Source organism: Pipistrellus kuhlii, unplaced genomic scaffold (genome assembly GCF_014108245.1).
Source record: "Pipistrellus kuhlii isolate mPipKuh1 unplaced genomic scaffold, mPipKuh1.p scaffold_m20_p_5, whole genome shotgun sequence".
Lineage (NCBI taxonomy): Eukaryota > Metazoa > Chordata > Mammalia > Chiroptera > Vespertilionidae > Pipistrellus > Pipistrellus kuhlii.
The window spans coordinates 48,510,570-48,632,465 of record NW_023425551.1 but is presented as its reverse complement, the minus strand read 5'-3'; the positions used below and the strand labels follow the sequence as shown (position 1 = coordinate 48,632,465).

At 37.0% G+C, this 121,896-nt stretch overlaps 3 protein-coding genes and 1 long non-coding RNA gene across 15 annotated transcripts; 3 read left to right on the top strand and 1 right to left on the bottom strand.

Moving 5' to 3' along the window:
• Nucleotides 1–1,816: 1,816 nt before the first annotated feature.
• Nucleotides 1,817–84,925, bottom strand: IBTK (inhibitor of Bruton tyrosine kinase). 11 transcript variants are annotated; one of them, XM_036415260.2, is made up of 29 exons: nt 84,731–84,924; nt 67,852–68,533; nt 64,470–64,566; nt 63,045–63,169; nt 60,358–60,468; nt 59,071–59,241; nt 57,037–57,154; nt 56,767–56,947; nt 54,026–54,149; nt 49,401–49,578; nt 48,114–48,291; nt 45,670–46,269; nt 44,746–44,832; nt 43,876–43,958; nt 43,758–43,795; nt 43,226–43,322; nt 36,111–36,212; nt 32,880–32,997; nt 30,672–30,732; nt 29,476–29,597; nt 27,694–27,806; nt 25,614–25,762; nt 23,876–24,039; nt 21,928–22,020; nt 21,041–21,184; nt 15,302–15,433; nt 4,315–4,371; nt 3,796–3,925; nt 1,817–3,018 (listed from the first exon to the last, which is right to left on the bottom strand). In XM_036415260.2, exons 2-29 carry the CDS (start codon nt 68,170–68,172, stop codon nt 2,887–2,889), a joined length of 4,026 nt encoding a protein of 1,341 aa, XP_036271153.1. In that variant the 5' UTR covers nt 68,173–68,533; nt 84,731–84,924; the 3' UTR covers nt 1,817–2,886. The 11 variants fall into 11 exon arrangements, with proteins under 11 accessions (XP_036271153.1, XP_036271155.1, XP_036271154.1 ...); XM_036415262.2 differs by having other exon boundaries at nt 25,614–25,717; XM_036415261.2 differs by having other exon boundaries at nt 48,114–48,288.
• On the top strand, nt 33,287–51,327 carry LOC118706092. Its single transcript, XR_004983897.1, has 3 exons — nt 33,287–33,301; nt 36,699–36,701; nt 51,109–51,327. It is a non-coding gene; the product is annotated as an uncharacterized LOC118706092 (long non-coding RNA).
• Nucleotides 41,334–46,926, top strand: LOC118706090 (60S ribosomal protein L21). Of its 2 annotated transcripts, XM_036415270.2 has the most exons (3): nt 41,334–41,379; nt 41,429–41,923; nt 46,917–46,926. In XM_036415270.2, the coding sequence occupies exon 2, from the start codon at nt 41,441–41,443 to the stop codon at nt 41,921–41,923; it is 483 nt and encodes a 160-aa protein (XP_036271163.1). In that variant the 5' UTR covers nt 41,334–41,379; nt 41,429–41,440; the 3' UTR covers nt 46,917–46,926. The 2 variants fall into 2 exon arrangements, with proteins under 2 accessions (XP_036271163.1, XP_036271161.1); XM_036415268.2 differs by lacking the exon at nt 46,917–46,926 and having other exon boundaries at nt 41,429–41,952.
• A 14,825-nt stretch (nt 84,926–99,750) lies between the features above and the next one.
• Nucleotides 99,751–101,261, top strand: LOC118705931 (nuclear envelope phosphatase-regulatory subunit 1-like). Its single transcript, XM_036415062.2, has 2 exons — nt 99,751–100,776; nt 101,023–101,261. Exon 1 carries the CDS (start codon nt 99,751–99,753, stop codon nt 100,123–100,125), a length of 375 nt encoding a protein of 124 aa, XP_036270955.1. The 3' UTR covers nt 100,126–100,776; nt 101,023–101,261.
• Nucleotides 101,262–121,896: the final 20,635 nt, after the last annotated feature.

The window sequence follows — 121,896 nt, the reverse complement described above, 5'->3', positions numbered from 1 at the left end:
ACCCAGGCATGTGCCCTGACCTACATTTGAATCATGACCTCAAACACCAGCTGGGCAGTTTGTTCTAATTTTTAATACATTAAATTTGGAAAGATGTTACCTATATATATAAAAGTTACTTGGGGTCCTCAATAATTTTTATCCTATAAAAGGGCCCTGAGACCAAAAAGTTTGAGAACTTCTGAAAATAATTAAGGACATTAAACACAGTAGTAATAAAAATGAGATGGTAAAGACTAAATAAAACATAACTCAGAGAAAAAATTGATATAATTTTAGGGGCAAAATGGGGAAGGACACAAAGAATAAAAGTTCAGCCTGAATGATTTGGGAGAATAACAGATTAAGATATAAGGAAATTAAAAAGAATTATGTTTTGACACATGTCAGCCAAGCTGCCAAGTAGAGACATAGATGAAAATGAAATATATAAAGGCTGAGATACAGTTGGTCAGGCTGTTTCGGTTTCTTGGATCACTTGTCCCCAATTCCTTATTGGGAGGACTTGTAGTTTCTTCTGAAAACAATCGCTTATACCACAAATTCTGGAAGCTTCTCGGTTACATTATTTTTTCTAAGTGCTTTTTAAAAAATTTCCTTAGTGGCAGTCTGGTGTAGTTGTAGGGGAACCAGGCAAAAGACAAAAACAAAACAAAACACAACTCGTTCTCATTACTCACTTTCTCTGGAGTTCACATTCTTCTATTTATAAAATAAAGGGGAAATGTGCAAAGTTAATCTGTAAGGCTTCAGATCTAAAATTTTATGACTACCATCCCCTTATCATGAACACGCACATATCCCCCAGCCTACAAAGCTACAGAACCAACCCAGATATTACCCACAATACCTTTCCCAATTAACTGTCTGTTATTGCTCCTGTGTAAGCTGAGACTATTGTTAAAATTCTAAAGAGGTGGCTTTCACAATAAGTTTAAGAGAAGGCCCGAATCTTGTATTCTGTCACCAAATTTGACTTTATCTGTCTGACTAGTAGACTTCTTGATTTTGCAAATTTTAAGTATATCCTGCTCTGACACCTACTTCCCTCCCCTAACTCCTACCTACCCACCCCCTTCCAGGCTAAATACTTCCATGTTTGTTTTGCTTCATCTTAAAAACCAATCCTGTCCATTCCACTGATCCTTTAAGTTGCCTTTTGCTAGAATTTCTTCAATTCTGTTAAGTCTTTCTTGAAGTCATGGGATTAAACATGAACTACTAATTGCAGGCTGAATAATGTCATAGGGAAAAAACACATCAGTTTCCTGGGCCCTTTGGTGGCAATGTATCAGGCTGGACTGCTTATGAATTAGTTTCTAGCAGTGCTTATCTTTCATTTTACCAGCAAAACAACTCTTTTATCAATGAAATTGAATAGGATACCCTACAGTATAAACCAGGCCATAACATGTAACTGCTGACTGGGGTTTGTTGAGGCCTAAAGCCCCAAAGATTGGCTCAGCCCTTGTCCCTCCTTCAGATCTCATCCAACCAAGGCCCTTTAAGATGGTACCCAGCAGCATGAAGCACACATGGTAATCCATAGCACTGTTATGTATTAAAGATGTCAATGTACATGTGAGAATCAAATTTCAAATAAATTACTCAGAAGGCCTCTTTACTGCAACATCAATAAAACATTCACCTCAATTTACTCAAACACATAAAACTTTTTCACTGGTGCATTTTAGGGAAACTGCCCTTTTTGAAGTCAGGAATGGATACAGCATTCACTTAAAACAAATACTGACTATAATAACTAGTAATTCCTCCTATAATAGATGCCAACATAGTACAACATATCCAACACACATTAGCAGTGATTAAGATTAATTTTTATTGCACATTTGCTTAAAAGTTTGCTTCTTTCAGGTAGAACTAAACAAGTATTGAGTTAGTTTCATTCATTCTTCCATCATCTGAATTACAGCAGTGAATTTCTGGCATGTTCCCCTAGACTCATGTCCCAGAAACTAGAACATTAGCCTTTCCTATCTGTCTAGGTACTGGAGCACAGACGTAACATTTTCTAAAATTATAACCACTCAAAAACAAACAGCACACTGTAAAGAAAACAATGCGTATGTCTTCATATAATAAAGGCAACTATAAACCCATCTTCTTCTAAATTAAATTCTTTTAATGTATAATTAAACATTGATTCAGAAAATTTTAACACTTTGGAAAACTGATTCTCTCACAATTAGGCTTTTATAAGGTCTCCCCCTCCCAAGCAGAAACAACCGCAATGACTCCAAATCTTATTGAGGAACTATTATCTGAGATTAAGCTGTTCAGTAGTGTTCCTATTTCCTTCCCATGGTACTGCACAGTTTATTGCAAATGGAGAATATGCTATCCAAGCTGAAATAATATGGCAATTTGAGCAGTTCAAACTTTAAACAGACTAGAATGTTCATAGCTTGATGAACAAAAATAACACAAGAATGGAAAATTACTATAGTAAACACAAAATTTTGGCCATTAATGGAGCAAAAAAGTAATGGCTAATACTCCTACTTTAAGATAGTCAATATTATAGCAAAAAAAGTGACAACAACTATTTGGCAAAAATCTTCCAAATTGTCTCAAATTTTACACTTCACTCACTCACATTTTCCTTTTCAGACCTATTCAGAAGAAATTATTCTATTTCAACTTAATCTAGTTTTTCCTGACACACTTTTAAAGAAAATTACTAAAATCGAAAAGTCTAACTTTTTAATCACTCAAATATTATAAGCTTAAACTGCAGTATAGAAATTAGATCTTTCTCACTCTAACAAGAATGATCTTGTTACCAAATTTGTGAAAACTCTATTCCACAGCTTTTCTATATAACAATCACAATTTATGAAAAATGCATCTCAATTCTAAAGCAAACTAGAATCCATGCTTATTCCACATAGGTACTGCCAGTGGTCCCTGCGGTGTCCTTTCAACAACGACAAACTCCTCAGGATTGCCAAATGCCTCATAGTAAACCAATAAGTCTTGTATTGCATGCTCCTCAATCTGAAAGGAGAGAAGAAAAAAAGGACTTGTTTTAGTCTTTTAATTGCCAACTGAGGAGGAGGATGTTAGCATTCCATTTTCCTTCTGTGGAACTACCACTGTCTGGAAATACAACATAGGGGAATTAAAATTAGGCATCCTACTATGCCCTTGGCAAGAAGGCGGCTTGAGGCCTCAGCAAGAATAATCAGATACCCACCTTTCCTTGAATTTTAATCTTGAGTAGAAGAAAAAGAAACTGAAAATAGTTGTTAAAATCCATTCCTTGTGAGATAATTTCTATTGTATTATTGTACAGGTCTTTGAACTTTTGCTTCTCAGATTTTTAGGGCAACTGTGGGTCTTTGTTTCCAAGCCTGGCCCTTTGGTCTTTCAGCTTAAGTTTGTGGAATCTTAATATCCCTCAAATAAATTTCTTTTCCTATGTAGCCAGAATTGGTGTGTGTTGCTTCAAAATCTCAATGATTCTTAATGAACTTCCAAGGCAGGTGTAATAAGCTATATAATGCCAAATTCTCTACAGGTCACTCTTAAAACAGTTCAAAGAATCACCAGCACTAAAAATATTAGCATTATCACAATTTATTTTCTAAATTAGTTATCCTGAACACATCAATACTTAAATTGCTGAATCTGTTTACTTTTATATTGCATTTGCATTTTAATCTGACAAACATATGCACCTACACAAAGCAAACAAACATAATTTCTTGAGATCTAAGGATAAAATGTAGTGTAGACTCCCCTAATTTAAACCCATTTAAGCATATTCTTTACCTGAATCAAAGCCAAGGGTTTTTCTCGACTTCTGATAAGTGCTGCTTCCTGCTGCAGTTCCTCTTCTACAATAGATGCGAAAGTGACTGGGGCCACAGGAGAAGCAGTCAGTGAAGAAGATAACCAGGGACTGAAAGAATAACAATAATGAGCTTTCATTCATCTTCCCGAAGTTCTGCACACAGTACTTCCTCTGAAATACTTTTTTACAGTGTTACATTTTTTCCCCCAGTGACCTACAACATAAGGGACCTGGGAACTTTTGCATTCAGTTAACAGAATGATGAGGTGAGAAACAGAAAAAAGGAACTAATATTTTATTGGGATTAGTGCTGTAGAGAAAACTTTGGAAAACTCTAAAAAGTGAGATGGGGCAGAAGCAATATAACAGAAAGGTAACAAACTGTGTAGCACAGTGTACTCAGAGAATACATTCTATTCCCAATATCTTAATATTCTCTTTCAGTGCTAAGCAATAGCCTATTTTTGGAGGTTCCAAAGCTAATCAATTAACCTTACTTGTGACTTTCCAGAAGGGGTACTTCTTCAGGTCCTGGGGTGCCATGAGTAGAGCATCTGTAAAACAAAAGCCAAACGGAAGACTAAAGCTTCCAGTTACACATCAGTAGCACTACTTATGGGCAGGAATCCAGAGGGAGACTCCAATCCCAAGCCAGGGACAGATTAACATGTGCAGTTAGACTTCCCTTTAAAGTTATAAGAAAATCTATATGTACTTATAAAATCTTGTATATAATATACCATAAGAGAAGATTTTGCAAGAAATGGTCTATTTTCTTTTCTTTTTATATTCATGGAGCCATATTATAATCAAACATACATTAATACAGACAACTTTGTGAAGAATGTTTTACATTAATATTTTGACTAAAAAGTGACAAATGTGCATGTTCCAAACATCGTTTAGTTATAATGTTGATGAAATACAGTAGGAATTTAACTCGTATTTTTATCAATTAGCAGAGGGCAGTGGTTGGCAAACTCACTAGTCAACAGAGCCAAATATCAACAATAAATGACTGAAATTTCTTTTGAGAGCCAAATTTTTTAAACTTAAACTATATAGGTAGGTACACTGTTATTAACTTAATTAGGGCAATCCTAAAATGGCCTTTGCTAAAAACTCATGGGGCCAAAGAGCCACATGTGGCTCGCGAGCAGCAGTTTGCTGACCACTAGCCTAGGGTGAAATTAGTTTCCCTATACCTCTTCTCAAAGTTGAAGAACCTATCAATGACATTAAAAGAACACTTACTTGTATATAAAAACAAGATAATTAGCATCTAAATTTTGTGAGTGACTAAAATATAGTGAATGTTTTGACAAGCTAGGAACTAGAGATAGGAAAGAAATATAAGATATGATCTTTACTTTCATGAAGAAACAACATATAAAATGACATATAATACAACAGAAAATAATTTAAGACAGTGTCTAACAAACAGATGTGGAGACCGTAAGGACCTATATAAAAAAGATTGGGTTATTTGAGAAGGCCCGGAGCAGAAAGGGGTATGGGATGAGGAGAGTAGGAAGCATTTCTGTATGGGGGAAAATTAACAAAGGTACCACAGAGAAGGGCCTAATTATAGAATTTTAGAGTGAGAAAGGTACCTAGAGATTATCTAGACTAATCAAGTGCCCTCTTTCAGCAATGAGCAAACATAGACCTAGACAGGTTTAACAACAAAGTCTGAATGAACAAACAGGGCCTGAAATATTAACTTCCTGATTCATTTAAGCACATCTACTGGGTGTGTGGCAGAACTATGGTGCTGAAAATCAAGATGATTAAAACTCCAAAAGAACTTTGGAAGGGAAATTTTTAAATGCATTTAAAACGATAAACACAACAATACTATAACTGATATCTACACCAATGTGTACAAAGAACTATGCATTCACAGGTTAAATTAATAGGGAAGAGGACATATGCTGTTGGCTTCACTGAGGAAATGACATTAAAACTGAGGGAGGAGAGTGACATAAGGTTTTGGTCATACAAATACATGGAAGGTAAAATATTTTGGTGGCTTTAAGTAAGCTGTTCTCTTCAATAAAAAGAGTATGGAAGAGATTAAAAGGGAAATAAAGTTAAAATGAGGCAGAGGGGCCAGAATGCAAAATGCACTGAAACCTAGAATGTTTAGACTTTATGTGTGGGCAAAGCTACTGAGCATATTTTCGTATACTTATTTAACTTATTTAATCTTTGCAATACTCTGGGAAGAAAGCATGTATTATTTCCCTTATACTGATGAGGAAACTAAGACTCAGAGCATTATATAATTTATAATTTGCCTGATTTACAAATTGGGTAAGTGGCAGAGACCAAACTCAAATCCAGGCCTTTTTCAGAGTACAGTGTGTTTCGTTATCAGAAATCTATCATTATTTCTAGTATTCCCCTTAGTCTAGAATACATTCCACGACAAATGTCTTCTCATTCTTTAAGGACTGGCTAAAATATCACCTCCTCTCTGCTCCTAGAACAAAATTACTCTTATACAGCCTCACATGCTGTATTTTTGTTTACTAGGGGCTCAGCACGTGAAAAATTCATGCACTGGAGGGGGAGGTCCCTTAGCCTGGCCTGCCACCTCTCACAGCCCAGGAGCCCTCAGGGGCAGGAGGTGACCTGGCAATCAGGGAAAGGCAATGTCCCCATCACGCTTCTGCTGCTGCCATGCTGGAAGCGCAAGCTTCAGCTGGCCCTGGTTATCTGAGCCTCAGGCCCTGGGCGGCTGGGCAGCTTCCATCAGAGGCTTGCCTGCACCTCGGGCTGGCCCTGGGGGGCTGGGGAGACTTGAGGACTCCAAGGCAGGCCCGCCTGGCCTTGCCACTTGCCTGCGGCCTCACCGTAGCCGAAGGAACTAGGTACAGCCATCTGTGGCTGTGGGTGCTGCCATCTTTGAGGGCAGGGCAGTCAATTAGCATATTCCCTCCTTATTAGGATACTTCTGTTTTACCAGACTAGTCTCTCAAGATATAGGACTGTGTCTCACATCTTTGTATCTCAATGTCTAGCAGAACACTTGGAACATAGCTGTTTATGAAAAAGTAACTACAGAATAAATTACTGAAGCAGAAAGCCAAAAGATTTTAAGACAGTGATAAAAGCAGAGGGCCTAGCCAGTGAGCTCAGTGTTTTGAGCATTGACCTGTGAACTGAACTAGGTTATGGTTGGATTCTCAGTCAGGGCACATAGCCAGGCTCAATCCCTGGTAGGGGGTATGCAGAAGGCAGCTGATCAATGATTCTCTCTCATGAATGATATTTCTCCCTTCCTCTGAAATAAAAAAAAGTATATATATAAAAACCAGAAGGGTGTGTGTGTGTGTGTGTTTTCGTTTTCAAGTACCTTATTCCTTTAGATTACTGGTAACTTTTTTCGTCCAGATGTATGTAGGTAATGAAGTACAAATAGGTATAGTTACAGGGTTCTTAGTTTTTGTTTGTTTGTTTGTTTTAATATATTTTATTGATTTTTCACAGAGAGGAAGGGAGAGAGATAGAAAGCTAGAAACGTCGATGAGAGAGAAACATCGACCAGCTGCCTCTTGCACACCCCCTACCAGGGATGTGCTCGCAACCAACGTACATGCCCCTGATCGGAATCGAACCCGGGACCTTTCAGTCCCCAGACCGACGATGCTCTACCGCTGAGCCAAACCAGTTTCGGCACAGCGTTCTTAGTTTTAATGATGTTCTATGATTTGATATCTACTGGCTACTTGACCTATGATATCCAAAGTCTCCAGGATGAAATAAAAACCAGGAGGGGGGGAAGAAAAGCCAAAGATATGACCTAGAAAGCTATTGGGATAAACATAATGAGATGATAAAAATCTAGATTAAAGTGACTGTAAAATAATTTCAAAATTCTACATTCTGATGGAATAGATAACTAACTACCTTAGAGACTAAATGCAAATTCCTTCAAGTTCCATGAAAGGATCTAAAAGTCAGTCTAAAGCTGGAGATAACAGACCTAACATAGTGACTTAATGGTGATAAAAAATCATCCTGGTGTCCAGAGATCAGCTAAAGTGTTCTGAAACTTACAAAGAAATGGAAAAAATAATAATGTAGAACCAATTATTTAATTGTTAAGAAGCAGTAGCTACAAGCTCTAAGAAAATGTTATGTCACTGGCTAACAGAATTGAATATTAGGACTAAAGTATCTTATGTAGGCCTTGTTAAATCAAAGTTAAGCAATCAGAACTTAAATATAACAATTATCTATGAAACATTTTGTAATTTATAAAGTCCTGTCATATATATTAGTCTTATGCTAAACCTACAGGATAGCCATTACTGTTTTTATTTCATACTACCGTGTTTCCCCGAAAATAAGACCTAGCGCATGGAAAGATAAGATATCCCCTGAAAATAAGACCTAGCACAACTTTGGGAGAAAAAATTAATATAAGACACTCTTATTTTCGGGGAAACAGGGTAGAGGCCCAGTGCACGAAATTGTGTGTGTGTCTCAGCCCAGCCTGCACACTCTTCAATCCAGGACCCATCAGGGGATATCCAACTGCCGGTTTAGGCCCAATCTCCATGGGACATGGCCCTTGTAATCTGGGGCCACTGGTTTTTAACTGCTCTGCCTGCCTGCCTGCTGGCCTGATTACCCCTAACTGTCTGCCTTGCCCCTGCCACTGTGGCTTTGTTCGGAAGACATCTGGTCTATCTGGCCAAATAGCATTATTAACCTTCTATTAGTATAGATATGATGAAGCTGAGGTTCAGGAAAGTTCACAGAAGGGTTAGACTAAAACTCAAATCTGTTTCATGAAATTATAATCCCACAATTCTTTCTAATAAAATTTCAGTGGATAATCTCATTAGTTATAAAATTATCCAAACAACTTTGTCTATCAACATTTCATCTTTTAAAAAATATATATATTTTTTATTGATTTCAGAGAAAGAAAGAGACAGGAAACATCAATGATGAGAAAGAAGCACTGATCCATTGATGGCTGCCTCCTATATGCCCCACACTGGGGATTGAGCCTGCATGAGCCCTGACTGGAAATCAAACCTTGACCTCCTGGTTCGTGAGTCCACACTCAAACACTGAGCCATGGCGACCAGGAAACATTTCATCTTAGAATGAAGTGAAATTGTTAAATAAAAAAGAGATATGATTAAGCAAATATAAAAATAATTCTAAAATTTCAGATAATATAGCATTATTAAGCTTAAGGTATTTGCAACACATTGTTCCAATAAACAATTTGTATAAAATTTAATCTTCTGAAGAGAAAAACAACATAACTTTCCAGCAAAATCTTACAAATATTTGTTCAAACTTAAAATCATTAATCTTGCTGAATTAAGATGTTAAGAGAAAACCAAATTACTTTTTGCTCATACTGTTGACTTTTTAAAAAGAATTTTGTACTAGCTTAACTACAAATAAGATTAGAGCTGATTTAACAATTCTTGTCTCATAAGTAGTTTTTCTTACTAATTAGAAACACAAGATCACATGTTCTGCTCAGAATTACACAAGGAGGTATTTAAATGAAAGGAAATGAAAGAAAACATTTTAAAGTGAAAAAAAAAACACATAATAAACAAATAGAAATTGCATAAATCTCTCTTTACTACATTTTTACATCCAGAAATAACACTGCCATTCTTGGATTTCCCTAGCCATGAGATGGGAAGAGGGGGGAATCACATTTTTAACAATTAAAACAAGAATATGTGATTGGTAGAATTTCTTAAGATAAATCCCCTAATCTCTGCCCCCCCACCCACCACCAATTTCCCCCACCACCACCAATTCCCTCAAGGACCATAAGGATTCCCATTTTCTTGCTTTAATTTCCACTATTTCCTCTGTTTACACTGTCCCTTCTCTCTTCTTTTAAAAATTCCATACTATGTTAAAAAACTTGTGGCAATGGAATATAACAATATTTTTTCAATTACTAATATAGTCATAAAGATAATGATCAAATATTTGGGATTTAATACATAAAAGTATTTATAAAATAATACAACTGTGGCCCAGTCACTTTTTTCCTTCTCTGAACCACTCATCTGGCACTTAGTCAAGTATTCCTCTATAACTTTTTTAATACTATTATTAAACTGTACAGCAATTCCATTCTTATTCTGTCATTTAACTTATGTGTGTATACATTTAGTCTTACTAAATACATTTTAAACACATTTAAGGCTAGGCCTGTGTATTATAATTTTACATATACGCCAGAGGCTAGCAGAATTTTGTCTATATATCAGGTGTCCCGTAACTTAGAGAGTTAATAAATATTTTATTTTACCTGTTATGGTTTATCATTTCCTTTAAAAAAAACTCATGAGTATCATTTCCTTTAAAAAACTCATGAGTGAAATTAAAATTGAAAACTCAAGCTGTTTTCTTTCCCAGTGATTAAATGATAACACCTAGCTATTTAAAACGTCAATTTCCACTTCTACCCAACATATGGATGGCATAATACTATCACGTACTCCTTTAACTAAAATTTCCAAAATAGTACAATAGCACATAACACCATTCACAATTAAGAACTCTGATGTTATAGCACACTCTAGTGATCAACTACGAAATCACATGTCCTTAAAATTTTAGACTTCTATAAAAATATGTATCCCTGCCCTGGCTGATTTGGCTAGATTAGTTGAGCGTTGTCCCATGCACCAAAAGGTTGTGGATTCGGTTCCAAGTCAGAGCACAAATCCAGGTTCAATCCCCGATGGGGGTACATACAGGAGGCAACCAATGGATTTTTGACATTCCACCCTCTTTGACATTCCACCCTCTCTCTTTCTCTCTAAAATCAATCAAAGCACATTTTAAAAACATTTATCCAAAGAAAATAAGAATTTTTAACGTATAGTTGCAATATTTAAAATATTTAAAAATGAACTTAATACTTCATACATCTAAGGAATACAATATCACTTGCTATATTACAAACGTTACTTGAGGCAGAGGTATAATTTTATTTCATTTTTCCTGTCATTCAAAAATGCTCACTGAGCTCCTACTAAATGCTAGGAAACATTCTAAGTACTGGTGATGAGCAAAAAGATCAATCTTCCTTGCTGTCACTGAACTAGGGTTGAATATATAGACATTAAATACTTGTAGCAGAAAACATAAAACAAAGAGTCCTACTGAAAAGTGTGATGAGTGAGAAGTGCACTGAGGCCATACATAACAGGAACCTAACCCAAAAAGGGAAGTCAGACTTTTCCAAAGAATATGACTGAACAGAGACTGAAAGAAAGTCAAGAGTCAACGAGTGAAGGGGTAGGTAGGTAAATAAAAAGGAAATGGCCCGGCCTGCATGGCTCAGTGGTTGAGCATCGACCTATAAAACAGGTGATGGCTCTGTTACCAGTCGGAGCACATGCTGGAGTATGTGCTGGAGTTGCCGGATTGATCCCGTGTGGGGCAGGTAGGAGGCAGCCTATCAATGATTCTCTCCCTTCCTCTCTGAAATAAATAAAATTGTATTGAGAGAGAGAGAAATGGCATTCGAGAAACTAAGAAAAGGCCAAGATGACTAGAATACAGAGATCATGTTAAAAGATAAAGAGGTTGGCACGAGCATATTAGAATTCTAGCTGTTATCTTAAGAGCAGTCAATTCTGCATTTTAAAGAGAACATACTGGCTCAATATATTGAAGGAAAGGAAGAAAGGCTATGGCAGGACCAGTTAGGAGGCTTACTCAGATGACCAGGTGAAAAACAGCAAGTCTGAATGGGGGTGACAGCAGTAGATATAAAGTTTAGTATATGAATTTGAGAAATATCTATATAATAAAGAGGTAATATGCAAATTGACCCTCATGCCCTCACACAAGATGGCCAGCCAATGGGGACTGGATGAGATGAGCTGGACATGCCCGGGAGCTGTCCCACAGTCCCTCCCCGACCCTGATCGTGCACCAGTGGTGTCCCCTTTCCGGCCTGCACCCTCTTGCAATGTGGGACCCCTTGGGGATGTCCGCAGGCCAGGCTGAGGGACCCCACCAGTGCACAAATCTATCCACTGGGCCTCTAGTAAAGTGATATAAGAAAATGACCTGTAATTGAACTTCAAGTACAATGAGTCACATAAAGTCTATGGTGTTGGCAATATGGAGGTCACTGATAAACTTAGCCTGAATTGTTTGTTTAGCAATGGGACTGGAAGCCAGAATATATTATGAAGTGAGTGGGAGCTGACAGCTCTTTGGAGAAATTTGTCTGTGAAGGGAGTAGGGGATTAGTAATAGGACAAGTGCCAGAAGAAAGTGTGGGGGTTGAGTGAGGAGCTGATTATCTTACTCAGACCACATGAGCATATTCAAAACCAAATGGGAAGGATCTACTTAAAGGAAAAAGGCTGTATAACCACAAGAAAAGAGAGGCTTAATTCATAGTTGAAGGATTCTGAAGTGTAAAGTGTAATTATTCTAAAGTATAATATAGAAGCTAAGGTGTAAGTATTAGCTTTAGATGGAAAGGATAACTCTTCTACTGCAAAACAAAAAAGGAGGGTAAGATGAATACTAATAGAGGCAGATTTGTGTGTCTCATCGTAGGCAAGTAAAGAAGTTAGATTTCTTTCTATTTGAAAAGATGGTCTACAGGATATCAATCATTATACATCTTACAAAACCAGTGATATTCTTAAGTTTTTCTTATACAAAAAATACTATATATTATATTCAGAGAATAACCAAATTTTAAAAATTCTTCTAATTAAAAAAAAATTGCCTGGAATAGATGTACTTAATGAAATATTTTAATAACTTTTTTTAAATTTTCAACTACAGTTTACAGTCAATATTATTTTGTATTAATTTCAAATATATAGCACAATGGTTAGAAAACCATGTACTTTACAGTTATTATAGCATTAACTATATTCCCCATACTGTAATATACATCTCTATGACTATTCTATAACTACCAATTTGTACTTCATAATTCCTTCATTTTTTTCACGCAGCACACGAACCCTGCCCTCTGTCAACAGTCTGCTCTAAGTCTATTTCTGTTTTGTTCTTAGATTCCATATATAAGTGAAATAATATGGTATAGGCAGTCCTCAGGTTACGTTGCGCCGTAGGAACGATCTCCAACATAACCTGAGGACTGCTGTATTTTTCTGTCCGATTTCACTCTTTTTTATGGCCACGTAGCATTCCACTGTTTTTATTTACCATAGCTTTTTTATCCACTTATCTATTGATGGCACTTGGATTGCTTCTATAGTTTCGCTATTATAAATAACATTGAAATGAACATAGGGTTGCATATATCCTTTCAAATTAGTGTTTTCTTGGATATATTCCCAGAAGTGAAATTGATGGGTCATAAGGCAATTCCACTTATCTTTTGAGAAACTTCCACACTGTTTTTAATAGTGGCTGGACCAATCTGCATTCCCATCAACAGTGCACTAGGGTTCCCTTTTCTCCACATCTTGCCAACATTTGTTGATTTACTGATGATGGCTATTCTGACAGGTGTGGTTTTGATTTGCATTTTTCTGATGATTAGTGATATTGAGTATCCTTTTATGTCTATTGGCTATCTCTGTTTCCTTTGGAGAAATGTCTACTCAGGTCTTCTGCCCACTTAACTGGGTGGTTTTTCTGGTGTTATCTGGGTGTTTTATACATTTTACCTTTTCAGATATATCATTAGAAAATATCTTCTCCCACCCAATATGTTGCCTTTTCATTTTTTTGGTTTCCCTTGCTGTGCAAAGCCTTTTAGTTTGATGTAGTCCCATTTGTTTATATTTTGTTTCCCTTGCCCAAGAAGTTATGTCAGAAAAAAAATGTTGCTAAGAGAAATGTCAGGGATATTACTACCTATAATTTCTTATAGGAGTTTAATGGTTTCAGATTTTACATTTAAGTCTTTAATCCATTTTGAATTTATTCTTGTACTAGGGGCCCAGTGCCCAAAATTCATGCACTCCAGGGGGGTGGGGGGTCCCCTCAGCCCAACCTGTGCCCTCTCGCAGTCCTGGAGCCCTCGGGGTACATCTGACTGATGGCTTAGGCCCGCTCCCCACGAGAAGTGGGCCTAAGCCATCAGTCAGACATCCTTAGTACTGCCACAGAGGCAGGAGAGGCTCCCACCACTGACGCTGCGCTCACCAGCCATGAGCCCAGCTCTGGCCGAGCAGTGCTCCTGCTGTGGGAGTGTACTTGCGGCTCCTGAGTTGAGCATCTGCCCCCTGGTGATCAGTGCACATCATAGTGACCAGTAGTTCCAAACAGATATAGGATAGAGTGTAAGAGTGTAAGAAGATATTTTAGTTTCACTTTTATGCATGTATGTTTCCAATATTCCCAACACCGTTTACTGAATAGACTGTCTTTCACCCCATTGTATATTATTGCTTCCTTCACTGTAGATTAACTGACTGTATAGGCCTGGGTTTGTTTCTGGGTTCTCTATTCAGTTCCACTGATCTTTGTGTCTATTTTTATACCAGCACCATACTTTTTAACTATAGTATTTGATATCAGATAGTGTAATATCTCCCACTTTTTTCTTCTTTTCAGATTTCTCTTGGCGTCTTTTGTGTTTCCATACAAATTTTTTAATTATTTGTTCCTGTTCTGTAAAATACACAATTGGTATTTTGATAGGAATTGTGTTGATTGTATAGACTGCTTGAGGATTTATGAACATTTTAATTATATTCTTCCTATCCGTGAGGGCAGAATATGCTTCCATTTATTAGTAATCCTGATTGATTCCTTTCTTCAATGTCTTATAATTTTCTGAGGACAGGTCTATTTTAAAACATTATGTGTACAAGTGGCACTTAAATGTAGTTACACAAACATTTAAGAGATTACATGTATGCATTTAAAATTTGAAACATCTTTTAAAAGCATACAGGACTTTAAAAAAACAGGGTCAAAATTAGCTAGACAAAAAAAACTGGAAACACCCAAATGTTCATCAATAGACTCAGATTGTTTTCTATCCATAAAATGAAATACTTCTCAGAAATAAAATGTAATGAACCATTAATACACATAGCAACTTGAATGAATCTCAATATATATGCTGAGTAAAAAACTTTTTAAAAACATAAATACTGAATGATCCATCGACACAAAACTCCAGAATATACTAGCTAGTCTGTACTAACAGAAGAGGTTAGCAATTGCATGGGAGGGAGAAAGGGATTACTAAGAGGAATGAAAGGGAGAAAGGGATTACTAAGAGGAATGAAAAAAATTTCTGAGAATGAGTTATATTCATTGTGATTGGTGAGAATGGTTTAATGGTATATTTACATGCCAAAACTTCCAATTATATAAAGTTACAATAAAGTAGACATGTTAATTCCAAATGTATAAAAATATGCCTCATAAATATTTAAAGATAATTTCAGATCATAAAACCACTATAGAAGATTTTAAGGTAGAAAATGTAAGGTAGAAAATGTAAGTTTATTTTATTACCTTGCAACTTTTGGAGCCTGGGGATTTTCAATTCCTTTAAAACAAACTTTTTTTACATGATCTCCTGCACTATGCCCAGTTATGGATTTTTTTTCTTCTATAAAATCCCGGAATGAATGTAGAGAAGATCCCCTATAAGATAACAAGACGTTATGTTAAAATATTCATTTTTTTAAAAAGCTGCTCATTGCTTAAAGGTAAGAATATATACCAAAAATTTTATAGTTGTATACATTAAAGTTTTTAATGCAAAGTTGGAATTTTTTGCTATTAACTATGGTGAACTAATCAAAATTATGTGATAAGAATGAATAACAGTGATATTAATAATAGCTATTACAACTATATCTCAGGTAACAACAAAAACTATGCTCACTAAATTAAATTTAGCTCAGCAGAGGAAACATTACTTCTGCTAAATAATGCTGATAAATTTTACTTCTTGTTCTGATTGCTAGTTGCACAAGATTATTCAGTTTGTGAAACCTCATCAACCTATACACTACTAAGTGTATATATGTTTGAATAAAAAGTCATTTAAAATTTAAACCTAATTTTACATGGATAGAATAGAGGAAATAAAATGTAAGTTGATCTATAAAATAAATTACACCCAACATAGGTGTAATAGTTTACTTTGAGTATTAATTAAATAATAATTAAAAAAAACAAAAACAGGCAAAACATTAAAAATTACCTATACAGATTTTAGCTTCCAAAGATTTCACACTTAACTTTTTTTCTACCTATCAGTGTTTTACTTTACAATCCTTTACAGGGTGGCAGTCAAGATTAGGCACACAGGCTCTGTTGCTAAACTGAGTTCAAATCTTGGCTCTGTCATACACTAGCTTAGACCTTGGGAGGTTATTTAACCTCTATGCTTCAGTTTCCTCATCAATAAGATAGTTATACTAATACCATCATAACAGTTCTTAGGATCAACTATTAATTTATGTATTTTAAACAGTACCTGATTCAGAAATGCTATGTAAATCTGCTATCCATAATTTTCACATTTAACAAAACTAGCTTTATTTTTAAGAGAAAAAGAAAATAAAAACACAGAAGTTCTGACATGAATAAATATAATCAGTTTATAGACTTAAAGAGATACTATCTCCTTCCTTCCTAAAATCTGACTTGGAAAAATTAATTCAAAAAGACACTTTAGTTATTATTTTGTCTTTTTTTAGTTGTTATTTTGTACACTGAACTACATTGTATTCTTAACGTCATTTTCAGAACCTAATAAGTCACAATTATGAACAATAATATTCTAATTTTAATTTTCCCCCACTCTTATTTACTCAGAAAATAAAATCACCAGGTTAATAAGTGAACAAAATGCTAACCGGATAATTCCCAAAAAAGTTAAATACATACTTTTAGCATACCATAAAATCCACATCCAGATTAAGTTCATAAACTACAGGATAGGGCAACAAGTAGGTTTACCGTTATTCATATGAAAAATACAAGAATAAACTTTCAAGTACTCACAAGTATAAACCTACCCTGTATCTGGGGCACCTTATCAGAATCAAGGCCTTTTAAATTTCTGTATCTTGTTTGAATAACTTATTTGTACACCTACCTCTGACCAAACCATATTTGCAAAAGACTTTTGCATGCATCATCTCATTCAATTCTCACAATAACAATCCTGACAGAAAAGTATTTTTTCATCATCACAATAAAGTACAACCAAAGTTCAGAGATTTCAACGATCGTAAAATCACCAGAGATAAGGCAGAACTGGGAGCAAAACACAATTCTTAATAACCCCAAAACTCATACTTAGTCATCCCTTCAATAAGAAATCAAGACAACAACATTCCTTATTAAGTGCCAAAGATGGGAGGAAAATGATGATTCATATTTTGTTTTATTAACATACAAAGTAAGCATCCATTCATAACAAAATTAGCTAAAATTTTTTTACCAAATTTCTATTTACTCAACATTAAATGAACATAAACTACTTCACGTAAGATTTTTCTTTTTTAAAAAAGTCATTAAAAATTTAATACGTTAAGGAAATCAGTTAATCATATGAACGTATTACAAATTAAGTTACTATTTGTTTATGTAATATTGATAAGTTACTATTTGTTTATGTAATATTGATGATGCTGTGTTAAATGTGTTCCATCTATTACCTCCTGTGAAATAGAAACTATTTTTAGCTCTGTTTATAAACAAGAAAAGTAAGACAGAGAAAGGTTAAATAACTGATCTAAGTTCACAGTGCTACCAATAGCTCTACCAATTAAATCCAGGCAAGGCTCACTCCAGAACCCCAGCCAATCACTATACTCTACTGCTGTATCCACATTTAAGTCATTTACCCTAAGTAAAATCTTAGCTCATTATGACAGAAAATTTCTTTATGGATATGTATCAGCAACATGGCCTACTAAAAATACTTCAAAAAAAATTTACCAGTGACTTTAAAATGTCCCCAAAATACATATATACACACACACACACACACACACACACACAAAAGAACACTCCCCATTGCCTTCCCAGTTCCTAGGTATTTCTACTAGTAAACAGGGTAACTATGGTGTAAAGTATTGTATCATTAGTCATTTGGGAACATGCTGGCAAACTCTTGCTAGAAAATCTAAATGTCTCCTATATAAGCAATTCACATCTCAGAACACAAAAACTTCACAATAATGTGTATAAAAAACACAAGTTGTCAGATTCACCATAATGGTAATTCAGGGACTTCTAGATGTGGTAATCTGTACCCTATACCCTAAAAGCTTCTTTTTTTTTCTTTTTCTTTCAGTTATAACATTTCCTTAAGAGTAAATATAGGTAACAGTATTTACAAAAGAACAAAGTTACAAATTCACTAATTATGCACTGTAGTTATCTATCAAATGTCTTACACAGATTTCTTCAAATGAGTTCTATTATTCTCTCCACTATCAAGCCATACTTTGAAAGTGTCTGATTTCCTATGATTTCACTTTTCTAGACACTTTCAAACTCATAGGCTCTGGCCATTTTCCATAATAGCAACTAGAGGAAATTCACGGAGAAGCATTTTTAGATATTTTTATCCACACAAAAATTTAATCAAGATTTGTTTCTCAGTTAAAGCAGCCCTAAAATTAGGCTAACTTGTGATTTGCTAATGAATTGTGCATTAACCTTAATCCTATATAATAAAGAGGTAAATGCAAATTAACCCTCAGGCCCTGTCAAGATGGCTGCCTACATCCAAGCCGGCAGGGGGTAAGGGATGACCAAAAACTGAACAAGCAGGCTATGTGAGGTGACCAGGCCGGCAAGGGGGTTAGTGAGGGATGACTTAATGATAATTATTTACATTTATACTAAATATAAATATGTTCTTAAAATTTCTAACAAATATTTTCTCATCTGTGCCATTAACTTAGGATAAAATTTTCATAGCCAACAATAAATTATATGTAAATAAATTTATATATATTGTTTATACATATATATTGACATATATCTTACATACTTATTAAGTTACCTCAGCCCACTATTAAAAGTATAAATAAAAGCAATACATAATTTCAAAAGAATTTATGAGAAATGAACTTTAAAGATCCTTCAGATACCAAAACTGTGGTTGCAAGAAATCATGAAAAGGGCATAAATTTTATGGCAATTCAGATACTTCTCACTTTGATAAGTCAGAACTAAATTAATTATAATTTTTCAGTTAAGATGAAATTTCTTGGTACCCTAAGAATCATTATTCATTTGTTTGTATTTAAATGTATAATAAACATTACTTTACATGTGATAGCCACCAAATTAATTTTCAAGGAAAAATAACCTGTATATATTTGGGCCAAATTTTTTTGGCATCTTTCTTCCCATTTTTAGAATTTTCTTTAATATGCCATAATAAATTTCTTTTGAAACTTAGTCTCTTCAACATGGGAATCTGACCTCATGTTGCTAATAATTACTGGGGAAATTTTTTTCCTAAATTTGAAAATCAAACTCTGAAGTTTCAAATAAATTACTACCTTAATCCCTTTCCCTGAAATCACATATACAGTGAACAGGCATGTCATCAGAAAGGCAAAAAGAATAAAGCAATAAGACAATAGTAAACTAAAACTAGTACTAGTTTTGGAGGATGGAAAAGAGCTAGAAGGATCACTAATGTAGTAGAAATAAATAAACCCTAATTGCCATCAAGTGGTGATACGATATAAAAACCCAAAACCTTGAAAAGGCTCACACATTGGTCTCATGTATAAAATCCTAAAGTAAGCATGAGGACGTAAACATGAAAAGTTCAGTTTACTTGTGGAGTAGTAGGGAATATCAGATATTTTCCCTATTCTCCCTGCTCAGAAGATTGCCCCTTCTTTATCCCACTAGAAGGAAAATGTGATTAAAAATCACTAGTAATAGAAGCCTACTGAATATTTGTTATGTTATCTTGACACTTCCCTTAACTGTCATCCTGGAAATTTCCCTTGGTTGTATCAATATATGCTGTGCACCTTCTAAATGCAAGGCACTGTTTTTGGTGGTAAGGCAATGTATAAGACTGATTTGGTCACTGCCTCTGCAGGGTTTAATGGGGTAGCAGTTAAAACATGTATTTTCCTTAATCAAGAGTATGAAAAAGACAAGCAAAGAATTCTCTAGATACTAAATATGTTATTTGAGAGAATTAAACCATTCTCTAAAGTTTTACATACTCTTTTTTACTTGGGCTTTCTTTCTTTCTGTGATCATGCTTTAGATCTACTAGTGGCTATAAGACACCAAATTAGGCCCATTGGTGGCATTCAAAATAAAGAGTTGTCTCCCTCAAAATAATTTACATTTTAATTGGGAAAAATATTTCCTCTCACACACAAAAAAAAAAATGGCTTTAGAGGAAGTGAAGGAATATTCCCCCTAAACAAAGGTAGCCTCCAAGATCCTTTTCAATGCTTGTGAGAAATAGTGTTCTGAATTCCTTCTTGCCCTTCACATTGTCAATCATTATGATGAGGAAAAAGTATGGGTAATCAATTCTAATTAGTTACAAAGAAAAGAGGGGAGCAGAAAGTATACTCTCAAAATTGCTATATAAGCTTCTGGAAGATTATTCCTACAAATGCTGCCATTTTGAGTAAATTCTAATGGAGAAAACTTATTCAATGTTATGTAAATGCTCCTGCTTAGAAACAATGACAAGTTTTGATTATATAATAATGTAAAAATATTTATGATGCACACAGGACAAAGAAATTAAGGTGGAAAAAAAAGTTTGTTCTAATAAAATTTTTCTATAATATACAGGTGTTGGCAAATGTAGATTTACAGCTGTTCATGTAGGTTCTGATTATTAAAAATAGCTTTAATTCAAAAGAAAGACACAATGCACTTAGGTACAATCTCATAAAAGTGCTCAAATAATTTAAAAATACAAGAATAAACTGTTTTGCATACTCACAACTGTAAGCCTTTTACCCACCCCTGTATATTATTTCTTATAAAAAATGAAAAACAGAATGCTTTCCCAATAAACATTGGTTAAAATACAAGAAAACCTTTAAACACCATGATGTCTGTCAAAACAAAACAAAACTTGTCTTTGTTTTTAGTTAAAACAGTTCCTTGGGAAATAAAGAGGAAAATGAAATATTTTAAAAGATGGGGAAATAAGACATAGAAGCCAAGAACTACTTTAAAAGCTAATAATGCACAGATTTATGCTTATTAAAAATTAGACCATACCACGCATGTGCTGGTTTTGAGGTTTTTGAAGGAGCAGTTAAAGCTGTTTCCATGCTATTCACTCCTGAATTATTTTCTTTGGTAGTCATTGCAATCATTTTTCGTTGTTTCTGAGAAAGTTTGACTCCAGAAGAAACCACTTTGCTAGAAATTAAGTTAAATTAATTAGTTTCACTACCTCTGCGAAAGTTCAATTCTGTAAGAAATAATTTTGCTACAAATTAAAATAAATCAATTAACATTAATTTCTGCTTAACGAAGGTTATAGGTAATTATGTTGCTTTCTCATTATCTGAAGTGGTTTTACTACTGAATCAACAGTGACAATTTCAGTTTATACTATCAATAATCAAGTAATACCTACACATGAGCTTTCCACTTACTAATGTATAACAATTGCATCAAAACTAGTCCATAATGATCATTTTAAGGGCAAGTTTCTGGCATTTAATACTGTATTTCACAAGAGTTGGACTATTAACCCAATTAAATCTTTAGCACACATTTAAGAAATATATATTGGTGCCAAAACTGGTTTGGCTCATTAGAGCGTCGGCCTGCATTCGATTCTGGTCAAGGGCATGTACCTTAGTTGCAGGCACATTCCCAGTAGGGGTGTGCAGGAGGCAACTGGTCAATGTTTCTCTCTCATCAATGTTTCTAGCTCTCTATCCCTCTCCTTTTCTCTCTGAAAAAAAAATCAATAAAATATGTATTTAAAAAAAAATGTATTGGAGGCTAAGCTAACTAGGAGAGAGCTTACAATGAACTTTAACATAAAATGAAAAAAATTAATAGGAAAAGTCCTGTAGGTCTTTCCAATTCTTTAGTGCATAACTACAACACAACATGGACTTTCCTTTTTTAAATGATTATTTTAAACAAACCCCAAATTTGTCTTTGGCGTAGCTCCACATTTTTGTCTATTTTCTTCAATTTGCATGATGGTTCTGAGATCCACAATAGGAGGGCTGACAGGACTAAAAGACATAAAAGTCACTTTACAATGTATTCATTTTTACATAAAGTTCTACCTCCAAACTTCACCAAAACTATAAATTATATATAAGGTTTATAATGAGAGGATAATTTAGATTGGCTTCATCAGCTATGGGCAATTTCAAAAAAGATATTTTGAATGAAAGCTAATTTTATACATACATAAATATTTAAATGCATCCAAAGTCATAATGGTAAGTAATATAACAAAACTCTTAAAGATTCATAACTTATCTGACACCATGAGAAAAAAAAAAATTCTACATATTTTTCTAACTTTACACCACGCTATTCATAAAACATGTTTTAAAAATAGTCTAGCCTAGCCAGTGTGCTTCAGTGGTTGAGCATAAACCCATGATCCAGGAGCACCTTGTCAGGGCGCATGCCCATGTTGTAGGCTTGATCCCCAATAGGGAGAATACAGGAGGCAGCCTATTAATGTTTCTTTCTCTTTCCTCTTCTCCCTTCCTCTGAAATCAATGAAAACATTTAAAAAAATGTTTAATAAAAGGTAGTCTAACAGTGATTAGAAGATACTTCTACATGTTCTTACAAATATTTACTTAGGCAAAAACATTTGAGACTAACTTCTAAAACTATCCTTAGATCAAGAAGTAACATACACTGGGATATAATAATCCATGTTCCAACTGTGCAAAACACAGTATATTTCAAAGTAATTACAGATATCACCCTGGTAAGTTAACTGACAGTTTAAGAATATTATAAACAGTAGGTATATAAAATGAAGCACAGTTCAATAAATGCTGAAAAAGAATACTGTATTTTAATATCTACTTCAGTTTTAAAAATTAACCTATATTTTATTCATATTTTTTAAATTTAGAAAATTTAAATTAAAAGCACAGTATAACATTAAGTGAATAGCCTCTAAAAATTAACTGATAACAATACAGTTTGTGAGATCTTAGATAACCCTTAATGTACACAAAATAAAATAAAAATGTAAGCCTACAAATGACAAAATGGTCTTCCTGAGTGGGATTTTTAACTAATATACTATCCTCTCCCATAAAAAGATATCGTCACTATTATGTGTGTGATAGTATTTACTAATACTCACTGATGACAATTAAACTGTCTGGAAAAAGGAGCCTATTTTATCTGGTTATTAATTTGTATGCATTAAGGTAATTTTCTGTGTATTATGTTAGAAATCTATCCAGTGAAACCTTGGTTCTCAAATTAAATTTGTTTTAGAAGGGTGTTCGAGAAGCAATTTGAAAATCATTTTTTCCCACTAGAAATAATGTAAACTAAATTAATCAATTCTAGACCCACAAATGATCCCATCTTAATCTTTCTTTTATATAGTACATGTCTCATGTACTTGCCTTAAAAGAAATCACTTTCAGCATTCTTTAATGTCTTTCATGAAGTCAGTTTGTGGTTGCTTTTTCACATACCATTGCCTCCGGTCACCAGCTACCTGCTTTTAATTTATTTAAATCAACAGGTCTTCCTTCTACCTCTTTAATTTCCGTTTGATTGTTGTTTTATGAGCACTTTAACACCCTTAGCAACATTAGCATTTTTGAGGACCTCTTTGTTTTAAAATTGTGCTAATCTTCGATTTTGCCACTAACAATAGCTAATCTTTAGATTGTAGCCACAGAGGTGGTTTTGTCATGCTGAAGTATCAGCATGAATGGATTGTCCTTAGCAAACTAAAACATTTTTTCTGTGAACAACTTGGTGTAAAAATGAGATTTGACTGCATTCATATTTTTAAATATGCTTCATTAAAAATATTCATTTGACTAAAAATGAATTATATGTTGCAGACTATGACAAAAAAATGAATTATCCTACCTGAAAGAGCCAGCAGCCCAACTAGAAGAGCTTGAACTATCAATTCTGTTACTCGGAATGGGCTGTGGAGCAGATATTTTAAGTATTGGTGATTTTTCCCATGGTTTTAAATCTTCTCTGAAATATGTAGGAGGTGTACCATTAACATATGGTTTCTTTTTCCCCTGGGAATAAAGAAACATTTAAAAAGTGATTTTAAAACATTTAAAAAAAGCAAGCTCCTAGCAGAGCAGCTAGTACTGTTGGCACTTAAATAAATTATCTTAAAGAGTAAAATCATCTATATTAATAAAAGCCTAAGTGACCATTAAGGTGGAACGATCAGAATGACCAGTCGCTATGATGCCCAATGGCCACCAGGGGGCAGACACTCAAGCAGGAACTACCCCCTAGGGGTCCCACAGGGCGCCACTCAGCCAGAAGCTGGGCTCATGGCTGTGAGCACAGCAGCAATGGCAGGAGCCTCTCCTGCCTCCTCTGCAGCACTAAGGAGCAGCAAGCAGGCAGGAGGTAAGGAGGGGGGGGGCGGTCCCACCTGTCGGCTTAGGCCCCCCTAAGCCAGCAGACAGACATCCCCCAAGGGCTCCTGGACTGCAAGAGGGCATAGACTGGGGGTCCTCTCCTCCCACCACCCTACTGTATGAATTTTGTGCACCAGGCCTCTAGTATGACAATAATCATCTAGCATTTTCAGTTCAGTTCTTCCACAGTTTAATGCCTTAACCAATTCTTAAATCAATAACTATAACCCAATAACTATGAGCGTTAGGAATAACTTTTAGGAAAACAAGTTTATATATTAAATCCCTATTTACATGAGAATTAAGCAAAAATGTTAATAAAATTGTTCAAATAAGATATGAAGCAATAACTTAAAAATAAAAGTCCCTGGCCAGGTGGCTCTGTTAATTGGAACATCTTCCCAATCACTAAAAGGGTGAGATTCAATTCCTGGTCAATGCACCTGTATAGGTTGCAATTTGGTCCCCAGTAGGAGAGTGTATGGGATGTTTCTCTCTCTCTCTCTCTAAGAATCAATAAAAGAACATATTCTCAGGTGAGGATTAAAATAGAATATTAGCCTGGCTGGCGTGGCTCAGTGGTTGAGCACTGACATATGACCCAGAAGGTCATAGTTCAATTCCCAGTCAGGGCATGTGCCCAGGTTGCAGGCTCGATCTCCACAGTGGGGCATGCAGGAAGCAGCCGATCAATGATTCTCTCTCATCATTGAGGTTTCTATCTCTCACCTTCTTCAAGTCAATAAAAATTACTAAAATGCTATTATAATTTTGTGTTCAGGTGAAGAAAATGAACTACTGCTGTTTATGATAACTCCATTACAGAAAGTATTGCTTCAGTTAACACCATGTGGAAGAAACTGCAGAATTTAAATATAAGCTTACATTCAAATCATTTTCCTTTGACAATTTTTAGGTGGTGTTAACTGACATTACACAAAAGAATTTCCAAATAACTTAGCTATAATATATTTTCCAATATGTACAGAGTTCCTATATTTTCATAAAGTGCTCAAAACAGCCATTAAAATCTTTAAATCTAGAAACATTATGCAAATTTGAGAAAACTAATGGCATATATTGTCATTAATTAGGTTTATTTTATTTTTACTTCAAAACACTGTCCTGGTTGATTTATATAATAAAATATAAACTGTCTATAAACCTAAATTTTGAAGTTAAGGAAAGAGTACATTAACAGACAAGTAAAAACAAACCTCAATTTTATCTGAATGAAATGCTGTTGTGAAATCAGGGGACTGTAAATCTCTAGGACTACCCACTCCTGCATAGCTTCCTTCAGAGTCTGATGTCAACAGTTCTGGAAGAGATTCCACAGAATTGGTCTTACCAGACTTTAATAATCCTAAAAGATAAATTTAAAAAATATATATGTATTACATCCAATAAATCAAATAAAGCCAAAAACTTCCACTTATCCAGACTAACATTTAAATTATAGCCACTCTACCAAAATCTTAATAATTCAAGCTAAAAAACAAACAAACTACATTTTAGAAAAATAGTTCTAATTATATACCAATTATGCAATAATCCCAAGGAAGACAGTTCTCTGGGAGCTGCTTTGGTTCAGTGGACAGCTTTGGCTTGCAGACTGAAGGGTCCTGAGTTTGGTTCCAATCAAGGGCACGAACCTCAGTTGCAGACTAGATCCCTACCCTAAGTCAGGGCATTTGCTGAAAGCAACCAATCAATGTGTCTCTTTCACATGGATGTTTTTCTTCCTCCCTTTCACCCTCTCTAAGAATCAATATCCTCAGGTCAGGATTAACAGAAAGAATGAAAGCAATTCAGAACTTTATTTTTCCAAATAAAAATAAAGACAAAATTAATAAACTTCAGTCCCTTGCCCTTTTCCTTTCACATCTCTTGTATAGAGGTATTTGCACCCTCACAGAGGAGAATCAGCCCCATTCTGTATGGGGGGAGCATCGAAGCCTTTATACCTCCCAGAAGCCCTGAAGCCAACTATGGTCTGTTTGAGGGTTTTCTTCTGCTTTAAAAAAAAAAAAATCTGTGGATTAAGAGCTATTTTTAGTTAGCTTGTTACCTAAAGGAAGAGCTGTTATGAAATCTATATACCATTTCTTCTCTTAAGCAGGCTAAATACCTGACTCCCTGCCATACCTGGTATCCAGAATCATTAGCTGGTCAGCATCATAGCAATAATGACAATAAAAAGTAAATTTTGCTTCAGTTCGTATTTCAAATTTAGTACAATCTAAATGAAGTAGCAAAATATCCAAAATAAACACCTTATATGGGCTGTAACTTCAAGTTATACAATTTAAAAGCAAATAAAGGACAGCAACTCTTATATATTTAAATAATTCTTTTATATATTTAAATAATTCTTTTATTCTTTTGAAAGTAAATCACTTTGATAATATATATGCCTTTTTTATGGTAATCACTGCTAAAATAGAGTTCCGAAATAACATTCAAGGTTTTGTTTTTTTACTACAGTATTTTAAATACTTTTCAGGGAGACAAATTTTTATCTAAAAGAGCATTATTTAATACTGAAATGTTTCTAAAAGTCAATCAGAAATAAATCTAATGAATCAATTGAATGATTGAAGTAGCCAACAATTGTTTGGGGTAAACAATATTTTTCACAGAATGTCTTTTGTCTAACTTTAAGATCAAAGCAAATAAATGTTAAGCTTTTGCACAACTGTCACAACTGTCTTTGATAAAATTTGCCTCATACTCAATTTTTTTTAACCTTTCAATCTGCCTTAAAAGTCCATCCACAGCTAACCAGTCTTCAGAATAAAATCAAAATACCTTAATTTGGCATAAAATATGCAATACCCTCCAAAATATGACCCTCTCCAACCCATCTTCTATCTGCACACAACCTATATGGCTGCGCCATGCTGAACTATATGCACAAGAAATGTGCAGTTCTTTCTATTGCCTCTAGGCTTGGAAAGATATTACCCACGTCTCTTAGTAGGTCCATCCGCCTCCTTTTCTTAACTAACTTCATTCTTCAAGATCCAGCTCAAGTATCACTTTCCTCTAAGAGATCCTTCCTATCTTCTCAGACTAGTTTCTGTGTCCCACAGCAAACGTCAGAGAACTTATCACAGTACTATCACTTTCTATAACCACCCTAACCCGAAGACAGTTTTTTTTTTTAATTTTCTATTTCAGCAGCCCCAGCAAATAGCATATAATAGTATTTAGTACATGTCAAATGAATTAGGTAAAGAACAGAGACATGAAAGATTAAATCCAGAAATAGATCCTAAGACACTTTCCACTAACCTGTAGATGGTAGGCTCTGAATAATATCTGAAAGGTTATAACCTCCCGAACTATCTGAACGTTTACGTGGCTTCTTTTTTGCTTTTGTTTTGGCCTTCTTGAACATACTTTCCCTAGGAAATAGAAAACATCAAAATCACTTTTTAAAAATGAATTAAAAATCAACAAAGAACTATGCATGTTGAAAAAACACATAAGGCCTGGCCGGAGTGGCTCCATGGTTGAGCATTGACCCATGAACCAGGAGGTCAAGATATATATCCCCAGTAAGGGGAGTGCAAGAGACAGCTGATCCATGACACTCTCCCTCTCTCTTAGTGAAATCAACTTTAAAAAAATAAATATATATATAACACACATAAGGATATGCATGCTACAGTCACATTTATCTTTGTGATCTAGAGCAAATTCCTCAACTTCACTGAACTCTGGTATGTTACTATTATTCTAACCGTAGCATTTCTGTATAAGTTAGAAGGTGGTACAAGAAGGTGGTACATGAGAAAATTCTTTGAAAAGTAAAATACTGAACATGTTCATATAAAAGCTATTATAAACTATAATCTTGAATGAGAAATATTTGCTGATAACTTTAAAGCATTTAAAGGAATACTTAATTCCCTAAATTAAGTATTATATTAGTAATCAGGAAAGAAAAAATAAAATTATCTATGAGGACTACAACTACCTTTCACTAAAAATTACAGATTTAATTCTATAACTTCAAGTTATACAGGTCTGCTATGAATACTATTATTTTGTAAAGGGTAATATGTCAATGCTAATAATTTTATTAAATTTTTAATATAATAACATGGCAGTTTGTAGATATCTGATGGAGATGTATGACAAGTATCCCAAATGCTAACAAACTCTAGAAAATGAATTAGAAAAAATGAATTAGAAAATGAATTAGAATCAGAACCCAAGAGCGGTTTTCAATGAGCTACTACACACACATACATAATACATTGCATATATGTAATAAATGACTTGAACAACCAAAGATTTTATGTCATTTACCATTTACCAAGTAGAACTAATTCTGTTAGCAGTTGATAAGGGAATGCAAAACATGAATTGGAAATTCTAAGCAGGGCTAGTCAAATGGTAGGTTTGTACTGGACATTATCTAGAATCAGGAATACTTTGCTGAAGGACTCCCTAATGTTGTCATTGTAGGCCATATCTCTTAAACCAGTTAGTTTCTCTATAAATCTAGTCTTCATACCAACATGGGGGAGGGACAATCACTTAGTTGAATGGGGTTCAGAAAGAAATCAATGCTCTTTTCCAAACTCAATAACTTGCTCTGATCTTTTTTTTTTTCCTCTCTCTTATCTTCATAAACCTGGTACCTACCTCTAATTCTTATGTCTTTCCAGAATTATATTTCAGTTTTTTTCTGCTCAGGAACTTCTTTCCAACTTCCAAAGCTGTCATCATCTCCTCACTGCTGTCTTCCCCTATTCTGCTCTGGGCTTTAGTGCACTATTGCTTTTTGTTTCTTTAACCTCAGCAGGGCTTGGGAAGGTAGTTAAGATAAATGCTGGAGAAGGTAGTTTAATCTGAAGGCTACAATCCTTTCATATATACAGGTAATTTTGTTATATCTGCAAATATTAAGTATTCATTTACTGTGTACTATACTAAGGCTAAGAATGAGCATAAATGCATGTCTTATGTTAGGTTTCTCAAATTTTTTCTTTCAATATCAATATGCAAGTGTCCAAGATCTGGAATGGGGAGGCGGGAAGAGAAGAAAAAGGAAACAAAGCTTACAAATTATTTTGTTCCATATTTATTTCTTCTTTCAAAAAAATATCTCCATCTTCTAGTTCCAAGTAGCTAATATCTGGTCCATCCTGATATGGTGTAATGACTCTTTTATCCATTGCTGGAATCTACAGAAAAAAACATGTCATCTTTTAAATACAAAATTTACAAAGAAAGATCTCTTTAAAAATTGATATAATATACCATTTGTTTTAAAATATATATTGATTTTTATATAGAGAGGTGATTTTTATACAGAGAGGAAGGAAGAGAGATAGAGAGTTAGAAACATCGATGAGAGGGAGTCATTGATCAGCTGCCTCTTGCACACCCCCTACTGGGGATATGCCCGCAACCAAGGTACATGCCCTTGACCGGAATCAAACCCGGGACCCTTCAGTCCCCAAGCCGACGCTCTATCCATTGAGCCAAACCGGTCCCGGCAATATACCATTTGTTTTAATATATAGTGACATTAACTAGAAAAAGCCTAGAATACCTAATGGCTTTCTAAATTTAAATCAAGGGTTTGATTAATAAAAGATTATTCCATTAAGGCATGGAGGACAAAAAAAAAAAAAAAAAAAAAAACCTTAACAGAAAAGCACCCCTTTATTAAAAATACTAACTATCCCTGAAGGGTCCCGGGTACGATTCCCTGTCAAGGGCACATGCCCGGGTTGCAGGCTCAATCCCCAGGACGGGGTATGTGGGAGGCAGCCAATCAGTGATTCTGTCTCATCACTGATGTTTCTCTCTCTCTCTCTCCATTCCTCTCTGAAATCAATAAAAATATTTTTAAGTGCAAATTAATCTATTTGTTACAGGAATCATGTAAACACATGTTTTTCATTGTCCTGACCTTTGGTAAGTACTAATGAATGTTCCTGAAGCTTTTAATAACTTTCATTTATGAAGAAATTAAAATATACTAATCATTAAATATCTTGAATTTCAATTATCCTATTTATTTATGGAATCTGTAAAGAAATACTAGAAGAGGTCAATTGGGGAAAAGACGGGGTATATGTAACACTCTCAACAATAAAGATTTTAAAAAATATATGTATATAAGAAGAAATACTAGGTCCTGTTTCCTAAAAGATCCTAAAATATTAGAATTCATTAGGAAATTATCCCACTGAGATGTCTGACCTAATATAATACTTTAGATGATAATATCAAAAGAACATAAACCTTACCATTTTTCGGTAAAATGCAGAAAGATCCTTCAAAACACCAACACTTAAAACATCAAGAGACCTAACAAGTAAGATACAAAATGTTATCTTAATACTTACGTAAAACCTGTCAAGGTTTTCAAATATGTAGAGATAATTTATTTTGCTAAATAAGTTATTTTTAAAACATTAATATCTAACTGCTACATATTCTTTTAGTAAGCATGCGTAGTTATATATTTCAATAAACATGAACACACTAGACAAATATATAAAACTCAAACTCTTAGAAAAAAATATTTTCTATTGTAATGAAATAGCAGGTACATATTCAACTTTCATTTTCCACAAATTATAATCCTTAATTATAGGAGTGCTTATATTGATAGAATATTTACCTATCAGGATACCTAAATTTTATCTAGCATTACCAACTAACTTCATGACCTTGAGCAACTCATATTACCTTTCTGGGTTTCAGTATCTTCCTGTGTAAAATGACAAAACATTAAACTGCCAAAATATTATTTCCTCTAAATTGAACCCTAAGAGGCAATTATTAAAAATCTGTTTAATAAAGCATTTTTATTCCAATCAGTTTTGGGATTAGTTTCATTAAAGATTATACACACTTTAAAGATCAGTTATCACCCTAACCAGTTTGGCTCACTCAGTGGATAGATAAGTGTGTCTGTTGGCCTGTGGATTGAAGGGTGCTGGGTTTGATTCTGGTCAAGAGCATGTACATTGGTTATGAGCACATCCTCAGTATGGGGTGTGCAGGTGGAAGCTGATCAATGTTTCTCATCGATGTTTCTAACTATCTCTCTCCCTTCCTCCCAATAAAAAAATCAATAAAATATATATTAAAAAGAAATTTTAAGTCAGTTATCAAAAACTGTGATTTATAATAAATTACGTAGGTCAAAATTTTCTTGATTCTTTACCAAAAAAGTTTTCTGGGTTTTCTCAGCTTTAATATAAAGATATAAACAGATTCTGCTTGGCCTGTGTGCCTCAGTAGTTGAGAGTCGACTCATGCACCAAGAGCTCCCTGGTTCAATTTAGCTGAGGCACAAACCTGGGTTGTAGGCTCAATCCCCAGTAGGGACAGGCAGGAAGCAGCTGATCAGTGGTTCTCTCGCATCATTGATGTTTCTCTCTCTCCCTTTCTCTTGCTCTCTAAAAATCAATTAAAAAATCAGAATCTAATTCATAGTTTTCATGAAATTAACTGTATCTAAGTAATACCTTTAGAATGCTACCTGGCACAATAGTATTTGTTATCATTAATACTTTTATTGTCATTATTACCATTAATAATTATTATGGCAGTTTTAGTTGTTGTTATTATAATGAGTAACACAAAATATATTAGATATCAAAGCTTTTAAAATGCAAACTGACACCAAGATCTCTAAACTCAAATTTGTGTTCACCAAACACTCATTTTTCTCACCACTGACTTTATAATGAATAAGTGTAATAAAATTTTGACTTTATTAAAAAAATATATAAATTCATTTCATTAAAAAAAAATCCAGTGCTAAAACAATTGAAAACAGAATATTACCAAGATCCCTCTAATTCTAAGATGTCTATAACTCCTAAATCATTAACATCAAATAATTTCCATTCAGGTAATCCTCATAATATGAAATACTAACTTATAAAACAGGCTGTATATATATTTAGCTGACTTTTTATGTAAAATGAGTAATTTTTCATAATCATTTCATTACTCACTGATTTTAACATAAAGCCTTCCAAGCACCTACCAGCTTGCAACAAACTAGAGAAAATAAAATTTTCAGACCATCCCTTGCAGCCTAAGTTGGACAGGAAATGTCTTAAAGAGAATAATTAAGTACTAGTATTACAGATAGTGTCCAAAAGCCAAGGTCACAATTATATAGTTACAATCCAACCTAAACAAGCAGAGAGATGCATACATATAAAAAAAATATACTGTGATAATATTGCTTCACAACTTTGCAACCAGAATGTAAGCATTACTGAGGATTTTGTCTATTTTATTCATTGTTGTGTCTTATCAATGGCGAGCATATAGTAGGTACTCAAATGTTCATGGAATGATTAAATCCACTTAGATTTCATTTTTTCTACAAAATCAGAATTTATCATTATTCACTTTTAAATTACTAATATATCTGCTATTTCTAAATAACTGCTTTTGCAATGATCATATAATGTATATACCCAACCTACCTTGCTTCAAGTAAAGCTGCCATATTCAGTACTATAAACTGTAAACAAGACAGTTTCAATTGCTCAGCATTGTACATTGCTGCAAATTCTAGTAGCATAGCAGCATTCTTGAGGGTAACTACAAAGGAAGAAAATGCATGCAAAATGAGATAAAAGGCATGTCCTACAGAAAATAAAATACTATTCTAAAGTTGTCAGTTTGAACATTTAGAACAAGGAAAACTGTTCGTTTCTTGACAAAAATAACTTATACAGACACAAATATAAAACTCACTTTTCTTAAAATATGTTTTTTATGATTTCAGAGAGTAAAGAAGAGGGAGAGAGAGAATCACTGATAGGCTGCCTCCTGCACACCCAGTACTGGAGATGGAGCCCACAACTCAAGACATGTGCCCTGAGAATTGAACCGTGACCTCCTGGTTCATAGGTCAATGCTTACACATTGAGCCACACCAACTGGGAAGAACTCACTTTTCATCCTAGTATGCCAGAGTAATTTTAAATGATTGGTTATGAGAAAAAATGACACATAAAAAAAATTTTAAGCAGACAAAATACAGAAGATGCATTCTAGTCACCTAAAAGCAAACACATAGAATGAATAATCTTCCACCTAATATTTTTATAGAATGTTTTACTTTAATTGATAACCAACTTTTCTTCTCATTTATATAGTACATAAGTCATTCTCTCTTCTATAAAACTAAAGTTATTCTTAAGAATGAGAAACATGAAATATATTTAATATCTATAAAATATGATAATTTTCCATTTATGTGGGTATATTTGCATAAACACACTACATATTTTGGAATATAATTATATCTATATCTTACCATATTGTTCAGGCCAGTGCAGAACCTGGCATCCATACAAAAGATTCTGGATTTTGTTAAAATGCCAGTAATGAAATATATACTTTGTATATGAAGTAGGATATTCTGGGACAGTCTTCTAGGAAAACATTTTTCATATATACTAGCATGTAACTTTGACTTCTTAAACCTCTTCATTCTTTTTCTTATTCATTCTGAGTCCCAGAGAAACAGAACTATCTTCTACACAAGCTTCCACCATTTCTTTTTTCTTTCTCCCTTGTAACTGTCAAAAGTTATAACTGCAAGCAAGCAATAATCAAGCAATAATCATCTCTGTCTCACTTCTGACTAACCTAGTTTCAACTAATAAATAATGAGTCCAGAGTCTCCCATTTCAAAGAAATTAAAATGGGTCATATAAAAAACTTGGAATTGTTCAGTGGGAATAAGGATTGCCCAGTAAATGAAGGCCAAACCATTCTCTTGCTAGGTTCGAGAAGATCGAGGAATTCATTAATCAAGGCAACTGTGCAGCAAGGGCCAAGAAAAAAATATCCAAAGAATACCAGGAAAGTGAATTTAACATCTAAAAATGTCTTCTATATGGATACTTTATACCTGTTGCATCCTTTATTTTATATATATTCTCCTTTCTTGCTTAAAAGATCAGAGCAATTGTTCTCATTCTGATAAACTCTATGGAGTATCTTCTTCTGGATTAAGACAAACTACTAGCATTTATAAATTAGAAAAACTTGACAGGAAATCATTTCACACTTCAGGAGAACAAAGATAAGGTTAGAAAGTCACAAAACTTTTATATCAGGCTAAGGAAATTTAACCTTTATCCTAGAATAAGCAATTAAAAATACCTAAACAAAGAGAGACATCATTACTTCCTACAGAAAGATTAAAGAGAAGTTAGAAGAGAGAAAGAGGATTTAAAAGACTACTGTGGCCGAAACCGGTTTGGCTCAATGGATAGAGCGTCGGCTTGGGGACTGAAAGGTCCCGGGTTCAATTCCGGTCAAGGGCATGTTCCTTGGTTGCGGGCATATCCCCAGTAGGAGGTGTGCAAGAGGCAGCTGATTGATGACTTTCTCTCATCGATGTTTCTAACTCTCTATCTCTCTCCCTTCCTCTCTGTACAAAATCAATAAAATATATTTTAAAAAAAATAAGACTACTGTGACATTACATGGAAGAGATGGGTAACAGTGAATTCAAATGAGCATGATCACAGAATAAAAAGTTGGGGAAAATGTGATCAACACAGTTAAGATGATTCAGTTTTGAAAACTAAAAGAATCTGGTACACACAGAACAAAAAGAAAAACAAAAACTTGCAGTTTCAAAGTTGAGTGCTTAGGAGAAAAGCCATGCAATTAACTGAAATAATGAACAGAGAAACAAATAAAAAGTTTAAGAGGAAAAAAGATGTGTTATGATCAAATATATTAATGAAATGGTTACATAAACATTCCATCAAATAGTTAGGAAATGGGTAGCTAAACATAGACCTACAGTCAACAATAGGAAAAGGGTAAAAAGTATCTATTTCCAAATTCACCCTTGAAATTCCAAAGTATCACAGCATCTTTATTATTCAAACTAGAGACCAGGTGCAGGAAATGTATATACGCGGGTGGGGGTGAGGGGATGTCCCTCAGCCCAGCCTGTACCCTCTTCAATCTGGGATCCCTCTCACAAACCAGGACCGATGACTCCCACCCACTTGCCTGCCTCTGCCTGATTGCCCCTAACTGCTTCTGCCTGCCAGCCTGGTCACCCCTAACTGCCCCTTCCCCTGCTGGTCTGGTCTCCCCCTCCCCCCCCCCAACTGTAGGCCTGGTCACTCCCAACTGCCCTCCACTGCTGGCTTGGTTCCCCCCCGGCTGCCCTCCCCTGCAGGCCTGGCCCGCCACAACTGCCCTCCCATCCTGGCCTGGTCTCCTCCAATTGCCCTCCCCTGCAGGCCTGGTCCCCCACAACTGTCCTCTCCTGCTGGCCTGGTACCCCAACTGCCCTCCCTTGCTGGTCTGGTCTCCCCAACTGCCCTCCTCTACTGGCCTGGTCACCCCCAACTGTCCTCCCCTGCTGGACATCTTTTGGTGGCCATCTTGTGTCTTGGAGTGATGGGTAATTTGCATATTACTCTTATATTAGATAGAATTTATGTGACATTTAAAAAAAGAATATATTTCAATTATAATGTACATATTTTCACATACTAACCTTTCTGAAAGATATGCTTACAAATGATGACATGAAATAATGTAAATGTTTTCACATTTTTATGATACAAAAAATATCGGTATATTTTAGCATAAATGGCATCAAAAGTCAATTAAATACAACAATCCTAGACCAACCTGAAAACATACTAATATCCTAATTCAAAAATACTCACGTTTTTCTGTTAATGCTACTTCACAAATCTCTTTCAATCGAGTTATGAGAAGCTGATCAGCCACCACAAGAACACTACAAATAAAATCCACATTTTGAGATTCTAAAAAACAAAAACAAAAAACAACAACAAGCATCACTCTTCATTGCTTTACAAACATAAGACCTAGGAAAAACAGTAATTAAGACAGTAAAAGAGAATTATACTGGCTACTTTCTAAATGTTGAAATTGTAACTATGAAATTGTAAACTACTAATAATATAAAAATATTTCTACCTAGAAACATAACAAAATGCTCTAACACCACAGAATGAGCAACCTGAGTTAATCTTCTTAGTGGAGAGGGCTACTACAATGCCTGACTTATTTAAAATCTCCCGTGTTGTTAAACATTTCTCAAATTAATACAATAAATAGGAGGGAAAGTCAAATCTCAACCGTAAGTTTAACATAAGTATGTGTTAACATATAAATATACATCTATGTGTATATATGAGGGAAGGAAGGGGATTAGGGATAAATAATGCTCTAAGGCTTCCTTATTTAAAACAAATCTGGTGCCCTAGCTGATTTGGCTCAGTGGATAGAGTGTCCGCCTGCAGACTGCAGGGTCCCAAGTTCAATTCTCAGTCTCTCAGTCAAGGCCACATGCACGGGTTACAGGCTCCAACCCCAGTAGGGGGTGTGCAGGAGGCAACCGATCAATGAGTCTCATTACTGATGTTTCTATATTTCTCTCTCTTCCTCTCAGAAATTAATAAAGATATATTTTAAGACAAACAATGAAAATTCACATCTAAGAGTACATTTTTTTAAAACTACAGGAATTCCTTAATTTAAAATAACCTTATTGGTCCAGCATACTAATGGCCGTAAGTAACGTCCCTGAGCCACTGCCAGAATAACAACATAAGTAGAGAAAAAAAGAAAAGAAAAAACCTCCAAATGAAGCAAGGGGGAGAAATGGTTAAGAAAAGAAATGGAGAGATGGAGTCATTGGATATGACAAACTAAGGACTATTTTCAAAATCTCTCCAACAAGGCAATGAGAATACTGCAAAAAAAAAAAAAAAAAAAAAAAAAATTGTCAAAACAACTTTTTCAGAATCTAAAACTTAGCCAAATACTTGTAATGATTTGGAGAGTGCTGACTCTAAGAAATTTAGGTAAATCTTGGTAAGACAGTGAGTTTTGGGACATTGCAGCTTTTCTCTTTATGTCCTCCTCTTCCCTCTTTCACAGTAGTCTTAAAACCAACAATTATGCAATTACAGGGGAAATGAACAACTACAGCCACTGGAGGAGACAGAACCATTGTGAAGCAACATTATTATTTTTTAAAGTCATTATTTGACATGTCTGGTTATTACCTGTAAACCCAACCCAATAGCAGGGCTTGTCTTTAATGGACATACTCAAAGCTTGCCCAATGTGAATAGCCTCTTTCTTAGGGGCATTTATTAAAAACAAACATCAGTAATTGTCTCACACTGGATCTGACTGAGACAATGATAAAGGATGGAGCAAACAAGAAATATAAAATTAGAAAAAATACTTGAATAACTAGGAAAAGAGATGTTATAACTGAATGTTTGTGTGCCCTGAAAATTCACATGTAAAAGCTCTAATTTAAATATAGTATCGTTTTATTTGGAGATGGAGCCTTTAAGGAAGTAATTATGGTTAAATAAAATAAGAGGTTATTATATAATGATAAAGGGGTCAATACATCAATAGGCTAACAGGGGTCCTCAAACTTTTTAAAGTGGGGGCCAGATCACGGTCCCTCAGAGAGCTGGAGGGCCGGACTATATGAACTACTAATTCCTACTATAACACCTCGGCTGCGCTCACTGCCCAAAAAACCTGGTGGGCCGGATCAGACTCCTCTGCGGGCCGCATGTGGCCCGCGGGCCGTAGTTTGAAGACGCCTGCGCTATAACAATTATAAAGATATACGCAAACAACATCAAGTCTAAGTATATAATGGAACTATTAACAGAATGAAAGGCAGAAACAGACATCAATAGCCTGGCTGGTATGGCTCAGTATATAGAGCATTGGCCTGCAGACTAAAGGGTCCAGATTCGATTCTGGTTAAGGGTACATGCCTGGGTTGTGGGCTCAGTCCCCAGTGTGGGGAGTGAAGGAGGTAGCCAATCAATGATTCTCCCTCATTGTTTTCTCTCTCTCCCTCTCCCTTCCTCTCTTAAATCAACAAAAATGTTTTGTTTTGTTTTAAATAGACATCAATATATAATAATAAAAAGGGCTTTATATTCAAAGTATGAATAGATCATTCAGTTGAGAAAATCAGTACAGAAACAGACCTGACCAATACTATAGATCAAATGGCCCTAAAAGACACATACAGAGCATTCCATCCAAATGAAGCAAATACATATTTCTCTCAAATACACACAAAACATTCTATAGGTGAGATCATATGTTAGGCCACCACAAGTTTCATCAATTTAAAAAGATGAAATCATACCAAGAATCTTCTCCTAATATAAAGGTAAAAAAACAAAATAACAGAAAATTTGGAATATGCATATATGTGGAAAAATAATCAACAAAGTCCTAACAACCAGTGAGTCAAAAAAGAAATCAAAGAGAAATTAAAAAATATATATTTTGAGATATATGAAAATGGAAACCCAACATACCAGAACTGATGGTATGAAGCAAAAAAAACAAAAACAAAAACAAAAACCCAACTTCCTAAGAAGGAAGTTTATACTAATAAATGCCTTAACAAAAAAGAATTCAAAGGAATGAACTTCAATATTTTGCACAACAAAGAACAAAAAAATAACAAATGAAGTCCATAGTTAGAAGAAAGGAAATAATAAAAATTACAGCAGAAATCAATGAACTCAATACTGAAAAATAAACACCAAATTTAAGATTTGGTTTGAAAAGATAAATAAAACTAACAAACATTTAAGTCGACTAAGAAAAAAAAGAGGACTCCCATAAAATCATAAATGAAAGAAGAGAAATTATAAATGATACCACAGAAATACACAGGACCATAAGTGAATACTTATTACGAACAATTAAATGGCAATGAATTGATAATCTAGTATAAATGAATCAATTCAACAAATGTACAACATACCATGCCTGAATCATGAGGATCTGAGTAAATTACAGAGTAAAAAGAGTGAATCAGTAATCAAAACTTTCCCAAAAAGATTAGATGGCTTCAAGAGTGAATTTCACCAAACATTTAAAAGAAAAATTAACACTGGCCCTTCTCAAACTTGTCCAAAAAATGGAAAGAAAAACTTCCCAAGTCATTTTATGAAGTCAGCATTATACTGATACCAAAGGCATGCATGATACTACAAAAAAATTAGATAATATCCCTGATAAACATACAAGCAAAAATCCTTAATAAAATGTTAGTAATTTAAATTCAACAGTATTAAAAGTATTGCACACAATGACCAAGTAGGATTTATGTCTGAGATGCAAAGAAGGTTCAATACATCAAATCATAACTATGATACACTACATTAACCAAATAAAGGATAAAAATCATATGATAATCTCAATAGATGCAGAAAGTGCACATGAAAAAATTCAATATCCATTCATGATCAAAACTCTCTACAAAATTAGGTATAAAAGGAATGTACCACAACACAATGAAGGCCATATATGACAAACCCATAGCTAACATAATACTCAACAGTAAAAATATGAAAGCTAATCACCCTAAAATCAGGAAGATCTATTTATCACAGTACTAGAAGTCCTGGCCAAAGGAATCAGGCAAGAAAATTAAATAAATGACATCCAAATTGGAAAGGAAAAAACTGAACTGTCTCTATTCGCAGATAATAAGATCCTATATATAGAAACCCTAAAGATCCCACTAAAAAGCTATGAAAAGTAATAAACAAATTCAGTCAAGTTGAAGGATACAAAACCAACACACAAAAATCAGTTGCTTTTCTATGCCTAATGAATTATCCTTAAAATAAAGAAAAAAGTCCCATTTACAATTACATCAATATAAAATACAGGAATAAATTTAACCAAGAAGATTAATGATCTGTATGCTAGAAAATACAAAACATTGAGGAAAGATATAGAAAAAGACACAAGTAAATGGAAAGATATACTATGTTCATGGACTGGAAGAACTGATATTGCTAAAATGTCCATTCTACCGAAAGCAATCTACAGATTCAATAAAATCCCATCAAAATTCCAATGGCATTTTTCACGGAAATAAAAAATAAAATAAAAAGCAGCATGGATGAACTGGAGAGTACCATGCTAAGTCAGTTAGAGAAAGACAAGTATCACATGATCATACTTGTAATCTAATATGTGTAATCTAAGTAACAAAATAAACTGTTGACAGAGTGAATCCAGAGACATGGAAGCTTGGAACAGAGTGGGGAATCTCAGAGGGAAGGCAGGGGAGGTGGTAATCAACCAAAGACCTACCCTGTTTCCCGGAAAATAAGACAGTGTCTTATATTATTTTTTGCTCCCATAGATGCGCTAGGTCTTATTTTCAGGGGATGTCTTATTTTTCCATGAAGAAGAATACGGTACACATTTATTGTTAAATGAAAATAAAGGAAATTTATTACCTGTATATGGTACGGTAGTTGTCAACCCAAACCAGACAAACTGTGAATCCTACAGTATCAAGAATTTACTCATTTATTCAATGACAATCATGTCATCATCTCCTGGAACATCATCATTCCTGAATTTCCTGGTGAATTTCTTGTGATTCCATTTCTTTCAGAATCAGTTGACCAAATCTCTCATGTTTAGCCTAGGGGGGCGGCCTTATTTTCAGAGGAATGCCTTATATTTCACTCAGAAGGAAACCTGTAAATAGGTCTTATTTTCAGAGGATGTCTTATTTTCGTGGAAACACGGTAATATGCATGGACACAGACAAGAGTACTGAAGGCCTGGGGCAAGGGACAGGTGTGGGCTGGAGGGGTCAATGGGGGGGAGGGATAAACGAGGACATGTGTAATACTTTCAACAATAAAGAATTATTTAAATAATAATATTAATTAATTAAAAAGCAATTCTAAAATTCATATGGAATCACACAAAAAATCCCTGAATATCCAAAGCAATCTTGAAAACAAAACAAACCAAAAAAACTGGAGAAATGGCACTTCCAATTTTAAACTCTATTACAAAGCCATAGTAATCAAAATGGTAATTTATTAGTATAAAAAAAAAAGACAAGCCTTTCCGGCCGGAACCGCCATCTTCCAGGTTGGCCCTGCGCGTGGCTCCCGACGGCCGTGGTTATACAGACTTTCAGTAATTCGCCAAAATGACTAACACAAAGGGAAAGAGGAGAGGCACCCGCTATATGTTCTCTAGGCCTTTTAGAAAACATGGAGTTGTTCCTTTGGCCACATACATGCGAATCTACAAGAAAGGTGATATTGTGGACATCAAGGGAATGGGCACTGTTCAAAAAGGAATGCCCCACAAATGTTACCATGGCAAAACCGGAAGAGTCTACAATGTCACCCAGCATGCAGTGGGCATTATTGTGAACAAGCAAGTTAAGGGCAAGATTCTTGCTAAGAGAATTAATGTACGTATTGAGCATATTAAGCACTCTAAGAGCCGAGATAGCTTCCTGAAACGTGTGAAGGAAAATGATCAGAAAAAGAAGGAAGCCAAAGAGAAAGGTACCTGGGTTCAATTGAAGCGTCAGCCTGCTCCACCCAGAGAAGCACACTTTGTGAGAACCAATGGAAAGGAGCCTGAGCTACTGGAACCCATTCCCTATGAATTCATGGCATAAGTGGGAAAAAATAAAGACTTCTGTGCTGATAAAAAAAAAAAAAAAAAAAAAAAAAAAAAGACAAATGAAACAGAATTAGAAAGCCCAGAAATAAACCTTCTTATATATAGTCAACTAATTTTTTACAAAGGTGTCAAGAATACAAAATGGGGAAAGGACAGTCTCTTCAACAGAGTGTTAGGAAAATTAAATGTTTGCAGGCAAGAGAATGAAAGTGAACCCATACACAAAAATCAACTCAAAATGGATTAAAGATTTTAAGGTCAGACCTTAAATCATAAATCTCCTAGAAGAAAACATGGGAGGGGAAAAAAAACCTCAAAATTTTCAGACATGACACCAAAACCACATACTACAAAAGCAAAAAGAAATGCGTGGGATTATATGAAACTAAAAAACTTCTATAGAGCAAGAAAAAAAAGGGGGGAATCAACAAGATAAAAAGACAGCCTTTGGAATGGAAGGAAATAATCTACAAACCATATCTGAAAAGGGGTTAATAGTCAAAATACATAAGAACTCCTACAACTTAAGAGCAAAAAATAAGTAACTCATTTAAAAATGGGCAAAAGACCTGAACAGATAATATACAAAGACATACAAATGGCATCAAGGTATATATTGTATATGAAAAGGTAGTCAATGTCACTAGTATATAATCATCAGGGAAATGCAAATCAAAAACACAATGAGATGTTAGGATGGCTATTATCAAAAAACAAAAAGTATTGATGAGGATATGGAAGGATCACTTGTGCACTGCTGACCATTAAATTGGTGCATCCACTATGTCAAACAATATGGAGGTTCCTCAAAATATTAAAAATAGAAATACCGTATGATACAGCAATACTACTTTTCAGTATTTAGCCTAGAGTCTTGATTCCAATAATTACAGGCTGTTGTTGTTCCTTGTGATTAAGCCCCTATAGAAATTGAAATCAGGATCTTGAAAACATACCTGTACTTTAAACAAGGGGAGAAGCAGGCAAGACAATTTTTGTAGTCTATTGGTCAAAACTATACTCCTTGTTGTCAACTCATCTCAATCACAGTAGTAGTTGTGTCTGAAGCTTTAAATCCAATCTCAACCATAAAAAAAAATCTTTACAGAGTTCATTTTCACATAGGTAAGGAAAACTTGCTTTTTCTATGTCTTTACTGTTAGTAATCATACCTATTGCTAATTCTAAATTAAGCCTGTGTTGAAGACTTATTTCAATTAAGAATAGAAATTAAGATTCATGTTTTTACCATTATTCAATTATATCTTAAAGATTTAAAATACCCTCTTATTAATACCTTTTATCAACACAGCTTCATCAGTATAGAGGTAGTCCAAAATAACTTTCAATATGTCAGACTGTATTGGCATTTCTAGAGCTGCACAATTGGAAGCCTAAATAAAATAAAATAAAACAATTAACTTAAACTACAAAATACTACTATATACTGATTGAAATTGGTACAAAAGTTTTGAAGAGGAATCGCATCAAATGCAAAATATAACATTTATACAACACAAAGCTAAAATAAGATAGTTTTCATTTTAAATTGCCTTATAACATGAAAAAGGATCAAGAAAAATTGAGATAAAAAACACACTACATTCTAATTCTAAAATAATGGGGAAATTTTTATTTAAGTAGCTTTTCTGTACTAATTTTCATTTCTAAGTATCGCTATTTTCCAGCAGGCTTATGCATAAAGTTTAGTACAAAAGAAAAATTGAGTTAAAATATCAGGTTCCCATTGTTACTTTCTTTAGTATATAAACCCCCCCAATCTAAAGAAGTTTTGTTAACCAACCTAGTTGGTTATTCTTAATTCTTACCTCAATCCATGAGCTACTCAGCATACTATGAAAATAATCTGAAAGAAAATAAAATCAATAAGAATAGTGAAACAATACTGAAACAACTAAGTCAGCAACTAAGAAAAGGTGTACCTACCAAGCCTAGCACAAAGAACACATTTATGACAAGGAAATTCCTTTCCATCCACTGATTTCATGGTCACATCATACACAAATGAACTGCAAGAAAAGTGTTTAATTAAAGCAAGAGCAATTTCTTTACATGTTTATCAAATAAGAAAATTCTTTATAGAATTTGGCTTGGCTTTTGACTTTCTTTTCATTAGAGGCAGCAGTGAATAAACAACTTGAGGATATACAATGAAGTACTTCATCTCCTTCCATTTTACAATAAAAAATATTTAAAAAGGAAACTGAATTCAGATAAATATTCAAAAATCTTTCCTCTAACTTTTCTTTTTCATTACTGGCCAATAATATAATGGTAAATTACAGCACAAAGGTCTTTAATTCACTTATTTGTACAACCCATTCTAATCTAAGCATAATGCAGATATCTCCAGTTTCTCTTTCTCTAAAAACTTCACCTATAAATACCTAAAAACAAAATATTTAATAATATACTATCAGTATAGTATATTCATCACTAAAAAGTATGACAAAGAAATCATCATAATGATGAAGAGGCATAATCAGTTTGATTTTGGAGTTAACATTTCCTACTGATCAAAAAAATGAAAAATGCAGGTTAGAAAAAAATAATTAAAAATTCCTTTCTTAATTAGAAAGTAATTAGAAAAATGAATGGTACTAATGTTTATTAAAACAGTTAATATTTTATCCATTTACTTCAACAACTCTCCATTATTTCCAAAAATGAAGAATATTAGTAACAGTAAAAGTGTATCTACCTATACATTTTACTTCATAAGTAAGAATAATTCTATTTCCATACTTAGGTCCCAAAATCTAGAGATAAAAAGTTTACTTTCATTTGCTAACTTACCATTTTTTCTGATTTAGCTTCGGTTTGTTACCAGTTTTCTTGGCAATAACATTAATTTTTTCATTTTCAAATCTGACGCCATCTAATCTATCAACAAGAAATAAAAATTAACAGTGTATATATTTCCCTACCAAAACAAACAAGCAACAAAAATCCAACAAATCAAATCTGAACATGATTATATAACTTGTATCACCTGGAAAAATATCTCAAAAAATTCCCACTCTGTGCTAAAGAAATAATCATACATTCTCTTTCAATTTTACTTAGAATTCAAAATGTATTAAAATATCACTACTGACCAAAAAATAATAATTTAAAAAAATTAAAGGTATGGTACAAAGCCTTTCATTGTTTTTAAATAGAAAATATGCACTCCTCCCCAGCTTCCACCCCACAATTAAGGTTACACTGCCATAGGCAATGTAAATACCTTAAAAATAGAGAATTCCAAAAAGTCTGGTCTGTAATATGACAAATACTGTCAGCATCTTTACATGTGTTATATGACAAAACTATACGAATATGAAGTCACTGTTATCCCTCCCATTTTGTATATTGGAAAACTAAAATTCAAAGAAACTAAGAAATCTGGCCCAGCTAGTTACAGTAAAGCTAAGAGGCATATAGAGTTCTAACTCCAAAGAGAGTACTCTTTCCAGCAACCACACTGCCTGCCACTCTGGACCTCAATTACACAAACACCATAGAGTTCAAACCCAGTTCAAACCCAGTAACAGTCTTCCCATATGTGAATGTTTTAATCCAGGGAATCCCATAGTAGCTTTAGCAGAAAATGAAGAAAACAAACACATTCCTGCCCACAAAAAGGAAAGTGAGAGGGAGAAAGAGAAGAACAGCGAAGGAAAAAATCATTTTTAAAAGGAGGACATAAAATACAAGGATATTAAGAAGGAGCCATACCTACTACACAAATTACTGAAACCAAATTTCTTTGCAACATTTTGCAACATTTTTACAGGATCATCTTCCCCAATACTTTTTACTTTTTTGGAAGATTTGAGTTTGCTTCTCGGTTTTTCACTAATTGTATGTGCTTGATTACTTTTATAAACTTCAAATGCTGATTTCTTACTATCTTCATGTGAATTCATTTTATTCAAATGGGGATTCAGAGTACCCTGATATTCTTCTGGTTTTTTGTTTAAGATAATTCTTGGTTTGAAGCCATGAGTTAAAAAGTCACAAGTATCTGTGTATATAAATTGTAAAAGGTATTCAAACAAGTCAGGATGGACCTTCTCTACCACAAAGAGAGGGCATCCTACTGAATCTTCGTCTTTCCGGTAAACATCTGTAAAGTCTAAAGAAGTACCATCTGAAAGGAACAATTTCTGAAAAAAGTCAGAACGCAATGCCAAAATATATTTATGAGCAGGGAAGATTCTGTTGCCAACTTGAAATGTCACATCATGGATGCTGTCCATTTCATCCGCTTCCCTCAACAGTTTGCCCAGCTCTTCAAGAAAAGATGATGAAGACACAGCTGGAATTTCATAAAGGCTAGAAATGAAACAAAAAAATCATTTTTACTTTCAAGAAAAATTTTTTAAAAAGCATCCCTAGCCCGGCTGTTGTGGCTCCGTGCTTGAACATTGACCCATGAACCAGGAAGTCACAGTTTGATTCCTGGTCAGGACACATACCCAGGTTGCCAGCTCGATCCCCAGAATGGGGGTATCTAGGAGGCAGTGGATCAATATTCTATCTCAACACTGATGCTTCTCTCTCTCTCCCTCTCCCTTCCTCTCTCGGGAATCAATAAAAATAAAAATAAAAATCTTTATAGCATCCCCAGCCAATTCTCCATTTAAAGTGCAATTTCTTTTTTATTTGCTAAACTTAGAAAATTTTACATTTGACATTTCCTAAAATATAAGAATATTGCATAGTCTTAGATAGTATATCACCCTTTAAATTTTTCCTATTCCTTTTTCTCCTAAACTAAAATGATAAGAATTAAGTTTTCGTTTGAAAGCAGTGTTTCTCTTTCAACAAACACTAAAATATAAATTTCGAATGACTATTTCATAGAAATTTTTAAATGATAAAAATAACTAAAAGCATTCAAAAAAGGATACAGGTCTCAACCTCTTCCTCTTTTATATCCACTTATTTTACAAGTAAAGAAAAATATATAAAGAATTGAGTAAATGTTTTGGGTCCCAAATCCTAGAATAGGAAACTCAAGGAAGTAAAAATAAACACACGCATAGACTCACAATTGGTCTGTAACCCTGTCTTTTAGTACTTTAAGAGTGCTATCACACCTTCCCAATCTACATTTTATCCTTCCTGGTCTGGGAGATCAACACTCTCGGTTTGCCTGAGATAGAGGGGTCTCCCAGTGCTAAATACAGAATAGGCATGGCCAAACCGGATGGTCACCCTACTTCTAGGACTTCTTTCCTTTTCAATACTTGATATTTACCTTAATCTGTCATCTCTCTACTAATGTGACTTAAAAGATTTGTACAGAGATTCACACTACCCTACCCTACAGGTGATTCTAAAATACTTCTTTTATCAATTCTTATCATATTCAAGGGTCAGAAATTGTTGCAAACTACATAACAAATATTTATACTTTTCAGGATCTGGGACCTTAGAGTATATCACAAAGCACTAAAGGTATAAATAAATTTGTGTGCCTATTCTATATAATAAAATCCTAATATGCTGTGTCTGACCATCTGTTCAACCATTTTACCAGCCGCTATGACACGCACTGATTACCAGGGGGCAGATGCTCCAACCAGTAGATTAGCTTGCTGCTGGGGTCCAGCAGATCGGGACTGGGTGAGACGGGCAGGACAAGCCTTGCAGTCCTCCTTCAGTCCCTCCCCAGCCAGCCAACCTCCTCCAGTCCCTCCTCAGGCGGCTGGCCATGATGGTGACTGAGCAACATGAGCCAGACACATTCTAGAGCCCTTTCACAGTCCCTCCCCAGCTCCAATCGTGCACCGCTGGGGTCCCTTTGCCTGGCCTGCACCCTCTGCACCCTGGCTAGGACCTCTCGGGGGATGTCAGAGAGCCAGCTTCAGCCTAAACCCTGCAGGACAGGCCAAAGGACCCCACCGGTGCATGAATCCATGCACTGGGCCTCTCATATATATATAAACGTATGCATCTTCAATATTTCCAATAAGTATCAGTTTTCAAACAAATTACCAGTGCAACAAATACTACCTGTGAGTTATTCTGGTAGCATGATTCTATGTCTAAAGTCTCTACAAGACATGGCAATAGCTCTTCAATTAAATTTGGTCTAGGAGCTATGGAAAACAAACACAAAAAATTCCAGTATTGTTCCTTCTAAAAATGAAATGTAATATATACAAGTATACCTTGTTTTAGGATCTGACTGCAGAATTGCAAAGTTGCATCCACTTGGATCTGTGCTGACGCTAACAGCTCTATGGGCAAATGTAAGTTTCTCAAGTCGAATTCTTTCATATACACTATTTGTATCAGGGACACAAGATACATCTGATGAAGAATTATGAAGGTTTGATAAAATCTCTGTTAAAAGGAAAAAAATTCCAATTAAGGTTTTATTAAAATTATTTAGGAAAAAATAAAAAAACAATTAGAATACAAAAATATCTTTCTTATGTATTCACTCCATTTGAAAAATTACATCCTTTTTTCTCTTTAAACAATGTGCACCCTATATACTGATTGTATAATACATGAAATTTTGGGAGGGCAATTCTCAATTATCCATGAATTTCTCCCTTTCAATAAAAATCCTCTACTTGCAACCAAAGTTATCTTTCTAAAAAGCAAATCTAGAGTTAAAAAGGATTTTAAAATTCCTGTTTGCATTACAAATATGTAAACTTGGCACCTACATAATTGGTTGCTTATTTGTTTCTTTCTTTCCTCCTCTCCCTTTCTTCCCCTTATTCAGCAAATATCAGGGTGACTACACTATCTACCATATAGTGATCATCAGTCTATCCACTAAATATGATGTAAATAAGACACAATTTTAAGGACTCAACATTTATGTCAAACCTCAATTCTGGTTATTCTCAAATTCATTCTTTTGCAGTCTCAGGAATTTACTAGTATTCCCCCAACACACAGTTATTCCAATTTCTATATTCTCAAATAAAAGTGTTAGCATTTGTCTCCATGACTGCAAATATTTATTTCTGAGTGTCTCAGAACAAGGGCCCACCTTATATATTTTAGTATTATTAAAACCTGGCCCTATACCTAGCATACAGTAAATGTACCTTTATGTCAACAGATTTGACTAGTTTATAAGGAAATGAAAACAAATAATTATCCAAAAAATCATTCTTTTGTGGTTTTATGATTTTGAAAAACATCTGGGGAGTTGTTTTTGTTTGCTTGCTTGTGTGTTTAACTTTACACTTACCTAGTCCTAGAGTAAAGGTTAGCAATTAGTAACGGTGAGCCACTGTTACTGATGAGAATGTACCATGACCTCAGGATATGCTGAGACAGATAAAAAGTTAAAAATTCCAATTTAAATAAATAAAATTCCTTTCACTTACCTGCACATATACAAACCAAAATCAAAAGGGACATAAGGGTAAATCTTATGACATTAAAAGTTACATGAAAGAACCTTTATGTGCCATTCACATATATAAACTGACCTTTCTTTTCAGAACTCTTTCTTTTTTCATCAAACCATTTCCCTCTAAATCCTTCTCCATCCTGGGTGACAAATAAAATTTCATTCCTATTTAAAGCAATATCAGAAATGAAGACTTGGCGTGGATAAGCCCATCGACACTGCTTTAGAGAACTGCTGACTGATCTCCAGCAAAACACCTAAAATAAACCAAATTACATCCTATTATTATAAGGCTAATATACAAATTGTCCCCTCGACTGGGAGTTCCATCAGGAGTTCAACTAGGGGGTGGGGCCAGCTGGCCAACCACCCTCAGCCCCTCACCCTGGCCGGCCCTATCCCTGATTGGCCTTCCCACCCCAATCAGGGGCAGGGCTGGCCAGCCAACCTCCTTCGTCCCCTCAATAGGGGCAGGCCAGCCGGACCCCACCCATGCACAAATTTGTGCACCAGGCCTCTAGTTGGAACATAAAGCACTATAGCATATGATCAACCAAAAACTGAAATCAAGAGGCGATGTTTCTAAAATAAAGTTCTGAGTAACATGTTTTAATGTTCATTCTGCAGAAAAACCTAGATACCATAAAAGTCAAGATGGTTTTTGAGACTTTTGTGGATGACCTGCTCCTCTACCATACTGCAGGGAGTATTGGAATAAATGCTCATATATGATTCAATCCTGTCTCTTAGTTGGCTCAAGTAGTGACAGGCAGCACGGACCCACTGATTGTCCGGTTGCCCATTCTTGCAATCACGCAGAGATACTGAGAATTTCTCTGAGTGAGTACTGGGGATCCCACTTGCTGCTTGGACAGGGGTTCCTGGGGCTGAAGCCTGGGCTCTTTAGTTGCAGTGCTGCCAGAAATGTTCCTGTTTTGAGTTCCAGCTCTAGCCTTGGCAATTCCCGTCATCTCACCTGAGACCCGCGTTGAATCAAGCAGTTTTGTAAGAGGAATCAAACTGTTTTTATGACATGAGAAGCATTTGCTGCCTCTCGTCTGGGATTCCTTGTTGGACCCACTGTCTGGAAAAAGGATGCAAGGCTAATGCAGTGTTCTAGTTATCTTTCAGTATCTAACTACAATATGAATTGTTCCGATAACTTCACCTTCCTTTATAGTAATGGATGGATATATTAAGCTGCTGGCTGATTGGTTTCTGATATCTGGGGTAACTCTCTACTAACAGCACCAAAGGGCCTAACGATATTTATAACTCAGAAACACCCCAGGTCTAAACCAAAACAGACTTTCTCAAGGCTGTGGCACCGGACTGCAAAGACTATCTCCACCTGTGGAGCCATGCTGCATATATTGCTTTGACCACTTTTGTTATGCTGGTAATGGTAGGCTCCCTTAATGTAGGAAGTGACCAGCTAGCTTGTAGCATAGTAAAAACCCTGAAGGTCACCTCCAGGCTATCCATGGGATAAATGAAGAGCTGAGCCAGAACAGGGAGGCAGTTCTAGAAAATCAGGCAGCAATAGATTATGCTGCAACAGCAAATAAATCATGGTTGTGAGGAATTTAAAGGAATGCGCTATTTTAATCTTTCTGACAATTCTCAGTAAATAGAAAATATATCCAACATCCTGCATTTGGTGCATTCCATTCCTCAGAACTGCTTTCAAGGCAGAAGCAAATGCAGTCCAGCAGGATTAGACTTTTTCATCTAATGCTAATGTCATAGATATGAGGTGATAGAAATAGCAGTGGGGAAACGTTAAGGGCAAAAATAGAATATTGGGGACTAGTTATGGTTATAGGAAATATTAATCCTACTCTGTTAACCATGATTGCCTTGTGTTGGTTAAAGTAAGGACATTCTGACCTGACTGGGAAGTGTACAGCCTCCCAGGACCTGGGAGTCAACCTTGGAACCATTCTCATTCAAGAACTGCCTATCGTCATGGAAAGATTAACAACTTTATTGCCCAAACAATGGAGTCCCACTTTCCTATGTAATCTTTGTCCTACCCTATATAAGCAGCTGGTTTATGGGGGTGCTACAGAGCAGATTTTTGTGGTTGGCCTGCTGCTCTCCTGTACTGCCGGCAATACTAGAATAAACGTTCAGATATGTTATTGGTTTTTTTTAAAAGGTCAAGATGGTTTTTAAGAAGTGTCTTTCAGAAAAAATACATCAAATAAACAGTGAGTATTAACCTGTTAACCGGGAGTTCCCTTTTTATTGACGCAACCTGTAACGGGCGCGTACTCTTTTACTAGGACGTGTCAGTACGTCACGCCTGGAGGATGTAATTTCATATTATTTTTTTTATTTATACTTAATGAAAATGAAATATATATTTTTTTCGTTTATTTATATATATAAAGCACAAAGGAAAATACAAAATTACAAAAAAAAATAGAAAAGAATACCGACAAAAAAAAAATGGACACGTCGAATTAAAAAATTATAAATTTTACAAACAATGATAAAGATTACAAAAAAATAGCCGAAACCGGTTTAGCTCAGTGGATAGAGCGTCAGCCTTTGGACCTAAAGGTCCTGGGTTCGATTCCGATCAAGGGCATGTACCTTGGTTGCCGGCACATCCCCAGTGGGGGGTGTGCAAGAGGCAGCTGATCGATGTTTCTCTCTCATCTCATCGATATTTCTAACTCTCTATCCCTCCCCTTTCCTTCCTTTCTGTAAAAAAAATCAATAAAATATTTTTTTTTAAAAAGATTACAAAAAATATATACCGTCCCTCTCGGGGCGCAACATATATTTCAAGGACGTATTCATATGTCCTACCCGTTCCTGATATTGTTTACGTTTGACGTATTTATAGGTCCCGCTCAGTTAACAGGTAAAATATGCTTCAAAGACATTCCTCTTAAGTAATTTTCAGTACTGCTTGTTTTGGGCATATAGAGCTACAATACTAAAAAAAAAAACAAAACACAAAAATCTTATATGTAAAACTTAGGTATCAGACTTGCTTTAGTACTATCTGTTTACAATCAGAATGAAAAGCATCCTGTGAAAATCTAAACTTGATTCTATAAAAAAAAAAAAGTATAACTAAATTATATAATTATATTACTAATATAAAATTTTATTACTAGAGATAGAAATAATCATCATAGAGTTTGACATGCTTGGTTTAATGGCTTCCTTGTGGTTCTGCAAACCATAGCATTCCTGAGACCTGCTCAAGGATATTGAAAATAATGAAATGGGATGCTAGGCTTCCCAACCCAGCTTTATCCAGAACAGCTACCCTTTTATCGGCTTCATAGATTAGCATTTCAAATAAGATTTCATTTGAAAAATTTTAACAGTGCTGATTTTAAAAGTTCAATCCTCTCATAACTAAGAAAAGTAAAGCACAAAATGGTATCTGCCAAAATTACTCAAAAGTTACGCCACAAAAAGACTATACTGATTCCTTCACGGTTTGGTTTTTAATGTAAGACTAATTTTAAGCAAGTAAATATCCAGAGGTATAAGCCATATTAATATAAATGACACACCCCAAAGTTAAAGTTTAATATTTAAGATGTTATGCAATCCCATGCCTCTGCTCCCTTCCATCTACAAATCAGATCTAAATCTTAAATATAGTTCCCTCCATTAAAATGATCAACTACAGCTGGGACCGGTTTGGCTCAGTGGATAGAGCGTTGGCCTGCGGACTGAAAGGTCCCGGGTTCGATTCCGGGCAAGGGCATGTACCTTGGTTGCGGGCACATCCCCAGTAGGGGGTGTTCAAGAGTCAGCTGATCAATGATTCTCTCATCAATGTTTCTAACTCTCTATCCCCCTCTCTTCCTCTGTGAAAAATCAATAAAATATATATATATAAAATAATTTTTAAAAAGTTTAAAATGATCAACTACAATAGTTTTATGCCTGTAGTATACCTGTAGGTGAAGCCTTATGATTTTAATTCTTCAAATTCTAAAATGTCAAATTTCACAGCACTTTATAAACATCAGAAAAATATCCTAATTGTATGATTTATTTTATAGCAAAAAGCAGTAAGCAACCTGTTTTTCTAGTCGGTGTAAAATTTTTTCAGTGTACTAATGTATAATATGTATTTTTTTAATTAACAGTTTTACTAAAGAAATATACTAATATGTTTGAAAAGGGAACTAAAATTAAAACTCTATAGGATTTACTTCAATGAAAAGAAATGATTCCTTATATAGTGCTCTAGAAATACATTATCTTTTATATAAGATAGTTATAATATCTGCATATACATATTATGTATATATTTGTTTAAAACTGAATCTGTGGGAAAAAATTTCAATTATGCATCAAATTTTTAATATCGCCTGCTTAACTTTTTTTAAAGAGTAGTTATATAACATAGCTCAGATCTATGTAATTCAGTATCATTTATCAATACTGTGTACATATAAAACAACCCATCAAAATCCCTTACTTATTTCCATTTTAAGCACAGTAAATGATATTTTAAACTACAGTTTAACAAAGCAATACTATGCTACATTAAATGTCATTGTACCAGCTCCATATTAATTAGTACTGAATGTCAAAACAAATTGAGAAACAAAGTCAAGAGAAGTCATCACTATCATGGGAATACATTTACACATTATCAGGTCCTCCACAGCTACCAACTGATATTAAGATTACTACGCTTTTACATAAATATATACTCACCCTTCCAGCTCCATCCATTGCAAGAATACAAATTTTTTCACTCGCATTTTCTTTCAAATGTTCAGGATCAACCTTGTATTCCAGACGGCCCCCAGATACAAGAACCTTTTTCAAGTTTAGCTGTCTGGATTAAAAAAAAAAAAAAAAAAAAAAAAAAAAAAAAGTCTAAATTATGTTCTCTAAAATACACATGCTCAATTTTAAAGAAATTACTATTCAAACAATAATTCCCCTATACAGCAGCTGTTTTTTTCTATGGCAATCCTTTTTCATACAGATATACACATTGAACACCTAAAGCCCACCTTGCTAATGCACACATTCATTCTACTTTAAATACTGGTAGCTGATAAAGCTAAAAGTTCTTAAGTGTACCCGTATTTTCCGGTGTATAAGACGACCCCCTAATTTTTACAGTTAAAACATAGGTTTAGGCCTATATTCACTGTATAAGACTACCCCCCACTTCAAAGAGAAGACTTACTTTGCCGTCAAGATCTGCAGGTAATTTTTGTGCAATTTTGGTCTTTTGCCCCCGATTTTCGGTTGACTGTTTTTCATTTCAAAAGTCGTCTTATACACCGGAAAATGTGGTATTTGCATTTTATCAGAAAAGAAAATTTTTAAACCTCAAAACAAAATAGAAATCCTTAGTTTCAAATATGGACAACCCTAAATAGATACGGCTGCCATAAAAATTATCAATATTGTTCATTTAATAACTCACCCACTAACCAAACATTTCATTATATCTGCACATGGGATATGCCTATAGAATTGTGTGAAACCTGCTATTACTGCCATGATTATCCTCGCTCTAAGATATTCTGTCTGCATTTACGATTTTTTTCATTTCAAAATTACTATGTTGTAACAATCTGCAACAAATGAATTTTCTTAGTGAAAACTTGGATATAACATATTTATGTAATTTAATGTCACCAGGGCAAGTTTTATAAATGTTAACTAAAAAACTAATATTCCACAAATCACCTCATACTGACAAAAACCCTAGTCAGTTTTAAGGAACATGTATGCTCACATTTTCATGTTTCTGTAACAAATATGACATATATAATAGATAACCTTTCAATTGTTACCAGAAGTTGTAACAAATTGATGATTGACATTTCTGCTCATGAGTTAATTTCAGGGATGGTATCTATTTATGAAGTTACCATCTCATTTATATTAGCAAAAGCATTTTCATTGCATTTCAATTTCAATGCCTGATTATTTTTTAAGTTAGATGGCTACTCTCTAGAATTCCTGCACACTATTGCTTCCACTAATTGAGCTATACTCTTCTGGGGTCAAAGATCTATTTCTCTACTTGTATTTATTATATTATTAATAATAATAATATTATTGTTATCCTATCTAATAATAAACAGGGAATATGCTGCCCCTCACACCCTCACAAAGATGGCTGTGCCCACAGCCGTAAGATGACAGCACCCAGTCCCCTCACCCCCACTGGGGCAGCAGGTGCATGGCTCCAGGGTCCCCCAGTTCCCTCAGTCCCCAGCCACACAGGGCCAGCCCAAGGCACAGGCAAGCCTCTGATGGCAGCTGCCCAGTCCCCACTGGCGGCCCAAGATACAGACAAGCCTAGAATGTCAGCTGCCCAGCCACCTAGGGCCAGCCCAAGGTGCAGGCAAACCTTGGATGTCAGCTGCCCAGCCATCCAGGGCCGCCCGAGGCTCAGGTAACCAGGCCGGCTAAGATTTGCACTGCCAGCAGTAGCAGCAGCAGAGGTGTGATGAGGACGCGACCTTCCCCTGATAGCCTCCGGCCCCTGAAGGCTCCCGGACTGTGAGAGGGGCAGGCCAGGCTGAAGGACTCCCCCTTCCAGTGCATGAATTTTCATGCACCGAGCCTCTAGTAGAATATAAAGAAATATTATGTAAACCAATAAGATATTAGTCTCAAAGAGTGTTCTCTATAAAAGTTAAATACTTAGGAATGACATGATAAATATGAATAGGAAAAAAAAACAAAGCTATTACATCAGATATGGATTAATCAACTATAAAAGATTGAAAATGTATGAAAATTAGAGGATTCTGCACTTAACTTACTTCACAATTGTTTTTAAGCACTAGTTCCTTAAATCACTCAAAATGAAATCATAGATGACACATTATGACTTACACAGGAAACACAGGGAACTCCAAAAGGTGGACCCATCCATACTTAAAACCTTCATGTTACGATTTTCCACTGTAACTGGCATTTTGATTGGCCAACCGCTAGTTTACTGAATGCTACTATAACATGCTTTCAGATAATAATAGGCTGGCTATACAGATTAAAAATATACCAGTCAAGCCAAAACCGGTTTGGCTCAGTGGTAGAGCATCGGTCTGCGGACTGAAGGGTCCCAGGTTCGATTCCGATCAGAGGCATGTACATTGGTTGCGGGTACATCCCCAGCAGGTGTGCAGGAGGCAGCTGGTCGATGTTTCTCTCTCATTGACGTTACTAGCTCTCTATCTCTCTCCCTTCCTCTCTGTAAAAAAATCAATAAAATATATTTTTAAAAAAAAATATATATATATATATACACACACGCGCGCGCGCGCGCGCATCAGGTAAAAACACTTGGACTGAGTCCATGATAATATGATTAACATCTTTTTAAAAATAATAAGTGCACAATATAAAAAAGACTACACATGAACCAATGATGACTGTATCACAAACCAAGAATTATGTTTCTTTCAGAGAAATACACATACTTGGAAGCGATCTTCTTGCACTGATAGTCTGTAAGTAAATAAATATCTCCTCTTGTAGTAACACAGACTGTGGCCCCATCACTTGCAGCAACCAAAGACAGAGTGATGTCCTTATGATGAAGGGCAGAGACTTGACGAGGAGCAGTTACATATTTCTCTCCATTGGGATCTAATAAATAACCTAAAAAGTTACACAAGTATACAAATCACAAAATATCCATTTTAAGAATCCAATTTATTTTTCAGATAGAGTCATCAAAGATTTCTTACCCAGTTGTCCACCATTTAGTCCCATAGTGTAAACAGCTTCTTTAGTCCATAGCACTGTATGAAACCTGCCTGCTGCTACTCCGATGATTGTCCTTCCTTTCAGATATTTTGCCTGCATCTATTACAAAAGACAAATAAGACTGCAATTTACTATATATCTATTAACTAGTACAATTTTGCAAAGATCCAGTAGAACAGATAGCAAATATATGGCATTTTTGCTACCAGTGTTTCCTCAAGTGCTCAAGCAGTTGTCACTAATAGATGTTAGCTCTTAGACCCCAACTCTTCTCAGAATGCAAGACATTTTGATGCAGCCACTTTGTTAGCAGTTTTAATATACAAAAAGCAATATGCAAAACAGGCATATTCATCCATACTAGAAAACATGGTGCTTTTAAATTTGACATATCCAGAGTCTCTCATGAATGGCACTAATAACATTTTGGGCCAGATGATTCTTTGCTGTCAGAGTCTGTCTTAGGCATTGTAGATCGGGCAGCATTCTTAGACTTTAAGGCATCCTTAGATGCCAGTAGCACCACTCCCACTCCCCCCCCCCAACTGAACCTGAAAATGTTCTAGACATGGTCAAATAGCTCCTGGAGAGCAAAACTGCCCCCACTTGAGAATACTCAGATATACTACTATCAACCTAGAGCTTTGACAATGAGAATAAAAATGGAAGGAAGTATCTACCATTCCTAAAGAAGTTTTACAAAATGACTACATAGACACACATTCCAGTGGAAGGAAATCGATCTTTTAAAAAAAGTACCACACATTGGATATGCCGGCCGGGTGGCTCAGTTAAGTTTTTGTGTGCTGTCCTGCGCACCAAAGGGTTGCATGTTCAATTCCTGGTCAGAGGACTAGGTTGTGGGTTTGATCCCTGGATGGGGTGTGTACAGGAGGCAACAGATCCATGTTTCTCTTGCTTCAATGCCTGCCTGCCTCTCTTCCTCTCCCAATTACTCTTCTAATTACATCGTTGGGTGAGGATTAGAAGAAAAAAAAAAGAAAAGAAGTACCACAGATTGAAAACTATCTCCAATTATTTTGGGGTAATTCTTATTGATTCATTAGTCATCCCAAATGGGAAATCATTGGATTTAAAAGCTTATTACAAATGTGTATCTAAAAATAACTTTAAATCCGGAGGATTAAATCCAGTGAAGAGATTTAACATTTGAAATACATATTATGAGTTGAAATCACATTTATTATGGTGATGATTCCATTAACATTAATTTAGAACATCAGTCTCACTTCTGTGTACTAGGTCCCTGAGTTGAGGGAAGAGTACTTTCTGGTGGTGGTTGTACAAATTGGAGGGGGAAAGTATAACAAAGAGCAGTGGCGTTTTATCTATATTCCATCATATCAGCTTGCCAGGTATAATTTCTGTGCAGAGGTATGCTTAGACTTCTAGGTGCCTCATTTGCATAGCTCATTTTGTATTTATAAAGTTGGTGTGTTTTATTATTTATTATTTTTTATTATTGTTGTTAATCCTCACGTGAGGATATTTTTTCCATTGATTTTAGAAAGAGTGGGAGGGGAAAAGTGAGAGAGCAGAGAGGGAGAGAGGGAGAGAGAAAGAGGAAGATACTGAGGAACATGGATGTAAGACACACATCAATTGGTTGCCTCCTGCACAAACCCCAACTGGGGCCGGGTACTCTGGACTGGGAATGGAACCAGGGACACTTTCAGTGTGTGGGCTGATGCCCTAACCACTGCCAGAGCTGGTTTTTTTGGGTTTTTTTTGTAAGGCCTTAAACCTCCAAAATCTGGGTCCCCCTTGGTTTATGAGTATTTAGAAGTTTAAAGCAGTTTAGTGCCTAATTTCCCAAGTGCTTTATTTCGTACTCCAAATAAATGTTAATTTATATATGTTTAATTTCTCCTGTGAAAAATATATGTCACTGAATATAAATAAAATAAGTTGCTCTGTTAATACCTTCCATCCCTTTGTCCATACAGGTTTTATAGCAAATAGCCACCTTACTGTTTAAAAAAAGAGAAGTTTACCTGTCTGGGTACATTACAAATGGAAGGTGGAGGAATAATTCCTAATTGATGAAAAGTATTCTGACCAAATGTATAAATACATCCATCTTCAGTTAATACAATAGTATGATCCTCAGCAGCTGCCACTTGGGAACAATTATGACCATTCAGCCCTTCCACAAGCCTAGGGACCTACAAAATAAAATTAACTTTAGTTTAATAACCATTTATATAGGTATACAAATAGAATCTGATAATACTATGTATAAAATGATATGACTGATACATTGCTCTATAAATTCTACAATTCAGCAAGGAACAGATGAGTTTAACAAAATTCTGGTTAAATTTTAATAATAAGTAAAACATAAAACGCCTAGTAAGACACTTTAATAATTTAATGCAACAAATAATTTTTGAGCCTTTAGTATACACCAAGTACAAATTTGTTTGATAGAGATAAAGGGAACTCTTCAGCCAAAGAACTCATTGGTATATTAAAAAAATAAATACAGGAAACAAATCATCCCTTCAATGAGATATTTACTAGCTATTTGAAAATCAAATCTCTTAACTTCTCAGTAGTTCATTTTCTTCACCTAAACACAAAATTATAATAGCATTTTATTTTATTAATTTGTATTGACTTAAGAGAGAAATAAAAACATTAATGACAATCATTGATCAGCTGCCTCCTGCATGCCCCCGCCCCCTCCTCGGGGACCAAACCTGAAACCCAGGCATGTGCCCTTGACCAGAATTGAACCCGGGGCCTTTCAGTCCTCAGGCCGATGCTCTATCCACTGAGCCAAATTGGCTAGGGATCTCTCTCCTTTTTAAAGTACCCTTTAATCAACGGTAAATATACCAGTAGTTCCTTCCCAATATTTGCTATAAAAAGAAAATTCTTCCTTGATGCTTCACAATTTAGTATCGTATCTGATTTGAACATGATACACTAGAAAAATTATTGATTGTTAAAATCAATTGCCTATTGGGGCCTGGCCGGTATGGCGCAGTGGTTGAGCATTTACCTACGAAACAGGTTCAATTTCTGTTCAGGGCACATGCCCGGCTTACAGGATCAATTCCCAATGGAGAACATGCAGTAGGCAGCTGATTAATTCTCTCTCATCATTAATATTTTATCTCTCTCCCTCTCTGAAATCAATAAAAATATATTTTTAAAAAATCTATTAGTAATTAGTACATTATTTTCTCCTTATATTTGGCTAAAAAATTTTTTTGATTAATGTAAGCTTCCAGTTTATCAAAATTTTACTAAAGTTACCTAAATATATCAATTACCAAGCATGTCTGTTCATCTCCATGGCCTAAACGTCCTCCAGGTCCATGACCACAGGTATAAACCTGCCCTTTCTGAGACAGAAACACTGAATGAAATTTACAAAGTACCACCTGTAGGAAAACAAGAAAATATTATTAAAATTCTCCAAATAAAATATTCTTAATTTTACTTTAAATGAATAATAGATTATTGCTAACTATTTAAAGCTGAATGATGGGTACATTGGTATTCATACTATTCTACTTCGTACATGTTTCAAGTTTTCCATAATAAAAATTACAAACATACACATTTTATTTTAAAACTATGTTTAAAACCAGACATATGAGAAAAAAGAACAAAGAAGGAATTAGCACAGGTTACCAATAAAGAGACTAAACAAAGGAAAATGCAAATCTTAAATCTTCAACTATAAAAACTCAGTTGTTTCCCAAACAGCAAGAACTGAGCAGAGTACAATATAAAGCATAAAAATCATCAAATAGTGATGTGTTATTAAATTATGGAAATGTTTTAAGGTAAAGGCATTTTTATTTTTTTTTAATATATTTTATTGATTTTTTTTACAGAGAGGAAGAGAGAGGGATAGAGAGTTAGAAACATTGATGAGAGAGGCACTTTGATCAGCTGCCTCCTGCACACCCCCTACTGGGGATGTGCCCACAACCAAGGTACATGCCCTTGACCGGAATCGAACCTGGGACCTTTCAGTCTACAAACCGATGCTATATCCACTGAGCCAAACCGGTTTCGGCAAGGTAAAGGCATTTTTAAAAACATCATCTATATATGGGAAATGTGGGGTAGACAGTCCTTTTTATTTCTCTAATTTTGTCTAATATATCTTTAATAGCACACTTACATATCAACATGCATGTACTTACATACCTAACCCCTAGGCCACACTGTTATATTTTCAAATGCATCTTAAGTGCAGCATATTTATATTATGTTAATACCATTTAGTAATCCTTTTTATTTTAAAAAAAATATTTGCATTTATATTTTTTAATTGTTTTTATAGAGAGGGAGAGTGAGATAGAAACACACAAAGTGTAAGAGAAAGATGAATATGTTAACAGTAGTAAAATCCATAGAAGTGGAAGAAAAAAATCCAGCATAATGATAAAATATCCAAGATAAAATCTCTACACTTTTATCAGTTAATTTTATAATTACTTATATTGAAGAACTCAGGTTCACTTACCTAAAACTAGTAATACTGAGCTTCAACAATGAATTCACTTGAGAAACAACTTGAAAAATTCTAATTTTACTAGAGGCCCAGTGCACGAAATTCATGCATGGAGGGTGGTTTCCCTCAGCCCAGCCTACACCCTCTCACAATCCGAGACCCTTTGAGAGGTGTCTGTTTAGTGCCTAAACCAGCAGTCAGACAACTCTCTCACAATCTGGGACCGCTGGCTCCTAACTGATCACTTGCCTGCCCACCTGATCGCCCCTACCCGCTCTCCCTTCCTGGCCTGGTTGCCCCCAACTGCCCTCCACTGCTAGTCTGATCTCACCCCCAACCTCCCTCCCCTGCCAGCCTAATCTCATCCCCAACTGCCCTCCTCTGCTGGCCAATTTGGTTCTGATTGGTCAGTTTCTATGCCAGTCAGCATCAAAAGCTCCACCTCCTAGGCAGCCACTGGCTCCCCAAAGAACCCAGATTTGGTTCTGATAGGCAGTTTCAATGTCAGTAAGTGTCAAAAGCTCTGCCTCCTAGGCAGCCATTGACTCCCTATAGCACCCACATTTGGTTCTGATTGGTCAGTTCCTATGCCAGTCAGCATCAGTGTCTCTGGGCCTATCAACAGGGCCTGATCATAACGGTAGGGCTAATCAGCAGCCCCCTTAGAGGCCTGGAGAGAAATGGAGGCATGCTGATGGCCAAACTGGGAGAGAAAGAAAGAAGCAAGTGCTGATCAAAAGCTGAAACAGAGGCAACTGATCAGTCCCTGCTTCCCTCTTCAATCCTCTCTCTGGCCCTGATTCCCAGCCCCCTCAGCAGTCAGTGCTGGGGCACCGTACCTGCAGTGGAAGCAGTCAATGTTGGGTTGCCACAACCCAACTTCCAGTTGGTCGAGCCTTGGCCATTCCAACCCAGGATTTTTATATATTAGGAACCAAAAGCAACAAAATCAGCAGAATTTTTTAAAATTAAACTGATAATTAAAAATTAAACTCTACCTTTTTAAAATTAAACTGAATTTCTAACAGTGCTTGAAAAATAGCTTGCAGTTTTACACTATTTTACACCGAATAGATATGATTAAAGCTAACAAAATATAAAATAAATTAGTAAATTTGTTGATTGATTCCTTCATTCAAATATATTATCATACCTTCAACAAAGTTAACATAAGGTAAATGAAAAGATGAGCTATCAGCAGAAACCGGTTTGGCTCAATGGATAGAGCATCGGCTTGGGGACCAAAAGGTCCCGGGTTCGATTCCGGTCAAAGGCATGTACCTTGGTTGCAGGCATATCCCAGGTAAGGGGTGTGCAAGAGGCAGCTGATCGATGACTCTCTCTCATCGATGTTTCTAACTCTCTATCTCTCTCCCTTCCTCTGTGTACAAAATCAATAAAATATATTATAAAAAAGAAAAAAGAAAAAAAAAGATGAGCTATCAAAGTTCTTTTTAATTCTAAAAATACTTAAATTGTACTTCAAAATACCTGTTTAATATAAACCCCGCTCCTGGAGAATAGATCCACCAATTCTGGATGATTTTTGCTATTCTGGCTTCCGTGACCCAGGGTGAAATTTGTATTATCTCCCCAAGTGTAGACATCTGTAGGATCTACAATGAAAATTAATTTTTATACTTTTATATTTTAAGACAAATATTAGTGTAGTTCAATTATAGATATATTCCACTAATCATTTTACCTTTCACATGACTCTTTACAGAAATTTAATCACCATATTTAGAAAGATGTTTCCAGCATTCTCTTTTAAATTATGAATCTACTAATATATAATTCTAAGAACAGAAATCATAAAATCCATATCCCAGGCCTGCCTCAATGTAAGCAATCTATTATTTGTTCTGTTTCTAAAGTTTAACTGAAGTTTAAAGTTTAACTACCAAATGACTAAAATAGCACCTGCCATAACCACTTAGTCTCCATGAAAATAATACTTGAACATAAAATGTTATTAACACACATATAGAAAAACATCCTAAATAAAGCAAATGTGATATTGATTACTGTTCCTACAGAAATATTAATTTTTTTTAAATATATTTTTATTAATTTCAGAAGGGAAGGGTAAGGGAGGGAGAGAAACATCAATAAGAGAGAATCATTGATCGGCTGCCTCCTACACCACCCCCCACTAGGGATCTAGCTTGCCACCAGGACCTGTGCCCTGATCAAATAAATCATGACCTCCTGGTTCATATGTTGCTCAGTCACTGAGCCATACCCAGCCGGGCTAGAAATATTAACTTTCAATGGCTTGCTCCTTATTGATGTAAATAAAACTATTGATTAAGGTACCCATTAAACTGTGATAAAACCTAATCACAGCTAAGTTTATGATATGAACTTTCATTTTTATTTTGGAAGGCTCATATAATTCCTTTGTAATATAGTATCCAAGGTAGAAATAAAATGAAGAATGAGTCCTTTCTTAGCTTGACCACTAGTTAAATGAAAATTAGAGTGTCCCATTTAAATATTCAATATATTCTCTTTTTCAGCCAATTTCCACTTCCAGAGGTCAAAGGGCAAATTGGAGGGATAAGTAGAATTAGAAGAATGTACAGGTGGAAGAATCATTTCCTTTTCCCCGCTAACTTAAATGTGGATGCTATTTTCTAGATGCACACTAATGACTTTACAGTAGCTAAAATTCTAAATGCCTTTCCTCTTGTAGGCTGTTTTCAATTGTATAGACATAAAATAGATTAAAATTGAAAAATGTAAAATAGAAGTGTTCTGGAAAACCAAAATTATCAACCCACATTTACCAAAGAAAAAGTTCTTTGCAGAGATATAAACACAAATTTCTTTAGATATTTAACAAGAATAAAATGTCATTAAAATTTTTTTAGCTGCACCTTAATGGAATATATGTGTGTGAAATTTCCTTACCAGTATTTTTGAATACTACATGATTTGGTCTATCCTTCATTACAAGATCCAAAGCTGACAAGCCTTCTTTATCTTGGGTATACAGACTAACACCATGCTAAAAAAAAAAAGAAAAGAAAAGAAAAGAAAAAATATGTGAGTATACATATATATACATAGTTGTATGTATGTATTTTTAACCATTTACCTAGAATCATTAATTTTATTCTTATCAAAAATACAGGTTAAGCTCATAAAGACATTTAAAAAATAAACATTGAATAACAATGAACTCCTATGACCAAACACATATTTTTCTCACACACAGAAGAGAAATCAAATACCCAATTCTTGGTAGACTGAGGAAAGACCAAAAAAATATGAAGAAATAAGAAACATTTCAAATCAAAATGAGCTCTGGCTGGTGTGGCTTCCTGATTAGAGTGTTAGCCCATGGACTGAAGATTGAATGTAGGTCAAGGGCACATACCTCAGTTGCAGGCTCATCTCTGGCCGAATTGGAGTGCAAGTGGGAGGCAACCAATCAGTACGTCTCTCTCATATTGATGTTTCTGTCTGTCTCTCCCCTCCCTTCTACTCTCTCTAAAAATCAATGGGAAAAATATTCTCAAGTGAGAATTAAAAAGATATCAAGGCAACGGCAGAAAAATATTTATAGGATTTTCTGTATATAAAAATAATGTGACCAACTATGTTCCATATCTTTTTGCCTTGAATTCTATTGTATCTATTGACAATGAGATTATATTCTTGTATTTCTATTTTTATGATGTTTTCATGTGTTTCCTTAAATTTTTAATAGCATTGTTTAATTTTACTTTTGTGTGTGTGTTTAAGGATGAATTTAAAGTAATCTGTATAGTTTTATGTCTCTACAATTAAAATTCAAACATGAAATAGAAAATCCTATTCTTATCACCACACTTTCTGTCTTTGAAATCATAATGAGGGTAAGGGATGATAGAAAGTTTGGTTCAAATCATATTACTGTTACTTTATCATTACAGTTTCTTAAATATAAAATGTATGCCCAGCCAGTGTGGCTCAGGTTGAGTGTTGACTATGAACCAGGAAGTCAGGGTTTGATTCCTTGTCAGGGCATAAGCTTGGGTTTTCAGGCTCAATCCCCAACAGGGGTGTGCAGAAGGCAGCCAATCAATTACTCTATCTTATTGATATTTATTTCTATCTCCCTCTTCCTTCTTCTCTGAAATCAATAAAAATATGTTTTAATTAAATAAATAAATAAAATGTACTCCTTTTCAAGAATAACTTCTGCCCAACCAGTGTGACTCAGTGGTTGAGTGTCAACCTATTAACTAGGAGGTCACAGTTCGATTCCCAGACAGGGTACATACACAGGTTGTGCGCTCGATCCCCAGTAGGGGACATGCAGGAGACAACAGATCAATGTTTTTTCCTTATCATTGTTTCCATCCCCCTCTCCCTTTCTCTCTGATCAATAAAATATATTTTAAAAAATATTAAAGAATAACTTCTAATATTTTCTGGTAGTTTAATAAGACATTAAACAATTACTAACACTCACCTCTATTTTAACTGTTAGGAGTCATCACTGCCTGTCCACACACAGAATTTGTCTGAATAATTATAGGCTGAGATGAACAAGGAAGTTTTTAAACTCTGTGACATGTTGGCATGCTTGGTTTTGTGTTATTCAGGAAAGAGAAATCCCCTATAACCTCATAGCAATGGATTCTAATAAACTAAAACCAATTCTAACTTTATTATGCTCCAGATGGTTATAATTTCACAAGGATTGTCAATGAACAAAAAACACTTATTAGTGAGAAAATAAGTGAAACAAAATTTGAAGTAATCTAAGATAATAATAAATTTAAAACTTTATGTTGCTTACTGCTTTCAAAAAAATTAGACACAATAAATCAACATGGGAAGACCTAAACTTGGCCTTTTTCAGAGTATGGCAGGTATATTCTAGGGCAGAGTGTTCCAAGCTATGAATGACAAATGGGATCCCAGAAACTTAGATCCCTGGAGAGTTTATTTTGAAAATTTTGTCAATTTGTTCTAAACTTTACTTATACTAACTGAACATTTGTAAGACTATATATACTGTGTTACCCAAGTAGCCCAACCTACAGAAAGGACTAGGGACTTTTTGTTTTGTTTTAGAGCTCCCTAGAAGTGGTGGGCTCTGAAACTTTAACATACTTATCTTAAATTCTAAAAGTAGCAGGACGACCAGTGTGTACTCTATCCCATTTCTTCAAAAATCAACTCTTGCCCTTGCCAGCAGCGTGGCTCAATTGGTTGGAGCTTCATCTCCTGCACCAAAAGGTAGCAGGTTCGACTCCTGGTCAGGACGCATAAAGGAGGCAACCGTTCTATGTTTCTTTCTCACACTGATGTTTCTCTTTCTCTCTCTAGCCCCTCTCTTTCTAAAAATCAATAAAAACACACCTTCTGGTGAAAACTAAAAAAAAAACAACTCTTTAAAGAGCCCCAAAACAGAAGATAAATCCATTAGCATATTAAAAAACATCAAAGTATATACCAAGTTTATAAGCCTGAGCATTTCATGCCAATGCCCTACAAGGAGCAAATGGACTTTAAACACATCTATTCCACTAGTAACACTACTGGAAATGTCTACCTGCAAGTATAGAAAACTGTTTTTGTTTTTACTGTCTTCCCCAAAACAAAGCATAAGGTAGACTGGCACACAGGTAATTTTCTTGGGAAGACATTCTAGAAAGCAGTACTGAGAGACCAGGAGAGTAAATCAAGGAAAGAAGATCAAAAAACAATACAAGGATGAGTTACTGAATAGGCCACTTTTAAGGAGACTAGTGCATGATCCTACCAGGACCTTATAAAATATACTACAGAATAATTGTCCTATCAAGGAACAAAGGGAAGAAGGAAGTATTTACCTCTGGTTCCAGGTTCCCATTCTTCATTAATGGAGAGCTGCTCTTATAGGAACTTGAACTCTCCCATACTTTTAACTGGTCATGCATTTGAAAAGCCCTGAGGCATAAATCAACGGCATGCAATGCATGCCAGAAAGGAAATGCAGAGTATACCTACAGAAAGCTACTAGAAGCCTGTGCACATTAGTCACCATAGCTGTGGCTGGAATAAGAGATAAGGCCAAGATAGCATGAAGTGGTTCAGCAGAAGTGCCCGATTCATTAATATTTCCAAACTGCTTATGAGCTAAGTTGAATTACTTTAATATGGCTATCTGGCTACTGCTGCCCATATATTACCAAAAAAGTCAGGATTAAAAGGAATACCTTGAAACTAAATTGCTAATGGAATAAAATAGGGATGTATTCCACTCTCCTTCTTTGAAGAAAAACAAAATAGTTTTAAATAAACAAATTACACTTACCTTCAAAAGAGACCAAACACAGTCAATGTGTCCATAAAAGATGCTTCTGTGCAATGCTGTCCATCCTGACTCCTTGTCTTTCACCAATGGATCCACTCCTTTCTCAATAAGCCATTCTAATACTCCTTTCTTCCCACAGGAGGAAACAAGGTGGAGGGCATTTCTGCCAAAGTCATCCTTGATAGTTGCAGCATTGTAACAATGACTGGAGAGAAAGGCCTTAATCTGGTTTTCACTCCCTTTGGTTACCACAGAAAGGACATCCAAAGCATGCTTCAGGGATCGACACTTTGATGTGCAGTCAGGGATGGAAGAATTCATCCTAATTGTTTTTAAACTGCTATTTCTTTAGATAAAACTACCTTTTAAAATGAAAAACAGGGCACAAAGGTGCTATTCAGAAAAAATTTATAGAGAATAAATGGCCTGCTTAGGATTATAATTAAAACCCTAATGGCAATAGTATAAAACTATAATCTTTGTACAATTGGTTTTGGCACTTAATCAAAAAAATTATAAATAGCGCTATAAAATTTATATTAAATACAAGTTCGTTTTCTAAAAAGTAAGTTTCCACAGTTTATATATTATTCCTGGATTCAAGCACCAAGGGGGAGTGAGGAGGGGGACTCCCCCTCCACACTGTCTGATTCTTTTAAATATCCATAATTGCGAGGGTGACCTGTAAGAGAAGAGAGAAGGAAGAGAAAGTGAAAAGACAAAATCTCTCACTCTCCTCAAGTATTTCACAATACATCTACCTTCATATTTAAGTGCCTTTAATTCCTTTTTTTTTTTAAGTCTAACAATTTTCATCTTCACATCTATAGTATTCTATACCTACCTCAGTCATCCTCACTTTTTTTCTAGTCTATTCTTTCTTTTTTCCAGTTAAGGCTAACATCTAATCCATACTCTGGAGTTCACATTTTTCCTTACAAAACTTTCATTCCTTTTCTCCTATATTTTTACATATTCTAACTATTTCTCCACAAGCTATAAACACACTTAGATACATCTACCCCCTTTATAGGAATCTCATCCCAAACCTTTACCACTTAAAACTGAAAAACTACAAACACCATAATAACCAACACCCTCATCATTTAGTTTTTAAGTCCAGGCACTATGCTAATTAACGTTTTTTCTACTTAGTTCTTCAACACAGGAGATAATAATTATAAAATAGGTATCAAAACAACTAGGGGGCTATATTGAAAAAAATAATTTTAAATACTTTATACCTTAAGCTAATAAAAATTCTAGATGGCTCAAAGACAAACATAATAATGACATAAAAGAACTAGATGGAAATATAAAAGACTTTTTTTTATATAATCTCAAAGTAAAAAATGACTAAGTATGATCCAAAGTAAAATCTTGCACATTTCTTAGAAATATTTTTTCTGATATATCTCCTCCAGCAAGGGAAACAAAAGAAAAAATTTAAAAAATGGAATCCATCAAACTAATGAAACTATGAACAAAATGAAAAGGCAGCCCACTAAATGGGAAAACATATTCACTAATGATACAACTAAGGGTTAATATCCAAAATTTATAATGAACTTATACAACTCAACACTAAAAAAAAAAAAAAAAAAAAAAAAAAATCCAATTAAAAAAAGGATCTGAATAGCTACTTCTTCAAAGAGGACATATAAAAGGCTAATAGACATATAAAATGATACTCAACCTCACTAATCATCAGAGAAATGCAAATTAAACCATAATGAGATTATCACTTCAAACCTGTCAGAATCACTATCATCAATAAATCAACAAAAAACAAATGTTGGTGAGAATGTGGAGAAAAGGGAACCCTGGTACACTGTTGGTAGGAATGCAGACTGGTGCAGCCATTGTGGAAAACAGTATGGAGTTACCTCAAACAATTCAAATGGAACTGCCTATGGCTCAACAATTCCATGCCTAGGAATTTATCCGAAGAAACCCCAAACACTAATTCAAAAGAATATATGCACCCCTATGTTCATTGCAGCGTTATTTACTAGTATAATAGCCAAGATTTGGAAGCAGCCCAAGTGTTTATTAGTAGATGAGTGGCTAAAACAGCCATGGTACATTGGGAATATTACTCCGCTGTAAAGGGAAGAAAATTTTACCCTTTATGACAGCATAAGAACATTATGCTAAGTAAAATAAGCTTGTCAGAAGAAAACAAGCACCATATGATTTCACTCATATTTGGAATTGAATAAACTGAACCAACAAGTAAAATAGAGACAGATTCAGATAGAGAGCAGGCAGACAGCTGTGATGAGGGGAGGATATTTGGGAGGAGGGTGCAGGGATTAAGCAAAAATGGAAAAAAAAGAGAAAGAACTTAGGGACATGGATAACAGTGTGGTGATTCAAAGGGGGGAGGATGGGGGGAGGCGGAAGAGGGTATAAGAGGGATAAATAATGATGAAAAAAATAAGTTATAAACAAAAAAACGAATAAATGCAACCAGTTTAAAACCTACAGGAAAAACATTTTAAAGACAAAACAAGGAGGAAAATCTTCCTTTAGAGTCTCTACAAAACATTAGGAGACCAACAGAATAAAAGTAAAAAAAACATGACCACATTTCTCTAAAAAGAAAAACGTAAATGGATTTTTAAAAAGAAAATCCAGCGTTGTTCAGTGATTAGAGCATCAGGCCATGTACTGAAGGGTCTAGGGTTTGATTCCTGGTCAAGGACGTATAGTTGGGTGGCAGGTTCAATCCCCAGCCCTGGTATGGGAAGCAACCAATGGAAATGTCTCTTTCACATCAATGATTATCTGTTTGTCTATCTCCTTCACTCCCTCCCTCAAGTGAGGATTAACAACAACAGAAAAAAGGCTTAGTACATCACACAAAAGAAATGCAAATTAAAACTATGAGCTACTATTTTTTTTTTTTTTTTTTTTTTACCTATCAGAACAGCAAAGTTTTAAAAGGTTGATATTACTATCCTATATAATAAAGAGCTAATATGCAAATTGTCATTGTGCCCTCACACAGAGGCAGGGGGACCTGAGGCTGCGCCCCCTGCAAGGCGAAAGGCAGGACAACCTGAGGCTGCACTCCCCACCGTGTGGAGCTTGACAAGGGTGGAGTCGGCCGGGTCTGGGTCTCACATGATTTCGAGGTGAAAGGATTTGACCCCAAACTCTGACAGGAAGGATATTTTCATATAAGTTTTACTAATTTTCTTTCATCTCTGATACTTCTATTATAGAGAAAGGGCAAATAGCAATATTAAAATATTTCCTCTATTTCCTTTTAATGTGCACAAATTTCATGCACCATACTTCAAATTATAGAGTAAAAATTACTAAACGATTATTTGGAGGAACATCAATGAGTTTACTATATGTACAGGGGAAACTTCCATGTGCCGGACAGATATGAAAAATCCCAAATCAGCATTGTCTATTCCTATTTCAAAGTACACTGAAAGTCAGAAGCCCTAAATCTAACTAGTTTTTAACCATTCAATTCCCCATTTGGAATGACAGTGTAGAATTAGATGATTCCTTGTCTTCCTAGCTCCGTTTCCATTTTAAGTCTATAAGTTTTATAATTTGACAGTCCTTATAAAAATCATTCACCCTTAAAGTACTGATTTGAACCAGAAATAAAGTGTTTGGGAGTTAGCTGACATAAAGGAAAGCCTCAAGTAGTTTAAAAATTTAAAACTAGCCCAGCCAGTGTGGCTTATTGGTTGAGCACCGACCATGAACCAAGAGGTCACAGTTCGATTCTTGAGGTTAGGGCACATGTCCAGATTGTAAGCTACCTTCCCCGAGTGGGGTGTGCAGAAGACAGCACATCAATGACTCTCTCATCATTGATGTTTCTGTCTCTCACTCCCTCTATGAAATCAATAAAAATATACTTTAAAAAAATAAAAATGTTAGAGAGGTTGGCTTGAAGATGGCGACCGAACAGTCGGACTTGTTCTGACTCTGGTCCCAGAACAGATAGAAACAGCGTCTGAGTCGCTCAGGGAATGTTGATTGGCAGCTAAGGGGCTTCGGAATTCTCTAGGAAGGTAAGGAAAGGTCCGTTGGACAAGATTTCCTGACCAAGAGGCCAGCACTGCCGCGGCTGCAGCGGCTCTCCCAGCGAGCTCTCGCGGAGAGAAGGCAGCGCCATCTTACCAGGAAAGGAGGAGCATCCCTGAGGCCTGGAAAAACACACAGCGGGGAGGTCCATCAAGCAGCTGAGAAGCCCGAATCGGCACGGGCGCGTGGAATCCAGGGAGTTCTTCGGTCACCCACGGAAAGGTCAGAGTTTGCGGGGACAGCCTAGGGGACCGGGGTCCCGCGGCCCAGGCGGCTACGGTAGCCGGGGAGCTCCAACCCCTCCCTCAGGGTAGCCGGGAGCGCGCACTAACGGCCGCCGAGCAGCACTCAAAGAAGGCTGCAGCGACACCTAGTGCTGGGTTTGACGTAATCCTCCCCAGAAGCGGGACTTTTTTAAAACGCCACAGGTCACTGGACAGAGCGTTAAGAATCTCGGCTGTTTCGCCAAGGGCGGAACATCTGGACACCTTGGTGCCTGATCCCCTTCACCCCCTTGCTTCTGAATACTAGGGAAGGACTGCCCAGTTGGACATATCCGGGGAATTTGCAGGGGGAAATTGCCTTCCTGGAAACAAGGGATCTGTACCAGAAGAGATAGTCTGGGAGCCAGCTGGCACCCTGCCAGCTAGAGCCATAGAGAAAGAAGACCAGAGCAACCAAAAAGACTGGAAGGTCAAACCAGTAACACTGACACCTAAGAGCTGAATTACAAACTGCCCCCCCCCCCTTTTTTTTTTTTTTTTTTCCTTCTCTTTTCTTTTCTTTTATCTTTTAATTAATCAAAAATAAATGGACACAAATAACTAAGATATAGTCTACTTAAAATTAAGGATTACCTTACAAATCTGAGGTGCAGTGGAATGCTGGGAACTGCAAGACTTTTTGGGCCGAGAATCAGGAGTGCCAAATACATTAACAGAGGAAGTGAATGACCACTACTGGACATTTTTATGCTAATTTTACTATTATTTTATTTTCATTTTTTACCTCTTCTATTTAATCTTCATTTTTTATATCTTTTACTTAAGAAACGATTTTTTTTCCTTACTTGATTTTACCTTTTTAATTATTACATTTTTCAATCTCTATCATCACTATTACTACTGCTATTTTGCAATTTTTTTTTTTTTTTCCCTCTTCAGTACCATTTTATTTTTTTTCTTTATTTTACCTTGGGAGTAACCTTCATTCTATTTTAATCTCTACTATAGCATCATTCAACCCTATCTCAACTCGACCTTTACACCATCACTCTCTTGCTAAACTTTACCCTTTTAGTCTACGGTTTATCCTATCCCTTTCCGGCTTTAGTTTTTCCTCCATTCTTTCTGTATACCCCCTGCTAAAACTCTCACTATACTTATAGACCTATGTTCCAACCCCTGATCCAAGTGTATAAATACCAATCTCTGCACTATATTAACTAGTTAAAAAAAAAAAAAAAAAAAAAAAAAAAAAAAAAAAGAAAGAAAAACTGTTCTCCCCTCTATCCTTTTCGCATTGTTTGTGTGAAGGTTGATTATTGTGAATTTTTAGGCTTGTTAGTGAAATTGTTATGATTATTACTGTGTTGTTATTGTTGCTTTGTATTTTTTTTTAAAAAAAATACTCTGTTTTTGTTTGTATCTTTGACTTCTGTATATCATAGCCTTACTTAATAATAGGGGATATTGTAGTTTGTATTAATCTCCAAGTATTGTTACTGGCATTAGCTGGGTTCAGTGGTTGTTCTATGGCAGTTTTCTCCACATATATATAGTTTGTTTCCCATTTCTCTTTTAGTTTGCTTCTTCTCTCTCTTTCTCTTTCCTCTCCTTTCTTTTTTTCCCTGTTTTCCAACTTTATTTTGTCATTACTTTTTTTCCTCTTTTTATATCTCTTTATCCCTCTTTTTTTATTTTATTTACTTAATTTTTTTTAATTTTAATTTTTACTTTTTAAAATTTTTCTTTATTTTATTTTTACCTTTCTTCCTTCTCTCCTATCCCCTAAGTTGCCTTTCTCTAGTGGTCACCTTTACTAAAGGTTATTAATATTGTAAGTACATTCCTGTTAAGTGCCTCTTGTGTTGTACCAGGTAGTGTTTGTATTTTCAAATTTTAAATCAACGCAGGAGAAGGAACACCACATAACCAGACATCCTGAGAAGAGAGGCCATGGGGAGACAAAAACATAGTCCGCACATGAAAGAAAAGCAGGCATCACCAGAAAAGGAAGTAAACGAGCCCGAGGTAAGCAGCCTACCAGAGCAAGAATTCAGAATAATGATCATAGGCTGGCTAAAAAGAATGGAAGAGAAATTTGACAATAACCAAGAAGAAATGAGGAAGAACCATGAGGAATTGAAGAAGAACCAAGAAGAAATAAAAAATGACATCGCTACCATGAAGAACTCAATAGAAAGCATCAAGAGTAGACTAGAGGAAGCAGAGGACCGCATCAGTGAGCTAGAAGATAAGATGGAAAAAAATACCCAAGTAGAGCAGCTTCTAGAAAAAAAGATTAAAAAGCAGGAGGAGAGCCTACGGGAGCTTTGGGACATTACAAAACAAAATAATATTCGAATAATAGGGGTTCCAGAAGGAAAGGAAACTGAGGTAGACATGGAAAAAGTATTTCAAGAAATAATGACAGAAAACTTTCCTGAAATAGAGAAGAAAAAACCCACACAAATCCAAGATGCTCGCAGAGTCCCAAGCAAAATGAATCCCAGAAGACAGACTCCAAGGCACATTATAATCAAATTGGCAAACAACAATGACAAAGTAAGAATCTTAAAAGCAGCCAGAGAGAGACAGAAAGTTACATACAAAGGAACCCCCATCAGACTAGCAACTGATTTCTCAACAGAAACTTACCAGGCCAGAAGGGAATGGGATGAAATTTACAAAGTCATGCAAAGGAAGGGTCTGAATCCAAGAATACTGTACCCAGCAAGGCTATCAATCAAAATTGAAGGGGAAATCAGGAGCTTCACAGACAAAAAAAGACTGAAGGAATTTATCTCCACCAAACCAGTAATGCAAGAAATGCTAAAGGGTCTACTGTAAAAATAAAGAAATAGGAAGTGAAGAAGGAACACGGGTATAGAATAAAAATGGCGTCAAATGTGTACCTATCAATAATAACCTTAAATGTAAATGGATTAAATGCTCCAATCAAAAGACATAGGGTAACAGATTGGATAAGAAAACAAGACCCATACATCTGTTGTCTACAAGAAACCCACCTCAGAAAAAAAGATGCACACAGACTGAGGGTGAAGGGATGGAAAAAAGTTTTCCAGGCAAATGGAAATGAAAAAAAAGCTGGGGTAGCAATACTTATATCTGACAAATTAGATCTCAGAGTGAAGGACATAATAAGAGATAATGAAGGCCATTTCATAATACTAAAGGGAACAATCCAACAAGAAGAAATAACCCTGGTAAATATATATGCACCCAATACAGGAGCAACCAAATACATAAAAAAACTGCTGGAGGACATTAAGAGAGAGATTAATAGCAATACAATCATAGTAGGAGATTTTAATACCCCACTGTCACCCTTCGACAAATCATCTAAACAAAAAAACAGCAAAGAAATATCGATCCTAAGTGACTCACTAGACCAGATGGAATTAATTGACATCTTCAGAACACTCCACCCCAAAGCCACAGAATATACATTCTTCTCAAGTGCACATGGGACATTCTCAAAGATAGACCACATTTTGGGTCATAGGCAAAGTCTCTTCAAATTCAAGAAGATAGAAATCATATCAAGTATCTTCTCAGACCATAATGGCATAAAACTGGAAATTAACTACAATAAAAATAATCCAAAGAAATCAAACACATGGAGACTAAACAGCACGCTATTAAACAAGGACTGGGTTACCAGAGAAATCAAGGAAGAAATTAAAAACATCCTGGAAACAAATGACAATGAAAACACAACAATCCAAAATCTATGGGACACAGCAAAAGCAGTCTTGAGAGGGAAGTTCATATCCTTACAAGCCTATTGCAAAAAACTAGAAAAAGGGGTAACAGATGATCTAACTCTACAACTCAAAGAGTTAGAAAAGGAGCAACAAGAAAAGCCCAGTGTAAGCAGAAGGAAGGAAATAACAAAAATCAGAGCACAGATAAACGACATAGAGACCAAAAAAACAATACATAAGATCAACAAAACCAAGAGCTGGTTCTTTGAAAGAATAAACAAGATAGATGAACCTCTAGCCAGGCTAACTAAGAAACAAAGAGAGAGGACCCAAATAAACAAAATCAGAAATGAAAGAGGTGAAATAACAACAGACCCCAACGAAATACAACGGATTGTTACAAAATACTACGAACAACTCTATTCCAACAAACTGAACAACCTGGAGGAAATGGACATATTCCTAGAAAAATACAAACTTCCAAAACTCGATCAGGAAGAATCTAAAAATCTCAATAGACCAGTGACTTGGGAAGAAATTGAAACAGTCATCAGAAAGCTTCCAGCAAACAAAAGCCCAGGGCCAGATGGCTTCACAGGAGAGTTTTACCAAACATTCAAGGAAGAACTAAAACCTATCCTCCTCAGACTTTTCCAAAAAATTCAAGAGGAAGGAACACTTCCAAACTCCTTCTATGAAGCCAGCATCACCCTAATACCAAAACCAGATAAAGACAACTCAATGAAAGAGAATTACAGGCCAATATCCCTCATGAACATAGATGCCAAAATCCTCAACAAAATCCTAGCAAATCGGCTCCAGCAGAGCATCACAAAGATCATACACCATGACCAAGTAGGATTTATTCCAGGAATGCAAGGATGGTACAATATCCGCAAATCAATAAACGTGATACATCACATAAACAAATTGAAAGATAAAAATCATATAGTCATATCAATTGATGCAGAAAAAGCATTCGATAAAATCCAACACCCTTTCCTGATAAAAACTCTTAACAAAGTGGGAGTACAAGGATCATACCTCAACATAATAAAAGCTATATATGATAAACCCACAGCCAACATTATACTCAATGGGCAAAAACTAAAACCATTCCCTCTAAGAACAGGAACAAGACAGGGATGCCCACTTTCGCCACTCCTGTTTGACATAGTACTGGAAGTACTAGCCATTGCAATTAGACAAGAGGACGAAATAAAAGGCATCCAAATTGGAAAAGAAGAAGTAAAGTTATCCTTATTTGCAGATGACATGATATTGTACATAAAGAACCCAAAAGACTCCATTAAGAAACTAATTGACTTAATAAATGAATTTGGCAATGTAGCAGGATACAAAATTAACGCCAAGAAATCCTTGGCATTTCTATACACCAACAGTGAAACTACAGAAACAGAGACTAAAAAAGCAATTCCATTTACCATCGCACCAAAAAAATTAAGATACCTAGGAATAAATTTAACTAAGGAAGTAAAGGATCTATATGCAGAAAATTACACGACACTGAAAAAAGAGATAGAGGATGATGTAAGGAGATGGAAGAACATACCATGTTCATGGATTGGTAGAATCAACATCATCAAAATGTCCATACTTCCTAAAGCAATCTATAGGTTCAATGCACTCCCCATTAAAATACCAAGGGCATATTTCACTGACCTAGAAAGAACTCTCCAACAGTTCATTTGGAACAATAAAAGACCCCGAATAGCCACAGCAATCCTGAGAAAGAAGGGTAAAGTAGGAGGGATCTCAATACCGGACTTCAAACTGTATTACAAAGCCACTGTTCTCAAAACAGCCTGGTACTGGCACAAGAACAGACATATAGATCAATGGAATAGAATCGAGAACCCAGATATCAACCCAAATCAATATGCTCAATTAATATTTGACAAAGGAGGAAAGAATATACAATGGAGTCAAGACAGTTTCTTCAATAAATGGTGTTGGGAAAATTGGGTAGACACATGCAAAAGAATGAAACTAGATCACCAACTTACACCATACACAAAAATAAACTCAAAATGGATACAGGACTTAAACATCAGACGGGAAACCATAAAAATACTAGAAGCATCTTCAGGCAGCAAAATCTCAGACGTATGCCAAAAGAACTTCTTCACTGATACTGCCCCTAGGGCAATGGAAGCTAAAGAGAAAATAAACAAATGGGACTACATCAAAATAAAAAGCTTTTTTACAGCAAAAGAAACCATCAACAAAACAACAAGAAAGCCCACGGTGTGGGAGAACATATTTGCAAATAACACCACTGATAAAGGTTTAATCTCTAACATCTACAGACAGCTGATACAACTAAATAAAAGGAAGATGAATGATCCAATTAAGAAATGGGCAAGGGACCTAAATAGAATATTTTCAAAAGAAGACAGAAGGAAGGCCAAAAGGCACATGAAAACATGCTCAAAGTCACTAATTATACGAGAGATGCAAATCAAAACAACAATGCGGTACCATCTCACACCTGTCAGAATGGCCAACATCAACAAATCGACAAACGACAAGTGTTGGCGAGGTTGCGGAGAAAAAGGAACCCTCGTGCACTGCTGGTGGGAATGCAGACTGGTGCAACCACTGTGGAGAACAGTGTGGAGTTTCCTCAAAAAACTGAAAATGGAACTCCCATTTGACCCAGTAATCCCACTCCTAGGAATATATCCCAAGAAACTAGAAACACCAATCAGAAAGGATATATGCACCCCTATGTTCATAGCAGCACAATCTACAATAGCCAGAATTTGGAAACAGCCTAGGTGCCCGTCAGCAGATGATTGGATCCAAAAACTATGGTACATCTACACAATGGAATACTATGCTGCCATAAAGAAGAAGGAATTCTCATCATTTGCAGCAACCTGGATGGAATTGGAGAACATCATGCTGAGTGAAATAAGCCAATCAATGAAAGAGAAACACCACATGACCTCACTCATTTGTGGATAATAAAGAGCATTATAAACTGATGAACCAAAAGATAGATATAGAGACAGTAAAGCAACAAGCAGATTGTCAAATTACAGCGGGGAGGGGAGGAGGATCTGGGGGAGATAATAGATCAACCGAAGGACTTGTATACATGCATATAAGTACAACCAATGGACATAAAACTATGGGGAGGGAGGCAAAAAAAAATCATTAAAATATGTAAAAAAAAAATAAATAATTAAATTTAAAAAAAAAAAAGGATAATAGAAATGCATAAAAAAAAAAAATAAATAAAAAAAAAAATAAAAATGTTAAAACTGGAACACATGGTACATAGCAAAATTCAAATTCCATTAATCTCAATCTGCTGAGGCTCTAATAAAATTTGGTCATCATCATGTTTTCAGTGTCTTCATAATACCTGAGAAATGAACTACTTATTGGTGAATCACTCAAATCCTACATGAAAGAATTTAAGATAAAGCGAAAATAATTACTTAATTTATTACTATAAATAATTTAAACCTTTAAAGGAAAAATTTAAAAATGTTAAATATAAAAGTAATACCATGCTAAAGTACCCTATATAATAATACTATCTAATAAAATAGTAGTATGCAAATTGACCACATAGCCACTAAACTTACAAGTCACGCCCCCCAGCCAATCAAGAGTGAGTATGCAAATTAACCCAATCAATATGCCTGCAGCCACGAAGCAAGCAGGAGGCAGTCAAACTTTCCACACACCCGTGGACTTCACCCAAGGCTACGAAGTTTCAATTATAGAAGATAAATAAATCCCAACAAACATGGTGGCAGCCAAGGAACAAGCAGGAGCTTGGCTCTGCTCCAGGCTACAAAGTTTCAATTGTAGAAGAAAAATAAATTCCAGATACCAGGTTCTCGACAGGGGTGTGGCTGGCCCGCAAACCACCATAGGCCCCTCGCCCAGGCCGCCCACACCCCAAGGGAACTTCCTCCCTGATCCAGGACACCCTTCAAGGAAAACCAGCTGGCCCCCACCCATGCACCAGGCCTCTATTCTATCTTATAAAAGAGTAATATGCAAATTGACCATCACTCCAACACACAAGATGACTGTCCCACGTGGACACAAAATGGCCACCACAAGATGGCCAGCAGGGGAGGACAGTTGGAAGGGAACAGGCCTGCAAGGGAGGGCAGTTGTGGGTGATCAGGCCAGCAGGGGAGGCAGTTGGGAGGCACCAGGCCTGCAAGGGAGGGCAGTTGGGGGGCGATAAAGCCTGCAGCGGAGGACAGTTAGGGGTGACCAGGCCAGCAGAAGAGGGATGTTGGGGGCGACCAGGCCTGCAGGAAAGGGCAGTTGCAGGGGACCCAGGCCTGCAGGAGAGAGCAGTTGGGAGACCAGGCCTGCAGGGAAGGGAAGTTAGGAATGACCAGGCCTGCAGGGGAGGGCAGTTAGGGGTGACCAGGCCTGCAGGGGAGGGCAGTTAGGGGTGACCAGGCTGACAGGGGAGTGGTTAGGGGGTGATCAGGCTGGCAGGCAGGAGTTAGGGGTTATTCAGGAAGGCAGGCAGGCAAGCGGTCAGGAGCCAGCAATCCTGGATTGTAAGAGGTATGACCAAATGAACGGGCATTCACACACCTCTCAAGGGTGCATGGCCTGAGGTCCCCATCAAGCTCCGCCAGGAGAGGGGCACAGCCTGAAGTCCCCGGTCAAGCCCTGTGGGGCGGGGGCACAGCCTGAGGTCCCTCATCCTGGCCAGGCACCAGGTCCCTGCTGTTCTGTGCTGTTACAGTGTCCTGGCTAATTTGCAAATTCCTCTATAATACAGATAGATTTCTTCAGCAACAAAAAGGTAACACATTTTAATACCAAAGTCCATGTTTGAGCTTCAGTGCCTCCACAACCTGGTCTCCACAAATACTTCTCCAATGAAATCATGAAACCAGTTGACCTCCAAATTGCCAAATACTTCTGGGTACTTCCAGTTTTTATCTTACTTGACTTCCCTATTTTTGAGTCATCAAGACCACATTTTCCTAAGGAATCTAGAAAGGGATGCTGAAAGCATAGGATGTCTCTCCTATCACTTCTTTCAAAGCATTATCATCCCTTCCCCTAACCTTTAAATGCTAGGCTTTCTCTCAATATTTCATCTTCAGTCTTCTTTCCTCTCTATTTGGTATTCTCCCTGAATAATTTCAATCTCTCATGTTAGACTTTAAAGTACATGCTCATAATTCCCAAATCGGTTTCCTGCCCACATGTCTCTCCTAAATTCCAGGTCCATATTTCCAACTAGAGGCCCGATACATGAAATTCATGCACTCAGGCTAGGTCTGTAAGCCTGGTTTTGCCCTATCGCAATCTGTAAGCCCTCGGGAGATGTCCAACTGGTAGCTTAGGCCCACTCCTCCGGTGCAGGCCTAAGCCAGCAGCTATATATCCTTAGAGCTACTGTGAACCTGGCCCAGGGCTTCAGGCTGAGCTGCACCCCCCCTGTGGGAGCACAATGACCACCAGGGGAAGCTCCTGTATTGAGCGTCAGCCCCCTGGTGGTCAGTGCGTGTCATTCCACCATTCTGTCAATTTGCATATTAGTTTTTTTTATATAGGATGCCAAGTAAATCTTACTTATGCATTCACACAAATGCTTATTAAAGACAAAAAAAGGAAGTAAATATTAAGCATCTAATACATACTGAGTATTTTACAATGCAGATCGTACCACCAGTAGAAGAGGAGTTAGAATTCAAACAGATCTGTTTAACAAGCTATTTCTACAACACTACACTGCTTCTCCAATACATCCACAATAGAGCACAAAGTAATGGGAATACAAAAATAAATAGGACTTAAATATTTTAAATAAGATGATAAATATAGGTTCAAGGATAATACTTAAATGAAAGTATAGCTCATTTAACAACTTCCTTGATTGAACAAGATTACCTACTAGAGGCCTGGTGCATGAAAATTCGTGCACTTGGGGTGTGTGTGTGTGTGTGTGTGTGTGTGGAGAGGGGGTCCCCTCAGCCCAGCCTGCATCCTATCACAATTCGGGACCCCTCAAGTAGGGTCCCTAGGCCTGACCTGAGATCAGGACCTATTGGGGCTTTCCTTCCCCTGGCTGCAGGCAGCTGGCCCCATCCCTGCCACTGCCCCTGCCCCTGCTTGCAATCTGTGACCTCTCTCTGCACCTGATCACCCCTAACCACCCTGCTTGCCTACCTGATCACCCCTAACCACTCTGCCTGCCTGCCTGTTCACCCCTAACTACTTGCTTGGGAGTGAAGCCAGCCCAGCAAGGGGCCATCTGCCTACCTGATCTCACCTAACCACTGGCCTGCCTACCTGATGGCCCCTAACCACTTGCCTGCCTACTTGGTCACCCTTAACAGTTGGTCTGCCTACCTGATCACCCCTAACTTCTCTGCCTGATTGCCCCTAAACACTTGCTTGCAGGCGGGGCCAGCTCACAAGGGGCTGTGGTGGGTACTCTGGTCTCTGGTCCTTTCGGATTAACCAGTCTCAATCACTAAAGGATAGCAGTTTGCTAGAGAAGTCTGATTTTATTTAAGCAGGTAATAAAAATGTAGTTTCGTGACTATAAACCTATTATGGTGAGGATAAAACAAACGACTCATAGGAATGGGGAGAGGACAAGAGGGACCTAGGGAAGATTTCCTAGAGATGTTTAAGCTAAAACTTAAAATGAGCACATTTGCCTGGTAAGCATGGCTCAGTGATTGAGCATGGACCTATGAAGGAGGATGTCACAGTTTGATTCCCAGTCAGGGCACAAGCCAAGGTTGCAGGCTAGGTCCACAGTGTAGAGCCCGGAGGAGGCAGCCACTCAATGATTCACTGATGTTTCTACCTCTCTCTCCCTCTCTGAAATCAATAAAACTGCATTTTTTTTAAAAAAAAAAAAGATGAGCATGTATGCCTGATAAATTCAGAGTGGGTAGGCATTTGAGGCAGAGGGACCAGTATGATTATCCTGGTCCATTCTGAAAATTCCAAGCAATTCAGAAGACAGAAATGAGTGAGGCCTAATATATACACAAGAAAGGACAGCCTTATCTGTCTTTTTTAGGTATAAAGAAAATGAGCAATTCAGAGACAAATTTAGGATCTTGAATTGATAAGATGTAGTGATAACTCCCAGGTTTCTTGCTAGATTACAGAAATTCTTGACTACGTAAATTCTTTGGTAATCAGAAAAACAAAACAAAAAAATTTAAGCAAAAGAAAAATTAAAATTGAAAATTTGTTTTATATGTGATACATATGCAATGCTAATAGCTACAGGCAATTGTTCAAACATGAAAACTGGTCCACTATAGCCAGCGGTGGTTGAGCCCTCACAAAGGCTCACAGTTCTACTTATGCTTGGTTAAGAGTTTGGTTATCTTTGTAAAACACAAATCTGATCGTGCTATTCTCTGACATATCCAACCAAAATAAACCAGTATCTGCACAGGCATAACTCAGAGATGTTGCGGGTTCACTTCCAGACCACTGCAATAAAGCGAGTTGTAATCTTTTTGTTGGTGGAGGGCCTTGCCTTCAATGTGTGAGTGCAATACTGTGAAGGGCAATAAAACAAAGTATGCCTGTATGACATGTACTAAGAATAGCTTTGTGACTTCAGGAGGAGGATTCCAATTAGGCCTGGTGACCATGTAGCCCATAAAGCTCAGGATCTGAATTCAGAACACCTGAGCTGGTAACCCAGCTACACCACTAACTAGCTAAATGACTCTGGGAAACACACCATTTCCTAAGTATCAATTCTCTCATTTGTAAAAAGGTGATAACTATCTGCTTCTGAAAAATAAATGAGACAATTCATATATAAGCAACTAACAAATATTAAAAAAAAAAAAAAAAAAAAGAGGGAGAAAGGGGATATACTGGCATACAGGTCATAAAACGGCCTACCTATATCAAAGTTCTCTCTGCTTGGAATGCTTTTCAACCAGATCTTTACAGGGCTGCCAAACTTGCCCGTAGCTTACAAACGTAATAAAATCTACCATCTCTTAAACGTTCATGTGTCCTAGAACAGTGCTTTACATCAATTAACTAATGTAACCCTCTTGTATTGCCCTGGAATCTATGATTAGCTCCATTTCATGGTGAGGAAACTGGTGTGGAAGTGTAAGTAGCTCAAATAAAAATCACACAGGAAAAAAAATAAATAAATCACACAGAGAAAAGGGGACTCTCTAGATTCTACCTATTCTACTCTTCCCAAAAACACTCTCTTAAAATGCAGTTGGGAAACCTTCGATGAGAAGTAAAATATTGCTGTTGGGGGGGAAAAATAAAAGTTACCCTTCCTTGTCGTCACAGAGTTGGGTTCCCACCGTCTACAAACTACCTTAGGGCCTGACAACAGGATACAAGAGCAGAAGCCCTCAGGGTCCATCCGCTTCCTTTTCGCACCGTCAACTCACACTGGATTCCCGCGGAGCGGGCTCCACCTGTGCCACCCCGGGAAGGGGTAGATACCCCTGGGGAAACGGCCTCAAACTGCAGGCTCCCGGGGACGGGACGCGGCACAACTATCTGAAACTCGCAGCGGCACAACTATCTGAAACTGGCAGAGCGGCGGCGTGAGAGGGCGTGCCGGGCAGGTCTCCAGGGCAGCGCGCCGCCCAGCCGCACCAGTCACCGCGGCGGGCAGCGGCGGGAAGGCGGCTCCGGAGCCCGGCTCTCCGCCCGCCCCGCAAGGTCTCGGCCGAAGCCCGGCAGCCGGGGCGCCGCCGGGCGCCCTCCCCGCGGCCCACCCGCACCCTCCGGGGAGGGAACGCCGCCCCATGGCCCTCCCCTCCCGCCATCCCGGCTGGCGGGACGCGGCCATCTGGGCCCGCTGCGCGCGGGGCGGCGAGCCCCTCTCACCAGTCGCTAGATGAAAGCGCGCCGGCGGTCTCCGCGGGGTGCGCACACGGCCGCGCAGGGACACATCCTCAGTGAAGGCGACGGGAGGGACCCGAGGGCGCCAGCGGGCGGGCAGGCCCCGGACCACAGGAGCTGCACACGCGGCCGGACCTACAGCCGCGACTACCGGCACCGGGGAGGGGGGCAAGGAGAAAAGGCCGGGGCGGGTGGTACCCGGGAATAAGGCGGGCGCTGATTGGCTGGGGCCCGTGGCTGCCTCCCGGGGATTGGCCCAGAAGGCCTCGCGTGGCGGCACCTAAGCCGTGGCCTTTCCCCGGAGCTCGAAGGGAGCGTGACCTGCGGGCCTTTGGGGCGGCGGGCGCGAGCCGGGGGCGGGGAAAGGCTCAGGGCCCACAGCGAGGGGTGGGGATGCCCTTTCGGGGTCTGCTGTCGCCGCCCCAAGTGGAAACGTTGCTCTCTCCCGGCTGCTGGAGACTCGGAGATGAGGATAAGCCCGGTGGAGAGACAGCTCTGGAGACCTGGCTGAATGCCGGGACAGCAGCCACCACTGCAGAAGTTTGGCCCAAAGGCCAGGGATCTTGCCCCGCAGTGGTCCCTCCCGTGGCCCTCTGGAGTGGGCTCATGGAAAGCCATAGGCGTCGTCCCGAAGAGACGCAGCCTCGCCCCTCCGGGGCTGGCTCCTGCACCTAGATTATCGGGGAGTCACTCCCTGGGCCACTGCCCTCTTGACCTGCTGCCAACCGGGTCACGCCCCTCGGCGCCTGGCGCTGGGCTCCGACTCCCCTTTAACTGCACCCAGTGGAGCGTTTAGAAGTGAAGGAGGGGGAAAAGGTAGGGAGAAAAAGAAAATAGCCAATAGCAGCCAATAATCAATACTGGGAGACCCACTGGGAACGCTGCGGAATGGCTCACACAGTAGCCACTCGGTAAATGTTTGTTCAAGGGAGGAAGGGGAAGGGTGGCTGTGTGACTCAGAGCAAACAACCTAGGAGCTGGTTGGCCATAAGCTCTGCCACGCTGTCAATTTGGCAAACTCCTGCAGTCTCATCTACTAAACGAAGGAGTTGAACTACATTTCTTAAGGGCAACCTGTTCAGCTTTACCTTTTTTTTCCTTCTTTTTTTTTTTTTGGTAGGCTTTCTTGTGGAAGCCCAAAGCCATATGGCTGCTTAGGGAGAATAACTAGCTCTCCCGTTGCCCTTTCCAATTCAATATTCTTGCTCTTTACCCTTTATTCTAGGTGCTCTACTTCCCACTTTAACATGTAACAAAAACAAAACAAAAAGTGTGTAATGTATTGATAAAAGTTGAGTGATTTTGAAAATAAACTATAAATACAGGGTCTGGCAAAAGTAGGTTTACAGCTGTTTGTATGAAAAAATAACAATAAATTGATACAATGATTAATAATAATATAAGAATAAACTTTCACGTACTAACAACTGTAAACCTACTTTTGCCACACCCTGTATAATGACTTATATTCATGAACAAAGAAGCCAATAATGTCAAGTAAAGCTAATAATGTAAATAAATGCATTGATGTAACTTCCAGCCTTTTAACTGTGTCTTATTTGGATCCTGGTGAGTTAATTAGCTTTCTTTAAATTTATTTTATTTTGTCTCCTCTATGCCCTCTTCCACCTCCCCCCACCCATAATCACCACATTGTTGTCCATGTACATAAGTTCTCTCTTTTTTTCTTTTTTGCTTAATACCTCCACCCCCCTAATTAGCTTTTCAGAAGCCTTAGTTCCTTCATTTGTAGAATAGGAGCAATAATGAATTTTAGAATTGTGAAAATGTGGTTATATGGGTAGAGACGTGCAGCACTTAAGAGTGCCTACCACACTATAACACATCATAAATATTGTAGTAAATGTTACTTTTTGTAACTAAAGAAGTAGCAGAGGAATTATTCCAATCATTCACTCATTTTAATAATTGTCAAGTGTCAGAGTCCTGTGGTAAGCACAGGGCATCTATCCACTAGTAAACAAAAATACATATAGACACAGATAATCCCAAACAAGAATAGATTGCAGATAGAAGGGGTCAGTTGGGGAAAAGAGGTAGGGAGCATCTGTAGTACTTTCAAAAATAAAGATAAATTTTTAAAAAGAATAGACTGCAATTTTTACAAGGACTGCAAAGAATGTTATGCTACATTTAATCTGATTTCCCAAAGAAGTGACACTTGAACTAAGATCTGAAGAATGAGTAGGAGATAACTGGATGAAGCAGGGAAGAAAAGAACATTCCAGACCAAAGGATGTCTAATTATTCCCCATTTCCTTGGAAAATTAGGTGCCTTCAAAGATATTAGTTATTTTTAGGACAGAATGTCATATAAAATGATTAGGAAATAGTACAAACAAAATACAATTAAATAAAAAAATGCACTGTAGGTGTGGGTAGGGGAAAAAGACATTAAAATTAGTCATTTTGTTTGGCTTTTTAAAAATTTTTTGTGTTTATACAAAGAAGAAATAAATATACCAATAATAATGATTATGTCTGTGTAAGGGTATTAATGAATCTTAGTTCCTATCATTTTGAATTTTATAATTTATTATTGTTTGCAATAATTAAATGTTACTTGATTGATTTAAAAAAATCAAAATTTGGAAAAGTAATTGGAATTTCTAAAAAAAAAAAAAAAAAAAAAAAAAAAAAAGACTTAAAGGAAGGAATAAATCTAGAGATGGCTTTCAACGACTCCAGTGATTTAGAAAGGGAGAAATAGAAAAAGAATAGCTCAGGCAGCAGGCATGGAGTTGGAGGAGAGGCCAGAGTATAATAGAACATTGCAGAACTGGTTGTAAGCCACAAAGCATCTGCAATAAACTCCCTAAATGCCCTTTTTTCCAAAATAAATAATAGGACTATCTATGATCAAATGTATTTTGCTGTTGTTCAAGTTGTATAGAGGTTGCCAGGGTCGGCCCTACTTCAGCTGGTGACAGAAGAGAGATGAGAACGTGTATGGTTTCAATAGACCAAAACCCAAACCTGATTAGGTTCTGCAAGAATGGTTATTACTACAGGAAGGTTAGTAGTACAGTTGACCTAGAGATGACTAAAACCTTATTGTTTGGTTTTATTCTCTTCGGCTCCAGACTGTCTCCCATATGAAAAACCTTGGCTGGTAATAGCTTTTTGATACAGAACTTTGCCATTAGGGAAGATATCATGGAGCCCTCTGCCTCAAAGCACAAAAATTCCAGCAGCCCCCCTCCCATGGGTTCATATTGGCTTAGATTAGGTGTACACTGTAGAGTCAAGGATATCATGATTGGCAATCTCTATTAAGAGTCACATGGCTGAAGCAGAGTAAAGAGTAGTTCTCCCACAGAAGGCAGGAATAGGGCAGACAAAACAATAAACAACTATCCGGTGTTTCTATATGATTAGATCCAGGAGATTGGCCTCAGGTGCATTCTTCCTCTGTACTGATTATCTTTCAAATCCTCACTTAGGGGAGACTGCCTTCTCACCAAACTGTCAATCTTCTCCTGATGCCCTTTCCTAACAGTTGTGCCCTTCCTTCTACTATGTCTATAACTTACACATATTATTGTTACACACTCTATGCAATCTATATTGTTTTTAGATTTATTAGTTGCACATGTGGATGCAGTAAAAGCAAGGACTGTGGAAGCAGACTGCCTAGACAGAAAATAGACTTCTATCCTTTCTAGCTGTGAAACCACAGGCAAGTTGCATAACCGGTTTGTACATCTCTCTAACATAGGATTAATAGTACTTCTGAGACAGGACAATAAGCCAGGACCAGCGGAATAGGGAAACTGAGACAGATAGTTAAACAGCAGTTTGCAGCCATCTAGTAAATCCTATCTTCTCTAAGCCAGGAACATTTGAGAGGAAATGGTTTGTACTTCTCCTCATCAACCAGTGGGTAAATGGTTTAAATTACCCTATTCAGGGAGACAGCAAATTCCAATTAGTGCCATTTGCCAACCACACCAAAGGACAGATGAAGTTAAGGAAATAAATCTCATTTTGATACATCAGCATAAAGTCCCCTAAAATCTCTCCTAAATGCTCAGACTTAAAAACCCCCCAAAACAAAGGACTTGTCAAGCTCTCCCTCCTCCTTACACTACTCTTTTTTGTTCCCCGACAGGCATGGACCCCACAGGCGTGCAATCAAGGCAGCACTGAGTAACAACGGGCAGCGTCAGCTCATCCAGGACAAACCCTCTGAACCTATCTGTCCCCAAGACCTCCTTTTCTCTGACTTCTTAGTTAGCCAAAGCAGACCATCCTATAATAAGCTAATTTCCCCAGCCCTTTCTTGTTTCATATCCCCAGCTTTCATAAACATCCTCTAAAATTCACCTGGACTCCTATTGTGACATTTTTCCTGTACGAAGTCAAGAACCCACACATTACCAGCTTGCCCTAGGCAGCCCAGCTCGGGGCCAGGTCCCCTTTTCAGTGACACTTCTTTCATGAAGTTCTTATGAGGTTTAAATGAGATGACTATCTGCAGTGCTCTTGGTAGAACACTTTGCACTTAGTAAAAAGTTGACATACCTCTACTCTTCTGGATGGATATAATTGCATGAGATCCTGTAGCGGGTGGGATGGAAAACACCCACAAGATGGCAGTGTTTGAATATAACTTGAGAACTGTATGAAGTTGAAAGCAAGAGTACAACAACACAACTAAAAATTCAAGGCAAACAGTGGAGAAATTCAAGGCAAATTCAAAGCCTACACGAAACAAGTAAAACTTGTAAAAAATCAAACCTATGAATTTGGTAAGCTTAGCATTCTTTATTTTTTATTAAAAAAAATACATTTTATTGATTTTTTACAGAGAGGAAGGAATAGGAATAGAGAGTTAGAAACATGGATGTGAAAGAAACATCAATCAGCTGCCTCCTACACACTCCCTACTGGGAATGTGCCCACAACAAAGGTACATATCCTTGACCACATGGGACCCTTGAGTCAGCAGGCTGACGCTCTATCCACTGAGCCAAACCGGTTAGGGCTTAGCATTCTTTTAGAATCAGAACAATCTGAACTCACCAAACTCTCTCTTCCCCTTGACTGTGACTGAGACTTTTACTTAAAATTGCTTGTGTTCCTTCCTTACCTATGTGGGGTGAGGAGAAAACTTGCCTTTCCCCTCATGGTTCTTTGGCTCTAATGATCAAATAGACATGAGACAGACTAGCAAGAGAAAACAACCAAATTTATTACATACATATATATGAGAGTCAGAGACCCCACATGCAGGAGAAGTTAAGAAACAAAGGGAAAATGGGTACCTGGGCCATTCTGAGCTAGGGATGAGATAAGGTGCTTTGGGGGCTTCAAAGGGTCATTGGGAGGCCATATAAAGAGCAGATGTTTAGAAAATAGAAGGCTTGTCTTGCCCTACAGAAAGGTCAAAAGAAGTTATCTCTGATAATCTCTTATTACAGGCAAGGCCCCTAGTTCAAGTTCTTCTAGGTAGTTAAGGGAGAGGCAGAAGTTTCTCTTAAGCCTGCAGCTAAAGCTGCCTTTAGATCAAAACAACCCATAGACCATAGAGGCACATCTTGGGGTGACTAGTTCTGAACCTCCACACCTAACTGCATAAACAGACTGTAATCACCACTACTTGCTTAAAAAAAAAACCACAAAGAAAAACAAGTTTGATTTAAATTGGCAGACTGGCCCAACTGGCATGGCTTGGTGTCGGAGCAGAGACCTATAAACCAGGAGGTTATGGTTCAATTCCTGGTCAGGGCACGTGCCCTGGTTGTAGTTGCAGTCTGGATCCCCAGTGGGGGGCATGCAAGAGGCAGCCAACTGATGATTCTCTCTCATGATTGATGTTTCTGTCCCCGTCTCTGAACTCAATAAAAATTATATATATATATTTTTTTTTATATATATATTTTATTGATTTTACACAGAGAGGAATTGAGAGGGACAGAGAGTTAGAAACGTCGATGAGAGAGAAACATCGACCAGCTGCCTCCTGCACATCCCCCACTGGGGATGTGCCCGCAACCGAGGTACATGCCCTTGCCCGGAATCGAACCCAGGACCTTTCAGTCCGCAAGCCGACGCTCTATCCACTGAGCCAAACCGGTCCCGGCTAAAAATATATTTTAAAAATAAATAATAAATTGGCAGACTGGACACATACTTCAGTTTTCTCTTTGTATCACAAATCCCTAGACCTGGTTAAAAAAAAAAAAAAATAAATATATATATATATATATATATATATATATATATATATATATATATATGTATGTATGTATTTAAAATAATTAAATTCACAAGTGCATTAGAAAATAAGGTTAGCTATTTATGGTCCAGAACAGAATGTATGAGAATTCCCTAAAAGATGGATAGAAGGCTGGATGGATCAGAGGAAGGACTGACAGTTCCAAACAAAATGATGACAAGACTGCTATGAAAGATAGTAGCAGCACCAAAACGTTTCACATCTAGAGGTGGCTATTAGGAGCAGGAAGGAATCCAGACAAAGAAATTAATTGGAGTATCACAGCAGGAGCAGTGAGCCCATTGAAGCTTCCTCAGCCCCCCACTCCACAATAGCAACAGAGGCATCTGTATCTGTCTCTAGGTAGAATAAAGTACAGTGCTCTGTGGCTGGTGACACCTGGAATAATCAGGAAACTCTTATACTCAGAATCCTAGCTACTAGTTCTTCCTGTTCAACACCAGGCCACACCCTCCCCCACACCCTCCCCCACACCCTCCCCCACACCCTTCCCCACACCCTTCCCCATACCTCCATTGATGACAGGTATTCAGTGGTGACAACAGATCTTATTCCTCCCCTCTGGAAGTGTAAACCAGACATAGTCTCCTCCATAAGCAATTTTTAACAAATGAATCTCAAATACACAGATGATCACAAAACCAAGAATCACCAAATATTTGAGGAAAGCCAACATCCTGTGAGACATAAAATTACAGATCCAGGAAGCTCAGCAAAACTTAAGCATACAAATACAAATATAAGTATACCTAGAAACACCATAGTCAAATTGCTGAAAAGCAAAGATGAAGACTAATCTGGAAGCATTCAGAGAGAAATGGAATATGTCATACAAAGATTAATGATTTGAAACCCTATGGATTTCACAACAGAAACTAAGAAGATGACAGTATATCAATATGAGTCTAACATCTACATCAATAGGCTGAAGAGAACAAATTGCCCTGCCTAATGTGGATGGACCTCAACAAATCCTCTAAAAGCTTGAATAGAACAAAAAAGCTAAGAGGGAGCTCCTGCCTGACAGCCTTAGAGCTGAGGTACCAATTTTTTCTACCTTTGAGTTTGAACTGGAACATTAGCTCTTCCTGGGTCCAAGCCAGCAACATTTAGTCTAGAACTCACACCATCTGCTCTCGTGGGTCTTAGGCTTTCAGACTGGAACGGAATGACACCATTGGCTCCCTTGAGTCTACAGCTTACCCACTGCAGATATTGAAATTTACCAGCCTCCATCCTATATGATAAAAGCATAATATGCAAATTTCCCCCTCGACCAAGTTCAACCAGGGGGTAAGGCAGCTGGCCAACCACGGGAAGGGAGATCCTGGCCAGCTGCAGCTGAGGAAAGGGAAGCCCTGGCTGGCATCCAGCAGCTGCTAGGGACCCTACCTGTAATCACAAAAGAGCTAGTGTCTTATATTTTCTCTGTCTCTCTTTCTCTCTCTCCATTTATATTTATAAATCCCCACATCCAATGACTGCAGAGTACATATTCTTTTCAAGTGCACATGGTCCATTCAGCAAGACAGACCTTATACTGCATCTTAAAACAACTCAATAAATTTAAAAGAGTATGCTCTCTAATCACAATACACTAAATTAGAAATCAATAAAAATAAGATCTAGGAAAATTCCAGTTCTTTGTCAAATAAACAAGATAGTTAAAAAGTAATCCATGGGTCAAAGAAGAAAGTCACAAAGGAACTTAGATAGTGTTTCATACTAAATAAAAGTAAAAACACAGCATATCAAATTGCGCATTATTTGTATACAGAAATTTATAGTTTTAAATACTTGTTAGTAAAGAGACATCTAAAGTCAATGACCTAATGTTTCCCCCTTAAGAAGCTAGAAAAAAAAAAAAAAGGACAGTAAATCCGAAGTAGGTAGAAAGAAGAAAATAATAATCAAGAAAAGAGCAGGAATCGATTAAATTGACAATAGAAAAATAATAAAGAAATATAGCAAAGCTAAAAGTTGTTCTTTGAAAATATCAACAAAATTGATGAACCCCTTGCTATAGTTATTTATCAGGAAAACAATAAAAATTGAGAACTGTGAACAATTTCCAAGGTTTGAGACTAGTGTATCATACTTGCAAAGCTAACAAATTAGCCTCTATTGTTTCATGGATGCTGGCATACTACAAAATGCATCAAGAAATATAATTTGAGCCCAGCTGGTGTGTCTCAGTAGTTGAGCATCAACCCATGAACCAGGAGGTCATGGTTTGATTCTCAGTCAGGGCACATGCCCAGGTTGCAGGCTGGATCAGGCAGGAGGTAGGCAGGCAGGAGGCAGCCAATCAATGATTCTCTCTCATCATTGATATTTCTATCTTTCTCTGTTTCCCTTCCTCTCTGAAATCAGTAAAAGTGTATTTAAAAAGAGAAATACAATGTGAATAAAGAGATCAATAAATGATAGATATGTAATAAAGCAAGTATATTAACCATGTTAATGGTGTAATCTTGGTGGATACATAATTCACAGTAAAATTCTTCTATGTTTGTTGTATGTTTAAAATTTTAAAAATAAAACGTTGAGGACATGAGACTTAAAAACATCAATGATAGCACATGAAGTTTATTGGGATCATAATTAGATATATAAACTGTAAAATAAAAATTATGATATACTAGGAGAAATTTGAATAATGATTAGTTCCTCGTTAATTGGCTTCAGGCCTGTGTAGGCGATGCTGTCAGTCCCCAGGGCCCACAGTCCCTGACCTTCAGTGCATGTTACCCAGAGTTCAGTTGCCAGCACCTGCACATTTTTGCCTGAGGGCTTTCCCTGCCTGCTGAAATCCTCTTTGCCTACTCATGTGGCTGGCTGCTTGCAAGTGCTGAGGAGTTCAAGCTTGCTGCAGGAGCCTTCTGCCAATGGCTAACTTACAACCTTTCCTTTCCTGTCTCAATTCCCCCCTCTCCACCCCCACCCCCTCTCAAATAGACTATCTGCACTCAAGTCTTAGTTTAAGTATCAGATTCTGGAGGAACCCAAAGTGTGACTTTGGGATCCTGGCATTTTAGTTATGTTTTTTAAAAAGAGTTCTTAATTTTTAGAAATACACATTGAAATAGTCACAGGTAAAGTTATATCATTGAAATAGTCACAGATAAAGTTTCTAGGATTTGCTTTAAAATAATCAAGGGAGAATAGATGGATAAAAAAGTGACAGAATGATGATTGCTAAAGTTCAGTGACCGACATGGGTGTTCATTCACACACCTGTCCATGTTGTGGGTGTTCAAAATTGTACTAAAAATGAACTGTAAGGGCTAATGAGTATAAAAGTTCTGTTAGGCCTGGACAGAAACTCTGGTCTGAGCTCTGTTCCTCAGGCCAAGCAGACTTGCCTGAGGAAGGCATTGGTTCAAAAGGTTGACCAGAGAACCTGCACATGAATAGCCACAGTAACCTTATTTGTAATATCCCCAAACTAGACACAACCGGAATGTCCTACAATAGGTGAACAGTTAAACAAGCCATTGAATATCCTTAATTTGGAATACTATCCAACAACAAAAAATAACTAATTATTGGTATGCACAATAGCCTGGAAGGACCTGAAGGGCAATATGGTGAGTGTGTGTACTATGGGGGATTGGGGAGACAGTCTTAAAAGACCATACATTATTCTATCTACATAACATCTTGAAAAGATAAAAATATAGAGACGGAGATAGGGGTTATCGAGAGAAGGAAGTAGGTGTAACCATAAGAGGGTAGCACGACAAAAATCTTTGTGGGAATGGACCACTTCTGTATCTGGATTATAGTGGTGGTTACATAAAACTACACATTTGCATAGACCTGTACACAAAAATACACACACATACATAAATGAGTACATATAAAACTGGTGAAATCTGAATCTGAAATAAGTTCTATGGATATTACCAATATCAATTTGTTTTGAATTTGAGCTATGATTATGTAAAATGTATCTATGAGGGAAAACTAGGTGAAAGGTTTTTGCAACTTCCTGGGTATCTACAATTATTGCAAAAAAAAAAAAAGTTTTCTAAAAAGTAAATAAATGGAAATATTTTCTTAAAAGGCATCCTGATTCCAATGGTAGCTAGGATAGAAGCCCTAGCAGTTGACAATGCTGACAATGCAACATTGCAACTTCCATTCCTCTAGAAGAGGAAAGGGTAGAGTCTTCACTGGAAAACCCAGCAGCCTAATATGTACAGGCCATGCAGACTGTAAACCTATTATAAAGCCCTTTTGGAGATTGGATAAGGTGCCCAACACTTTGACACATTCCTTTTTTGATTAAACTAGACAATCTGGGCTCTGTTGTTTGCAGCTTTGAAAGCTGGCTGATTTTCATTCTGACAATCTCGATGGGATATCTTCCATTTCTGAGGGATTTTGAAGAGCGATAAACAACTCTAAAACATATCTCTGCACACTGAAGCCACTAAAAAAATTAATATCAGGCTAGACAGTAATAAGTAGATATGCGATATTTCTCAAGAATTTCTTGTTATGAGCCTGATTATAGCTGCCTTTGTCACCTCTAGGAGCCGAGAGAACTGAAGCCTGTGCTAGCTTGCAATTATTGAAGGTTTTCATCTTCTGACGTTTTGTTATCCTAAAATTCCTAAAAAAACAAAACAACAACAACAACAACACCAAAAAAAAAAAAAACAACACCAACTCTGGTGTGGATTGCTGTGTCCAGCTCATAGATTTTTCTTCTATACCTCACTAATGGTACAGAGTACTGCTCTCCCTCATACCTTCTAGAAGTGGGCTATACGGGTTCTTTGATGGTAAGAAGACTGCATGGAAAACCCTCTGCTGTTATATACAGCTTCAGTAAGGGCTCTTAAAAGGGGTGTGTTGAAAAGGCCTTTACAATTACCTTATATTATTAGATCAGGGATAGATAAGAGGACAAGCAAATAACCAGAGAAGAAAGCACAAGAATAAAAAGTGAAACATCTAATTCAGAGAAAAAGAAAAAGAAAAAAAGAAGACATAGAAATTATCTTAACCTACGTGAAGGGAGAATGAGGAAGAGGACCAGGCAGGATCTTTAAGGACCCCATAGTCAATATTTCCCCTACTACTCTCTCTCTTTTTAAAATATATATTTTATTGATATTTTACAGAGAGGAAGGGATAGGGATAGAGAGTTAGAAACATCGATGAGAGAGAAACATCGATCAGCTGCCCCCTACACACCCTCCACTGGGGATGTGTCCACAACCAAGGTACATGCCCCTGACAGGAATCAAACTTTCAGTCCTCAGGTCAACGGTCTATCCACTGAGCCAAACCAGTTTTGGCATCCCCTACTACTCTTATTACTGCTTTGTACTAAATGTATATGGAGGTTGGGATCCTTGTTGGTATTGGGACTTGTACCCAATTCACTCATGTTATAACATGAATAAATTAATTTACAAGGTTTACAAAAGCAGAACCACACAAACAACTTGATATGAATGGATTTTTTTTGTTGGCTCCCAAACAGAAACGGCCAGTTTTATTATACATCTATCTTGATACTAGTTTTACATCTGTGAGTAAAATGTAACTGAATAAGCACTTTCTAAAATTTTACACAATTGCACAATGAGCCTTCCCAAAATGAATATTATAGAGAGGATTATCAGAGGTATGCATGCTATGACTTGTGTAACAATTATTTCGTCTTTGATATTGTTCCTTCTGTATCTTCTAAAATTCCAACATTACATTTTAGATTTTTGATGAAAAAAACCAAAGCAAAGCAAAACGAAACGAAAACAGGGAAGCTGAGAAAGCTCTGGGTGTGCCAAGGGCCACCATTATTAATAATAATAATAATAATAATTATTATTATTATTATTATTATTATCATTGTCTACTTTTCTTTGGTGCTTTCCAGTTTAGAAGGTACTTTGATATCCTTTGTTTCCCATTAGTATGTTGGTTTGCCATAACAACAATGAGAAAGAAGTAGGGACTCAAATTATTACCAAAAATTTAAGATGAAAAAGATGATACCCAAAGGGGTTAATTAACTTGCTCAAGGTCACAGAGCAAGTAACAAGATCCCATCTCTCACCTCAGGAAACAGATTATTAAACCTTCTGCCCTCCCTAATGCTAACAGGTTAAATGAGAGAAAAGAGAGCCCTGGGGAATTTCCTCTAATCACCCTACATTAGCTGAGTGTCACAGATTGCATTCCAGTTCCTCTCAAATCCCACTGCACTTGCCATCTGTAAATTTCATCCTCCTGTTTTGACTTGTCTTCCTTTTAAGAGTTTCATAAATGAATGGGAGAATGGTGTGTGTGTGTGTGTGTGTGTGTGTGTGTGTGTGTGTGTGTGAGTGTGTGTGTGAGTGTGTGTGTGTGTGTGAGTGTGTGTGTGTGTGTGTGTGTGAGAGAGAGAGAGAGAGAGAGAGAGAGAGAGAGAGAGAGAGAGAGAGAGAGAGAACTCCCTAATTATATAGCTCAGGTATTAGAAACAGAAACCTAGACTTCTGTCTCACAAAATTTAACACAGTACAATGCTTACAAATAACCTATTGTATTTGAATGTATTAGATTAGGTAATAGTCAGCATGGGAAATACACATGTGGCCCTAAGAATATAAGTCAAAGAAAAAAAAGAATTTTGCCGAGACCGGTTTGGCTCAATGGATAGAGCGTCGGCTTGGGGACTGAAGGGTCCCGGGTTCAATTCCTGTCAGGGGCATGTACCTTGGTTGCGGGCATATCCCCAGTAGGGGGTGTGCAAGAGGCGGCTGATCGATGACTCTCTCTCATCAATGTTTCTAACTCTTTATCTCTCTCCCTTCCTCTCTGTACAAAATCAATAAAATATATATTTTAAAAAAAAAAGAATCTTAGTGGAGGTAGACCATGTATTTTTATACCTACTAAGTCCAACATCATCATTTTAATTGTTCTTTTGCCAAGACATTTATTTCCTTTGACCTTCTTTGTTGCACATTGTGAACTCAATCACATCCCCAGCTCAACCTGGGAATGTGATTGAGTTCAGTCAACTTGGCCTTCTTCACTCCTTACCTTGGTAAGACAAGAGACAAGATTACAAACAACAGAAAGATGAACAGAAGGGTGTTTTAGTAAGAGGGTGTTAGGAAGAACCTGTTCATCAGATTTGAGTTTTAGTTGGGTATTAATAGTTAAGTAGCATTGGTTTGACTGGAATAACTTTGTCATTAAAGACATAGGCACTGAATCAAAAGCTAATTGAATAAAAAATGGTGGTGACTTAATCTGAAATTCTACACCCATTTAGTGCCTAAATAATTGGTACCAAGTGTCTTTTATGCAAGGATGACAACTATCCTGGGTCCCAGTACAATCATTTCTATTTTTGAAGGCAGTTTTAAACTTCCTCCATGTGTTCTTATACCCAATGACATAAAGAAGATTTCAATGTAATGCCAACACAAAAATATTAGTTGGTGACCATGATCTAACCTATACTTCAACAATTAAGAGGCACCATTAAAAATGTTTTTAAAAATTTAGAACATTTTTTATTCACACTTTTCATGGAAGTAATTTTCTAAACTTCTAATTTCATTGGAGAAAACAGTAGTAGTCTTTTCACAAGGATGACCATGAAGGACATCTGTTCTTTAATAATTATAGACCCAGCATATTCCTAAATCTCAGTGTTCTATTTCTTCATTTGCTGTGTAAAAGGAGGCGAGAAACCCTTCATTTTCTTCTGATTCTTTTGAGACTTATCAAATTGGTAAACTACTCCATGCTGATCTATCAATGGGAGCTAATGGCTAGCAGAGTACTAAAATAGCCTTTAGAGATTCACTAAATTCACTAGTAAATTCAATGGTGGAAATTATTTTAGGCACCCAGTAGGTCAAGAGTGAGAAATTTTGGAATAAACTGGATCTAAAGCAAGCAAAGCCTGGAGTTATTAAGTTAATATTAATGAAGTAAAGGATGATTCCATACAGAGATCAGTCCCTCAGATCTTACTTTGCAGGAAGCTGCCATCTTTACTTTTAAACAAAGCTCCTTACGTGTAGCTGAATGGGTGTAAGACTTACACTAAATTTCATGAGGCATATCTATTGGGCATGTTACATATGCAGGCCCCCTGATAGCTACTGCACAGAATTGTAAAAACTCAATTTACAATCCATCATGGGGAATAAGCTAGACCAGCAATTTTCAACATTTTTCATCTCATGGCACCCATAAACAAATTACTAAAATTCTGTGGCACACCCACACAAAATATTTCTTGCCAATCTGACAAAAAATTAAAATAGGTATAAATTTGATTCATTCATACCGGACAAACTACTGTTGTGTTGGCTGTTGTTATTTTTTACTCGACAGTCTAAGAAGGGGAAGTAGGTCAGTGCCCCTGACTAAACAGTCAGATATTGCATGTTTTAAAAATTCTTGCTGAAACCGGTTTGGCTCAGTGGATAGAGCATCGGCCTGCGGACTGAAAGGTCCCAGGTTCCATTCCCGACAAGGGCATGTACCTTGGTTGCGGGCACATCCCCAATAGGGGGGTGTGCAGGAGGCAGCTGATCAATGTTTCCCTCTCATCAATGTTTCTAACTCTCTATCCCTCTCCCTTCCTCTCTGTAAAAAATCAATAAAATATATTTTTTTAAAAATTCTTGCAGCACGAGAGGTGGGAGTTGGTGTTGCGGGCGGGCTGGGTGGGGCCGCGAAGCTGCCATGGAGCTGTGGGCCAGCTGCCATGAACTCCATGAACTCGCTGGTGCAGGCGGAGGATCTCAAGGCATTCGAGAGGAGACTTACTGCATATATTCATTGTTTGCAACCTGCCAGCGGACGCCGGAGAATGCCTCTTGCAGTGGTATCTGTCTGCACAGCTACTGGTGCCTGGGACTGGTTACTAGATCCAGAGACACAAAAGGTGTCCTTCCTCACGACTTTATGGAATCATCCATTTTCCACTGGTTGCATCACTCTGATAGGCTTGTTCTTTGCTAGAATGCACAAGGGAGTAGTTTCTACTCCCATGATAGCCATGCGATGTGGAACTATGTTAGCAGAGTACAACAAGTCTTGTGATGGCACAGGAACATGGATTCCGGAACGGGGGCCTCATGTTCGGTGACCATCTGCAGTCCCGGTAACGGGACCTACGGCAGCTTTTCTTCAGGAAGTGGCACAGCAGAAGCCAGAAGGGTTCCCTGTGCAGTTGGAGGTGGACGATCAGAGCGACAGCCACCAAGACGCGTGTAATGTGCACCCAGACAGCTTGGCCATGGCCACTCGCATGATCAGCGCTGGGGGCTGTTTACCTATCAGTATCAGTGTCACTTTAGTACTTCACATCTTGCAGAGATTGTTGCAGATGAAGTGTGTGTGTATTTTACTAAGTTAAACTTAGAGACCCATCCAGTTTTTATCCTGTATTTCTGCAAACTATAATACTGTAAATAGCAAGTCAAGGCCAGTGTCACAGAGGAAAGCGTTATGGGGAGTTGGTTCCCCTGCACCGGTTCTTCAGGAACATCAGCCTGCCCTCTCCACGGCTCTTTAAAACCTCCTGTTACCTGCAGCGGAACCTGTCGTTCTCACACTCCTCTCTTTAATCAGAATGCAGGAAACCATCCCGTTGGGCTTGGACTGAGGAAAACTCATCTTCGTTATGGTGTCAGAAATCATAGATGTTTTCAGAAACAATTTTGGTTAAACCAGAGAATGAACTTCAGCCACTATTAGGGAGATATTTCTCTATTCATTGTTTTCATTTAATGCTAAAGTTACTTGATATATATTTTAAATAATTTATTTTTATTTATTTTTTAATATTTTATTGACTTTTTTACAGAGAGGAAGAGAGAAAGACAGAGTCAGAAACATCGATGAGAGAGAAATATCGATCAGCTGCCTGCTGCAACTCCCCCACTGGGGATGTGCCTGCAACCAAGTTACATGCCCTTGCCAGGAATTGGACCTGGGACCTTTCAGTCTGCAGGTCGACACTCTATCCACTGAGCCAAGCCAGTTTTGGCTACTTTATATTTTAAAAATAATTTTAGAAACGCTCCAGAGGATTAAAAAATATCAGTTTAGTTATAAATTGTGTATTGTCTGGGAATCTGAGAGCTATTGTTTTAGATAATTGGATTTTATGCTGTGATCAACGTGCCATTGCACTAGTATTGCACAGTGTGCTTGATCATCCACTCCATCACAAGGAGAACTGGGGGGCAGTGCCACAAATGAGAGTCTACAATTCTCACTGCTTAGAGCACATGTGTCAAACACAAGGCCCGCGGGCCAAATCCGTCCCGCCAGGCCTTGCAATGTGGCCCGCACTGCGCTGTCATCACTGCACTCCGCTGCGTTTCCATCACAACGACAGTTTATGACTGTTCAGTAAACCATTCGGCCCGCGATTTAGGCTGGATTTTAGATTTTGGCCCCTTCTCTGATTGAGTTCGACACCCCTAGCTTAGAGAGTGTTATTCACATACTGTGCATGCATATTAGCCACAGGTACTATACTAACTTAGAATTAAACTATTGGGATTGCTGTAAACATTTTAAAGAATTGGAGGTGCCTTTTATCTGTTTATTAGAAGATTTTGAGATGGTTTAAATAATTTCAAGAGCAATCTTTTAAATCTCATTTGACATAAAGCTAAAAATTCAGTAACAGGACAAAAACTTTTTAATCAGACTACCATTTCATGGAAATATGTTCATCCTGGCTTTCATGTGCATCAGATTTTATTCTTTGATAAAACCCTCTGCTCCTAAGAAATCTTAAGAAGTTATTCTCTGTACGCTGCATTGTTTTATTTTCTATAAATTTTGTAGGTAAATGTGTGTATAAAATAAATACTATATAAATGTAATTCTTGCACACACCAGTGTGCCATGGCATACCGGTTGAAAATTGCTGAGATATAACATAACTATTACTGATGGTAAAATGAAATACAGTACTTTCATAAAAGAGACACAGTGGAATTGTAGAGCTACAAGAGAAAGGTCACAATCAGTTGAAGAGATCATAAAAAATCTTTTAAGTGGAATTATTTGTGAAGGAATTTAGTAATGAATAGGACTTTGTGGAACATCTAAAAGCAATTGCTTATTTCTATGATTGCCAATGGAGGGAAAAATTGTGAAAGACTTTGAAATGGACCAAAATGGATGACTTAAGTAGAAAACTAGGTGAACTATTAATAGATCATTTGCTAGGGCCGCTGGGCCTTTCATTGAGCTATTTTACAGCTCTATAATTTGTAGATGAACTGATAACAATGCAGGTAACTCCTGTTTGCAGATATACAAATCTAACAGTCTATGCCCTCCCCACCACCTATGTTCAGTCCAGACACCTCAGGTAGACTCTCAGTGTCACTGTCCCAGCACCGAGGTTGTCAGCTTCACTTCCACTGATTTTCTCACTAAGGCCTCTGCTTGTAGATCATGATGTCCAAGGAAGTCCTGATTTCTTTTCCAAAGGAGCTCATAATGTCAGTCCTTCCCAGTGCCTGCCCATTCATCTTTCTCTTAGTTGTATCCCTGACACACAGGGATCACCCTATCATCTTGAAAAACATAACAACACACAGTTAAATGACTTCTTTAAATAATATAACTATAGATTGTGAATTCCAGATCATGAAGAAACACATATCTTTTTATGCTCATCCTTATCAGTCAACTTCTCTTTAGTACCTGAAGCATAAAAACCGCTCTGAGGATAAGAACTATAACAAAAGGGATTATTAGTACTTTAGAGTTATCTGAGTTTGAGGTTACCTCATAAGGTGAAATGTCCTTTTGCCTCTTATTATGTCCATAAAACCCATTCCTTTTTTTTTATTATTATTATTTTATTTGAGAGACAAAGAGGGAGGGAGGGAGAGTGAAGGGAGAGAGAGAGAAAGAGAGAGAGAGAGAGAGAGAGAGAGAGAGAGAGAGAGAGAGAGAGAGAGACAAACATCAATTTGTTGTCCTATTTTTTTTAATGCATTCATTTGGTAGATTCTTGTATATGTCCTGACCAGGGATCAAACCAAAACCTTTGCGTATTAGGATGGTTTAATCACTGAACTACCTGACCAGGACAAAACCCATAAAGCTTTAATTTAGAAATCTATATATTCTAGAAATATTTTTGACATAAACATGTTTTTCTTATTACTTAGAGATGGTGTGAGGCCATGCAGCCTACTGCCCAGCATCTAAGCCTATTCTATTTGCATGTCATTGATAAGAATGAAGCAGACAGGTGTGAGAGGGTCCTCTCATGTATGGTTGCTATTCTGTCTTACTATTGGGTATCATTATTAAACTTTAAGAAAAGCACACAATAAATAGTATCTTACAGGTTTTTAGAAAGCTCAAGAACTAAGAGAAACCGGAATTACTGTATTCCCAGGAAAACTCTGAGTGAACCCCACTTGGAAAGGAAAGAAAGAGATGCCAACCCAGATTATGTATTACTTTAATTGAATCTCTGTATATGATTTGCTTACAATTTTTCCATGTTTAAGGTTGCAAAATCGTGCGTTCATTATGACCTTGCATTTTATCATATTCAGGTTATGTAATTATAAAATAATTAAACTGCCTTCATAAAATTACTATATGGGAATTAAATGATTACATTTTAGAAATGGGCTACTTGATCATGTTCAGCTTCAAACCCATAATAAACTTGGCACCACTAGCGAGAATTGGAAACAAGACACCAAGTGAGCACTGCTTGGCATTCTTCCACTAAAATCCCTGCTGTGGAAGATTGGCCCTTTCAAACAGCACCAGATACCAAACTGGCATTTAACTTAAAAATCTGTAATCAGCAAAGATCTCAACAACCACTTACATTTTGCAGCATGGCAATTCTAACTACCAATTATGAAATAGCTGCTAATACCATCAATAAAATGAAAGCATGTGAATCGAGGGGGTGGGGGACACACAGAGAGATCAAGAGATCACTATCCCATTGCTGAAAGGAACATTTTATGAAAGCATACCTTGGAGACAGTGGGTACAGTTCCAGACCACTGCAATAAAGAGAGTATCCCAGGAAAGTGAGATGTAATCCTTTTGCTGGTGCAGGGTCTTGCCTTCAGTTTGTAAACACACACACACACCATCCATGACAGGCAACAAGGCAAAGAACAATAAAGCGAGGTATACCTATAGTGGATTAGCTGAAATGAAGAACAGACATTTTGAGTCTTTTTTAATTGAAATTCCTTAGAGAGATATCTCTCATTCAGTTACTCTCATTCTAATTATCACAGTAAAAGTATAGCATCCTAAAACCCATCATCCTGAAAAGTTATGTTTATTTTCATAGTTATAATTATATTTTAAAAAATATATTTTTTATTGATTTCAGAGAGGAAGGGAGAATAACCTCACAGGGTGATGAATTCCTAACTGGGCAGGTCATGCCCCATGCCTATTGCTTCTTCTTCTTTTCTTTTTTTTTTTAAGATATATTTTTATTAATTTCAGAGAATTTCAGGAGAAGGAGGGAGAGATAGAAACATCAATGATGAGAGAGAATCGCTGATCACGCTTCCTACTGGGGATCAAGCCAGAAACCCCCCGCATGTTCCCTTGACCGGAATCAAACCCAGGACCCTTCAGTCTGCAGGCCGATGCTCTATCCACTGAGCCAAACCAGCTAGGGTACTATTGCTTCTTTAGTGAAGGGTTTTAAGCCGGCTCTGTCCATTGTTCTTGTGCATGTTGGTTAATACACTCTGAAATACCAGAAGTAATATCCATAGAAAGGGGTATTAACCCTCAGAAGAGTGCTTAACCTTATTAACTATTTTGTAATCTAATTTCCATCTTGCTTTCTCCAATCTTCCTTATGTTCCCCTCCTTAATTTCAAATGCATAAAAGAAGCTACAAAACTGTTATTCTCTGGAGCAGTTAAAATCTTGTTCCCCAGTATATGTTGTCAGTTTGGCTCAAATAAATGTTTATAAAGATTCTCTACAGGTTTGGAAGTTACTTATGTCGACAGTTGGAAGCAATTTGAAAACAGCAGCTGGTGATTATGGATCAGGATAGAGACTTAGTCCTGGGAAGTATCTGACAGTCAAAGCAAAGCCAGCAAGTCTTTGGAAGGGCAAGCTGATCCTGGAAAACACAAATAAGTCAGACAGTAGTTTCTGATTCAGCTATTATTTTTCTAATGATTGCTTCCTTTCTATCTGTGTAGGGAGAGGATTATTTATTGACCTTGAACTTTAGTAATGGTGAGTTAACTTCAAAAATTTTGTTATTGTCATCATAATATACATGTTTAATAAATGTAACGAAAGAAACCTATATTTCTTCTTATGTTTAAAATATAAGAGCAATAGATTTAAGTGAGAATATTTGGAAGAGGGGAGCACTATTACTTTTTTGTTGTTGTTAAACTCACTCAAGGATATTTTTCCATTGAATTTTAGAGAGAGTGAATGAGAGGACAGGAGGGACACACCAATTGGATGCCTCTTGAATAAACTCCAACCAGGGTTGGGGATTAAGCCTGCAACCAAGATAGGTACCCTTACCCAGAATAGAACCAGAGACCTTTCAGTCCATGGGCCAGTGCTCTAGGCATGATCATTGCACTATTCTTAGATTATTAGCATTTCTCTATTCTCAGCAGTGTTTTGTTTTAGTGAGATGGACAGAAGTGGAGTGGCAAGGAAAAGTCTACATGGTAAAATACCAAGGTAATAATTCCTCTGGATTTTTAGTTTTCATTCGCTCTCTGAAAAGCAGATGCTTGAAACTCTCATTGAAACTCTCAAACCCCAGGACTGGATTATCCCAACAGGAGGTAGACAAACTAACACCACCAACAACAAGCTGGAAATACTGAAATTAAACCTGGAGATTGCAAACCAGTCCCTAATAGTAGCAAATGTCCCTTTAACCCGCCCTGTTTTTTAAATTTCTTCTTTTTTTAAATTTTACTTTATCCCACCCAATTTAAAAGATCCCTAAATGAAACAGAACTTTTAAATACATCTGCCACTAGATGGCACTATATAAATACTTTTACTTGCACTTTTCTTTCCAAAGACTAGTCAGGAAGGAGGCAAAATATTAGGTAAGGTCATCAATCCATTTTAATCTTTTTAAAATTGCTATAGTTTATTAATTTAACTACATCTTTAAATTATAATCCTAGATACCTTGCAATGGCTTGCCAAAACCTTAATTTTCTATCAGCAAGTACAGTTCTGAGAGATTGGCTCAAAGGTAGCTTTAGGTTGGTTCTTTGGCAGATAAGAAACTGAATAATAAGAAGGTGAGAAAATTGGTAATATGTGCGAAAGCAGACAGGAGAAAGAAATGCATTTACAATAAAATCTTTAATTTCTTTGGTTTTCATGAATACTGCTGGTGCCTCAGAAGACGGTTGGTTTAATATTCTATCAGTTAGTACTATAATTTATTCTTTTGTTACCCTACGAGGATTGAAGACGAAAAGGTCCATGCTAGCAGGAGGACCAGGAAAAGATAATATGTAAAAATAATTCTGTAGCTCTTGTACGGGGAGAGGGGTTGTCTTGTACTATTTCTTTTAAGTCACACAGAGAAATCTTTGCTTGGTTGCAAAAAAAAAAAAAAAAAAAAAAAAAAAAAAAGGCAGGATTGTGAGGTTAAAGACAGCGGAAGAGAATGTTTGAAAGGGGAATGCAAAGCTATGAAGAAAAGTCAGAAGATGTGTGATAACTGCAGCATCTGTGATTTTTCTTTTTAAGAACTAAGAATGGAGGGGCCGAGGGGGAGGGTAAGGAATATATAGCAGTTTGGGAAAGCAAGGTAAGTGTATTCAGGCCTGGGGAATTGAGGGTACCTGGTCATATCTAGACAAAATGTAATTCTTGTGACTGGTGGTAGGTAGGAGTAATCCGGGTCACCTGCCTTCCTAAGGCATGTTTCTTGACTCCCCTTCCCAGGAGCAGGCAGCCTTTCCTCAGAGCTGAGGGGCCAGGTGCTGCTTCTGCCCTACAAGAGACAAAAGGACATGGAGGGAAGATTGTAAAGTCATCAGAGAGCCTGAGTGGACACACATCCCTGTAGCTGGCAGTTCTGCTAGCCCAGGGAGGTTGGGAGGGATGGAGAGACAAAGGAGCTGGGACATTTGGGTTGGGGTGGGGTGGGGTGAGGAGGGGAGGAGGGCTGATTTGAATGAGCCTTCTTCCAGCACAGTCATTCAGTAAACACTTTTTTCCTTCCTTTGTGTTTAGCTTTCAAACATTGGCTCCTCTGAAAAGGTCACTGTGCTATTCAGACAGAATTTGTGACTCTCAGCAGCTGGAAATACCTTGGAACCAAGGAAAACACTTGGGATGAAAAAAAAAAAATCAGAGTCATTGCTAAGTCAAAAAATGGGGGAAAGATTAACCTCTAAATTGTTTTTTAATGACAACAAACACACAACATTTCTCTTTAATTCATAACCTTAATAAATTCTACTTATTATTTACAATAATCTTAAGGCGTTCTAAAGACACTTTTATATTAGGGACAAGTTTCATATTAGAAAAGAAATGCCCCATTCCATCACTAAAAATTATGGAAAAGCATTTTTTTTTTTTTGCACTAATGAAGAATCTAATAAGGACTGCTGAATTTTGGAGATCACAGAGTTGTGTTTATAACCACAATAAAATATTAGGTTACTACACCAGAAAAGCCTTGGTTCATTTATTTTGACACAAGTATTTGAAATAATTTAGTTTCCTTGGTAAATGGTCTGTAAACTCATCAAAGTGTTGTGAGCTAAAATATTATTAATGTGAATTCATTCAATACATCTCATAATTTTGCCGAGAAATGAGATGTAAGCCCTGCATCTTGTGGTCGCAAACCTTGGAAGAGGAGAGCAGCAGAGAGATGAACAAGGATGAATAGTGAGGCTGAATTTACGGGAGTTAGAGAGAGAAGGTGGGAAGCACCAGCAACTGGGCAAAGAAGTCATGAAATGTGGATCTTGCTATCAATTATCATTCTGATCTGCTTGCAAAATAAACCATGTGGTTAATAAACATAGGGAGTAGTTCCCAAGGAGTCCACAGCTTGCTCAGTTAAACTCCTATTAGCACTGTGAAGAAGGCTTTTTGGTATAAAATATTGGTATGTTGACTCTAATTACAAAAAAAAAAAAAAAAAAAAAAAGGTATAACCACCATCCAACTAATTGCATATGAGCACACTCCCAGAGAGTTCCTGGGAAATCTTTCTCAGGAGTGAAACTGTGAGGAGGAGAAAGTCAGGCATGGAGAAGACTATGGAATGAGTCTGTTTTACAACTTCAATTTCGTGCCAGGCCCCCAGGCTGCAGGCGACTCTTACTTTGCTCTCAAGGAGGAGCCCTGGCTTCTCCACCAGAGGACCTTCTCTCCCAGCCTCCTTGCTCTTGCTTTTTGTTCTCCCACCAGCTTCTTCCAGGAAGTCACCCTGGGGTCCGCTAAGACACTCCTCATCGGAGTTTCAGACAAAGTTTTTATCTCTCTCTCTCCCCCCAATTATTTTTTTGGGGGAAGGCAACCAAAATTTTTGGAGGCCTTATTAGGAAAGAAAAAAAAAGTTTTCAGTTGTTCAGCTTACTTTATCATGATTCTTACCCACAGCTTTATCCTTTATTGAACTCTAAGTTTCTTACTTTGTCAGAATTATCTTTTCAGATAATGCTCAAAAATATTTAAATCACCTAATCTCCATTCAGCTCTAGAAATAACATTCTACATGAACTGTGGCCATATTGTTGGGATTTTCCTAATAATTTAGTATAATCGAGTTCCCATGTGTGAAATCATTCAGTATTATCTAGGTCCCATTCTCATTCTTCTAGTATTTCCTTGAGTTTATGCTGGACATCAATTCTACCATGACTTTACTCTTACACACACACACACACCCCTTTCACCCCAGGCTGTGTTAGGGAGCCTACGTTGGGACCCAGAGCTTCGGTGACCAATAGTTTGTACAGAATTGAGAGGTTCCCTAGGATGTGTGATTTTCTGTACTAAAATGGGACAGTAGCAAGTAAACTGAGATAATTGGTCACCCTAACGCTACTCCTCCAGTCCCCTAAAAAAACTTTAAAAATATTTTTTAAATTGATTTTTAGAGAGAGAGAAAGGAGAGGGAGAAGGGAGAGACATAGAAACATCAATGACAAAGAAACATCCATCAGTTACCTCTGCACCACCCCTCCCCACTGGGGATGGAGCCTACAACCCTGCCATGTGCCCTGGCCTGGAATTGAACCAAATGAACCCGTGACCTCCTGGTCACCAGCCGGGCTAAAAATACTTCTCACAAACATACTGTAATCTTTACTTTTCTTGTCTTTTTCACTAGGCTGGGTTTGTGTTTTTGTATTCCTTAGCACCTGTTTTGTATTGCTGACACTTAGTTGCTACTTTACACATTTGTGGAGTGTATAAAAGAATAGAGGAATACATGTGTGAAGGAAAAGGAACAAAATTTTTCTTTATTTCCCCACAAGGAGGAGAAACATATCCTTCCTGGCTCTCATTCCTAACACAAAAGATTTCCAGAGAAACCGTGGTTTCTACAGCAGCCCAGAGATTCCAGGATAACTCTGGTGCCCTAATCTTACAGGAGAGGCCCAAGGAGCACACCACAAACTGCCTGCTCTCTCTTCTTTTGTGAAAAAGTCTTCTTTCCCCCCTCCCCTTCCGGGCTTCTAGAGCATTTGTGTATCTTCTCTGCTGCTCTGAAGGCATCTTTGGCTATCTGTATCTTACTCATTTTTGGATCCCCAGAGCTAGCATTTGATCTGGTCTATAGTACATGCCCCTAAAAAGAGTAAAAGAAAGTGTTGAAAATACAGGGAAATTTATTCATGAGTATTTCATACGATAGATGTAGGAATGAGAGGAACTAAACTTAAGGAGTTACTCATAATAGCAGCATAGATTGACGAAGCACTCTTCTTGGTTAATTTTATTTTAATCCTCAAACAAATATCATGAAGTTTGAATTATCTCCTTTTCACAAAGGAGAAAATTAAATGTCAGAGAGATTACGTCATTGCCCACAATCACATAGTTCATGAGCAGTACAGTCCAACTTGCTTTAGTTTCCTTTCATTTTACTTGTTTTCATGTAGGGAGAGAAGTTTTTGACATGGACGGACAGTTATAGTACCACATAGGAAGAAAGAAGTTTGAAAAACTGGCTCCCAGTATATATTAGAGAGGGAGAAGGAGACTGGACAAGAAATACCGAGCAGGGTTTATACTATTATTAAAACAGTTTGTGGAACCAACCATTCCCTCGAGTTCCCTTTGAAAGGAGAATTGTAGACATCCCTTTCTCAAAGCTCTTGCTCAAATACTCCAGAGTTTGAGATTTGTAGGGAGGACAAGCTATAGTATACAGGCTTGGGCCTGATTTTGTTTTTTACATTTATTAGTGAGATACAAGTGAATGTGATTATGTGATCGTTAGGGACTCGGAAGGGAAAAATTCAGTCCTGGGTCACACCTGAAACCCCCAAACCTAGAGGAAGTCTACTTATGAAAAGGAGAGAGAGCCCTTAAAATAAAGGAAGGTTTGAAATGGGTCCTAGGACTGAAAACCTATGGATTTTAATAGGAAGTATGCATGTTTCTGTGCATGTGTAGGAGGTGGTCAGGGTTACATTTTAGCTGTACTATAATCAGACATGCAAAGAAATATAGCTTCTTTACTTCCTATAACTGGGGTGAGAAGTAGGTGAAGAAATAAGAGATCCTTTTTAAAATTTAATTTCTAATGTTTTAAAGACTGTAACATATACATGACGATTAACCATTTTAAGTGTCATTGGTAGAATTAGAGACACTGTAATTTGCAACTAAAGTATCTTCTGGGTTAATCAGTTGTATTCAGATAAATATTTTGTCAATTCAAAGATCAGTTCCCCTAACGAGGATAATCCTCTTTCTGTTTTTCTACTCAAGGTAGCGTCTGTAGGGGGAAATACTTGTGGCAATGTGGTCATTTAGCATTTATTAAGTATTTCCCATTGCTCTTTGCCTTCTGGTGGATAGTCTGAAGTAGTCTTTGGACTAGTGTCGACGAAAGTATGACTGGAAAGTCCACTTTGCCTCTCTAGCTATTCCCACCCACACCTTCCCTGAAATCTCCACCCCGAGTTGCACAACCAACTTCTGACCATCTTCCTCTGGAAGGGGATACATTTTTCCTCCCTGGCAGAGACTTCCTCTGTAACGTGTCCTTCATTTTCCTTAGGACTAAGCACAGTGGCTTAGCCTTAATTGTGGATGAGCTGTCCTCTTCACACCTTGAAAGAAACTCTGATTTGAGTCAAGTATAGCCTTGAATGCGGGAGCCTTGTCATAACTTGGGAACAAGAATTACTGAGGACCAAACAGTACCAAAATCTTATCCTTATTACATATATACATGAAACTTTAAAATTGATAACGCTTGTATCAAGGACTGCATAACATCTTTACTAACCCTAACCCATCTAAGTATAATCTTAAAATAAAAGAATAGAAAACCAAATACCTTTTTTCAGAAAACAAGTCACTACTTGACTTGGGGTGGTGAACACACAATACAGTGTATAGATGATGTGTGGCAGAACTGTGCACTTGAAAACTGCATAATTTTCTTAGCTAGGGCCAGTGAATTCAATAAGTGGGTGGGTGGGGGACACTTCACTTATTTAAATATTTATGAGTGTCTTCTATGTGCTTCCATGCATCTTGCTAGCTATATTTCCAAGAATTGGATTTAGCAAATGGGGGACACTCCCAAAATGAGTTATGATTTAACACAGATACACATGCCTACACATACATACACACACACATAATAACTGATTTAAATAGCATGTGACTTTCCTACTTTTTACTTTTCTTAGTTTAAGAATATGTTTTTATTGATTTTTTTAGAGAGAGCTAAAGGGAAAGGAAGAGATACGGAAACATCGATGAGAAAGAGAAACATTGATAAGCTGCCTCCTGTAAGTCCCCTACTAGGGAGGGAATGGGGTCCTGATCAGGAATTGAAAGGTGACGCTAGGTGCAGGGGATGACCCTCAACAAATTAAGCCATACCAGGCAGGACTCACTTTATTTTAACCAGAGAAATAATAAAAGCCTATAGGTAAGTCCATAGGTCCTGATTCAATGCCACAGAATACATGTTCTTCATTTCCATAAGAAAAGCTTTTAAAAGGTGAAGGAAAGAAACACCTTACTTTGCTAGTAACTAGAATAATTTTAGAAGTTTTGCCATTACAAAATAATATCCAAGTCTTTGTCTTTAAAATTTTCCATGGAAGTTTTCTCTGACAATGCAATCATTATGTTACAATGTTTTTAAGAAGTATTAACCTTCTGTATTTGATAATTATATACTGATATATACTAAGAATAAAAGCTTTATTAATGCTTAACATCCACTTCTGACATTTTGTTTTTTTCTGAGATGAAATCATGCGAACTAACGATAGCTATCAATTTAATTAAAACAGCAATATGGCTAAGTTTTTTTAATATTAAAGTTAGTTAGACACTGATATCTCAGGCACAGCTTGATAATTTACATTAATATTAGGACAAGAAAATTTTTTATAATAACATATCTTTGGTTTTTTCAGGAGTCTTTTTTTAAAAAAATATATTTTATTGATTTTTTACAGAGAGGAAGGGAGAGAGATAGAGAGTTAGAAACATCGATGAGAGAGAGTCATCAATCAGCTGCCTCTTGCACACCCCCTACTGGGGATATGCCCACAACCAAGGTACATGCCCTTGACCTAAATCGAACCTGGGGCATTTCAGTCCGCAGACCAATGCTCTATCCACTGAGCCAAACCGGTTTCGGCAGGAGTCTTTTAATATGGAAACGGAAGGAGATCAAAAGATAATGGAAAAGACATGGGTTCTAACAGAAAGAATTCATCTGAAAAAGAGTGAAAATACAGAGATGTGGTTAACCTCAGCTGCCCCAGATCACACTGGATGGAATAAATGTTAACACTAACCTTTGCTGAGATATATGCAATTTTCCTGGTTGTTCTGATTTATTCTGTTGCTGGTAAGGTAAACACATTGTTTTTTAGTTGAACGTAAGTTTGTTCTGCCTTATGCAAGAAGCATGATCAGTCTGATCAGGAATTGGGCAGTGCCATTCCCTAAGAACCAGGTACCTTTTTGTGATAGCTGCCTGTCCATTTCAAATGAAGCTGTCCCAAAAAGCTTTAGTTTTCCTCTATCCCACCCCTTCTCCACTTCAGTTCTTCACAAGAGACCACAGAAAAGGAGGGGAAAGTCTCTGATGCTTCTCAAATCTATTTTAGCCAAATGGGTCAATACATACTGAACACCAAGTTTGAGAAACTACAGTGATTTTTACCTTCTTTTTCATTTCCCCCAATATTGATCATTCTTCATTTCCTACTTTCAGGAAAAGTGTGATGAGTAGAAGACAGCAAGCCAAGTGGTCTTTGGGGGTGAAAATAAAATGAAAAATAAACTTCCATGTTGGAACATCAATGAAGAGTGCACAATAGGCATGAATAGTGTTGGTGGCATCTAGAATTGAGAATGTTGCTATCATTTGAAAATTCTTAGGGAGCAATAATTGTGTTTGCCCTGGTAAAAGTGTGAAAGAGGCATTTTTAGGCAATAAGAAGAGCTAAGATTTATCACTTCTTATGTGTCAGGAATTTTCTAATAAGGTTTATTTTATATAATCTTCACAATTCCATTGTGAAGGATATACCATCATTATTTTTAAAAATATATATTTTATTGATTTTTTACAGAGAGGAAGAGAGAGGGATAGTTAGAAACATTGATGAGAGAGAATCATCGATCAGCTGCCTCTTGCACACCCCCTACTGGGGATGTGCCCGCAACCAAGGTACATGCCCTTGACTGGAATTGAACCCAGGACCTTTCAGTCCACAGGCTGATGCTCTTTCCACTGAGCCAAACCGATTTCGGCCATTACTTTTTTTTTTTTTTTTTTTTTTTACAGATAAGGAAAATGAGGCACAGAAGTTGTCTAACATCACACAGTTTATAAATGGTGGAATACTTAGTGTCATCCCATGCACCAAAAAGGTTGCCGATTTGATTTCTGGTCAGGGCACATGCCCAGCTTGGGGCTCCACCCCCAGGGGGAGCATACAGGAAGCAGCTCATCCATGTTTCTGTCTCACATCCAATGTTTCTATCTCTCTCTCTCTTTCTTTCACTCTCAAATCAATAAAAACATGGTTTAAAAAGCACATTGGAACCCAGAAAGTAGCCTTCACATATATAGTCAAATGATCTTCAACAAAAGTATCAAGAACACTTAGTGGTGAAAAGATAGTCTCTTCAACAAATGGTACTGAAAAAATTAGGTCTCTGTATGCAAAATAATGAAGCTGGACCCTTATACCGTACACAAAAATTAACTCAAAATTAATTAAAAGCCTAAATACAAGACCTCAAAGAACTCCTAGAAGATAATATAGGGAAGAGCTTCATGACAATGAATTTGGCAAGAACTTATTGGATGTGATAACAAAATCACATGCAACAATAACAAATATAGACAAATGAGACTACATTAAACTCTAACTTCTGTGCACTAAGTGACACAATCTTCAGAATGAGAAACAAACTACTTAGCAGGAGAAAATATATGCAAATCATATTATCTGATAGCAGTTAATATCCAGAATATATAAAGAACTCCTGCAACCCAATAACAACAGAAGATAACAAATAACCCTAATTAAAAGTAGGCAAAGAACTTGAATAAACATTTCTACAAGGATGATAGACAAATGATCAATAACCATACTGAAATATATTCAACATCACAAACCATTAGAAAAATGCAAACCAAAATCACAATGAGATATCAACCTCAGACCTATTAGAATGCCTATAATTAAAAAGACAAGAAATAACAATTGTAGGTGAGAATGTGGGGAAAAGATTATAAAATGTTGCAGCTGCTATGGAAAACAAAATGGCAATTCCTCCAAAGAGTAAACATAGAACTGCCATTAGATCCAGCAATCCCACTTTTGGGTCGATACCCAAAAGAATTGAAAGCAGGGTCTCGAAAAGATGTTTGCACCATTCACAATATCCAAAAGGTGAAAGCAACCCAAATGTCCATCTACAGGTGAATGGCTAAACAAAATGTAATCTGTCCATACAACAGATTATTATTCAGCCTTAAAAAGGAAAGAAATCTTACATATCCTTATACAAGGATAAATCTTAAGACATTATGCTAAGTAAAATAAACCAGTCACAAAAGGACAAATACTCTATAATGCCATTTATATGAAGTATGTACAGGAATAAAACTCATAGGAACAGATAGCAGAATGGTGACTCCAGGGACTTGGGCAGAGGGGGCAATCGAAGTTGTTGTTTAATGGATATAGAGTTTACACACACACACACACACACACACACATACACACACACTCACACGGATACTCTCAAATAATAAAGCTAAATCTAATGAAGCAAATATACTATTGAAAGAAATATTTGTTAGAAAGAAGGACAGAAAGGATGAGAGTTTGCCCCTCTCCCCTCCCCCAAATCATTAAATGGCTTTACAGTCAACAAAAAGGAATATTAGGCCAGTGAATCAAAACAGTATGACTGAATGGGGGGGGGGGGGGGGTGTAAGACAATATTTGGGAATGGGTACTTAGAAAAGACAGCAAAGACAGATATCTTTCCAGGAAAGCTGAGAATAGGGTTTGAATTTTGGTCAATTCATTTATGCCTTATTAATAATCAACTGACTGGACTGTATTACCTTCTTTCTCCACTGATGTCAGCTCACTGTTATTCCCCTCCCATTTGCACATTCTCAGGATATCTCCCCAAATGAGACTGTCATCTGGGTATGTACTGTAAGGAAGCACTGGAAGAATGAGAAAGGTAATAAGTCCATTAGAAGAACCAGAGGAGAGGGGACAGTGCTCTGCCCAAAATAAGAAAGTTTCATGGAGAAAAGCAAAATGCATCTAAAACAGAATGGATCAGGGAGTCTAAGTTCTCCTCCCCTTACCAACAGCAGAGAGAGTTCTCCTATCTCTTTGGGTTCAACAGCAAACTGTTTCTCTTCTTCCACTGCTTCCCAGAAGGTGGAAAGTGAAAGATAACAGCCAAAAAAATGGAGATGATAAGAAGAAATTCTTTGTCACTTTCAAGATTCATTACCTGAAGAGTTCCAGAAAGCCCTTGAAGTTAAACATAAAACTTTCCAGGAAGCCCTAGCTGATTTGGCTCAGTGAAAGAAGCATTGGCCTGCCGACTGAAGGGTCTCGGGTTTGATTCCAGTCAAGGGCATATGCCTAGGTTGTGGGCTTGGTCCCCAGTGGGGGGTTTGCAGCAGACAGCGGATTAATGGTTTCCCTCATCATTGATGTTCCTCTCTCTCCCTCTCCCTTCCTCTCTGAAATCAATAAAAACAACAACAACAACAACAACAACATATTTTTAAAAAGTGACCAGGAAGCCGGGACTGGTTTAGCTCAATGGATAGAGCGTCGGCTTGGGGACTGAAGGGACCCAGGTTCGATTCCGGTCAAGGGCATGTACCTTGGTTGCGGGCATATCCCCAGTAGGGGTGTGCAAGAGGCGACTGATTGATGACTCTCTCTCATCGATGTTTCTAACTTTCTATCTCTATCCCTTCCTCTCTGTACAAAATCAATAAAATATATTAAAAAAAAAAAAAAGTGACCAGGAAGACAAACAATGTGTCAGAAATTGTGAGTGAAGTGAATGGGCTCTATAGATAGAGGTTGCTCGGGAATCCCTGCGATCTCTTGGTAAATCATCTCTTTGTATTAAATAGCTTGCTATGCAGAGTTTTCTGTTAATTAGATCTTTTAATATTTAATTAAAAGTGACAAGAGTGCTATTGAATTTCAAACATTTCTGGGTTGGGAAAAGAGGAAGAATAGGGAGGGAATTATAACACTGGACAATATTATATGAAACAATTACCCACAGAATTTATGAAAGATTGATTACTAGGATGACTATCTTCACCTGTGATTTTTCTTTTCTTTATTATTTGTATTTTTAGCTATTTAATCAATGTGATATTTTAGCAGAGACTCTGATAGTCTTTAAATTTCTTGCTTTTGTGTTAAATGAAGATCAACCATTAATCTCTCTTCATTTTTTTAAATTTTTTTTTGTATAATGCAAACTCATCATCAATGATTAACAGACTTTTCCTGGTCAACTTTTTTTTTCTTTCTTTTATCTCTGACATAATAGCAAGGTTGTATATATTAGCATAATGCATATACATGCACACATATATGGAGACTACTTTGCAGTTACAAATGGGCTGGGTTCCAAAAGTTCACGTTTGGGTCAGTTGATTGGAACTTGGAATGAATGTATGTATAAAAATATTTTTAGAATGTAGTTCTTTTAAAGTCATACTCCCATGGAAACTGGTGTCTCACAGAAGCTTTCATAGAAAAATATAAGAAAGTGATGGTAAAAAAAAATTAAATAAATAAATAAATAAATAAATAAAAATTAAAACAAACAAAAAAGAAAGTGATGGTAATTTTCAAGTAATGTAATTATTGGATATCATTTTCTTGGCTTTAAGGATTTTGCCCAAATACCTCACTAATAAAAGAACACTTGAGAACTTACTGTGAGTTAAGTATTTGCATACATTATCTTATTTAATCTTTTCAAGGATCCTATTTTATAGATTGAAAAACTCAAATGACTAATTTCCCCAGCTATTCAAACACTAGGTGGTAGAGCTAGTGCAGTATATTTAAACATGTCCACACATTCTTTTACAATTTCTCCCATTGAGAGTCTATGTCCTCTTCCTTTGAAACTGGGCTGGCCTTAGTAACTCATATGAACCAGTAAAACCCAATGGAGATGGCATTGCGTATCTCCTGATGCTAGGTCAGAAAGGGTGATGCACTTCCACTTGGCTCTTTTGTGATGTTTCCATGGAAGAAATCTGACCATTCTGAGACCTCCATGCTAGACAAGTCATATAGAATCACTCTGGTCATCAGCTGCATAAACTGTTAGCCATGTTTCTAGAATAGCCTTAGATGCCTGCATCCCCATGTCCTACTGCAAAGGCATGAGAAACTCCAAGGAACTACCTTGTTGCTTTGTTAGTGTTGGGGCAATTCATTATGCAATAATAATAACCAAAAACAGCCAGTCTGCTGGACTCTAATGCTCATTTAAAGCTATACATCTTGCCCAGCCAGCATGGCTCAGTGGTTGAAAGTTGACCTATGAACCAGGAGGTCTGGTTCAATTTCAGGTCAGGGCACATGCCAGGGTTGCAGGCTCAATCTGTAGTAGGAGGGCATGCAGGAGGCAGGAGAGCAATGATTCTCTCTTATCACTGATGTTTCTCTCTCTCTCTCCCTCTCCCTTCCTCTCTGAAATTACTAAAAAAAAAAATTTAAAAGCAATAACACCTTTTGAAAAAATCTAGACATTTTATTGCTTTCATTAACCCTTTAATACTGTTACTACTTTTCCATAATAAAACCTGGTATGGGACTCAACTTAGTATATAATTATACTAGAGGCCCAGTGCATGAAATTTGTGCATGGGTGGGATCCCTAGGTATGACTGACGAACAGGGCTGATCAGGGCCTTCCTTTCTGCTGCTGGCTGGGGCCTTCTTGCTATTGGCTGAGGCCTTCCTGCAGGCTGCCAAGTGCTAGCAAAGGCCTACCGGACAGGGGGAGGGACCATGGGAGGTTGGCCAGCCGTGGGAGGTTGGCTGTGGGAGTGCACTGACCTCCAGGGGGCAGCTCCTGCATTGAGTGTCTGCCACCTGCTGGTCAGTGCACATCATAGCGACTGGGCGTTCTGGTCGTTCTGGACATTCCAGTGCAGATTTCTTCCTTCCTTCCTTCCTTCCTTCCTTCCTTCCTTCCTTCCTTCCTTCCTTCCTTCTTCCTTCCTTCCTTCCTTCCTTCCTTCCTTCCTTCCTTCCTTCCTTCCTTCCTTCCTTCCTCCCTCTCTCTCTCTCTCTCTCTCTCTCTCTCTCTCTCTCTCTCTCTCTCTCTCTCCTTTCTTTCTTTCTCTTTCTTTTGATGAGAAATATCCCACTGAATAAATAAACCACAATCTTTATCCATATACCTGCTAATGAATATCTATGTTGTTCCAGTTTGAGGATCTAAATAAATCTCCTGTGAATATCTGTGGCCAAGACTTTGTATGAGTAATAGATTCATTTCCCTTGAATCAATATCTCAGAGTGGTGCCCCCTCTTTCCTCTATACCTGTATCTTCAAAGTGAGGTCATAATTGTCATTGTTTCACTGTTGTCTTCCTCATCTCTTCAATGGTTTATTTCTGGATTCCCAGTCATTCTCAAACTTTAGAGGAAATAGGGAGCACCACAGAGCTCATTATATACAAATATTCTTGAATCCCTTGTCCCATTCTAAAACTTTTTTTTAAAGGAACATTTTAATTACATTCCCTTCAGCTTTATTGAGATAATTGACATAGTACATGTGGAGACTTGTGTACAAGGTAGTTAATTTATCCACCACTGCATATATAGATACCGTGTTTCCCCGAAAATAAGACATCCTCCGAAAATAAGACCTACTTATAGGTTTCCTTCTGAGTGAAATATCAGGCATCCCCTGAAAATAAGACTCCCCTAGGCTAAACATGAGAGATTTGGCCCACTGATTCTGAAAGAAATGCAGTCACAAGAAATTCACCAGGAAATTTAGGAATTGGATTGTTATGATGATGTTCCAGAAGATGATGACATGATTGTCATTGAATAAATGAGTAAATTCCTGATACTGTAGGATTCACAGTTTGTCTGGTTTATGTTGACAACTACCGTACTACCGTAGTTGTCATTTCCTTTATTTTCATTTAACAATAAATGTGTACCATATTCTTCTTCATGGAAAAATAAGACATCCCCTGAAAATAAGTCCTAGCTCATCTTTGGGAGCAAAAATTAATATAAGACACTGTCTTATTTTCGGGGAAACAGGGTAGTTAGCTGTTTAAACTTAAGTTGAGAATATACATAGTTCTTTGAGTTTTTCAAAAATTTACCTGAATTCTATTGTATTTCCTAACAAAATACAATTTTAAAAATAATGGCCAAGTTCTCATTCACGCAACAAACATTTATTGAGAACCTACAATATGTCAGATGGTGTAAAAACTGCTGAAGATACAAAAATGAATTAACATGAGCTTCATCATTTTGCCAATGATGGAAGGCTGGGAGAATATGGGGAAAGATTCACAAAATGACAACAAAATAAGAGTTCTGTAGTACAGTGGTGCCTCACACAACGAACTTAATTCGTTCCAGGAGCAAGTTTGTTATGCGAAAAGTTCGTTATGTGAAACGCGTTTCCCATAACAATACATGTTAAAAAAATAATTCGTTCTGTAGCATAAAATATGCTAAGATGACATAAAAAAAGATAAATTTTTTGTTATTATTTTTATTTAGATACATCATGATATAAAAAAAATTATTGAGTTTAACTTAAAAGGACGACTGCCGTGATACGTGCGTTATTTAATTCGTAATGAAGAACGATTGCCGCGATACGTGCTTAAGTTAAGCGCAGTGACTAACGACTGCCTGCAGTGCCTGCGCGGAAGGATGCAGTACATCGGCAGCGATCGTGGAAGCTCGGGCGACTTCGTTGTGTGAAACGAAGTTCGTTGTATGAATCATGAAAGGAAGTTCGTTGTGTGCAGCGTTCGCTGTGCGAGGCATTCTTTATGCGAGGCACCACTGTATAGGAAAACAGTGGAGAAAGGAAAGGACTCCCTGGGCTAGTTAATCTACAATTCTAATCTCAGTTAGTTGAGACCTCTTGAGCGCTATTCAGTCAGAAGAAGATTGGAGAGAAGAATCCAAAGGGCAAAAGCTGAAATGGTCTTCTGGGAAAGCAGCTCTGGAGGGATGTTAAGAATTAGGTAACGGATTCTATTCTGTCAGGAGAGTTTCAAAACTAGAGATTGCTACCCTCGTAAATTTGGCTCAGTGGATAGAGCATTAGCCTGTGGACTGAAGGGTCCCAGGTTTGATTCTGGTCAAAAGCACATGTCCAGTTTGTGAGCTCAATCCCCGTGGGGGTGTGCAGGAGGCAGCGGATCAAAGGCATTCTCTCTTTCTCTCTCTCTCTCTCTCTCTCTCTCTCTCTCTCTCTCTCTCTCTCTCATACATATATTTTTATTGATTTCAGAGAGGAAGGGAGAGAGATAGAAGGCATTCTCATTCTCTCATTCATATTCTCTCTCTCTCTCTCTCTCTCTCTCTCTCTCTCTCTCTCTCCCTCCCTCCCTCCCTCCCTCCCTCCCTCTCTCCCTCTCTCCCTTTCTCTCCCTCTCTCTCTTTCCTCTCCTTAATCCTAAATTGACTTTTTTTTATTTTTAAAAATATCTTTATAGAAAAAATGCTTCAGGGAGTTATCATTAAGGAAATATTTTTTTTTTAATCTGTGTTCAGTGTGTGCTGCTCAAGGGAGCTATTTTTAACACATTATCTCTTGCTCAATGAGGTAGCAAGTAATATGTTCTCACATGCTTGTCTCACATCATTTTAGCTATCCACAACTAGAGACTGCCTGTTTTATTTAGTTGGTAATTTTTGTACCCATTTTTATTGTCTTACTTTTCTTTGTCTTCCATCCTCCTTCCCTTTTGGGAACTGTTTCTTAACAGTTGGGGCTGCAGGAGAGAGCTTATGACTCAGGCTGGCCAATCAGAGTCTTGCATTCCCCCTCAAACACAATGTCCGGTCCCAGGATGAGCATGTGATCCAAGCAGAGCCAGTGTTTT

Excerpts from the sequence above, each read along its gene's own strand:
- LOC118706090 (XM_036415270.2), top strand. The coding sequence starts at position 41,441 with ATGACTAACACAAAGGGAAAGAGGAGAGGCACCCGCTATATGTTCTCT.
- LOC118705931 (XM_036415062.2), top strand. The coding sequence starts at position 99,751 with ATGAACTCGCTGGTGCAGGCGGAGGATCTCAAGGCATTCGAGAGGAGA.
- IBTK (XM_036415260.2), bottom strand. The coding sequence starts at position 68,172 with ATGAATTCTTCCATCCCTGACTGCACATCAAAGTGTCGATCCCTGAAG. Across the intron at positions 64,567-67,851 it reads GTGTTTGGTCTCTTTTGAAG|CATGGTGTTAGTCTGTATAC; the intron begins GTAAGTGTAATT and ends TTTTTTTTTTAG. Across the intron at positions 57,155-59,070 it reads TTTGTAATGTACCCAGACAG|ATGCAGGCAAAATATCTGAA; the intron begins GTAAACTTCTCT and ends CTTTTGTAATAG.